Below are 111,468 nucleotides of genomic sequence, written 5' to 3'. Positions count from 1 at the left end.
TCTCATAAATTCATTGGGGAGAAATGAAGATTGAGTTGACTGAGCACTGGTATGGAACGGAACTGAGCGTCAGAGCTTCCTGAAAGAGTAGAGGCAATAGATCCGAATAAATAAGTTCAATTAATAGCAGATGACTGATTAAACTTTATCTTACATATCAACTTTTATGTATAACACAGAAAAACATAATGCTGAGTGAGATTCTAGAGAAGATTACAAATAATCAGAAGCATCAAAAGTGTGTATTTTATATACAAGTATAAGCTCAAATATGTATAAATGAGGTTGAATCAGTAAGGCAGAGACACATAGAAAGTTGGTTTCAGACACGCAAAGCCACCAGGGAAGCTGCCTTGTTAGCAGGAGCACTGGGGAAGATGTTAATTAAAATCAGGTAGCTAGGAGGACAGGACAGAAGTGAAATTGCTGGGGTAGATGGGAAGTTTTAAAACCACAGAAGGTCATTTAGCAGTAGAGCCATGGGCTTGTTTGAAAGGCAGAGGTGGTGTGCTGAGCTGTGCCTGTGGGAAGAGAGCTATGACACGCCACAGGGCTTGGGGAAATCACCTCACTGCCAGAGAAGACCTGGAAACAAGATGACAAGTTTTCTTGACATTCAAGGAAAAAAAGCAGTTTAGCTTTTTTTTTTTTTTTTCTTTTTTTTTTTCCTGCATCTCTTTGTGGCTGACATAAGATTTAGTTGAATTAAACCTGCCATGGCATGAACATATTGAATGTTGACTTAGAAAGGCTGTCAAGATGTCCAGCTGTGGGGATTCATCAGATCAGATCACTAAAATCCTTCCTTATATAACCATTGCCCAGTCTTGCTGAGCAGGGTTGGACAGGGTATAACAGATATTAAAGCCTGTTGGCATGAATATTGCCTTAAAAATAGAGCTACAGTGTTCCCAGTGTCTTGGTCAAAGTGCAGAAAGGAGCAGGGTGAACTTTCCTGGGGTTTTGACTGATTGTAATCACAATTACTGATTAGTGGTAAGTATTGTTAGTTGTAAATGCTGGAAGGTGTTTGAAAGCGTGGTGATAAAGGTCCTGACTTGGAGCACTGAACTAATGCAGATGGAGATGGACCTGAACTTGGCCCCTGAAAGAAATGAAAGTAGCTTGAGGACTATTCACATTTACACATGGCTGCACAAAACACTGTTAAAGATCAGCTCTAGGACTAAGATTAGATTAGGTGTAGAAGCAAGCAGAAGTGGTACGAATTAGCTGGAAGAGCAAACAGCTCCCTGCTTCATACCGTCTCTTGGTCAAACAGGATTATCCAGCCACAATCCTATATGTTGCTAGGAATGCTGCAGCTTAAGAAGCAGTGAGACAAGTTACCGATTTTCCCACCCTAAATCACCTTGCTCCTGGTTGTAAGACTTAGGATCATTTAGTCTTTCCCCTTCGTGCTAATTCCTGGGGTGCTGGGATATCTGTTTGGTAGTTCTTGCCTCCAAGCATGGGATTTGGCCTCAGAAGCCCAGTACTTTTCTCTGTGCCACCTAAGAGCCAGCAGAGTGGTCATAACTGTTGGTCACCACTGAATGGAGATGTGTCCTGCCCTAAGCTGAACGCACAAGTTACACTTAAAGACACGTTATACCCCATTCCCATTTCTTTGGTTCCCAAGCTACCTTAATGTTTCTAAAATGGTGGGTTTGGGATGTCCCTCTCAGCAACTAAGGGCAAAGTCTTTGCTCCGTGAGACCTCTCTGCACCGCTTCAGGCGGCAGGGAGAGGTCCTCTCCTGCGCCCCGGTGAGCACAGCTGCGGAGGAAGGAGGTGCTCCGAGGGGCCATTGCGTAGCAGAGCTCCTTCGCTCTGGTTTCACAGATTTCCCACTTCCACCTTGCTGGGAAATTCTCAGGCCAACAGCTGTGACCAGAAGGCGGTTCTTTGCTGAGAAACCTAGACATACTCAGTTCCTGCTTTAGATTTTAACTTCCTTTTTGTACTTTTAAAAAACTTTTAGTTATTATTATTCTTTCTTTTTTATTACGAGGAAGGCGTAGCACAAATTGAGAAAAAGAATTTTTAAACACATACATAAATCAGAGCTTTTGCCAGAAGAAATTGTAATAATCTATTTGTAAACTGTGCATCACCTCCCAGGCGTTAGAGTTACGAGCTATGGATCTAATAGGTCTACATATCTGAACTCATCTTCGCCCGTTACCTCACCGACAGTGTCTGTCTTGGTCAGTTGTGATTATTGCCATTTCCTTCAAACAGTTCTGGCTGCTGAGGGAGAGCATTTATTTGTCTCCACTATGGAGCTGTCACACGGTTTAATGTTCACTGTTCACAAGTCGCCAATACACGTTACTTTTCCTTACGTAAGAGTTCAGTGAGAAGCAGTTCCAGTGCATAGATTTTGTAACAGTAAGTTTCTAATACTCTGATGACTGAAAGGTTTTGTAGCTATCCTCCCAGGGCTGACAAGCATGGCTGCTGTTGGCAACTTCTCCAACCTTTATTCCTTTGGGGAAAAAAGGAGACCAACTCTTCTACATATAGTTAACTCTTCTACATATAGTTAACTCTGTCTTCCAGTGGAGTTGTTTTAAAATAAGTAGCAATAACCACCTTTTTTGTATTCCTTCCTGATCATGTGAAATATAGATGCTTTTCTTTCTTAGCATTTGATATCATCCATACATGAAAGCAAAAATGATGAAGCTGGTTGTTTGTGTGACCTCTACAAACAGGTGAGACTACAAACAGGTGAGAGTGCGACTGCCCTTCTGTGGGAAGTGAGGAGCTGGAGATATCCCTTGGGTACCACATGGGGAAGTCATGCTACTGGTTGTGCTGACAGCACATGCTTAAGAAATGTCAAAGGTGGATCTAGCGAGTATCTCACACAGCTATTTTATTTCCATTTTTACAGTTTCCATAGAGGAACGGAAGTTGTTGCTTTGTTTGCTTGCTTGTTTGTTTGTTTTTCTACCAGGAGGCATTTATATTTACAAAAAACTGCTCTGAGTTCAACCTTTTGTCCCCTTCTGGAACAAGTGACACAAGTGACTAATGGCTTCCGTACGAGCACGTGGCTCGGAGCAAAGGAGACGCCTGACGCAGGGCCTCTGCAGCCCGCCCTTGAAGACTTCCCAGACACAGGAAATGGCCTGGTTTCTCACTCACCCTGGGCAGACACGCAGGACTGGTACGTCCTTTGAAAATCACAGTGTTTGAAACACATGCAGCTACACAGCTGACTGGTAGCTTGGCTGGTTGGAAATACTCCTCTGTGCCAGTTTTCTTTTTCAAACCCAGCCCAGAGAGGTCTGTCACAGGGGGTGAAACAGGAGTGAATGCTGTCGACACCAGGATTTTGCTCTGCGTTAACCACATCCACTGTAAAAAGGATGAACATCTAACGATTGCTTACTGCATTCAGTTTTGGGCCCCTCACTACAAGAAAGACACCAAGGCCCTGGAGCATGTCCAGAGCAGGGCTATGAAGCTGGTGAAGGGCCTGGAACACAAGTCCTACATGGAGCAGCTGAGGAACCGGGTTTGTTTAGTCTGGAGAAGAGGAGGCTCAGGGGAGACCTTATTGCTCTCTACAACTGCCTGAAAGGAAGGTGTGGGGAGCTGGGGGTCGGCCTCTTCTTGCAGATAACTAGTGACAGGACTAGAGGGAATGGCCTCAAGTTGTGCCAGGGGAGGTTCAGGTTGGAAATCAGGTGACATTTCTCCTCAGAAAGAGCAGTCAGGCACTGGGACGGGTTGCCCAGGTAGGTGGTGGAGTCATCGTCCCTGGGGGTGTTCAAGGAAAGGCTGGACCTCATGCTTAGAGACATGGTTTAGTGGGTGATATTGGTAGTAGGGGGATGGTTGGACCAGATGAACTTGAAGGCCTTTTTCAACCTTAATGATTCTATGATTGTATGCTTCATTCAGAGGTAAATCGGGAAAAGGACTTGGGTGTCACTGCACCTGCTGCATCATCACTGTCCAGAAAAGAGTGGCACACATCAGCATGCATGAAACTATGGGGAGAGGCTGCCATCACACTGGCCAGTCTTTGGGCTTGCCTTAGACTTGACTCTGGGCTGGGGCCCAGGACTAGCAATTCAGTGTAGAAAATGACCTGAATTTTTCATCATTCTGGCAAATTTATCCACCAGTGCAGCAGTGACAATGAAGCTAGACAGCAATAACATGTCCCAAAATCTCTCAATAGTCCTGTTTCTGCTACTGGGCATATAAATGCAGCAGCTGAAGAATAAGCAAAGTCTTGGCCCCTTGGTGTAGCCTGCACCTTGGCTAGGTTAACAAAGTGAAATACAAGCTCCCTTGCCACTGTGTTTGCAAACCCCCTACACTCAAGGAAAGTGGTGGTGGTGGCAGGTAGGGATGGTTTTCATACATGTAGTGACTGGGGCATCCATGCCCCACTGGGGAAATCTAGATTTAAATCTTATTCCTCCCTGACTGAGAAAGGTGTCACACCCACCTCCTAAAAACCCACTAGTTTACAGACCTCATTAATTTATTTTTTATTATATACAAAACTGCTAACTGCCAGAGTGGCGGTGTCTGAGCATTCAAACACACAAAGGCATTGCATAAATGTTCTTCTCCAGAGAACTGCCCTTAGATGTTAATGACGGGCTTTTTTACCCATTGTTTTACAGCTTTTGATGTTTTTGTTTTCTACTTTCAGATAAACAGTCTCACAGAAATCATATCACAGCTTTCCTTGCAGTCTCAAGCAAAGCAAATTTTCTGACATTTTACTGTCACCCAGCAGTTACCCAACAGATACTTTTTCCCATTGCTTTTGCAACAATGCTTACTTTGTTTTCCATTTTAACGAGTTATATTAATCTATGCCTGCTTCTTTCTTGACAAATTGTTTTCCCATTGCAGCTCCAGCTTCTAATGTTATTCTAACACCCGATAAAGAGCTCAGCTGGCAGCAGATGTGAATCCACCATAGCAGATTCTCTCTGTCAGATGTGTGCAGTACGAAATCACTGTTTCATATAATCCATGCTGGTTTTGAGCTGCCTTGGGACCACTTTATAAGAAGGTATTTTGGATTGTTTTTAAAAATACAGGAGATAGCCTTAACAGAACACTGCCTGACCTTGCTGCAGACATAACTTTTATTAGAAGTTGCTTTTATGAATATAGAAATAATATTATAGAATCATAGAATTATAAAGGTGCTGGTCTCAATGTCAAAGTCCCTTGTGACTTCCCATCAGTTTTCTCTAGTCAGGGTATTTCAAAACCTGTTTCTGTATTAATTTGGAAGTGATACAAGCAGATGTATGTGTCTAAGCTACAAATAGATTATCAACGATATTGCTGAGCACAAAGAAGGGAAGAAAGGCCCCTCATCAAGTATAATGAGAACAATATTTAATAGGAAACTGATGTAAAGAACGTTTGGTCAGCTCAGATATTTCATGCGCACTGCATAGCCATCTTTTGCATATGGCAACAACAGTGTGACATGGTGACAGTATGCACTGGGACAGATGACACAGAGTTTGTATTAGTATAATGCTGTCATCTTTTCATAGATTTTTGTAAGCTCCCAAGGAGTTTTCTAGTTTCTCATCTGTGCTGATACTCCTTTTCTGTTGTATGATAGCTAACTAAAACCAGTGGTGATCTGACATTGTAGCCAAAAGTTACCAGTGGTTCTCCTTTCCTTGTCGTCATGAAAAAGGTGGTCATATCTTTAAAAGGAATCACTGAAAGATGATGAACTGCAAGATGAACAAGGCCTAGCTTCCCACAGAGTCGTGTTTTACAGGCTCTGCGTTTCTGCAGGGTCGCCTTCAACTCCTTCCTACGTATCTTGCACAGTGAAGTTTCAGTGTATTCTCTGGCTGATGCAGAGTTACCCATCCTGCCAAATTGGCCAAAATCTGTGTATGCACTGGCCAGATGGCCGCTGCCTCTTCAAACAGAGAAGATGCTGAGTTGACCATGTCTTTCACTCATCAGGAGATACTAAACTGGGCTTCTTTCCTCCTTCCAGCTGCCGTTTTTCATGGAGTTTGCAAGAACATAATATCTTATTGATCTTTGCACCACTTTCAAAGTTGGATGAAGTTGGCTGTAGCACTGATACTGGAGTTGGGAGACAGGTAAATGGCATAGCTGCACAGGGGTTGTTCCCCTAGCAAACCAGGCTAAAAATGAAGAAGGAGAATTTTTAGTTCAAAGAAGTTTTCAAGTGTTGCATATGTTGAAAGACTGAAATGTGTAAAACAGCTACACAGAAGCAATATGCTAGAATGGTGTTCTAGAATGGTGTTCTGTAGGTGGCTGAAGAATGAGGAATTAAGTTCTAAAATGTGTTCTCTGTGATTGTCAAAGATAATGGTACCATGCTGCTACAATTTCTCCTCTTCCCTGTGACACTCTGTGGTGGTTTCACCCATCTGGGCAGCTGAACTCAACCACAACCACACTCTCACTCCTCCTCCTCAGAGGGAAAGGGAGAGAAAATATGATGAAAAGGGCTCAAGGGCTGAGATAAGGACAGGGAGATCTCTCAACAATTATCATAACAGGCAAAAGAGACTCAGCATAGGGAGATTGATGTCATTTATTGCCTATCACTAACAAGTGAGAAACTAGAAGCAAACCAAAAACACCTTCCCCCATCCACCCTCTCCTACCTCCTCCCCCCAAGTGGCGCAGGGGAACAGGGAATGGGGGCTGCGGTCAGTCCCTGACACTTTGTCTCTCTGGTCACCATCACTCTGTGCCCCTGCTCCACGCGGGGTCCCTCCCACGGGATGCCGTCCTTCCCGAACTGAGCCTGCGGGGGCTGCCCACAGGCAGCGGCTCTTCAGGACCTGCTCCCACACGGCTCCGTACCACGGGGTCCATCCCCCAGGAGCAAACTGCTCCAGCACGGGTCCCCCACGGGCGGCAGCTCCCCCCAGACCCCCTGCTCCTGCGTGGGCTCCTCTCCACGGGCTGCAGCTCCGGCCCGGGGCCTGCTCCTGCGGGGGCTCTCCATGGGCCGCAGCCTCCTCCAGGCCACATCCACCTGCTCCACCGGGGGCTCCTCCACGGGCTGCAGCGTGGAGATCTGCTCCGTGTGGGACCCGTGGGCTGCAGGGGGACAGCCTGCTGCACCAGGGGCCTCTCCACAGGCCGCAGGGGAACTGCTGCTGCCTGCCTGGAGCACCTCCTGCCCTCCTTCTGTGCTGACCTGGGGAGCTGCAGGGCTGGTTCTCACTCCTCTCTCTCCCAGGGAACTGGCCCTTATCTAACACGGGGCACCTGCTGGGCTCTTCTTATTGTGGCCTCCCCTGCAGCCCCCCGCTACCAAAGCCTTGCCATGTAAACCCAATACAGGTTGGTATTGAGAGACTGAACTTCTGAAAAACCTGCAACCAGCTTCACACATAACCATGTCTGAAGGAAGACTATAAGTCAGAGTGGAGTTTGTCTCCTAGAAAGCAGTGACATTGACCAGGAACTGCAGATGACTATAGATGACAGCAAAAAAGCAGTTCAACCTGGTCTGCAAAGTCTTGCATTAGATCAAAGACAAGGATAATCCTTGGCCTTATAAGCAGAAGAACATCCAAGTGGCTTAAGGATGAATTATTATCTCAGTACTGGATTAAGAAGAGCAGAAAGGAGCAGATTTTTCCATGCTGTTGTGCATGTTTGGTAAAACAGTTAAAGTAGGAAAGGAATATAAAACAGGGTTATTTGGTGAAGGGGAATACTTGAGGAAATCAAACCTCATGCTCTTAGGAGAAGACTAATAAGTGGTTTTCTCTTCACAGGAAAAAAAGTGACCAAAGTCATTTGCATTGATGATGGCCTAGAAGATTACAATTCTGGAGAAGAGATTTCTGACTACCAGTGACTCTTCACAAAATCAAAACAAAACAAAAAATCAGAGTAAAATTTGAAGCTGACTGTGAAGAAATGATGGGAAACATTTCTGGGTGCAAAACTTAACCATTGCAAAAATATACTTGGCAATGTCATCCTGCTTGTGTTTACTTGAAAGTCTTCAAATTAAGCCTGAAAGTCTTTCTTAAATATATATTGTAGCTCCAAGAGAGTTACAGGCTTAAACAGGCTTAGAGATTTAAATAGGCTTAGAGTCTTAAAATCTATGAATTCATGATAAGCCTTGTCAAACAGAAGTGCCCTAGTGATACAATGAGGTAGAAAAAGGAATGCCAGCAGCCAAGCAAAGGGATCCTGCCCACCTCATCTGTCTGGGGAAGAGGAAATGAACAGGCTGGCATATCTCAGTGCCCAAACACATCCCTGCTTCCTGATCTGCACTTTCTCCCACCCTAACAATCTCCTGCCTCTGACCTGAGCTGTGATGGGAATTGTCTACCTGAATATGTGGACTTCCGAAGTGGTAGGCTGAAAGTGCAGCCTTTCACTAGGCTCTTGCCTAGTTCACATCTTGCTGTGACAAGCAAAATTGTCCTGATGTCTTCCAAAATTCCTAAAAGAGCTATAGTATGCCCTTTACATTTTTGTATTTGACTATTGTATAGGTATCCTGCTAAGGATTTTGATGCCTAGCTGAAGATGCTTTAGGTTTTAAATGGGAGCCCCAGTGCCTATAGTCAGTGTCATCCCAGATGTTTTTCTCAATCTAGCAAGGCTCTGGTTTGGAAAGGAAAAAGCATAATGGGAAAGGTTGCCTGATACTTGCTTGGAATTTTGTTAACTAATGATTACACTGGAAGAGTTAATTTGCCTTCTGGTTGCAACCACTTGCCTGTGCCACAGTCCAGCAATGTCCTTACAGTGCAGTACTTCAAGAGCGCAGCTCTTCTTCTCCTGCCCTGTTGGACACATTTCAGGTGCTTCACCACTTCTAAACAGAAGAAATTAATAATCCTTTTGAAAATGAAATGGCATTGGCATTTATTCATGAAATAACTTACTTATCACCCTAGAAAGTCAGGCTAGAAAATGTCCATTTCACATGAGGAAAATTTTTTAGCTGTTTTGTACTGGATTTTCACAGTATGAATGCAGCTCACTCTCTTGGGAAACTCAGAAAAGCATACTTTGTTTCCCACTTTGGATTCAAATTCCTAAAAGGCTTATAATATGCAGCCATCTGGCTGCTGTTTAGTGTCCCAGATGAAATAAGGATGGTAGCCTGAACCATGTGTCCAGAGAACAGGTGTCCCTATCATTGAAATTACCACAGTAATTGGTAAAGAGACCAGAATCTCTGGGGTATATGCAGTCAAAGTAACCTTTCCATAATGAATGGGGTTAATTTAATTTTTTAGGCCATTGAACTATGGAGGTTTTCTGTTTGATTTATTTAATTTGCAAACAGAAGCATCTTGAGTGTCCCTAATGCCAAGTTTTTGGTATTGTTGTATTTCTAATATTAAACCTCACATGACGGGTGCTGTGTGCCTGTCCTGAGATTCCTATTCTGGAAATAAATGTACTTGTCAAATTAAAGGAGACAAAATACATAGGCAAGATGATACTTTTTAAAAAAAAAATCTCACTTATTCTTCCTCATTGATATTTTAAATTGTGATAGTTGAACTGTTGAGATGAAAACAATTGAGAGAATTCTTTTAACACATAAATCACAAATTGACATTAAAAGCCTATTTTTAGGAAGAACATATTTGTAGCGGGTTTTCTACCTGATCTCCGAGTGGAGTTTAAATAGATTCAGTAACTCAGTAGTTTTACGCTTTTTAGAGCCATTTGATGATAATGCTATCCAGAAGAAACCTTTTTGCAGTTCAATTAGAAAGACAAGCAACCCCAAATGGGGTATTTTTCAACACCCTGAAGAGCCTGGATTACATTGCTAATGTCCAGAACTGTGTGCTTTAACATATATATAGAGGGTAGAGTATTTATATTTCAGGGGGTTATAGCAGAAAAAAGAACCACAATTTTACTAATAACCTGAAAATGTTTTGAATATGACCTTTAGCTTTGAAATGGTAAAGGCAGACTAGCTTTCCCCTCTCAGCCTCACAGTGAATAATGAATGACACACGCTTGTGGTTAGTCCTGTCCGAGACCTCTCCACCATGAAACCTATCCTTTTCATTACCCAGAAATTACTGGTGGTCACTTACTGTCACAGGAAAATATATCTTCTACTTCATTCATGCTTACTTCAGTTGAAATTGATGTACTAATGTCCTTTTTAAACAAGAATGGTTTTATTCAAGGACTCAAGCTTAACAGTATGCAGGAACAGAAGAGAAAGAACTCAGATTTTGTCCATATACTCCTCACATACCAGTTCGATATAAAACCCAAATATTTCATTGTTTTAACATGATGGGCAAAATGTGTAGCTCTTTGGTTTCTCTGTGATCGCATGATCTGAAAAGGGGGGAATAGATAAATAGAGGTAGTTAAATAGGAAGATCAAGATTTTGGAAATCTTGGCTTCTAATCCTAACTGGCACTGACTTAGTCCATGTCTTTAGATAAAGTGCTTTACTGGGGACCATTTACACACATCTTCTGACCCTAACAATGATGTTATAAGAAAGCATTAAACCTAGGAAATGAAATAAACTCCTTAACTTTTCTTTGCCTCAAATTTTTCAATTCTGAGCAAGAACCTTCATCTTCATTGAACTGTTACAAAGCTTTATATACTAATATTTAAAAAAAAAATTTTTTTTGAGTTCTTTATTTTGTGTAAAACAGTGTAGTTTGGCCATATTCCTTTCTTGGGAAAATGGGAGATGATGAAAAATGAATTGCTGCAAATAGGGAAATATAAGGGAGAGGATAAAACTGGTCAGAAAGTAGAGGTAGCTGTAGGAGACTTAGCAGCGGACTGGGATGCAAGGGCAGGTGTACAGGCTCAGCTGTCCTGCCTTTGCACCTCTCACTCCCACTGCCACTCGCACAAACCACACCAATGTGCTGCACGCAGATGGTGCCATGCCTGCAGTGACACTCACCCCCTCCTTTCTCACCACAAAGGGAAGAAGCTACCCATAACACCAGAACTCTGTAAGGTCCCACATCTGCTATGTCTTTTTCTATTCCTGTCCTTGCCTTGTTCATTCTTGTCAAATAATGCAGCTCATTCTTCCTTTCCTCTTCTCGGTTCATGACACAGAGCCCTCATACAACACATATCCAGCTCCGTAATTGTATTTAACTGATTCAGTCTTCCATATATCCAGCTACTGCTGCTTCAGTGATGACTTTTAGTTATCAAAGTGTGGTGTAGGCTTAAAGGCATGTAATTGTTCAGGCTTTTGATATTAAAAGAGAACTCTTGAATATAGGATTAATGTCTCTTCATGGTCATTTAAATTCCTTTAGATGTATATTAACAATAGCAGCTGGAGGAATAAGATACCCACCCATATTTGAACGTGTCCTGGCAATTCTCTGCAATGCACCCTTCCTTGCCATAAACCTATTCTCTTTTCACAAGGTCCATCCATACCACAGGCTCAACATCTCCTTTCAATGTATTCAAGGAAGACGCTGTTTTGTTTCATGCACAAACAAAAAAGTTGGTGCCTGATTGTGACAGTCGAGGTCAAGACAAAAGAAAAGTTGGTATTAATGTGAATAATGTTTGTGCAACCTTGCTTGTGATGCATCTAGTTTGGAGAATGACTAATGTTTAGGTTTTCTTACTAACTCCATTATGTCAACATTTCCTGGTTGCAAGAGTCATGGGTTTTTCTTTCACTGAAACAAGCCAAGTTGGGCAATGTGGCCTTTTGCTGGGCAGTCTGGAAAGGCAAGGCTACAAACTGCATGAATTTACAGCTGAATCCACTGTTGTGCCTTCCCTCCATCCTCCACCCACATGGTGTTTATTTTTCCTGGTTGTTCCACGGGCACCTCTCCTTCTCAATTTTATTTTTCCTTGGCCTGATGTAGGGTTAAAGAATGAAAGGGAAACAAAGAGGGAAAAAAATGAGAGTGGAAATGATCAGGACAAGAAATATGACCAGCTGTTTAAATAACAAAGCACTCTGGAAGTGCACAAAGAATAAATTACTCCTTTTCTATTTTTAATTTTTTCTTAATCTATTTATTTCTATAGCATCCTAGATGATTTATGTGAATGACAAAATGACCAAAGAAGACTATCTTCACGCTACTCCCTTTTTCTGAAAGTTGTACAGCATTGCTGTACATAAGCCAAGTTGTTTAAAGAATGTTTGCCACAATTGTACCTAAAGAACTGTACAATTGAAAATTTGAAAAACAACAACCATCCATTGAGTTTTTCTAAGAATTATTCGTCTTATATATGCAGTCTGCTCATAAAAAAAAAATAAAACAAAAAAAAATCAACAAAATTGGCTTCACTGGATCATGCTGCTGTTGACTGCATTTGTTCTCTCTTCCCATCCAGGAAAAATAAGTTTTATGTTTCGTTCCAAAGGCACAATAACTTGTCAGTGTTTTTAGTTTTTTTCCAAAGGCAAGTCCCATTTTCCTGTGTTAGCTGCCCAGAAAGCTGTGTGCTGGGGCTCCCAAATCCCCCTGGTGCAGTTAGACATTCTGGTGTTTCAGTGGAAGGTGCTGGTGGAGAGAAAAGGCCTCTCATCATTTGCATCAACTTCAGAAGCAAGACGGAAAAGTTGGGTTTAACCCAGTGTTAAGTGGGGAGACTTGCAGACAGCATGGCAGTACAGTGATGGGGTGTAACCTGCTGTTCTGGGAGTCCTCTGGAGCAGGTTTAGGAGCTATAGTAACATCTATAGACACCAGATTTTGAAACCAAAATCTGAAGACCTCAATTATAGAAATCAGGTGGGAGCTCGGCTTAGTGGTTGCAGCTATCCTGGTAAATTAAACATGACAAAGATCTTTACCTGGAGCAGGAGCCAATTCTCTCAGGAGAGCTCACAATCTATTAACCCCTCTTGCCTTCCCAGACACGATGGCTACAACACTCTCCTAGGAAAGGCTCCTAGCCAAGGAAATTGCTATGTCTAGGAAGTTTGGGAAGTCTTTCAGTTGTCCTGGACCAAAGCCTTGCTGAGGACAATTCTGGTGATGTAATAACATTGAGTGCCAGTGCCTGGAACATCCCATGGCATTGGTCTAGCTAACACCACGTTTGCCTCGTACTTCAATGCAGTACACAGCAAGTACAACACAAGACAGAACCCCTTTACATAACTTTTTTGCTAAGCCTGCGTCCTTGGACCCAATATATAGGTAAGTACATAAGCTCCAAATACTTAAGCCTTTTTGAAAAGATAACTTTTCCCCTGTGCACTGGAGAACTGTACTCTAAGAAGTTACAACATAGAAACTTCAGAGTCCTGTGGCTCACAGCTGTGTGATGCACTGGTCTGGTATCGTCAAGAATCAGAAAACAATAACCCCATCTTCTGCTGGTGTACAAAGTCCCCAAGGAGATCTCCTCTTATAAAACCAGGCTGGGATTCTGTTTATTGTCACACACACGAGAGAGAGAGAGAGAGAGAAAGAGAGAGAGAGAGTTCACACCGACATAATACATGGACAAAATGTCTAAACTGGATTACTTGTGATAGAGGAGGAGAATATAAAATACCAGTAGCTTCACAGACATGTATAGTTGTTGCGGTTTATCCCAGCAGGCAGCTCCTCAGCATCACACAGCCATATCCTCACTCCGCACACCCCTGCAGTGGGATGGGGGAGAGAACTGGAAAAAAAAAAAAGAAAAAAAAAAGTAAAAAAACTTCTGGGTTAAGATGAGGACAGTTTAATAGGAAATAAAAGGAAGATTAATAATAACAATAATAATAACAAAAGAATATGCAAAGCAAGTGATGCAGAATGCAAATGTTCACCACTCACTGACCAGGACCCAGCCAGACCTTGAAGACTGCCCCATCTCCATCCCAGGCTGTCACCCCAGTTTCATTTCTGAGCCACATGGTGTAAGACATCACTTCGGTCCGTTTGGGCCAGCTGTCCTGTCTGTGTCCCCTCACAGCTCCTGGTGCACCCCCAGCCTCCTCGCTGGCAGGGCAGCACAAGGAGCTGAAAAGCCATGGGCTTTGTGTAAGCACTGCTCTGCAACAACTAAAGAACCAGGATGTTATCAACCTTATTATCCTAGACCCAAAACACAAGACTATGCCAGCTACTAGGAAGAAAATTAACTTATCCCAGCTGAAACCAGGACAATAGCTTACTTTTGTGTGCTGCTTAAAAAATTCGTCTTCTCATGTACAGTTTAGCTTCCCTTTAGAAGATGTTATTTCTCACACTAAATGCTTATTTCACACACTAGATGCTTATTTCCCACAGTAAATTCTTACGCAAGACGAGGGAATGGCTGTTGTACTTTTTGTATTTGTGAAGTAAGTCCACTAGTCAGGTATGCACTAAAGGATATCTAGTGTGAAGGAAGTAAGAGAGAAATGAGTGATCAGAGTGGTTGTCATGACAGGAAGAGCAAGGAAGACAAGTGACTTGTGTTCTGTTACTCACAAATACTCCGTCTAGGGAAAATGAGTCTTGTGAATCTACTTGATTTTAGGGCAGAAAAAGGAGAAACAGCTGAGTCACTGAAAATAAACAGGAATTTGAGAATGTGACCACAGATATCCACCATCTGACGCGAAATGCTGAGTAAGGTTGAAAAGATTCCTCTGCTAGCAAGCAGGAACCATTTACTAACCTAATGGCTTTTCTCTGATATATTTTTAAATGAAATGTCATAATCCTTGGGGCTGGTGGTTGTTCTGGCAAAATAAAGTCCAGAACCTACCAGTTGCCACACGTCACAAGCGCTGCTGGGGCTGTCTGCACTAAATTCAGCTTATGCCGCTAAGTACTATTCTCAGGGTAATTTTTCTCAGGTAGAAGAAAACAGATAAAGTGAGTTCCTGTAGAAACAAGGAGAGGTTGATCACTTAAACACAGCTGAACTGAATGACCAGGTACACCTGTAGTATTGTCTAACAGTTCTGGTGATAGGAAACCTGACCTATGCTTGAGAAAGAAGAACGTAAGTGTTCGTTTCCTGGGGAATTCAGATTATTTCACTTCAGTGGAAGGAACCTGATACATGTAGTTCCTGATCCCATACTGGCCTATTCTGTCCTTCACTAGGTACAGAAGTTTAAAAGTATGGTTTAAATATTCAGAATTAATACTGCAGTTATTGCATTGTTTGAGAGTGATCAGATTTTTGAAGAGACAGCTGGGAGCCTGGCAAAGGGGTTTCAGTGATGTAAAATTATTTAATGGATTTTGATGAATTATTCATTGTGAATCATTCATCTGACCAATGTGGGAACTTCTCTGTCTATAAATTATTCATATATTTTTTAAAAATTTTAAAATTAACATTGAACCTGTTTTCACATTTATCAAGGCTTAGAATTCGGCTGTGCATGCATTTGGTATGTTAAAAGGTACAAATTAAAGAACTTTTACATTACACTAGCTGCCTAAATTTATTTTTCTTTCTTCCATTTGTCATGATATTTTGAGGTAGCATGAACAAAAAAAACCCACGAGTTCCAAACTGAAAGAAAGAAGTGAGAGCATGAAAGTTCCTTGTCCAGACGTTAGGTCATGAATGTTTGTGCTGTTTTATGCATCAACAGCTAAAATGCAGGGAAGGAATTAATTTCCATATGCAGCTTCCCTTATTGAGCATTGCTTAACAAAAGCGCAGTGCACCCCTTCCTGCTTCTCTGCAGTTGTAGCAGTATTGAATTAATTGGTAAGTCAATTCCTTGGTCCCTTGAATTAAACAGGGGCTGCTTTTGGAGAAAATGATGTGTTTAGTAAATTCTGTCTGAGGTGGCACAATTTAATCCTACTTGATTTTCTGATTTGCTGAGCTCCCCAGTCTTTCCAGTGGACATGTAGTTCATTTAGAGAGAATTTAAGCCTGCTGACAATTGGATTGCTCTTCTGTTTCTGTTTGTGAGTATCATAGAAAGAGTTCACAGATCATAAACTAAAGACAGTGAACCAGGAAACAGCGTTGGAAAATGCTTTTAAATGACTTTTGTGGTTTCGTCTGTAGGGCACACTGATTTCATACACAGGACACAGTGTCTGATTTGCTTCAAACGATGAAGAGAGTGCTTCCTGTCATATAACTGTAGTGCTTAAAGTGCTAATTCAGGAAGGCTGAGACGTTCATACACTAAATGACACTGGGAGTAGTTATCTATCTTCACTGATGTTCAAAAAAAAAAACCACAAACCAATCAACCAAACAAAAAAACAACCAATAGTAATCATGCATCCCAAACTCCACTGTAAAACATGTGTTGAATCACTACATTAAGAAGTAATGATTTGCATAACAAAATCAAAGTATTTTCAGTTGTTGCTGGACAGTCCCAAAACCTGCATGCATCTTTGTGCATCTGTGCTCTCCTGGGACCATTTTCATCGCAGCCCAATAATCCGATTAATCCATTATCTGCACTTAGCCTTTATCAAGATAAAGTGACATATTGATTTTCAAGCATTACACAAACTGAAAAAGCAGAGAGTGCTATTTGAATGCAAGTATGCCAGAAGTCACACTTATCCCTGAGGTTTACAAGGCCTTTCTTATTCTAGACCTGTTTCGTTCTGAGTAAACAGACTCATTTATAGAGAAAATGTGTAATAAGTGACAGAGGCATAGCATGTCATGTTAATGTCAAAACTCTCACTTGCGTGACTGTTTTAAGATATTTGGGTGTGCAGTTCACACCAATAGCATAAAAAATTCTGCCCATTTCTTCCATGTTAGCAGCAATTTACTAAGATGCCATGTTCCACACTGAGTGCATGTATGATAAATATATATATGAAGAGTGGGATAATTCCAACAGACCAATGCAACAGTGATTTAAGAATGTAGATATGTAACATACTGGCACAAAGGTCCATCTACTCCATTACCCTGTGTCCAGCAGTGGCTGATCTTGGAAAACTTCTGAAAATGTAAATCAAGAGAGGAACCTTATATAGTATTTGTCCACATGCTCCAAGAATCTGTGGATTTTCAGAGGCAAAGGAGTGATTTTGTATTCAAAAAAAAAAAAAGCCTGTGATGTTTTTCTGTTCCATAAATATGTTGAGTCCCTCCTTAAATACATATATACATATATATATATGTATATTTGCATACATAAGATCTTATGGTGAGGAGCTCCACAACTGTACTTTGTTCAGATAATAGGAAAGAGAGAACAGTCTAATCCCAAGTCTCTTCATGGTACTTGTGACTTTATTGGTGTTTACAGTATCACTTCTGATTTGCCTCTTTCCAGTCTAAGTCTATATTGCCCTTCTATATTTTCAGACACTTGAGTCTGTTCAGGATCTTATCTATTAGATAGCATTATATCTGTCTAAATGCATGCTGAATGCCTTGCAACCTTCAAAGTAGGTAGTCTTGTCCATGGCAAGGGAATGGAAACACAACAATCCACAAAAAAAAAGAAATTCAAGTGCTTTGTCTCATGTGGAATCCCTGTAAGTGAAAATGTACTTGCTGATAGAGACAATTTGCAGGCTAATCCCACCTATATGACTTTCTCTACAAAACAACCCCTCCAACCCCAGAAGGTAGAGAATTCTATACTCAGCTGCTAAGCTCTTTTTAGAATTGGCAGTGAACTTGCACTGCTGTGCTTTTTCAACCAAGCTTGAATACTAAGCTCAGCTTCAATGACACCGCTGTTCAGCAGAGGCCCACCACCAGCAGCAAACTCAGACTCAGAACAGTGACTGAGCTATTTATTCACAAACACAATTTCTGGTTACACATGGTTGGTCACTGCACATGTGTTTCCAGTTGCATAGAAATGACTTGTTTCCTACTAGGTGTTATTTCTACTTCAGTTGCTTGGCTCTGACTTATGCTCCTGGAGCCAGACTGCCAAGGGAACAAAGACCAGTGCCAGATCTTGGAGACAGATGCGTTCTTTTCAGGCAGATCAATGAGCAAGGTGGAGGGCAGAGCAACTGTCTTGTACTGTTGCTCACAAAGCTGTGATTTATTGTCCCAGCTCTAAGAGATAAATGAGGTCCTGAGTCAAAGTGAATCTTCTAATTGAATTATATCACTTCCCAGATGGCGATGACCTTAAAAGCCCAGACCACGCAAAGATACAATCTGAACGGAAATCTGGCTCACATTGCACATTAACCTGTGCATCTTCCTGGGTTTTAGTCTATTTAGGTCTCAATGAAACCATCAGCTGCTATTTTAGCTGTAGTAAGATAAACATTATTTCTGTTTTTGGTACTGAGCAGATAGGAAGCCCTTTTGCTCAAACAAGGGAAAGCCTACAATGATCTCTTGAGCCATTGGCAGCTCTCAAGCAGTTCAGGTGGGATTGCCACCCAGAGCTCATTTGAGTGCCCAGCAATGTCTTCAGTGATGGAGCAAGGTGAGGCTGTGAATGTAGTGAGGCCAGCACTGCCTGGTCCAGCTGCTCACTCTGCACACTGCAGTGCAACCTGTCTCTGTCCCAGGCTCCAATCCCAGCATTTCAGCAGCTGTCAACCCTAATTATTGCTCCTGCTTGCAAATCCTTCCAGGATATCCTTGTCCCCTGGTATGGTCACTTGTCCTCCTGAACCTCTGACTCTGTGGCACTTACCCACATGGGAAAGTTTGGGATGCAGCTTGTAGATTCAGGAAGATTGGCCACAAGCTTTGCAAATGTTGTGGCCCTGTCCTATAAAGCAATCAATGCAGGCAGATTTTTATGACCAAGTCTTGCCATAAGGGCAGAGGCTGCCTGTGTGCCATAAGGTTCAGGAGCAAGGAAGGTAGAGTTGATCCTGTAGGAGGTAAAATCAGACAACAAGCATTCTTACCTTACTATGAGGAACCTGAGGCACCGAACTCACAGGACTTGCCATTTCATATGATTAGACCACACCATTCCTGACAATTTCGTTCAGATGTTTACCATCCAGAATGCTAGAAAAATAAAGTTCCTCATTTATCACACATAGTCGTTTAGCTCCAGCTTTCTGCCACAGAAACATTTGCTGTTTGTGTTTACCAAGGTAACAATGTTATCCAAATTTCTGCATAGTTGTTCTGGTTAATATTTTTGTTAATTTTACTTTTGTGATATTTGTTTTGGTTAATATTTCTTGCCATGTGTACATCATCTACTTCCAGTGACACAAATGAGAAGCATGAAAATAGTAACCTTTATAAATAAAAAGTGAAGTAAATCCAACTTCAATCAATGTGATGTTAAATATTAGAACTCCCTGTGTGGAAAAACACACACAACTCAAAAACGTATCAGCATAAAGTAGAAAGAAAGATTCTCTGGGGTTTTTAGCTGGTCATTTTAAACTACTAGAAGCTTTGAAGTGAAAAAGAGGAATCCTGCTCTACAGAACTCAGCATACCTTTTCGATGGTGACTCAAAAAGTCTTCAGAACCTGTGAGTTCATTTAATCTCCCCCCTCCCACCCCCTCATTTTTGTTTTTTCAGAAAAGGCACAAAGTCCTTTTTCCTTTTTTCTTTTTTTTTTTTTAAATAATCATTTGGAGAGTGGTGGTTTTGCACAATTTTCTTTTCTAAAAATTTAAATACTATATGTAAAAACCATTTATGTTGCATGCAGGTGCCAGCTAAAGGAGGCCACAGAGCAATACTCTAAAGAGTCTGTTTTGCTGTCCTCTGAAAAACACATTTCTCTTGATTATGGCAAACTACTTGTGAGCTGCTAAATATTAGCAGCTATGTATCACACAAATATTTAAAAAGCTTCAGACTTGTTCTTATCATCCCCAAATCTCTGAAGCAAGGTTTCTGTAAAGAGGGGACTTGGCAGGTGTATCAAACATTCTCTAAATATTCATCCAATTGTATTAATGTATGTTAAGATCAAAGCTTTGAGAATGGGAATGAATGATTTTTTAAAAGCAGTGGATAACACCTGAGACTGGGTTATTTCGTAGCGCTGTGTCTGAAAGCATGCCAATTTTTCAGTCTACATGGTACAAAGACATACCATGTAGATTAAAATACTACAGAAGGTTTGACTAAAAACAATAAAGACTGGAAAATTAAACAGTTGATCTCTGCCTTTAAACCATTCACTGAAACAGTAAAACCACTGTATTGGACTTCTGGAGGGCTGACTTTGAGCTGTTCAGGACACTGGTTGGCAGAGTCCCTTGGGAGGAGGTTCTGAAGGGCAGAGGAGTCCAGGAAGGCTGGGCACTCCTTAAGAAGGAAATCTTAATGGCTCAGGAGCAGTCTGTCCCCACGTGCCCAAAGACAAGCTGGCGCGGAAGAAGACCGGCCTGGCTCAACAGAGAGTTGTGGCTTGAGCTTAGGAGAAAAAAGAGGGTTTATAATCTTTGGAAAAGAGGGCGGGCCACTAAGGAGGACTATAAGGATGTTGCGAAGCTGTGCAGGGACAAAATTAGAAAGGCCAAAGCTCATCTGGAGCTCAATCTGGCTACTGCCGTTAAAGACAACAAAAAATATTTTTACAAATACATCAACACAGAAAGGAGGACTAAGGAGAATCTCCATCCTTTACTGGATGCGGGCTGAAACTTAGTTACAAGGGATGAGGAAAAGGCTGAGGTGCTTAATGCCTTCTTTGCCTCAGTCTTTAGCAGCAAAACCCGTTGTTCTCTGGATAACCAGTACCCTGAGCTTGTGGAAGGGGATGGGGAGCAGGATGTGGCCCTTGCTATCCACGAGGAAATGGCTGGCGACCTGCTGCACACTTGGATGTACGCAAGTCGATGGGGCCGGATGGGATTCACCCGAGGGTGCTGAGATAACTGGCGGAGGAGCTGGCCAGGCCGCTTTCCATCATTTATCGGCAGTCCTGGCTATCGGGGAGGTCCCAGTTGACTGGCGGCTAGCAAATGTGATGCCCATCTACAAGAAGGGCCGGAGGGTAGACCTGGGGAACTATAGGCCTGTTAGTTTGACCTCAGTGCCAGGGAAGCTCATGGAGCAGATTATCTTGAGTGTCATCACGCGGCACTTACAGGGCAACCAGGCGATCAGGCCCAGTCAGCATGGGTTTATGAAAGGCAGGTCCTGCTTGATGAACCTGATCTCCTCCTATGACCAAGTGACACGCTTAGTGGATGAGGGAAAGGCTGTGGATGTGGCCTACCTTGACTTCAGTAAGGCTTTTGACACCGTTTCCCACAACATTCTCCTCAAAAAACTGGCTGCTCGTGGCTTGGACTGGCGTACGCTTCATTGGTTAGAAACTGGCTGGGTAGCGTGGTGAGTGGAGTCGTGGTGAATGGAGTCAAATCCAGTTGGAGGCCGGTCACTAGTGGAGTCCCCCAGGGCTCGGTACTGGGGCCGGTTCTCTTTAATATCTTTATCAATGATCTGGATGAGGGGATCGAGTGCACCCTCAGCAAGTTTGCAGATGACACCAAGTTAGGTGCATGTGTCAATCTGCTCGAGGGTAGGAAGGCTCTGCAGGAGGATCTGGATAGGCTGGAGCGATGGGCTGAGGTCAACTGCATGAAGTTCAACAAGGCCAAGTGCCGGGTCCTGCACCTGGGGTGCAACAACCCCAAGCAGAGCTACAGGCTGGGAGATGAGTGGCTGGAAAGCTGCCTGGCCGAGAAGGATCTGGGAGTACTGGTTGATAGTCGGCTGAATATGAGCCAGCAGTGTGCTCAGGTGGCCAAGAAGGCCAACAGCATCCTGGCTTGCATAAGAAGCAGTGTGGCCAGCAGGTCTAGGGAGGTGATTGTCCCCTGTACTCAGCTCTGGTGAGGTTGCACCTCGAGTACTGTGTTCAGTTTTGGGCCCCTCGCTACAAGAAGGACATGGAGGTGCTCAAGAGAGTCCAGAGAAGGGCAACGAAGCTGGTGAGGGGTCTGGAGAACAAGTCTTACGAGGAGTGGCTGAGGGAGCTGGGATTGTTCAGCCTGGAGAAGAGGCTCAGGGGCAACCTTATCGCTCTCTGTAGATTCCTTAAAGGAGGCTGTAGCAAGGTAGAGGTTGGTCTGTTCTCCCATGTGCCTGGTGACAGGACAAGGAGGAATGGGCTAAAGTTGCACCAGGGGAGGTTTAGGTTGGGTATTAGGAAGAACTTTACTGAAAGGGTTGTTAGGCATTGGAATGGGCTGCCCAGGGAAGTGGTTGAGTCACCATCCCTGGAGGTCTTTAGGAGACGTTTAGATGTAGCCCTTAGTGATATGGTTTAGTGAGGGACTTGTTAGTGTTAGGACAGAGGTTGGACTGGGTGATCTTGGAGGTCTCTTCCAACCTAGATGATTCTGTGATTCTGATTCTGTGAAATAGTGCCCACCAACAACGCCTACTCTGTTGGATGTGGTGCATGTGACAGGGCAGCTCTGGAGCCTGAACTTCTACACATACCGAAAGGAGAAATAGAGAATGCTTAGTGGCAGTGAGGCATTTTGAGTATTTTTAACAATGCAGCTGAGCCCTGATCTGGTGCAATCATTTCACAGGTCCCTCTTTGAACATGTTCAGTACTGAGCTGAGCCTAAACATGATGGCTCTTTCTGTGGCTGTAGCAATGTACATTCATTCCCTTTGGTGATTTGAGTTCAAGCCACAAAATATGGGAAAGCAAAATGACTTTTTACTCATTTTTACTCATTGGCTCTAACCTGGAATGAAGTTAAACTACCAGGTATTGAAGTGTTCCAGTTGCAATCCCAACTACAGAACAGCAAAGCTGCATCACTGCCAATCCCTGAACACTGGATGGCACTTGAAATCCTGTCCAGCTCATGACCCTTCCCCTAATGGGATCTTAGCCAGTCCCTTTATTTCAGTCTTTTTCAATGCACAGACTTTCATGTTCTTTTTTCTTTTTTCTTTTTTTTTCTTTCTTTTTTCTTTTTCCTTCTTTTTCTGAAAGGGTAGTGTTTCCCTTAGAAATTTCACATAGATGTAGAGATATATAGAATGCATATGGACTTTCTTATTTCAGTTGTCATTTCATGGCCTCTTAGAAGTACAAACACATTCACATAATTGAAAATTATGTGTCCTTTTTGGTAAGAGAAAGAACTGTTCTGTGTCTATGACAATACACATGCACAAAGCAGTGGATTAAGGGTGATCCTTCCTTTCCGGTTTGTCCTGTTTTCTGCTGCTGTTTGCTGGGTATCTGTTGATTACTAAGGACATGTGAGCATAATTCTAGTGTGCTTTCCTTTCTGAAAGGACCTAATCCTGGTGGCACTGTGGTTGACCAAAGCTCCTTTGGGTGCCATGCCATGTTGCTGGACCTACTGGGACATAGTGATGGTTTAGGCAATATTATTTGTATACAGCTGTACAGCATGTGATGGATGCAAAAATATCTTGGGTTGTGGATGTAATAATATAACATTTTCAAGTCTCGGGACATTGGCACTTTGGGATGGGTTGTGTCTTATAGGTACTTTCAGTAGGTCTACTGAGTGAACTGTTGGAGTGTTTGTGGTTGGCCAGGTCTCTGCATCTGTCCATAGCAAGGGCTCTAGACCCCAGTGAACTCACTGGGAGTCTGGCCGATAAGAGAATAGGTCTGATGTCAGACCTTGATTTCCAATTAAAAAAAAAAAAAAGAGAGAGAGAGAGAATAACAAGTAAAACAAAACAATTAAAATGCTTGCTGAATATGAATTTTGCTGTGCAAGATGGACCAGAAATGTTTTCTCAGTTACAGTACCAGGGTATCCAGGAGCCAAGTTATTTCTCATACACTACAAAAATGTTTTGCTCACTTGATTTCAAATGCAAACATTAAGCCTGTATATAATTTTTCATTAAGTCTGTGGGATTTAATGGATGTGTCTCTTTTTGTAGTCGTGCAGACAGTAAATAGGAAAATACAGAAAAGAGCCAGAAGATAATGCAGAGAGATATCAGAGAAAACATGGACAGGGTGATGGAAGTCACTGCAAGTTCAGTGTGGTTTGCTGATAGCAGAGAAGAAGCTTGTGACTCTAACTGAGACTGGAGAAAGCCTTGACTAGGGATTGGACAAAAGTAGAAATAGTGCAATGAATACTCATAGCTTTTAGGTGAGAAATGGGAGTCCTGGGCCTGAGTTCAGTCTCCTCACATATCTACTGATGGTGACAAGGCACAGAGAAGTAATTTTTAGCAGTGCCTTGGTGTCATCATCGGTTTCAACTGGCACAAGCTATCCCTGCAGCCTCAGAGCTGGCTGGGGAGGCACTGCCACCCACCCCTCCTGGTGGATCTCCTTCCTCATGCCCCACTTCTGCTCTTGTGTTTATCACGACTGTGTGCTGTACCCAGCCACATAGTTGACTTTGGCCAAAATTAATCTTTGCTTCAGTTGTATGTTCCCTGGGTCAGAGCACAGCCGCGTGAGCTCAGGGGAGGGAGGAAGTAGCCAAGGATGCTGTGCTGAGGGACGAGGTGAGAGAAACTGTGCTAGGTCAACATAAGCATTCCTAGCTGGAATGACTTTCTATTTCAGGAAAATAAAATGTGGTGAGTAGTAGCAAATGGTTGTCATAATCAGATGAGGGGACTGCTTGTGAGGAAGAAACTGTTTTTGTTTCTAGATGTTTTTGATGAATCACATTCATATCGTGATGCCCAAATATTCAAAGTTTATGAGTAGACAGCGGGCTAAAATGTGGAGGGAAGCAAGGAAAACTTAGAAGTACATAGGAAATTGACAGAAAAAATGAGAAAGAGGAAGGAAAAAACAACTAAATTAAGCATAGGGCTGAACAAGCAGGAAGTATGAAGCAGTGAATAGATAGCAGAATGCCTCAAGGAAAAAAAAAAAAAAATAACAGGAAGAATAATACCAGCAGAAAAATGGCAGGATAAAGGGCAGGCTCCAAAAGGCAGGGGAAAAAGGTCACTGTGAAGTTATCTCTGAACATCGATAAATAAAAGCAGATAACCATGAAGCCTGGAGATACTGGTGGAAGCATGTTATGGCTGATGCCTGTCAAACTGTCCTTTTCTGTATTCACGTTATCACAATAGAGGGAAATGCATGCTGTTCTACCAGTAACATCTACATACCATCATGTTTTTTTCTTTTAGTTCTATTTCCTTTGCATACTTGAAAGAACTATAATTAGCTTTAGATGGGGTTAACATCTCTGACTGCAACACCATTTAAGCAATAAAAACACTTTACAATCCCCACCTCGATGAGCATCTGAAATAGTCTCAAGGTTGTCAAGCCCCACCTTGCTGATGAGGGCTTGAGACATTTCTGGCAACATGAGCCCTGTAGAAGTAGCACTAGATAGAGATCGCCTGGCAAAACTCTCCCAGGGCTACACAAATGCACATCAGGGAGCAGCAGGCATTGTTTGAAAAAAGGCATCTAATGAGAAAAGCACAAGGCAGTGCATACCAGTGATAAATTTTGGAGTTACTACACCATGAAAGGGAGAGCTGAGCAGCTATCTTGGTCCTTGGGGAAATTAAGGGGTAGTATGGGCACTCAGTGCTAAACGAAGAGGTGCTATTATAAACTTCACAGCCAAACATCAATATATGGAGGAGACCACAAGGACAAAGGCAACAAAAAATCAGGTCTAAGGAGCATGAGAGAAAGTGCTTCTTTTCTTCCAGACCATCTGAGACTGTCTGGACAGAGGCGCTTCCAGCTCAGCCCTGGCATGTGCTGTTACAGCATCTCACCCTGTCCACCTCTCCCTCTAGTGACCTGTTCAGCATTGCTGTTTCCTTTAGTTGTGCCTTTGCTACTCTGTTTTTGACTTAGAGATGCAGACAGAGCAAACACTATAATGTGTTCTAGGGCAAAAAGCTTTGTAAGAGGTATACAAAATGTATTAAGGTATATTAGGGGTAAATCTGGTGGAAGGTGTGGTTTGTATTGAAGCTGTGTTAGCATTTGCAGGAGTAACAACTCAGCTACAAGCTACACCTCTATGTGAGGTATCATCCCTCAACCACCTCTGGGATGGGACTGAGCAAGTACTGGAAGTACTACACTAGGGAGAAAAGGAAGTGAAGGCAAAAATTTCCAGTCTGAAAAGCTGACAGCATGCTCTCTAACTTGAATTTTGACCATGGAAGGAGAGTGAATACATATGATTTTTAAAAAGTACTATGAAACTTTGAATCACCATAACTGACAAGGGTCTAATTTTTTCCCCCATCATGTATACTCTGGCCTTCATCCTTTAAATAGCATTTATCATCATTATATCTAAATGCTGGCATCTAAGAGGCACTTATTTCCCATGAAAGGAATAAGACTGTATGAAGGAAATCCAAGAGTTTGTGAAAGGAAGTTTGTGGCAGTGAGCTGGTAAGGGATTTTGTGGCAGTGATCTGGTCCAATTGAATGGGCATGAGTTGCAGCACACAGATCTTTTTTTCTGTAACATGCACAGCCACTTCAAAGTCTGTCAAACTGAGTCTGAAGAGCTTTCCACTTGCAAACAAAACTATTGTGTTTGATGAACTTAGATTTTTTTTTTTTAAATATACATTTAACTTTTGTTACTCAGCCAGTTTCCTCCAGATCTGCTATCAGAGATGAGCATAAACTGGCCAAGGTAGGATGCTTCACATTCATTTTTCCTGGAGGCACAGACTTCTTCATACTTGTTGGGGCCATGGCCTCCTCTATGGAACTGACCTGAAAAATCACCTCTCACAAAGAAGTGCCCTAGCTGCCCCTGTGCTAGGTGCAGGTGAAGAGTTTATCCCACTCCCTGGGATGAGTACAGAACAGATCACTTTACCAAATGAAAATGTGGGTAAGAGACGTGCAGAGTGATGTGTGGAAACTAATGATATCAGCCATTGTTCCCAAGGAGTCAAGAGGTAACAGATGTTGGAAACTAATGTAGATTTCCTAAGGGAAAAAAAATAAATAAAAATAAATAATGAAGGAATAGAGCTGTCATCAAAGTCATTAAAATTACAGGGTCATACAGGAACACCTCAGATTAGAATGTGTGCATAAACTATCTTTTTCCACAGGAGAGATATTGGTGTTCTTTGTAAGATGGAAGGAGTCTGCCAGAGCAGCAAGACAACTTCCATAATTTAGAAAAGGCACCCTTGAAGCTTAGCTTGCACTATGTGGGAAGATACTCTGTGGTCTTTAAAACATAAATTTTCAGCTTAGTAAACTAAAATTTAAATGCTTAGTCATATGTTACTCTGAAAAAACACTTTGTGTACATCAATACTCAGCTGTGTGGTTAAAAGGGCCTATGTCATAGCATAAATATAGTATCTATACCAGAAAATCTGAAAAATAAAAGACTTATTCAAATTATCTTGAATTGTATCAACATGCAAAAGTTAACTCAAACTTTGGCAAGTTGCAAAGCTCAATGTCTGCCTTCCTCTGAGCCTTTGATAATGTTTGCTACCCAACAGTAGGCATGACCACCAAAAGGAGACATGTCATGTCACAACAGGCTGACAGCTCCTACTTTCCTAAATCCAGTAATCAGTGTGGACCTGGGGTTACGTGTCCAAACAAGCTCATACATATTCTCCATTAGTGACATTTGTCAATCTTCGCCATGATTCATCCATCTTCTGTTGTATACAGTTGTAGTATGTTACTGCATAGCAGGATACCACAGGGGACTAAAACTTCCAGAAAACCAAAACCAAAACCAAACCAAACCAAACAAACAAACAAACAAACAAAAAACCTTTGATGTTAAACAACTTGATCTTTTATGAAAATCCACCAGCCTACAAAGTACACTGACATTTTTAATAGTTTATGATAAAGTGAAGTTTAGCTTACAGAGTTTGTTGTTGTTGTTGGGTTTTTTGTTTGTTTGTTTTTTTGGGCAGACTTGAAAACAAAAGCAACAGTAACCAGTGATTTTAAGTAACAATCCAAACTGCTTGTAAGTCTAAAGATAGCCTCATGGGATCTGGGTGGAGCATGTGTGTGTGAGGGAGAGGGCAAACGAGAGAAAAAAGTATAAATGAATTCTGGGCCGCTGCTGAAGTCTCAAGATAGAACTTTTGAGGACTTTGTGACTTTGTCTCAACAGTAGAAATTAAACAATTAGTATCAGTCAGGTGGCATACCACTTGGCTGCCTTTGATTCCAGTTCATACTGGAGTTCTAGCATGTCCCGCACTGCAGCACTCAGTGGTGGTGTGACTTCGTTCAGGCCACGATAGTCCACTGTTAGTCTCCACTCACCATTAGACTTTCGCACTGGCCATATGGGACTATTAAAAGGTGAATGAGTCTTGCTGATCACTCCTTGGCTCTCCAGTTGACGAATTAGCTTATGGATGGGAATCAGGGGGTCTCGGTTGGTGCGATATTGCCGCCGGTGCACAGTTGTGGTAGCGATTGGCACTTGCTGTTCTTCAACCCTCAGCAACCCCACAACAGAAGGGTCCTCTGAGAGACCAGGCAAGGTAGACTAGTGAGATTTCAAAAAATAAATGGGATTGATAGTTATCCTGTCCTATCTAAACACCCTGAAACTAGTGGATACATGATTAATGCACACTGGTATGCTTGGATGTTTTATTATCCCTGACACAACATTAATTGTTGTTTCTCCTGTGGTTGGTCCCATGGATTTAAATTGAGTTAATGATGATGTCCATGGTGTTCTTGAATCTGATCACTCTGAACAGGATCTTGCTATCTCGGTAGATATTGAAGGCCCAGGGACATTAGGTACATCCTCCACTTTGCTGTAAATTGCCTGCAATGGCACTGTGTCAACCTATGTGCTGGGGAGTCCCACTGAAACCCTGTCTGTGTCTCTGGGATAGGAAGAAAAGGAGGACATGAGGGGAAGAAGCTGCAGTTTCATTTTGTGTCCAATAAACACCCAGACACCTTCCAAGTTAAGCTGTTCTTCAGAAACTAATAATGCCCCACATGCCTCCACCCAGAAACCCCGTAGCAGCTCTGGGAGGCAGGAGAGGCAGCAGAGGCCTTCCCTCCCTGAGGCCTTCCCTTCCACTGCCTGCCAGAGCCGTGGCTCTGCACAGAAGTCCCTGGGGCCCTAGGGGCCAGCAGCAAGGGCCAGCAGCATCAGGTGCACAGCCAGGAGGTGGAGGGAGGTGGCAATCCCCTTCACTTGGCACTTCTTAGGCCATACCTAGATGCTGTGTCCTCTGGTTTGTGCTCCCTGATCCAAGGGGGACATTGCAAAGCTAGAGTGAGCCCAGCAGAGGCCCACCAGGATGTTCAGAGACTGGAGCACCTGACCTCTGGGGGAAGCCTGAGGGATGGGGCTGCTTCTGCCTGGAGAAAGGTTTAGGGGCACCTCAGATCAGCCTTCCCCTGCCTATGGGCAGGTCACTGACAAGGTGGAGCCAGGCTTTTTTTCAGTAAAAAAGAGAGAGCCTGTGGATGAGGCCTTCTTGCTTCATCTACAAGAAGCATCATGCTCGCATGCTCTCATCCTGATGGGGGACTTCAACCTCTCAGATGTCTGCTGGAAGGCAACACAGAAAGCTGTAAGCAACCTAGAAGATTTCTAGAGTGCGTTGAAGATAAATTCCTGGTCCAGGTATCAGACAAACCAACCAGAGAAGTGTTACCAGACCTGGTGCCCACCAGTGTGGATGAACTCATTAAGAAGGTTAAGACCGGAGGCAGTCTGGGCTGCAGCGACCACTCCCTGGCTGAGTTTGTGATCTCAAGGAATACAGGCCTGGTGAAGAGCAGAGTCAGAGCCCTGAATTTTAGAAAACCAAACTTCAAGCTATTTAAATACCTTGTAGACGAGATCCCCTGGAGCACTGTCCTTAAGGACAAAGGAGCTGGACAGAGCTGGCAACTCATTAAGGATGTTTTCCTTAGAGCACAAGAACTCTCCATCCCCCTGTGTAAGAAAGCGGGCAGGGACCATGAGGGACCTCCTGAAGTTCCTTCCAGCCTGAATTTTCCCATGAGCCCATGATTTTCCTTTTCTCTTTCCACACTGATTCCTCACTCATCTGTCTGGACCCATCCCATTCCCCTACCTCAGGGCCTTCCCCAAGACATCCTGGTATGAGCCTTACACACTTCCAAAAGCTCCTTAAAAGCTTTCCCTTGTAACATTTATCAGCCCCAACCACTTTTGTCCCTCTCCCTCCTCAGAAATCTTAAAATACCTGCAAAATACCATAACCCCGAGAGCCACATATGCTCCCCCTGCCCAATGCCAGCCTTGTTCTGGTACAGGCACAAGAGTTTTCGTTGGTGTCTCTGGATTCTGTATTTGACATTTTGTGCCAGTTGTCACCTCACCAAAGATACTGGGTCCCTCTGAGTGCGGTCTGGGGTGAACATAAGGGAAGTCGAGACTAGAAAGCAGGGAAGAAAATGTTTGATTGTTTATGGTCTCTGTTTTTTACCCTCGGTACCCAAATCAGTGCTCAGAAGTTGGTGTGGTAGAAGTAGTAGTTATTAATGAAATAAAAATCCCCTGTGTGGAGATTATTTTGCTCACAGCATAAGCACTGAGGAAGCTCTGGAGCACAGTGACTCTGCTGCAATGGACAACGTGACCCAGCTGCACCGGGCAGGGCAGTCAGAGTAATCAGCAGGCTGCTCATGGCCCTTCTGCCTGGGCACCATCACCAGCTCAGCCTACGTGGTCTTCTTCCATTGCATCTGCTTTGCTGGCATCCAGAGGAGGGCCACAAGAAAGTCTGCATGCCTTCTGATAATGTCCTGCTCATGGTATACCCATGAATTAGAAGACAGTTCTTCTCCTGCCATGGGAAGAATGCTTGTGGCTGGGCCAGAGACAGACACCAGGTCTGGTGCTGGAAAGAGGGCCTGGAATAGAACACCATGGTGGGACATCACCTGCACAGCCAGTTTGTGGTCACTGTGGGGTATGACAGGGAAGCTGCAAGGAGGAAGAGGCAAAGGAGACCTACAGGAGTGACCAAGCTTTCTGAGATGATGCAACTCAAGAGCCTTCAAATGCCAGGTCCCAGCATGCTCCTGTAGACAACGCTTCTCCAATGCAAACCCTGCCAAGTGCTGACAAACGAGCAGAAAAAGACAGTTTATCCATTTTCAAACTAAACTTTATCTGATTGTTTTTTGGATAGTAATTCCACTGCCAGCATTTGCTGAGCAAATCCAGCTATCTAAAGAATTGGTGAAACAACAAAGGAAAGTTACTCAGACTTCTTAATTCCTTTTCCTATTTTTATTCTACTCTGTACTTGTAAGACTACACTTACACTTGCTCACTAACTAAAACACAGATTTTTAAAAGAAAAATACAACATTGTCTGAAGTGCCTTCCTAAATTCATCTGAAAAGAATTCTGGGAGAAAGGATTACAAAACACTTAAGTTGAAAAGCTTTGTAGTCAAGCAGTGACCACAAAGCCTGCAGTCCAAATTCTGATCTCAGAGCAACATAAATCTAGTGTAATACCAATGGTTTTGGTGGAGTTACTCCAGTTTTACACAGCAGCAACAGGGAATTGAAATTGGGACTTTGCCTTTAATTTTGTCCAAAAAAAATTGAAAGTAGAAAAGTATCATTTTTTCATGGAGTCCCACAGGAATTTAGAGGGTCATCACATTGAACCATTTTCCCAACCTCTCCCCATGCCTCTCCATGGAAAAAAAAAAAAAAAAAAAAAAAGCACTCAGAAAACTTACTGTTTTATAATTTTCCTGATATTCACATTTAGAGGTTAAACATAGTTCTGAAACATTTGCAGTGTGATACATCTGATAGTCTTCTTTATGATTTGATATCCTTCTCTACAGTAGTGTTGTGGAGATTAATTAGTTAATTTTTCAAAGACTTTTTAAAATGGCTATGTGAAGTATGACAGCTATCACAATAATTGTTGTAAAGTCTTGAAGTTAATAGTAGATCTCTGGGTACCTACTCTTTGATCTTTGTTAAGTTTGAATGCTCAGGTTTAGACTGTAGCATAAAATCACTGTGCTGAGGGAGCCTGTAGCAAAGTACCCAGGATGTGGTTAGAGGCCTCAGCATCTTTTAGAGTGGTACATTTAGTGTGAGGGCTTGTCTGCACTGGGACTTACCCCTGATTAACTCCATGTGTGGACACTCCTATTCCAGAATAGTGGGAGGAGAACAGGCCTTAGGCTTGAGAAGCATTGTCTCCCTCTTGGTATTATCCTTGGCCGTGACCCCAGTGAGGGGTCGACACATCTGCTGAGGAAGCTGAGGACAATCTGGCAAGCGAACACAAGGATCAGCTCCCCAGGCAGTAGAAAGGACCCATAGGCTGGGGTGCTCTCTGAAACAAAAGCCTGGCATGATTGCTTTTACATACAGGAATATGGCAGGCTTCCCCAAATTGCTATGCATGAAAAGGAAAATTGGAACCGGCTGTGTCTACATGTCCCATAAATAGAATACATTTCTCAGGGAAACAGCCAGCAAAAATAGAGTATAATAATCTTCACTTAGTATTTGCATATTACTAATGCCAGAATAAAGTATTAGAAGGGACAATGGAAGAGGATTACTCTTATTCAAAGAACAAAACATTAACAGGGACGATGACCATGGTATTAGGACACAGTAAGTCTTGACAAAGAACGAGCAAGTCTGTGACAACAGATAAAAATTCAAGAGCAGTATTATGGTTATTAGGAATAGCTCAAATCACTATAGACATGAAGAATTTAGCTGGGAATCCACCCACTCTGGCATTTAGCCAGGATGAGTTTTGAACCTCCAAATCCTTTAAAGAAGCAGTTTATAAAACCGAATGAAAAAGAGACTGAGGTCTTTTATCAGAATCTCTTCTGTGGGACTATAGAATCTAGGTGGTGGATCCCCAAAGGAAAGAAACAGCCCAACCCAATACACAGGCATCGGCATGACGTCGCAGCTGTAACCTCCTTGGTTGTAGTTTCTGCAGTGTGAATTTCTGGGTGTTTTCATCTTCGTTACCAGCTGGCTACTTGGTCTTGCATCTGAGCACACCTTACAGTAGTTTTGTGTGTTATTATGGGAATACAGGAAGGAGGGAAATGAAAGGCGAGGCCATAGCATTTTTCTTCTCTTTTGAGGATGCTGAAGGTGGCACTTGTGTTGATTTTTCCTTTTCAGTGCTGCAGCATGAGATGCAGACGCAATGGAAAGACAATTTTGTTAAGTTATTTTCACAGGGAATAAGACTGCTATTTCCTCTATACACACTAGAGAAATTGGCTCTGCTTAAAAAAAATAAGGTAAGCAGACATTTTCTGAGCTAGTTGTCTCTCTAAAGTAACTTTATGACACCTGCACATTCAAATCTAGAAAAAGGTTGTCAGTGCCTGTAAATAGATTGGCTTTATTGTTATGCTAAGCAGCAGAAGAGGAATTTGGATTTATTGTGAAGGTGGGAAAATGGCAACCAGCCCAGTGGTGCAGCCACTGACTGATAGCATGGCCCCATTTTCTTACATCTCTTGTAGCAGGCTTGAGCAGCTAATTCATTTGATGGAACAGCATATGATATCGCCCAGTTTTAAAGATAATCACATTTTGTGTTTCATTCACTAAGCTGTGGTTAGAGCTAGTCAAATAATTATTCATTTGAAGTAATTCAGGTTTTTATGCATCTAGCACTCCTGTTTGGGGACTAAACACATACAAAAGCTGATTTCAACAGCGAATTACTCATTTGCAATTGCATGACTAATACAGTGTGTGTAGTTATTTCTCTGTCTGGTTTTGGGTAGTTTATGCAAACTTTTGCTATTTATGACTGGTACTGGCTATCAAAGTCACACAGTGTCTTCAGCTTCAGAAGGAGGAGGAAACCCATTCTAATTCACAGATTCACAGATTCACAGATTTCTCTAGGTTGGAAGAGACCTCAAGATCATCGAGTCCAACCTCCGACCTAACACTAAGTACTCCACTAAACCATATCGCTAAGCTCTACATCTAAACGTCTTTTAAAGACCTCCAGGGATGGTGACTCCACCACCTCCCTGGGCAGCCCGTTCCAATGCTTAATAACCCTTTCGGTAAAGAAGTACTTCCTAACATCCAACCTAAAACTCCCCTGTCGCAACTTTAGCCCATTCCCCCTCGTCCTGTCACTAGGCACGTGGGAGAATAGACCAACCCCCACCTCTCTACAGCCTCCTTTCAGGTAACTGTAGAGAGCGATGAGGTCGCCCCTGAGCCTCCTCTTCTCCAGGCTGAACAAGCCCAGCTCCCTCAGCCGCTCCTCGTAAGACTTGTTCTCCAGACCCCTCACAAGCTTGGTCGCCCTTCTCTGGACTCGCTCGAGCACGTCCATGTCCTTCCTGTAGCGAGGGGCCCAAAACTGAACACAGTACTTGAGGTGCGGCCTCACCAGAGCCGAGTACAGGGGCACAATCACTTCCCTCGACCTGCTGGCCACACTGCTTCTTATACAGGCCAGGATGCTGTTGGCCTTCTTGGCCACCTGAGCACACTGCTGGCTCATATTCAGCCGACTATCCACCAATACTCCCAGGTCCTTCTCGGCCAGGCAGCTTTCCAGCCACTCATCTCCCAGCCTGTAGCTCTGCTTGGGGTTGTTGCACCCCAGGTGCAGGACCCGGCACTTGGCCTTGTTGAACTTCATGCAGTTGACCTCAGCCCATCGCTCCAGCCTATCCAGATCCTCCTGCAGAGCCTTCCTACCCTCGAGCAGATCGACACACGCACTTAGCTTGGTGTCATCTGCAAACTTACTGAGGGTGCACTGGACGCCCTCATCCAGATCATCAATAAAGATATTAAAGAGGACCGGCCCCAGTACCGAGCCCTGGGGGACTCCACTAGTGACCGGCCTCCAACCAGATTTGACTCCATTCACCACAACTCTCTGGGCCCGGCCATCCAGCCAGTTTCTAACCCAGCGAAGCGTACGCCAGTCCAAGCCACGAGCAGCCAGTTTTTTGAGGAGAATGTTGTGGGGAACGGTGTCAAAAGCCTTACTGAGGTCAAGGTAGACCACGTCCACAGCCTTTCCCTCATCCACCAAGCGCGTCACTTGGTCATAGAAGGAGATCAGGTTCGTCAAGCAGGACCTGCCTTTCATAAACCCATGCTGACTGGGCCTGATCGCCTGCTTGCCCTGCAAGTGCCGCGTGATGACCCTCAAGATAATCTGCTCCATGAGCTTCCCCGGCACTGAGGTCAAACTGACAGGCCTATAGTTCCCCGGGTCTGCCCTCCGGCCCTTCTTATAGATGGGCGTCACATTGGCTAGCCGCCAGTCAACCGGGACCTCCCCTGATAGCCAGGACTGCCGATAAATGATGGAAAGCGGCTCGGCCAGCTCCTCCGCCAGTTCTCTCAGTACCCTTGGGTGGATCCCATCTGGCCCCATCGACTTGCGCACATCCAAGCTCCGTAGCAGGTCGCCAACCATTTCCTCATGGATAGCAAAGGCCACATCCTGCTCCCCATCCCCTTCCACCAGCTCAGGGCACTGGGTGTCCGGAGAACAACCGGTATTGCCGCTAAAGACTGAGGCAAAGGCGGCATTAAGCACCTCAGCCTTTTCCTCATCCTTAGTAACTAGGTTTCCCCTCGCATCCAGTAAAGGATCTGTGAAACAGATCTTGAATCTGTGAAACAGATTGCCCAGGGAAGTGGTTGAGTCACCATCCCTGGAGGTCTTCAAAAGACATGTAGATGTAGAGCTTAGTGACATGCTGGGCTTGGCAGTGTTGGGTTAAAGGTCGAACAGATGATCTTAGAGGTCTTTTCCAACCTAAATGATTGTATGATTCTATGCTACTTCTAGACTCTGCTTAGCTTGATATCAAGGTTGCATAGAAAGCGTGCAGGTGCAGAGATCTGCATTGGATGTGCAGCAATGCTGTGGTAAGTTCTAATCATTGTTTAAGTTGGTTCTGAGATGAGAGGTAAAGCTACAGATGGGTTATGGGGATTCTTGCAGGCAGCTTTGGGGGGTGTAAGGTCGTACTCTATGCAAACACTTTTTTTCTGGAAATTATTGGTGGCCTGTTTAAGTATTCTAAAAACACTCATTGGAATAGGTTGAGGAGGGGGCATTTGTCCAGGTAAACTTTAGCTGAGAAAGGTGAAATTGCTTCTCTGATATGTAATTGAATAAAAATTGTCTGAGATCTGGATCTAAGCCTAATGGCTTCTGGTGAAATGGTCGGAGTCTGACTGTAGTACAAGAGGATGCAAGAAGCCTGCTTACTTGTTAGCTTTTATCACTCTCTTCTGTCACAGGTTTGTATATATGGCATTTTACTTATTTATGTCCAGGTGATCTATGTATATGAGGGCTAGCAGCAGCTGCTGAATAATGGATGACATGCTGCAATTCTGCTGGTGGCAATCTCAATGATGCAGAGGGGTGCTGAGGGCTTGCTGCACAAGTGGCTGAGCTGATTGCTCAAATGCTTTGTCTGTCAATAGCCAGAAACTTCCAGACACTGAAGTATGTCAATAAAGAATGTCTTTCTGCAGAACATACCTTGGCATCTTACCTCATGGTCTGCTTGACTTCCTGTTTGCTCCTACGTCTAATGAAGAACCTGACTAGTGACTAGTACAGGAACAGCAATCCGATCTTTTCACCATCTTCTGCAACACTTTCACAGCACATCTTGTAAGGTTTTTATGCACAATTTCAAATGAATAAGCTTTACTAAAAAAGAAAGTAAAAATGTATTAATTAATGTAACCTAACAAGCTGACTGAGCTCTGATGGCAGTGGGGTCAGTAGATCACTGAAAAGCTTCTGCCCTTATCATGCTTTAATTCTTTGATCTTGGAGATGATTGTAGAGTTTGATGCTTATAAATTTCATTAAAATTTTAAGGATTTAATTTAAAGTAAAACATTAATTACTTAAACCATAGACAATTAAAAGTACAAGATCGTATCTCTTTTCTTCTCCCTAAACCAAAATCTTACACAGTGAATCAGTGGGAGAGGCTCCCCAGATACAGACTGAGGGGTTATGGCCAGGGGGCAGGGGATGCTGTGGAAGATTACGGGATGTTCAGGGGAGTAAACAAAGGAATGTAAAGGGAGGGATCAAGGTGGTTTGGGAGGAACAGCGTGGGGAAATTGAAGGACAAGTGCATGAAAGAGGCTGGACATGTGTGAAGGTGTCGTTTGGTCAGTACACTTGCCTGGCCAGCTGGCTTCACACAACATTAAAAGAAGAGTGAAAGAAATAGGGAACTTATCTCTTTTTTATTAAAGATACAGAAAATGCAGAGTTGTCTAAATAGTAACATTGAAGGTACTGGTACCATTAGCCATAATAGGAAGTCCAGGTGGATCATAGAATCACAGAATCACAGAATTGTAGGGGTTGGAAGGGACCTCTAGGGATCATCCGGTCCAACCCCCATGCCAAAGCAGGTTCCCTAGAGCAGGTTGCCCAGGTAGGCATCCAGACTGGCCTTGAATATCTCCAGAGAAGGAGACTCCACAACCTCCCTGGGCAGCCTGTTCCAGTGCTCCGTCACCCTCACCGTGAAGAAGTTCTTTCACATGTTGGTGCAGAACTTCCTGTGATCCATTTTTTTGACCATTGCCCCTTGTCCTGTCCCCACAAACTACTGAAAAGAGGTTGGCCAAATCCCTCTGTCTCCCACACTTAAGATATTTGTAAACATTGATAAGATCCCCTCTCAGTCTTCTCTTCTCCAGGCTGAACAGACCCAGGTCACTCAGTCTTTCCTCATAGGGAAGATACTCCAGGCCCCATATCATCTTTGTTGCCCTCCGCTGGACTCTTTCCAGAAGATCCCCATATTTCTTGTACCGGGGAGCCCAGAACTGGACACAGTACTCCAGGTGAGGCCTGACCAGGGCAGAGTAGAGGGGGAGGATCACCTCCCTTGACCTGCTGGCCATGCTCCTTTTTATGCATGCCAGGATCTCATTGGCCTTCTTGGCCATCAGGGCATACTGCTGGCTCATGGTCAACCTGTCGTCCACCAGGACCTACAGGTCCTTCTCCTCAGAGCTCCTCTCCAGCAGGTCATCTGCCAGCCTGTACTGATACATGTGGTTGTTCCTTCCCAGGTGCAGGACTCTATGCTTGCTCTTATTAAACCTCATTTGGTTTCTTCCTGCCCATCTCTCCAGCCGGTTCAGGTCTCACTGGATGGCAGCACAGCCTTCTGGCATGTCAGCCACTCCTCCCAGCTTTGTATCATCGGCGTACTTGCTGAGGGCAGACACTATTCCCTAATCTAGGTCGTTGATGAAGATGTTGAACAAGACCGGGCCCAGCACCTGGGAACCTGGGTTCCCTGGGGAACACCACTAGTCACAGGTCTCCAACAGGACTCTGCGCCACCAATCACCACTCTCTAAGCTCAGCCAGTCAGCCAGTTCTCAACCCACCTTACTGTCCACTCCTCTATCCCACACTTTCTCAGCCTTTCTAGCAGGATGTCATGGGAGACAGTATCAAAAGCCTTGCTAAAGTCAAAGTAGATGACATCCACTGCTGTCCCCCCATCTACCCAGCTGGTGATGCCATCATAGAAGGCAACGCGGTTGGTCGAGAACGACTTCTCCTTGGTGAATCCCTGCTGACTACTCCTCATAACCTTCTTCTCTTCCAGGTGCTTGGAGATGGCATCCAGAACAAGCTGTTCCAACACCTTTCCAGGGACAGAGGTGAGACTGACTGGCCTGTAGTTTCCCGGATCCTCCTTGCCGTTCTTGAAGACTGGAGCGACATTGGCTATCCTCCAGTATTCAGGCACCTCTCCTGTTCTCCAGGACCTTTCAAAGATGATAGAGAGCGGTTCAGCAATCTCCTCCACTAACTCCCTCAGCACACGTGGATGCATCCCATTGGGACCCATGGATTTGTATGCGTTGAGCCCACTCAGAATGGTTGGTTTCAGTGAATTCTTCCTTTTCCCAATGAAAGTTAGATGTGAAGAGCCAAGTTTCTTCTGATCATCCGGTGGCTAATATTCCTACATTGCAGAGATAGCAGAGCAAACAAACACCTGCTGACATCAGGTTGAGAAGTCAGAGGAATATTTTTTGGGTAAAAGGAAAAGTAGTCAAATCCCATAATGAATACTTACTATTTGGTATTTTAAGACCTGATTTTTCAAGACTTGATATAGTTATTTTGAACACCTGGTAACATTTTAGTCATAGTGGATGGGAATTATCTCACCTTGTTTGTGGTTTAAGCTAATGCCTCTAAGCTGTCACTATAGTCGTGGATGACAGAGAAGAAAGGTAAGGATTTAATAGGATTTAATTTACCTATTTCCTCAGATGGACAAGGTGAATTACATCTAAAATGTGTTTCTCTTCATTACTGCTAAAAAGAAGCCCAGGTTTATTTGTTCACCTGCAGACATACTCATTGGCAGGCATCAAGCAAGATGATCCGTTGCTGTTCAACTTGCCCTGGAGGAAGAAGTTTGCTTTTCATGCCATGCTCTTAATTAAGTGTATTAAGTAGCATGTACAGAATTTGGTAACAGCCAAGGAAGATATCATAATCACATTTTATGTTTTTTATTAAATTCCAGAAAAAAAATAGATCAATTCTGAATTATATATTATGCAACTTTTAATATTTAAAAGTGTAGGAATATATTGGACCTCAATTTTATTTTGTGTTTCACACTAATTAGGCTGCCTTTGCCAAGCTCTTTTGGAGCCTGTCCCATGATCCCCCCCATCCCACCCACCTCTTTTTTTTTTAAATAAAAGTTTTTTTAGAGATTGCTATGGCACTGTGTTTTAAATTGACAGTTATCATTTTTCTTCAGGAGATTTTGAACCTTTCTCGCCTGATTATCCTTTATTTCTTAGGAGGCAGTCTCTGTCATGACCCTAGCTGCCAGAAATTCTCCAGGCAAAATAATGAGTTTGCATAATATTAATTGGGACATCTGCATTTGATTGATGACACAATGGAGCCCTTAAAGTAGCTATTATTTTGGCCTGACAGTATTTAATATTTTACTGTGGCAATTCCCAATGAGAATCCCCATGCAAATGAATATACTTCTGAAACACTTGGCCTATATTCTGTGCTTTAGATGATGCACAGAGAAACAACTTGTTCACAACAACAGGCCACATCAAGAGAGGTTCATGCTAATCATAGCCAGAATATATTTCCATTATAGTAACAAAGATAATCCTAGAGAGGGGGATGGATGTCAACGAAAGCTCTTTGAAAGCTCCCATCTTGTGATAAAATCAGTTACCTGAGTGTTTCACACAGTTAACAGAGCAGTCTGTACCACCACATTTGGAGTAGATATTTCCCAAGTGCAAGATGTGTCAAACTCTTTGGCAGTTCACCAGCTGGCAACAACTAGCAACCACTCTTCACGGTTACTTTGCACCTGCACCTGCATGCACTGACTTCTTGTCATCTTCCAAAAATGTCTGTAATTTGCTGGGGTAATTCTAAAATTTAGAAAATCTTACAAGTCTGAGATACATGCAGCAGCCATGGCAATGTATGTCTGCAAAGCTTCTGTGAGAGATGATGTCTTTCTTCTGCTCATAAGATGAGGGATGGTATTTCCTATATGTGTTTGGGAAGGGATTATTTTCAGCAATAGCAGTTAGTTCAGTGCTGCCCAAAATATACAGAAAAACAGTGGAGTTAGAGTCACAGAATCATGGAAAAATTAAGGTTGGAAAAGACCTTCAAGATCACCTGGTCCAACCATCACCCTACTACCAATGTCACCCACTAAACCATGTCTCTATGCACCAGGTTCAACCTTTCCTTGAACACCGCCAGGGACGGTGACTCAACCACTTCCCTGGGCAACCCATTCCAACGCCTGACCACTCTTTCTGAGAAGAAATGTCTCCTAATTGTTTTAATTGTTGAAGAGGAGTGCTCTTTGTTCAATTCTTTGTTTTAATTGTTGAAGAGTAGGGGCATGACGTTTCCATTTTCCCACTCACCAGGGACATCACCCAAATGTCAGGACTTTTCAACTATGATGGAGAGAGACTTGGCAGCTACATCAGCCAGTTGCCTCAGGACCCTGGGATTCATGTCATCAGGTCCCATAGACTTGTACCTGTTTAGATTCATCAGGTGGTCTCAAAACTGCTCTTCACTTACAGTGGGTGGGACTTTGATCCCCCAGCCTCCATCTATGGGTTCAAGGAAATGAAAGACTTGGGAAGCCCGTCTACCAGTGCAGATGGAGGCAAAGAAGTTGTTGAGTACCTCAACCTTCTCCATGTCTGCCATTACCAATTATTCAGATATAGAAACTCACTCCTAATATAAGAAATTAGCCACCTTTAATCGCTTACACACTACTATTTTCACCCCTCAGTCTATTTTCACAAATGTGAAAGGTGCATGGTGGCCCTTGGGGACTCCTCCTGTCACCCCAGCGCAGCAGTCCAAAGGAAGCTGGGTCCTCTCTTGTGTTCTTCCTCGAGGCTGGCAAGGGATGCCACCTCTTGCACAAGGGCTGGTGGATGGGAAGGAAGCACTCACGCAACCCCTGAGGATTGGCAACAGAGTTCTTTATTGCTGGGACATCTTGCAGGTGAGCCTGCAGGATGTCCATGGTGTTTGGCGGCTCCAAGCTAATGCTTGGGATGGAGCTTGAGCAATGAGTAGGGAGCTCACCGGGCACTCCTGCGATGCTGTTGGTGCACTCGCATGGCAGAGAGCGAAGACATGGTGGGGTAGTCAGAGGTCTGGTCTGGCCGAGGTGGATCCACTTCTGTCAGTTCCTCCACATCTTCTGGTGGAACCAACTCCATGGACTCCACAGTGTTTGGCAGAAGGATAAGCCAGTCCTTTCCTGGGACTGCCCAGACCGGATGCCTTCCATCTGGAATGTCTTCAGGCCAGAGTGCCGAACCAGGAGGTCGTCCAGTTCCACGCAGAGGTCCCATGCCACTGTCTGGTTCATTTCCATGCATGGTTTCAACACTGCCATCTGGTTTACGGCCATGGCTGGGTCCCACGCTGTATTCTGGATGATAGACATGCCTCTGCTCCACACGGCTGTCTGCCTGACGTTCCTGCCTTCGCCCCACGTCACCATTGTGCCAGTGGGAAGGCCCAGGCCCCCTGTCACTGTATGGCTGCAGGGTTCTGTTGCCGCAGGGGTCCTGTTTTATAGGGCCCGCAGCAAAGGCGGGGCAGTGGTGGCCACTGTGACCTCAGCAAGCCTCTGTGATGGAGTGGCCAAAGGTGGCTGTGTTGGGAGCAGCCTGGAAGATGCCCTCATATGGAAGAAGGAGGAGGGTTGGGGGGGGGCTGAGGGCCCCTTTTCTGGGGCTGGCTCCCCTGGGCCAGTAGGGCTAGCTGTCCCAGAGAACTTCTCTTTGTTTCTTTGTACACCACCTGAGCCACAGCTTACTAGGTGATGTAATCATCTTGCGATGCAAGCACATTTTATTAAATCTGACCTAAGCTTCACACACTAGCAGGCTGGTTCTTCATGGTGTATGTTTTATAAGTGTACCACTGCACCAGGCTCTGTAAGAGAGAAAGGCAGGACTAGAGCTGCATTTGAAGACCTCTTATCTTTTCAAGCTCCTGCAAGATTTAAAGTAAACCATGGCACTCCCTACATGTTCATTTCAAGGTATTTGGTTCATGGAGGTGTATTTCTTCCTGGAGTTTTGAAAGCTTCACTGTTTTCCTTTTAGAAATGTGACTGTGTATTCCAAGGGAAGTGTTTGCTCATTAAAGTCAAGGGAAAAAAGGAACTGCGATACCTATTGGAGGTTTAGGATCACGGACATTGAACTTAAAATAACAAAGTTCATTGTCAGATCCTGAAGTTTCCATCGTCTTGTTGATGACAGTGGTGAATGGAAGACATATGGCCCGCAGCGAACACACTTCTCAGCTAAGTGGTATCCACAACACCTAAAATCCACACATTCTTCCTTTTGAGCAATTACCAAAATCCAACATTTTCAAAAGTCAAAGCATTCCTATAAATAGGCCAAGTAAGTCCAGCTTTCTGACTCCAACATATGTTCCCAGTCAGAGTTTCTATTTAAGAGCCAAGTTCTTATATAAAGTGGCAAAACTTTGTCAGCACTTTGTGACAAAGAGTCTAGCTCTTTTAGAAGCTTGCCATCATTGAAAATAGCAGTAGAGGACACCAGATCTGTCCACTCATTCTCAAGCTGTCACTAGTTTGTTTTGCTGAACAGCAGCTGAAGGTGTTCAATGCAATAGGGTGAGCAGACTGAACAGCTCATCCCTGTCAAAGAAGAAATTCCACTCCCCTCTCTGTCCTTGGTGTGGCTGGTGGGTGCTTATCTCCCTTCCCTTGTTCTAGTCCTGACACTTGCTTGATCTCCCAGTTCAGCTCTCCCATGCAGCATAAGGGGGGCAACAGCAAGCTGTAGCTCAGCAGTCAGAGGTGAGTCTTACCTAGCGGCAGCCCAAAGCTATGGCTCTGCAGATGCATCATGAGAATTACTAATTTACTTGCATAAAAGACTGCCCTAGGAAGGAGAAAAAATACCTTACTGCTTGGTTGGTTGCCCATATTGCATTTCTAAGACACCCTGGTGGAGAAAAGGCACTGCATCCTTTCCTGCACACCATGTGTACCCCATGAAAAGAGCACCTGGTCACCAACTGATGGATGACCCTGCATCTCCCTCAGTAACTTGCCGTCATCTTCCCAGCCACAACACTGTTTCTGCCTCTGCTCTTGTCTGAGTGCATACCCTGATGAGTCATTAGCAGAGAAATTTTGAGAAGCGTTATTGCATAAATCAATAGGTCTTCAAACATATGCATTTACATTTGAGGCATGAAATAATCTTAACAGTGAGACACATTATATTTCAATTCACCTTAATAATTATCAACCACAGCACATCAGGTGTGTTTTGAGTAATCTTATGATTTTGCACTGGGCACTGGAAATTTATTTATTTTTTTACTTATTTATTTGTTTGTTTTCTCCTGTGTTGTATATTTATATTGATTAAAATATCTGTGCTAAGAAACTCATCTCCAGTTTACATATCATGGCCATTTCTGACACCAGTAGTTCATACGATGTGAAAATTATAGTACTGAAGTAGTTCAATAAATAGAGATCTATAACTCCAGGAGCCTAGGTTTTGATTCAGGCCTCAGTGACCAGGCTTAGCCACAAATTGAAAGACTGACACTGAACCTGAATCTGAAAGCTCAGAATGCTCACACAAGTCTTGTGGTTCAAGAATATCCTCAGGTAAAATTTGACCAAAGTTAGCACATTGGCATCTGGTGGCCATCAAACTGCAATGGTGAATCTGGGTGTCTGAAAAACACTTAGAAATTCAGAAGCTCAGCTGCCTTAGAATGAACTTTAGAATTATTCCTGCTGTTTCTGGCCTTGAAAAGAAAGGGTCAGATAGTCTCCTTTCTCTTATTACTCATTTCCAACATAATTATAATACCTGTGGTTCCCAGAAACATCATGAATGTTTCCATACTGTAGTTATATATGTCAGGGAAGTGTGACAATTTTCATTTTATAAACAGAGGCTAAGGCGTAGAGGTGATACAGCCAGCCTGATAGACAGAAAGATTGTTTTGGAGTATGGAACTCAAAGATTACCTCCGAGAGAGAGAGTAACTTATGCTAATATAAAGCTGGTTTTTGTGTGTTTTTTTTTCTTGTTGTTGTTTTTGTTTGTTTGTTTTGTTTGTTTGTGTGTTTGTTTGTTTGTTTTGGTGTAAGTTTATGCTAGTGCTCCAGGACAGCTTTATCAATCTTTAATAACACTGGCTTCTGAACTGTTTGCAAAGTTACAGAAGTTACAGAGATTCCGTGGAGATAACAGTCTCTGCTTACTGCTTAACTCTTGCCATTTTTTCCCTACTTCTAGCATTGCATGTAGAATAGGCCTGAAAAAGAGCCTTATTCCTCAGGAAAAAAAAAATAAAAAAATTATATGAGCTAAGAAGACAAAGCAAAATTCTTCTCTTTAGATAAAACATTAGTTAATGTAGTTAAAATGGAAAAGCAAGAGTTTAAAAAGCTTTAATTAGACCTGAGCTATCCTCAATATTATAAATAAATTTCAATTCACCCTAGGCATTTCAAGTAAATACAGATGGCAAGGCAAAGGGAAGTGGAATTAAAAACAGTCCTCAGAAAGTATTTTTCTTGAGAATAAGCTGTAGAAGACAATTCACAGAATGAAAAACATAGGATTAGTTATGAAACATATGAAAGTATTCTTAAATATTTTAACAGTATTTGCATATCAAAAAGTATGTACAGAAAATAATATTTTTTCAAAACTCATCCTGAAGAAGAAACATGTCTTTATTACAAAGCTACAAAAAGGAAAGTTTTAGAGCAAGACAGAGCAAGACCCTTCACTGAAGAGCACAGCAAATGGACAAGAGGCTAAAGGCACCTATCCAAATTTCAGTTGGATCTAAGGCAAGAAAATCTCATGATGAGTACTATTAAGCATTGGCGCGTGTTCCCAGAAAGGCTGTGGAATCTCCCTCCTTGGAGACTGTTAAAACTCAGCTGATAAAAGCGCTGAGAAGCCTGGCTTATCTTTGAAGCTGGCCCTGCTTTGAGCTGGGAGGTGGACTAGATGAGCTCCAGAGGTCCCTCACAGCCTGGAGAACTCTGTGTTTTTGTGGCCAAATTCTGTAATAGTCAAGCAGAAGATAAGCTGTGGTAAATCTCCAGTAGAGAAACCAGATTTCAAACACTTGAACAACTTGTGGAAGAGTAATATGTGAACATGTGTTGACCATGTCATTGCAGTATATCCCATACATTCATTTTCTGTTGAGTTACGTGGCAAAAGAAAAGTAAAAAGCACACGCTTAACCCTTTGTGAAAGAGACTTCAGCTAATTATTGTCATCTGTAGTTCTGGCATCTTGAGAGATGTTAGATTATGTGAACAAATGGTTTGAATAACAGAATATGTTCTTACTAGACAGTTTAGCTCCATAATTCAGTTAAATTCAAACACATCCAAACACTTCTAGTCCTCCTGAATTCATACACCATCAGCACGAACAAGGATTTTTGTTTTCTTCTGAAAAGCAGGGACAGGTAACATGGATGTCTTAAAAGAAGAGCCCCTGCTCCAGCATCACCCACAGCAGTGACCAAGCAGCAACTGTCACACCGCAGCAGGTCCTTGCTCAGCCACCACTGTGGCACGGCAGTCCTGTCTTCTGCTCACAAACCATCAAAGCCTTTGTAAAGAGAGGTCCCTGCTGCAGCAAGGGTCTCTTGATGGCTTTGCAAACACTTGCCATTTGAGGCTTTTTCAGTCTCCACAGAAATGTTTCCTGTAGTAATTTCCACAGACAGGAAACACGCTCGAGAAAGAGAAGTTGGCGGTTGTTGATTACACAAAGCATGATGAGTAAAAATGCTTGCTTTTGCAATTTGTGTAATATAATTTATCAGCAAATTAGAGGACAAATGGGTGAAATGATTAGAGAAATCATTAATCACACATACAAGATATTTTACTGTGGGAAGCTCCCAGACACCTCAGCTGTGCACTTGTGTAGGATTACACATTTCTCTTGGCAAAGAGCAGCCTGTGACACACCAGTTCTGCATCATGAATTCACAGTGACTCCACTATTCCAGGAAGGAGTGGTGACAGGGAGGATCCATGACCTAATAGCAGTGATACACTTATACTTAGTAAAATCTTTTTATTTTCCGCTAAGTATCCTTCAAAGCCATGTAATTCAAAGCCCAGGTATTTAATTAACCTCTAAACTGCCTCTCATTTGGCTGCAAAGTCATGTATGTAATGTCTTCTATCCAGTAGATAAAGATTCAAGAAATGGAAGGTCTAGCACGTATTATTGCAGTTGTTTATGGCTAATGAGCAGGGCACAGAACTCCCAATGTCCCTGACAGCTGCTTTGCAAACACAGCAAAAAGTGGTCTCTGCCTTTAGTTTTTCATTCCTTTGAGGGTACTGATGTAATGCAGCACAGTTGCCAATGGGTACCACGATTTCAAATTGAATTGAGTTTAGTACAATCCATTTTTAAAGTACAAAATGCAACTAATACATGTCTCCAGATTGAGAAAACACACTCAGAGTAATCCCAAGTACACATTTTCAGAGATTTTTCTAGTTTCAGTTTATTTAGATCTAAATGTGACTGCTTCACTCGATCAAGATAAGATGATAGATTGAGGCAAGGACCTAGGCAGATGCTTGGATGCAGCCCTGCAGTTCCTGGATCAATGTCTTATCTGAAAACTCGGGGTTGCCATACAAAGACTTCTCTTTCCTTAGGGAGCTTGTGAATTATTGTGAACAGCAGATGCGGCCAGTAACAGGGATTTCTTTTTGTGTGGATGTCTTGTTAAACAGGAAGGTTGGATTTTTGTCCAGAAACTCTTAGTGTTCCTGTTTTGTGGAGGAAAAGCAACTTTGATTTTAAATAATTTCCTTCATTTGAGAAACGAAGTGGGGAAAGGGAACAGTTTCCCCTTATATTTGTCATCATCAAGTCAGAGACTTCTCTGTGTGATTTTTTATCTCTAAAAATATACAGCTATTAAATCATTTCACATTTTAAACACATTTTCTAACAGAAATAGAAGGTAATGGAATTGGAAAGGAAAAAAAAGAGATTTTTTTTTTCCTAATTATTAATGTTTTTTTTTTTCTAGGATATTTACATGTTAGATCCTTTTGAAGAATTACATTGCTTGTGAATAATTTATAAAGCGGATCTTATATTAAATCCTGTTGAAATATTCATTGGAAAGAATTCAGCCAGCTCTTACAAATAGCCTTGAGCTTTATAAATTTCATTACAGTCTGTTTTGTTATCTAATCAGCAAAAGCAGTGAAGCAGATCCCATCTACATACCAGGCATGCAAAGAGAGGATATCTCAGTGATGCGATACAAAACACAAATGCAGCCTAAAAATGCATCTGCAGAATTAACTGGACAAATTTCACTACTTCTGTTTTTAAAGGAGGGGTTCTAGCTCCTGTTGCAAGTAACACTAACTTCCCTTTTAAGGTCATTCAATGTTTTCGGCAACATTCTCCCGTTCTTCAACACCACATCGATGGAAGCATGTTTCAGCAAGCTTAGATAAAGCCTGTGTTCCCTGCTTCCTGCCTTTGTTAGCTTAAAGCTAAATTGCTGTTGGCCTGTTTCCAGCCTTGACGTGATGCTGTGCACTGGCAGTGCTCTAAGAACTTGGTGTAAAAGCCAGAAAATCTGGAAGTGATGACAGACACCTGTTTAGAGGCAGCCAGATCTGATACTTGAAGTCACTGGTACCACTACCTGTTCAGAGAATGATTTCAGGCTTTAATCAAGTGGTTAATCACAATTTCACAAACTCTCTCCACGGTATATATACTTGAATGCTTTGTTGGGCAGCAAACATTTCAATTAGTGTTTCAGAATCTCTGATAAAATATTTGTATTTCAGATAGATCCTAATGTTCTTCCATATTATCTGTGTGATTAACAAACCAGAGGTTGAATATGCTGTAAAGTGAATGATTCCTTAAGGAACTGACAGGCTTGCAGGAAACCAGCAAGGGAAATGTGCATCAGCTCTAAGCTATGCATGACGTTTCCCTCTGAATTAAATAGCTGAAAGTGTGCTTGGAAGGATTTTCCTTGGGGAATTTTATGAATAAAAATGAAGGTCCTAAGCAGCTTATCTTAAAAGTAAAAGACTCTGACCTGGACAGGAAGAAATAATATTTACTTTTACTGCTTTGGATTTGACACTGTGGTGCTTATTGAATGACTTCACTGGGAATTTTATTCAGCTTTAAACTACAGGAAGAAATTTTTATAGTTAGCACCAAATGTACATGGAATGTGGAGAGGATGGGTGACGACTATTTCCTACCTCTGTGCAACATCCTTTTGAAGCTGGTCCTTTTCTCCTTTATCATTTTAAAGCTTTTCCTCTAAGAATTTACACATTTTCTCAAAGGGATAGGCCTATAGGTCTTCAAAGAGAACAAGGATATTTATTCTGTAACTGAAGTTTATCCAAATTTAAAGCCATTTTCTTGGATGCCATGATAAGGAAAGTTAGGATGCAAACACCTGCTATGAATTATATTAGCAACCACTCTTTCTGCACCCTTGATTTCATTTTGATAATAGCTGTCAAGGTTAAACCAACTCATTATCTCATTCTTACACTGCCAACAAAAATTAAAAGAATTTTAGTAGAAAGAAGATAGGATGTCATTGTGCAAAATGTGGGGGAACACATTACAGAGCAAAAATATTTTTAATTAATCTAATTAATTTAATTAAAAATTAAAAATATTTTACAAAGTAACAGACAGCTCTCTTCTAGAGGAAAAGAATAATATATATGTATATATATACAGAAAAACAAACAAACAATAAATCAAACTGCAAAATAAAATATGCAGCAAGATACAGTAAATCAAACTACATTCCACCAGTCTCTCCTTATAATGTATGTTTTAGAACTGGTATACATAGCAGCTGCAAAGTTCATCCAGGAAGAGACTATAAAGACCTTCCATATAAGTTTACTGCAACTTGTTATCCAGTAGTCCGTCCTTGAGGAATGCTTTTTGGAAAACATAAGACTTTGTACCAAAATCTTATATTAATTTCTCTAATTGTGGAATTTAAATTCTGAAGAAATGCTTTGGAAAACACTCGGTACTTTTTGCTTCACATAGCTAAGTCAACAACAGAAAAAGACGTGCTAGTTAGTCTGCTCCTTCTGCTGCAGAATGGTGTGATTGGTACAGGAACCTCACTGAGAAAGGGTTGCCTGCCTATAAGCAAAAGCCACAGCAAGGAAGCAGGACAAGACAGAATGAAACGAAACTCAGGGAACTGAGCTATTATTTGACTACTCTTTCTGTGGTACGGTGTGCCCCAAATGGTCCTGTCTACCTCAAGGTCTCGTATGTGCAACAAAAATAGGAGCAGGGATGTTAGTCTGAATCCAATAATAGGTAGACTTTGATTTATCTAGTAGGCAAAGACCACTCTCTGAATGTTACCTTAGCAGTTCTGTATGTAAGGCCATGTGATTAGGAAAGAAAAAAATCTACTTGTAGAAATTATTCTGTGTTGTGGTTTAACCCAGCAGGCAGCTAAACACCATACAGCCATTCGTTCACTTCATCCCCTTATAGTGGGATGGGGAAGAGAATCAGAAAAACGTAAAACCCTTGGTTTGGGATAAAAGTTGTTTAACAGAACAAAAAAGGAAGGGAAAGTAATAATAATAATTATTATAATTATATATATATATATATATACAGAACAAGTGATGCACAATGCAATTGCTCACCACCTGCTGACTGATGCAAGGCATCAAGCAGCAGCTGCCCCTCACACACCCCCAGCCAACTCCCCATGTTACTGTTCAGCAGGACACCACATGGTGTGGGACACCCCTTTGGCCAGCCTGGGCCAGCTGTCCTGGTGCTGTCCCCTCCCAGCTCCTGGGGCACCCCCAGCCTCGTCGCTGGCAGGGCAGCACAAGGAGCTAAAATATCCTTTACTTAGCATAAGTACTGCTATGCAATAACTAAAACATCTGTGTGTTATCAGTATTATTCTAAATCCAAAACAAGGTGTCATACCAGCCACTATGAAGAAAATTATCTCAGCTGAAACCAGGACACTGCTACCAGCTTTTCCATGATGTGTAATCTTCAGGAAGAAAATGATTCAAAATCATTTAAACCAGGCATTTTGTTCAAGTAATCGGGGACATTCTAGTCTAATGCTGCATCTGTCTCAGTTGAAGTTTAGGGGTTTACTGCTGCAACCATATCCCCCTTTCTTCTCAAGAAGGATGCAACTTTTGGTGTTGGAAATTATGTCAGCATTGTGCAATGCTGTTCTGAGACAATTGAGTGGTTCCATTGCCAGTCTAGAAACAGTCCTCTAATTGCCCTGTGCATCTCATTATAAAATTCAGTGTTAATGCATTTGTAGAAATGATGAAAGTAAAGGTGGTGGACTCCAAAAAATTGAATATTTATTGGGAATCCTGAGAGGGGGAAAAAGGGGCTTGTTTTTACAAATGATGTAAATCCTGCTGTTAAAATGAGTCAATATAATGCAACAGGCAGGGTAATATTTATCATGCACAGTCATATAATACTCACTTCTGAACCTAACAAGGAGTACACCAGCAAATTATATAGTGACATTCCTAGACACCAGCGAGAGAAAGCATACTGAAACTTTTGCTTAGAGCGTATCACAGTGAGTATATTTTTATCTTCCAGTTTAAGACAGAGGAAAAGGAAGTACCTAGGACTCTGTGCATTCCCAGACAGCTGCTGAGTTAATACTAGCACAATGATCTGAAATTTTCATGGTTTGTGCTTCTGCGGGTGATGTACACAGTGTGTCTGCACAAAACACTATCCCTAGAAAACACCCAGTGTTTCCTGCTGTCCTCAAAAAGCATAAAACTAATGCCATGACGGCTATTAACTGATCTTTAGTCAAGCTTACCTGCTTGAGAGAGTGTGACTTTCACATTAATAGCTTTACTATTTATGTAAACAGGCAGAATTTTGCATCCCATTAGAGGTATTTGACTACAGTTTCCCAGAAACTCTGAAATATATAGCCATGTTCTTGGAACTTTAGAACAAAAAATATGAAACAAGATTTTGCAGTTACACTGAACTGGAACAGAAAACTATTTACATTTCTAAATCATACTTAGATTTCTATTATTCCTATTATTATTTCAGGCTTCCATAAGTTTCCTGCTGATAATTGCAGCAATTCCCTCCCCTTAGCATTTGGGAGGCGGTGTTTTTCAATAGCTCTTGACATACAGCCACATATTCTCATTCTTGCTACAAATACATGCTCTGGGTTTTAAATACTTGTTAAACACAGATGGAGTAACATTGGGTGGAAGCATCCAGAACAACCTCTGCAAGCTTGAAACAAAGCATTCAGTATACAATAGGCAGTGGACAAAGTTTCCCAGAAGAACGAGCTCTACACATGATACAATGGATTTCTGTGCCTTAAAAACCACTTTTTTTTTTTTTTTTTTTTTTTTTTTTTTACCAGGAAGTAAGTTGTAAAAGGCTTGGTTTATTTATTAATAGAACATAAATGCTTGGATGTCCATGTGATCAACAGCATGAATTGCTCAAAGCAGATGCTTGTAAAGATTAGTCCAAATTCTCCTTTCTCTCGCATCAGTGTACACCTTCAGTGACACCTCTGTTTTATGACAATCATGATGATTAATGGCTTTTATGAAAATTTTGCAGCAATGAGAGAAGAAAACCAGGATCAATATCATAGCTGGCCTTTTTATGCAGTATTATTTAAGATAGGAATTTGCTTAATGGCGGTCTCCTTTCTTGGTTTCTGTTGTCCCTTAAGTAATGTTGAAACAAGCATGAATGTTTTTGTTTTGTTTTGTTCTGTTTTTTAGGTATCTCAGCTTTTGCTGACATCAACATATTCAACCATCAAGAAAAGCTCCATAAAAAGAGTAGGCTTAATTCTTCTCTCATTTCTTTCTGTTTTTAGTGAGTCTGGAAGTCTTGATTTCGGCAGACTGACTCCTGAGTTAGTCCTGTCCCAGCCAAGTGCTGAAGTGCTTTTGCTTAACCTCAAGTACATAGGAGATCCCCTTCCTGTTCAGCAAAGCGCCTGAGCACAAATTAAAAGTTAAGCACATGATTTAGTCCCACCGGAGTCCCAGGGACTGACTCATGTGCCCAGAAGTTAACCACATGCTTGAAAGTTTGGCTGAATAAGCACAGAGCAGCTCAACCACAGCTTTAAGCCAGCATGGGGAGAAGTCTTGCATCGGCGTTTGAGGTCTGTTAGGAAGAGGCAGAGCACATTACAGCTGCTTGGCTGTCCCACTGCACCTGGCCACATTTCCACACAGATCTGGAGCGGTGGCTGGGGCCCAGGCCCACAGACACCCTTCCTCCTCAGCGCCTGCGGCTCTGCAACTGGCAAGGCCCTGGGCCATTTGCCTCCCCCGGCACATCCCACATGGCTGCACTCTGCTCCCATCTCCTTTAATGCAAGAGCTCCTGGTTGAATTTCCCTCACAGGGTGTTTTGCAGGCCCCACTCAGTCCTTCTCTTTCCCAACAGCTTCATCTAAACCTCTCGTCTCTAAATACTACCAGTACCCACCACGGGCAGGCCCACTGCTGCCACTCCCTCAGAGGCCCCGCTGTGAAGGCAGGCCACTGCCCTACTGGGGATATAGTCCTTCCTTCCACCTTCCTGTGTGTAGTCCTCCACTTTCCTCATGGTTCCCCTCTCCCTGCTAACAGCAGGCTCCCCAAGCCCTCCGTGGTGCATTTCCTATACATCAGAGCTCAGGAAAATCAGCGTGCCCAAGCCCTGCAGCCTGCCCTGTTCCTTGGGTGTTGGTAGGACCAGGGAGTGCATCCAGCCTTCATGGGTTTGGCCAAAAGATGGTCAGAGGTCTCATCTGTCCTGACCAGCAGAGCAGAGCTTTGTGTTTGTTGTGACCATGGCTGAAAATCAAAAAGCCCAAGTGCCATCCTTCTCCTCTTCCATCTTAAGTCTTTGCCCTTGTGAGGAGTGGGAAATCCTCACACATGCACACACACAAAACCAAACCGAACCAACCAACCAGCCAAAAAAACAAAGTAACAAAAAAAAAAAAAAAAAAAAAAAGCTCTCTGGGTTTGAAATAATCATACTTTGGTTTTACTCAAACCATTGTAGGAAGTGCTCACTCCGATCATGCATCAGTTTCAAAGTTTTGAAATTAAACCAGTGCAAAACACCATGAATTTGTGGGTGGCTTGTGTATAGCATGCATATCTGAGCATGGTTGGGTTCAGAGTTTGGAAGAGTATTAGCTGTGGAGTGTTAAGTTTGTTAACTGTATGTGGTCAAGATTTGATGTAATCCAGAATAATAAAATTATACACAGAGCAAACTCAGTTGTTATTGCGCCACCTTATGCTTGACTGACATCCATAAATATATTAGCAAACTCTAAAATGCTATTTCTCAACTTTGTTTACAGCAGATTTTTTTTTTCCAGTTATGTTCAATTAATTAAATAGGTATATTAAGCTTTATTTTGAGCACAGCTAGACTATACACCATTGCTTCTAAGGAAAAGTACTTCAGAAAAAAGAATCATGATGATTCATACAGAAGATGTTTCTGCCTGCAACTATTTTGGCCAGCAAGAACCTTAGGTCTGTCTAGAGTGCCCTGTAGTCCTCAAGACCCCCTTGCTGGAGTATCCACATCAGTGCACCTGGGGAGCACATCTCAGATCCCTGCCAGGGGGGCACACAACTACATCCCACCCAGTACAGGCTTGGGATGTGGCTGGGACACATCTCTAGGCACTTCTCATTGTTACAAAACAGGTGAGGAAGTAAACAATGGAGGAAAAGGGAAAATCCAGGAAAATTATAGTGATATGTAGAGCTGGGGGAAACAAAGAGCAGGAAATAAATATTGAGTATGAAGACAGGGCCCAAAAGACAAGGCTCACAACCTTTTTCAGGTTGAAGAGGCACACAAGAGCTGTGTTGCAGCTGGCCTCTGAAAAGAACCACCCTTGGGAGAAAGAAACTATTTTAAACTGCCCTCATGTTCCTGTCCTTTCCCAGTGACTCATGCTGTCCTGCCTGCTCTGTTTCAAGGTTTAATTCTGTACTAGGACATCAATTGGAAACAGCTGGAGGCCTGTCCATACCTACTGACAACACGCTCATTTTGACTCCTACAGAAACAGGGAGAGGGAGCTTGAAGGACCCCAAGCAATTCAAAAAAAAAAAAAAAAAGACATAAAATTTTAAAAATAAAATTACTGACTGCAAGAGAGTGCAAAGTGCAATGTCAGCCTTGGCACTGTGCTTGCCTATTGGGCTGGCAAAGGTGAGGGAGGGCAAATAACTTTGTTTGTAGCCACAGGGTGAGACCTTACTGCAACTGTGAATAGCCTGTTCTGGACCCTAAGAAGTAGCTAGAGCAGTATCACTTAAATAAAAATGAAGTCAGGAACTTAACACTGCAGGATTCTTTTTGCTATATTGGTCAGGGGAGAAAACGATTTAAAGTCCCATTTCCCATCATCTTTTAGAGTAGAAAGTGTTTAACCGTTAAATGCTGAATGAAATAACTTAAGCCATGTGGTTAGGTCTAGTACAGAGTGTCTGCTCTGAAATAATCTTCCACAGAAATGGTGGTATATAAAGAGTTGAAGAAAGAAAATGCCAAAGAGCAATAAAATAAATGCCCTGACTCTTATGGTACAGCTGCCTTTGCATGCAGTCAGCCAGTGCCAGCAGTTATACTGTTGCCACTGTTAAATCATTTTCTAAATTCTGACGGTTTTTGTTATTGTAGCAAATCTGACCTCATCGTGGTCCCATGCCAGGACCAAAGAGCTGCTCTATTTACCCACTGTTGATGCAATATTTAAACTCAAAAGCTTTCCAATAGCCATTTTGGATGGAGAAGAAAAAAGCAGTTTTAGAACAGCAACTTCTGCCTGGAACATAATTTAAGGTATTAGCCATTCTGTCTCATCTAAGATGGTGAGTAAAGCCTTCTTTTTCTTTTTTCTAGAAGCCCATACTTCTGGAACAATTTTCTGTCTTTTCAGTTCAAAAAGACTTTGCAGGGGAGGAGGGATGCTTCAAAACCAGATTTAAGTCCAAATTAAAATCCTGGGTCCTAGCAAAGAGCTGTTTTAGTTACTTCTTTGTGTTTTTTTTTTTTTTTTTTTTTTTTTTTTTTTATTACATATTTTAAAAGACCAAAAGAACCACTAGAACACTTTGTCTGACCTCTTGTATCACTTTGTTTGACCACAGAATTTTTGTCTGTTAAAGACATGCTTGTCTGGGGAGCATCTTCTGGGTATTTTGCTCTTGATCTGAAGATTTCAGATCACTACTTGTCTTGACAGTGACAATAATACAGCTATGGTAATCACCCTTTTCTCTCTGATCATACAGAGGTTCAGTATCCTTCATCTGACTGCGACACCAATGGTAGCCTACTGTGAAATGGAATAAGGCTACCCACCATCTCAATGGCACAAAAAGTGCTGCCCTGCCTCTCCTATCACCTTGTGCCCTATTCTTCCCAAGCAATTAAATTCAGCAATTGAATAACAAAAAAACGAGCTAACTAACTAACAAAACCACCTCAGATTGGTTTAGTCTGATTATGGAAGGGTCAGACAAGCACCAGAACCTCAGTCTAGGAGCAGTGATGGCAAAGCAAGCCCTTCCCTTACACTTGTTGGATTGGCTCTGCTGTAGCCACAAATTGCCAGAAGTGAGGGGGAAAGGCTTTTGACCTCAAGGTTCCTTAACACACATGCAGAAAACAGTAAAATCCAAGCTAAATTCAGCTCTACAGGACTGCTGTTAGTTATATTTAAGTACATCAACTGAGTAGAAAAAAATGTGCCGTTGCATCCTGAGTGATACAGAGGGGAAATCAGGAAGGTCATAACCAATACTTAAACTAGTATCTCTCTTGAGCCCTTAATTTTCAGTACAATCCAGGATTTTAGTACCTGAGATGCTTATTTTAATTTCCTCCTCTGAAGATTATGACCAAGAAATCTGATATGGCATGGCTGTTTTTCAAAGAGAAATTCTCTGAGTGGTAAGTGTATGTCTGTTTTTTTGGCTCGGTATGAGTTTGCTGTAGTGGTTGATGAGTTTCAGCCACATCATTTCCTTGGGTCTTTGGTATACTGGAAATACACCACACTTCAGGGTAAACGTGATAAATTATATATCATCACGCTTTTTGTGTGTTCACAGCTTACTATATGTATGATGCGTGGTGGCTTTCATTAAAAGGTTGCATCCGAGCAGCAGGGCAGCAGGGCTGCAATTGCCCTTTTTGGCTTCTCTTTGTGAAGTCAGATAAACCCATGGGGAGGAAACTGTGACGGCTCTGAGACCTGAGGGTTCAGCAGGGGGATGGAGAGCTGGGGGAGGCCACGACACATTACAGCAGTTACAGAGCCCTGTCTGTGGCAAAGAACAAGCTGCAGCCAAGCCTCAGAGGTGCTGAAAGAACAAACAGATGTCCTCAAGAGCTAGCAAAGACTCTGTACTCTTTATTACAAAGCCATCAGGCTGCTGGAAGTTGTTAGAGTGAGAGCAGAAACAAAAAAGTATGGACACTGCAGCGTTACTATGGGTGGAAAGAAACATGGTGTTTGGGATGCTTGGTTTTGGCTACTCATCGTGTTTTTAAAGTTTGTCCTTACACAGTTTTAAAAACTTTCAATAGTTTTAAAAAATATTTTAATAGGCAATTTTTAGTGCTTCCGGAAGCATGCTGAGTCCATATTTGTGTAATTAAATTTAAGCATTGACTTTGCAATAACTTCATATGACACTCTTTGGCTCTTTGATGGGCTTTATTTTAAGTAGTAAAACTTGCAAGTCAGAGAGCAACAAGACACTCTTTTTGAGGCTGATGTGCTTCCAAAAACTAGAAAGAAGGTGGTAAAGAGAATCAGAAGAGCTATGCCCTAGCGTGTCTATCCCTACCCCCAAACCAGGTCCCACGTGTGCTCTCCAGTCCATTTGATTCTCTCTCTTGCTTGACCCAGGCCCTTAGTCCCCAGATCCTCCAGGTTTCCACTCTGCAACTTCTCCCAATCCAGAAGTTGTACCACTTGTATCACTTGCCCTCCAAACTTTCTTCCAAACCCTGTCCCAGTTTAAGTCTGCCCCAGCTCCTAGCCTGGTAGAGGCTCTTGTGCTCCACCACCGCTGTCCACCAATATACCCCTCGCCCTCTGATAATGTCCCCCATTGCCAGGTTCTCCAGGGACCTGAGCCTCTACCAGCTCAAAGCTGAGCTGCTCTGACAGTCTGTGCCCAGAAGAGACTCTGGAAACTAAAGCTAGGGTACAGGCAGATAGAAAGTGAAGTGCTTATTTTACTCATGTGAAATATAGAAAGCAGACTCCCTTTTAAGTTTAAGCTCTGAGAATTCCTAAGGATATTTTCATCCTTTCTTCTTTGCTTCTGCTTGAGCTAGACCACTTCACAAAAGGAACAATCTTCCTGCATCGATGCATGTACTGAGCACTCTGCCAACCCTCTATCTTCTAGCTTGGCACATTTTTCCTTCTGTGCAAATTCCAGTAAATGTTTTTGTTAAACAGAGAGGAAAATGTTTGATAGATGCCATGAAAAACACTTTCTCTCTCTTAGCCAAACCACAATAACTTTTTAAAATGAATTAAATTTCCATAATGCATCAGAGAGACTGTGATCAATAAAATTGAGTGGAAAATAATTTTTTTTTTGACATGGAATTACAAAAAGAGCAAGAATGAATGTAATCTATATCTGATAATTAGTACAAGACTTAACACACACTCACACTACATCACAAAATCTCTGAAGCTGAAACTGAGATATCTGAATCACAAATGGTGTGTGAACCTAATGAAAGTGTAAGGTATATCTGATAATTCAGTTATTTTATCACAGGGAGGTGGTTGTTGTTATTATTATTATTATTGTGACTGTTACTGTTACTGTTATAATATTTTGGAAATTCATTTTTATCTGATCAGATCATCCTGTTATTCAAATCAAGCTTATATTATCACTGTCATCTTGTTATAAGTTAATGACCATGTAGCTTGTATTGATTTTTTTAAGAGCAAAAATATACAACAAATGCTCAAGTTCCTTCTGCTGAAGTTACCCTGCTAACTCTAGAAAGACCCAAGCAGGTTATTATATTTGCTCCTAGTAAGGAGCAGAAATAAAAAACAAAATATTTTCAAAATATTTTTAAATTCCATGCCCACTGATTTGCAGAATAAATCTAAATTCCCTACTCTTTTCTGGGAATATTGGCATAGCAAAGAAATGAGCAAAAAATCAGCAGAAATAATGTTTCAGGCTGGAAAATAATTAATTAAATAAATAAAAGGTCTAAAATGCTCACATGACAAACTTTTCAAGGCTACTATGTTACCCAGTCTTTGCAGTGACTTTGTTTCTTATTTTGTTGTTGTTTTTCATAAATATATGAAATACATTTATAACAACATATAAATTCTTCTGAAATTTTCCTTCCTTTGCAGATTGGTGATCATCTGCAAATATGCTTGTATTTTTTAGCATCCAGAAAACGTGTGCATTTGCCACCTGCATTTGCAAAGCCTAAGTCCTTCAGCAGTGTAAGTAATGACACCTCTGCAGAACTGCCTATCCCAAAATCACAGAATCACAGAATCGAAGGGGTTGGAAGGGACCTCGAAAGATCATCGGGTCCAACCCCCCTGCCAAAGCAGGTTCCTTAGAGCAGGATGCCAAATCAGTGTGCAGCCAGACACCACCACTACCTGCTCTGTTTCCTTTTGCTATTTTTCCATTCTGTTTCTAACTGATGCAACTGCTAACCTGCTACTGAGTGACATTCTACAATCATAACCTTTCCCAAGCATTTCATCTAGGTTGAAATTTTGTTAGTGGGTGTGTAGCACCCATGAAAAAAAAAAAAGCTCCAGGGATCTTCTTCCTCAGTTCCCTCTAGTGCGTCAGCAGGACAGCAGATTATAGAGATGAAGCCAGTAATAGTTATTTTCTAATTCTTAGTCCTAAAAACCTCTGCACAGCAGAACTTTGCTCTGTCTCACAACGCTTTGTCTCTCCTCAGGGCTTTTAACACCCCAAGCCTTTCTGGTTTGCTTCAGATCCTTTCTTTCCTCCATCAGGTAATCTTGCCTGGACTCCTAGCAGCTCCGGTGCTCCTTCAGTGAAATCCTGGCTCAGCTAAAACCAATGATGTAAGTTCTCTGGCCTGCAGGAAAGTCAGGGTTTCATCTCTCATTCTTGCAAACTTTTTTCACTCTACCCCTTCATTCTTATTTTTCATTTCCTCTTGAAATTTCATAAGCCTCGTTCTTCATTGCTGGTTCACAGACATTTGCCTCAATTTCTCCATTTCCTTTGTTTTCTTTGCTCTTCAGAGGCTCCACGTCTCTGAAGCTCTGAAAAAAAAACAAAACAAAATGTTGTCCATGTCCTGTTTAAAACACTATCAACGGAGCCCATTTATAGGCTGAGTACATATAGAGCCAAGTCTCATTGCAAAAGTGAATGTTTGCTCACCTTCCAGGACTAGCTGTCTGTTCCTTTATAACACCATACAGCTTCCATTTTCACATCCTTGCCTGACTATTTTATTGGGTTTTAGGCCATTTCCAAAATACTGTTGCTTACAAATGCAAACAATTCTTGGCATTTTCTTTCCTGAATGCAAACTAAACTTCTGATATCCAGACCCACGCACATTTTTAGTTTATGATGCCCAAATGATGCAATAGGCACAGTCTCAAAGAATGACCTTTTGCTTTGCTGGAAGGATGCCTAAGCCTCCTCCTCTTCATGGTTCTCTGTTTAGAGGTGGTTAAAGTGCCATGGTTTTGTGGGTGTTATTTTGTGAATTGTTTTGACTGCCAGTCCACTGCATGATAACCACATGTCCTTAGTGATTGCTCCTTGGATAAAGCAAATTAGACTGAAGGTCTTTCAAGCAGGAGCTTACAGTTATGTGTAAAAGCAAGCAAGGAGAAAGCAAAGAGTAATACTGCAAGCCCGAATGGTGACCTGCTGTATTCTTATGTGAAAGGGAGGAGGTTTGGGAAAGATTGATTCAATCAATCAGCTAGTGGGTAAATAGTTACTTCTATAGATGCAGAAAGGATGTTTATTAATGAAGATCTCTGTACTTAGAACACACTTGTTTTATCTTTAAAACCATCAAGCTGTGAGCTTGCAGCACTGCTCCTCCTGTTTACCCTACAGACTTGGAATTTTCCCTTGGGAGAAGCCTTCACACCACAGCAAGATCCAGAACTTTCTTTGAAATGCCTCCAAAAAGTATCTCTCTGTCCTATCCATATTCTGACTCTTTGAGAATTCAAAATCACTGCTCCTGTGGATAAGGAGCTTGTAGGTGCTGTTTGAAACTTGAGTTTCAATTCCTGACTCAAACAGCAGTTGGCTTAAAATAAATGGCAGTTCTGTGAATGTGTGTTTTCTGGTTAGGAAAATATCACCTCCTTCCCTGCAGGGATCAGAATAAAAGAGTTTTCTCTCCCTTTCTCTCTGCCCTTTCCCACCAATATTCATGTTCTTGAGGAAATTTCCTGTTTAATTTAGTTTACACTTGCTGCTTTTTCAGAGTTTGAAGCTTGTTAGCATTTCTACCAGCCTTTGCAAATGCTAGAAAACAGTGATCACCTTTGGGGTGTGGGATGTGATAACCAGAACTGTGCTACAGTCTGAAAACAAATTTAGAAAATGATAATTGTAGATGTTGTGGCTGGAGTTACAGCTGCATGATTTTGATTCCAACTTCTCACTTCAGAATTACACTATAGCTTGAAAACCAAGAGCTGGCTGAAGGATCTTTTAAGAACTATGTGCTGTGTTTGTCATACCTTCTTAAGACACATTACAGATACCTAGGGATTTGTGTCTAGATCATTTTACTCTTAACACCTGGGTACAGGCCTATAAAAACGATTAATTATGAGTCAGGTCATTTCCATTTTCTGCTCAGAACAAACATGATCAGTTATAAAACAGTAATTAGTAATCAGTAATTAATTAAAATGCAATCTGATTGAACAGGTGGTAAGAAACTAGGAATGAGTCATGCTTGTCAAGTCTAGGATAGACTCAGAAGTACAAGCTTCTTCACTCCTTTGCTGTCAGGTGTTCTTGACAGCCTGTATCAGATTTTGTAGCATCATTTTGACTGTTTCTGAGTTTTCCTCCTTGCCTTCAAGTCAAAACTGGCAGAATCTGGATGCCAACAAATATCCCAGCCACACTGTGAGTAGTGATGCCAATGGTGCTTGTACTTGACAGTCTCCTACTGAAGAGCAAACACAGTTGTTTGGTGCCTCTGAGGTACCACTTTATTTGACTTGTCTTTTGGGAGTGGTCCTTGGAGTCAGCCATCTCCCTGCCTGTGTCCAAACCTTGCTTTGGAGGGACTTGGCTGGAGGAGCCCTGAGCTGAGCCAGATGTAGACAGTGTAGACAATTAGGCTGCCAGCATTCAGACTCACTTCTGGCCCTCTTTTGTTTGGCAGATAGGCATAGCCTTTGACTCATCTTCTAATGATGCCCTAAGGCTTATGTTTATTGTTTCTGCAGCTCCGATACTTAAAACTAGGTTAATAAGATTAAGTCTGTGTACTTCATTCAGACTGAACTCTTTACAAGTCCTTGAATTGTAAATGAATAGTGGCTGTAGGCCAGAGTATTGCAAGAGGCCACACCTGGAGTGCTCTGTCCAGCTCAGGACTGCTAAGCACAAGAAAGGCAGACCTCTACCAGTGTGAGGCCAGCAAGGGGCAATGAAGATGATGAATGAATCAGAGCATCTGATATACAAAGAGAGGATGACAGAGCTGACAAGTCTACAGTTTTGTTAACCTATTTGACACACATGTGAAAGTGCATTCACAAACCTGTTAGATACTTGTGCGGAGAAACGCCCAGCTTTGCTGAGCTCATCCAGATTATTTACATCCAAATATTTTGGATTTAATACTTTGGTATTTTAGCTTTGAAAATCAGTGTTAGCTGTATGTTCTGCAGAATATTTTTCTCCCTCCCTCTCCTTCTGATGGAATTGCTCTCCACAGACAGCATTTTCAACCACACTGGGCTGAGGAAGTAATTTTCATAGAATCATAGAATGGCTTGGGTTGGAAGGGACCTTAAAGATCGTCTAGTTCCAAACCCCCTGCTAGGGGCAGGGATGCCACCCACTAGATCAGGTTGCCCAGGGCTTCATCTAGCCTGGTCTTGAACACTTCCTGGGATGGGGCATCCACAGCCTTTCAACAACCTCACCACCTTCTGAGTGAAGAATTTCCTCCTAACATCTAATCTAAATATCCCCTCCTTTAGTTTAGAAGCATTCCTCCTTGTCCTGTCATTATCTGACTGAGCAAAAAGTTGTTCTTCATCTGTTTTATAAGCTCCCTTTAAATATTGAAAAGCTGCAATAAGGTCGCCCCAGAACCTACTCTTTTTTAGGCTGAACAGCCCCAGCTCTCTCAGCCTTTCTTCATAGAGGAACACGGGCTCCTTTAAGGAGGGGTGAGGAGAAGCCACATCTCCTCTGATATGCTGTGTGTTGCAACCAGCCCTGCAGGGTTTCCTTTCGCAAGCTTGAGCTCTGACTGGTGCCAGCAGCAAAAATTTGTGCTCACAAGTGAAAGGGGCAACCTTTGTAAGGGTGGTAAGGGGCAGCTTTTTTACAAAAGCTGGAAGCAGCAACAAGCTGTACTGCTGCTACTCTTCCTTGAATTTCCTCCAGATAGAAGCTTTTGAAAGATTTATCATGTGAGCATTCATTTAAAAAAGTTAATAGCCTGGGGACCAAAAACTGACTACAAGCTTATAGGCTGCCTGCAAGGTCATCATGGAAGGTCGTAAACCGAAGAACTGCTGTGGATATGATATGCCCAGGAGTGATGGACAGAACAAAAACAGGAGCTGTCAGACCCAGAGAGACAGTCACAAGGAAAATAATGAATGATATTCACAAAAAAAGTGAGGTGTAGGAACTAGGAAGACTAGTTCTGATATTAAAACACTTTGGTCATTTGTAGGAAAAGGGCAGGGATAGAAAATTTTTTAATGACAGTCATGTGCTTTTTCTGCATTTTCCCCAAGGGCAGTGGAGTATTTTCATAGATCTACAACTAATTTTCGAGTTCTGGATTTCAAGCCAACTCTTCAATTAGCTAAACACTTCAGTATTTTTAGAAAGAGTACTAAATGTGTGCTTTCAGCCAAGTTAGTCACACACATGAGCACATTTTTTTTTTAACTAAACAGTCTATTATTCATGAAAGGCTAATGAGTACATTTGAGGAGATAAAGAAGGAATTAATACTTCTTTCTGCAACAGCAACGATCATATACTTAACGTGGTAAGTCAAAACCTACCCAGAACTAGGGCAGAAAATATACAATGTTTTTACAAACAAAATGCCTATCCTGAAAGACTTGGCTTCTTCCACACAAACATTACAGAAGATGGGAGGGGTTTCTTTTGAATGAAGTGAAGCTAAGTATTTCTCTGTGTAATTAACTGGTGAAGATAACAGTGAAGCTATTACTAAACAGAAGTGATCTAGTGTGCTGGTATTACCTGGCTGAATGTGAATCTACTTATGATGCCGGCCATTTTAGCAATATGACTTCAATACTAGTTTTATCTCATTTCAAATCAGTCTTTCAATTTTTCTGTAACATTATGTTATTATATGGTTGAATTCCTATATTTAATGATAGATCTCACTTTTAATTTTTTCTCATCTTTAAGTTAACTTTTTTAAACTCCAAGTTTTCTTCTGAAGTCTTTCAAATCTGTGAAGCTCCATAAAGCATTTTCTCATGAGCATACTGAAGTGACTGAGTTATGTTGTGTCCTGCGAAGTTTTAGCAACTATTTCAATAAACGAAAGTCTTACCAGATGCATATCTTCCATAACACTGAAAATTATTATCCTGTTTAAAAAAATAACCTTGTGAGTAAGTAGCATGATTCTCACGGTTAAGGCATTTAAAATTTATTACAGGACAAAGCAGTAAAATTTTACATTAGACTATGTCTTGGCAAAGACACCTCATGGATTTAGTTCCTATGTAGGAGTGATTTATTTAGTTCAGGCTTCTTGGGTCTCTGCTCATTGTTCTTTTTAGGAATTCCATACTGTTAGTAGCAACCCTATATCCTAGTAAAAGGAATTGTTATGAGGACTGTTCCCAGATCAGTTTATTTAGAGGTATCTAATTCTGTGCTCCTACTACAAAAACAACTAGGCTTGAGGGCTGTAAAATTTGAACTTCAAACCTGTTTTATCTGTACTGTATTAAAAATATGATCTAGAGTTTGAGTTAGATTCACACAGAGTGTACAGATTTATTTTCTGCCATTAGGGCATCTTACATGCCTTTGCTAAAATTCTTAGTGCGAAACTTATATTACAACGTGGGAATTTAGAAAGCAGAAAAAATGTGGTGATATATGAACTCTCACAGCAAGTGTGGTGTCTTTGCTGCTACAGACTTTGTTACCTTGGTCCTCTGTAGACCAGTAGAGCTCAGCATGATCCCCTGAGTTGTATTTTGATCGCAACTTGTCTCTTCTTAAAACACAAACACTAAATGAGAGTGAGCAGAGAACTGAAACCCTCTACTACCCTCTCTCCCATGATCATTAAATTGAAAACTCAGTCTTCTCAGCTCAGTTGGCAAGTGTAAATATCCTATATGGCAAATCCAAGACCCTGGAGTATTTGAGAGATGTAAATGAAACACAATAGATGCTTCACAGCAGGAAAAGGTTTTGTTTAGTAGTTTCTGTTTTTCCTATTGAGAGTGTTTCCAAACTCATGCTGCTGTTTTGTTCATGGTCATGTTCTAAGGTTCTTAATTAATCCCTCTTTGCTCATACTGCAGCAGCACTGACATGCTCCAGCGTCATACATGCACTGAGCTAACCCATAACAAAGGGCTGGAAATCCTTTCCTCCTCTCAAATGACACCAAATGAACAGCTCCAACAGATGGAAAAGGTACAAGGGATAAGAGGCAATGTATCGACAATATATAATGTATATATATTTATTATATGGACAAGTTTGAGCCCATTTTTGTGGGTAACCACGGCAGTGGAGAGGTGGTGACTCAGTTCAACATGTACCGGCGATGAAAGTAAAATAACCCTTTGGCCAATATAGTTACTAAGAGCTAAAACATGGGTCACTGTGACTTCACAGGGGCTAGATGAAGACAAAACAATTTTAGCAGATGACATGGCTTTATCTTCATTTTTGTCTTGTATATATATATAACACCGAGTAACAAACTGACAGGCCTCTGCATGCCAGCTGTCTAATGACTCAATGTTTTGTCGGCTTTAAAGCAGAGGCAACTGAAGGAGGAAAGTGAGGGAGGATGAAGAGGGTGATGACTTGACTTTAATCGTTTTTATTTTCCCTCCACCGCTGGCTGGGTTCGACAGCCTAAGGCTGGGGTGTTGAGCTGATGATATTGTTGCAGCTGTATGGTTTGTCCTGCACATCCACAAAGAGCAATTTCTTGATTTAGGGTGAAAGCTTGACTTATTTACTGCCTTGATGTTGAAAGGTGCTTTTTGCCATTTAAAGCAGAACAGAAGATTTCCAGTAACTTACAAAGGGATTAAAGAGTAAAACTTTTTTTTTTTTTTTTCGCACAGATTAGTAAAGAGGAATTTGTGAGAGAGCCTTCCTTAATTAATGAGATTATGTAAGCATTCTTTTTTATTTTTTATTAAAAAAAAAAAAAGAAGAAGTTCTTCTCTGGTAAAACTCATGTTCTGTTGAATATGGTCTTTCCTAAATCTGAAAAAGTTTGGGAATTGTTGGGCTCCAGTAACTGATTTGCAAGGCACAACTTGGGTCCAAGTAAGTTTTTATTTTTTTATTTTTGGGGGGGGATTCTTGTGGAAATGACAACAAACGTGGAGCCTGTAAGAGAAACCTTGAGCTCAGATCACCTTACCTTTAGCAAATGCAATCCGAATAATTATTACTGGGAGATCATATATAAGATTCATGATAATAAAATCATGTGATAACCTATCATACTGTAGTGATCGTGTAGCATCTTTTTGTGATTCATAACACAAACAGACATTTTATTTTGGCAGTCAGACTAATCTTAAATGTTTCCAGAATTTCTGCTGGCCAAATTAATAAAAAAAATATCTATATATCCTGCCAACTAAATGGCATAATTAAGAATGAAATCTTGAAAGTACACCTCAGTAAAAACAGTTAGTAGTAGAAGATAATCTTTCTTACACATAGGCCAAATACTGTAACTTCTACTTGATGATAAAGCTCATCTTTCCTGGAAGCTTACACTTTCCTGTGGATCCCAAAACCTGTGTGTAAGGTTGTGCCTGTCCCAGGCTGATATCTGTTTTGGCTTCTGGTCCACCTGATTTAGTCACAGCTCCTGCTGGTGGGTGCATGAGCCATCAGCAGGTCCAGTTGGATATCTTCTTAATGGCATCAGGGACCTGACTCGCACACTTATTCTTCACTTTTTGCCTTGGTGCTTGCAGTACCAGGAGGGAATGGGCTGTAGGATTTCCTTTTGGGAAGCCAGTAGGAGAACTGACTGAACTGGGGAAACTCGGGTGTAGATAAGCAGCAGTTGTCAGCTAAGCATAACAGATGACTGTGTAGTCTTTATATCACATTCAGTGTAATGTGTATACATACTGGCAAAAATTTAATCTGCAAATTACTGTATTTCAAAGAATAAAATCTTCAATAAACTCAAGAATAAGAATACTGATACACTTTGTTTAATCTCTAACTGGGTTCTTTTTTGGAAGTCCAAACTTTCCTGGACAAAGATTGTTTTTCACCCTGTACACTTCTTGGGAAAAAAATCTTCCCACTTGAAATATTAGTTCTGCTTTATATGCTCTACGTCATTAGAGATCTGGTTTCTTTAGATATAACAGCATTAGAAATGATTCCTGGAGCAAATATCTAAAGTCTGGAGGAGGGCTGGAAGCTTAAATCTATTCTTATCCTCAGAGATTTTAATTTTAGGCATCTCCCAGATCAGCATGTAGTATTTTGGGATTGTTTGTCTGAGGCAGTGAAATGATATGAAAAGATTCTTATGTTTTATTTGGAGACTAATGCAGGGAATATGAAGATATTCGGGGTCAACTAGCAGCACGATGGTATGGGACACTGCGTGTCCACCAGGACAGGTGGGCAAAGGCAAGCATGCAGAGCAAACGTGGGTGGGCACCTGGGCTTCCCCTCCTGTGCCATCCCAGTGCTGCCAGCCCAGCCCAGCCCAGCAGCTGGCTGCCTGCAAAATGCCTGATTCTAATTCATTTCCCAAGCTGTGGGGAGGAGGCTGTGACCAGTGACAAGACGGTGTCCTCTTCTGCCAAAGCCCAAGTCCTCAGGAAAAATATTTGTTAACCACTTAGGCTGTTTTGTAAAAGCATGTGATGAAAGCAAACGCTTCCTTCAATGACTTCTACAAACATCACAAAACCTGTTACTGGACCAATGCTATTTAGCTAATTCGTTTACCACTGGTGTCAAACCTTTCTTTCTTTGTTTTCTAGCATATCTCCGTCTCACCTTACTCATTTGACATATTAACTGAACTCATTAGAGGAGAAGAGGTCTGAGCCAGCTGGATTTCACTCAAACTGGATTACTTCATCGGGACATGCAATCCATCAGAGAGGATAAAGTAAACACTCTGTTGGGTCATAGTCTTCCTGCAGTCCAGTCCATTTAAAATCCTGTATGAGATCACTGCAGTCACTAAGCAGATTACACACTTGCCATTGCAACACGGGGGAATGTGTCAGGAGCAAAAGGTTTGCATCTAGGAACAGCAGATTGGCTGTTCTCACCCTGGGCAGCCCTGCTCCTGCTGGTGCTGCCAGACCATGCCTGCCTGAGGCATTTAGAGTGTCCCCCATCTGATGGCAATGCATCATTTAAATAGAAATGGGATATTACTATTTCAGTTTTATGGATGTATGTTTTATTATATTGAAATTATTTTAAAAGATTGACCTGCTTCCTATTCTTCCACCAACACAAGGCAAATCTCAAAGATGCATATGACCAAATACCCACTAATCAAACGCCAGTAGCAGATGGAAAGCAAACAGAGACATAGTTGCTGTCAACGCGTTATTAGCAAAGAGTATTATAGTCATGGAAGCTAGTCCTGCCAAACCAGGTGCTCAGGTATCCCTGCTTGCCCCTGTGAGCTCTCTGAGGTCAGTGGAGGCCCTTGCAAGGCTCTATCTGTCTTGTGCCACTGGCTACGGCTCTGATGGGAAAGCCCTCCTGCTGCACCAACATTCATGTGCATCGTTAGCCTAATTTGCTAAATCGTCCATAAATAATGCCTACCAGCTGCACATTGCTCAACACCACACCTCAGTATCTATGGTGCTGCTGCAGGCTGCAATGTGGTCAGGGTCTCTGCTCCGTGCGGGGCTCTCACAGCCGTGGTGGGAGTTGTTCCTTTGTGCCTGGCTGAGGACCAGACTGGCTGCAGCCCAGCTGAGAGCATTCAATGGCACTGTCTCTCTTTTTCCTGCCTCCGGGGCTGCCAAGGCAGCAGCTTCTTCGTATGGCAGGAACATGAATTATTTGAGTATTTTTGTTTCAGCCAATGAGAATGTTCAAAATACCATACTGGTATTCAATAAGAAAAGACTCTTCTTAAGCACATGCTAAAATCACTGTAAGGATCTACTTTTTTTTTTTTTTTTTTTTTTTTTCCCCTCCCCCCTGCCCCAGTTGTAGAGAGCAACAGTTTGGGGAAATCCGGAGCAATGAGACATAAAAGATCTGCTTAGAGCTCACTGGAGGGACTTTGTAGAATAGCATTTCTCTGAAATGTGCAATTGCAACAAAATCCTTTATAAAGGAAACAAAGTACACTGGAATTGTTTTAAAATGGAAAAAATGTAGTTGTTTTCATTGTCTTTTTGGAACAGCTTTTTAAAAAGTATATTATATTGAAACCTAGCAGCTTGGAAAATGCTTTGGCATTTCACTAGGAAGAAACCTGAATTTTTGGGCTTTTATCCAGCTTAAAATGAAGTTAAACTTCAAAATGTGAAAAACTTTTCTAGCTAGAATTTCCGTTCTTCATATGACTGTCGTATTTTCCGTGTCCTACTTACACTGCAAGAACAGGACATGAAAGCAGTTGCAAGCTAAGATTTTGTTAGCAGGCAGATTCCCGGAGAGTTTGTTCTTCCATACATTAAAATTGCCTAATTCTATTCTCTAATTACTTTTTCCAGCTGCTGAGAGATTTTGTACTGATTTCCTATTGGCAAGGAAATTCCACTTGAATGTGGAAAGAAGGAAAATCAGAATGGGAAGCCAGTGTCCGATTAAAGAAAAAATGTTTTGTCAGTATTACACATGTGGCAAGAAAAGAGCATAATTCTTTTTAAGCAGCAAGTCTATCACAGATGCCATGTCAAACTCTGTTCTTCCACTGTTATGAGAGTTTCCACATGGTATTTCAAAGGACAACACAAATTTGTCAGATACTTTTTTTCTGTATGAAATACTTTGGTTTTGCCCATTGTATGGTCCTAGCCTTGTGTTACAGTCTTGATGATATACAGGAATATTCCATACAGCACCCCTTTTCTCCCATTCAGGAATATTCCTTGTAAAGGGTCTGTATGCAAATCCTTCTTAACTGAAGTCATTGGAAACAAAAATTCCTCTGTCTCTCTTATCAAATTGCACTGTGGGATAAGATAGGCTTCAAAACACACCTATATTCACCTCACCCGTAAGCTTACTGATTGATTTAATGGTTTATTATTGCTATTATTTTTTATTGCTTATTATCAACCATTGCAATCAAAACCAAATGCAAAGGGAAGATGTGCAACGTCCTCACTCCTTGCACTAATCAACCCAGACTCCGTGTCTTGGAGAGGCCCCAACTCCATGGGTGCTTCTGACTGCAGCTGTAGTTTATAGAAGCCCGAAAAAGCAGCTAAAACTTTAGAGTTAACGTTCATCTCTATATGCCAGAGTAAGGTTACCACAGTGCTGCACAGCCAGGTTTTTGTGATGGGATACTCTGTCTGATTGTGCTTATGTGTGGTTACATCTTATATGTGTTTGCAAGCCTTCTGCTTGCTAGAGGTGGCTCCACTGAAATGAACTTATCCCACATCTTCTAAAATTCCTCTCTATAGACTCCCTTTCGATGGGACACATTCACCTTCTTTTCCAATATGTTCAGAAAAACCACATTCCTCAGTAGACTGTCTTCTCATTTGTGCTGGTTTTGCTGGTATGGCTTTTCCTCTGCATTTTCTCTAATGTCAGCCCAATATATATTCTGAATGACTTGGAAGCTCTCCTCTCCCTGGATGCCTCAAACATTTGACAAATCATGCACATAATCAACAACGTATCATCCAATTGCCAAAAGCTGACTCTTCTTCAGCTTGACCAAATCACAAATCCCATGTGAATCCATCTCCTATCTAGGCCAAGGATTTAAAAGGCAGCTGTATCATGACTCTTAATCAGTTGTCTGAAGTATTACGCAAACCATACAAACAATTACATAATTTATCCTTTGTTTAACATTAACTGATAACCTTTATTGATCATGGGCTACTCTTTCTTTGAATAATCTGTATGTAAAGTTATTTAAATATGTACCCATATTTAATATCTTTTCAGGGAACTATCATAGAAACCTGTCCAATAGGAGTCCTTAATAAGCTCATTTTACAGTGTCTTTTCTCAAAACTGAGCTCATTCCCTTCATTGACAAAACCACAATGGAACATTCTTTAAGTGAGTGCAAATTAGTTGAATGCTGGGGTTTTGTTTGGTCCTTGACAGGCTTGGCATCCTGTGGTAGCAGTGGCATTGCCAGCTGACTCTTCCCACCACAGGGGAAGCCTCAGTGCACACTGGTGAGGTTTTGGTCTCCATGCCCCCGCTCTCGTTAGGAAGGATCCGAAAATAGGATGTAGTAATGCCTCACCTTTTTTACAGATGGGACTTACTGCAGCCTCATTGTGTGGGCAAGACAAATGCAGCAAGATTTAGACTACAAACCCCAGCTCAGCTGTCCAGAGCTGCCTGTGGATCCCTGATGCAACAGCATCCCTGCTCCCAGGCAGCAAGCAGTCCTGCAGCCTGCCAAAAAGCTCCTCCACAGCTTTGCATCTGGACTCATGGGATCCAGACATGCCCCTCACCTCCGTAGAGTGGTCCTGCCACTTCTGCACCTGCTGAGCTGGCAGCAGGGGTGGCGTGGAAGTCAGCTGTTGGGTCCTCGTTCGTCTGGACCAGTGCACTGTCAGCTAAGTGAGCTCATCTCCACCAATTGTTGTTGAAAAAGGGCTTTCACAGTCTGTAGGGGGATGGATCCCATCTGCCTCCGAGTAGCGACACGCCTGGTCCTTGCTGAGATGTTGGATCTGTTCTGGTGCCAGATGTTTTGTTAGCTGGGCTGGCCAGCCGGAAAAATTCTCGTGGTTTCATGGGGAGTGTGATAGCTCTTCCGTCAGCTGGGTCTGCTTGTCTACCAGGCAGAATTTAATCAGCGTCAAAGGTACTAAAGAAGGGCACAGGAAATACTGCCTGCTTTTTGGCTTCATAGGTAAAATCTGATATGTGTCAGGTCTATTTAGCTGCTTTAATAAGGTTAAGTTGGGGTAACATCAAATTTCAGATTTGATCCCAGGGTTCTCTTGATATGCCAACTTTATATTGCTTGCAAGTAGCCAACTACTCATAAAGAGGTTAAGTTCTGTGAACCTGGAAAGAAATTAACTCCTTCCATTACACTGCCTCACTTCTTCCATCACTTGTCCTGGCAGAAGTGTCAGTGTCAAGACTCTCTTGACATTTTTCATGTGTCCGGCCACAGATGTCCTCAACATATTAAAGCTCTTTTGAAATAGTCATTGTGAATACATGTAGTCCTGCCCTTGCTATATACATTCCTAAGAGTATTCATGTACCTCATCTAGGCAAGGTGTGTAGATAGGATGGATTTACACGAGTCCTGAATATGTTTGGTGTGTATGGATGTCATGAGGTAAAGTTTTCTCAGTCCTACTCATATCTTAGCATGTCACGGTTTTCTATAGGTACTTGGCAGGGTTCTGGTGATAAGATATTGACATAGAAACCATAATTTGTAAAATAATGGTAATCTCAAAGAGGGCTGGTTATGGCAGAAATTTCAGGTGCCTGGCAGAGTGCTCCCATGCAGCAGTGAGACAAAGATGGAAGAAGCCATTCAGAGAGCAGAACAAAGACTTGCTCACTGCTTGGGGCTGCAAAGAAACTGTAGTTTGCAAAGGAGAGGTGTTTCTAGGAGACATCTGCTGTTTCCGCCTGCGTGCATCTCTTCACAGGGCAGTGAGGGGGTTTCTATGACCCATCAGTGAGCTGGCTTAGCTCTGTATACCAGGCTGGAAACATCAACTCTGTTACGGTCAAATGAGGTCTTCTGGACAAAAGATAACAAATTGCAACCTCAAAGTTTGAGGTCACTTGAGATGGTCACGGGGACACAACAAGAAAAAGGAAAAAAAGCTGAATCCTGATTTTGGTTTCCTTTTCCTTCTCTAGTGCTGGGGAAGTGCTGCTCCAAGCAGAGGAGCCTTCCAGCTGCAGATACTGCAGGAAGGATACAGGGCCAAAAGGAAATTACAAGAAGCAGCAGAGAGATTGAGGCCCAAACCCCACACACTCATTCTGCAGTGTCTGACTGTATACGTATTAACCAGGCACAGTTTAAATAGTGAGGTATGTGTTAATTGACATGAAACAAGCACTTGCATGTATATAAGGGGCAGTGTGATTGTATCTGTAGCACAAGATGGAGCAGAAGTGCTCTGGCTCCTGAAGGCAGACAGATTGTCCTGCAGATGTTATAGCCTGTTGCCATTCATTCCCCTGCTCAGGTGAGGTCCCATTCTTGTGCTCCTGTAGAAGGCCCTGTTTGAATTTACTACGTAGCTGATTTGCTTGACCTTTGTTCTTGCCTTTTTTTTTTTTTTTTCTTTCTTTGGTTACTCATCTTTAAGCTTGAAAATGCTCTCATCTACAGTTGAAAATCTAACCATACCTCTCTCTCACATTACATGCCATACAATACACATGCCACATAGACCCATTCAGGTCTCCTCAGCTTCAGCTTGGCTGATACAAGATCAGGTTTTCTCCAGCGGGCCAGAGGACCAGGCTGACATACTTTACAGGGCTGGAGACCTTCTACAGCCCAGGCAGGAGGATCTGCTGCTTGCTGCAAGCTCTGCTGCCCCCTGACCACCTCTGCTCCACCAGCACAATGACGCCCTCTGCTCCGTGATGCAACAAGTTTTAGCTCATCATGAATTTATTCCTTCTTCCCTGTCAAGGGAAGACCAAGGGGAGGGCAGCTTGTGCTCCCCCCAGGGCAAAGAAGAGCCAAGAGCATCTCTGCCTGTAGACAAGGATTTTTGCATTTAGCACAGAGTGAGTTTTTCATTTTCCTCAGCTAACACAGGAAACAGCCAAAAAAAATTCTTCTTATGCCAACTTGAGCTCATCGAGATACTGTTTAATGCAGAGTTTTTTTGGTTGGAGTTGTTTCTATTTTGTTATGTCTATTACAAATTCTTGCCAAAGTATAAAATTTTCTGTTGATAACTTCAGCACTGGCACTATTACCTTATGAGCAAATATCAAGGTTTGAAACCTACAACAGTTGTGGTTGCATTTGCTTATGCTAATCCCTCTACCATCTTGTTTAACACACAGCAAAGCTGAGCACTATGTTATTGCGGCACATCTAATTTGAAATAATCCTCAAACTTATTATAGAGATTCAAAGTGAGATTTCAAGTGTGCAAAGTTTGAGAAGTGTTTAGATTTATGTTCTGATTGGTGAACTCCCAACTGAAAAAATCAGGTTCAAGTTCGCTGTTCCTCCAAGGTTTCTGAGCATTTAACTTCTGTGGTTTCAGATATATTGCCAGCCACCTCAACCAGGCAAGGTTCCTACTTCTGTTTCCCGTCCTGTCTTATTTCAGTAATTATGAAGTGAGGAAAAACTTCAAGGAAAAATATATTTTGGGAAGTAAATAACTTCTGTCAGGAACAAAATATGATTTCTGAACAGGCACTACAGAGGAATGAATGTATTCATCAGCCTGTTAATATCTCGTCATGGGTGATGGCCCTGTCCTTGAATGTGGTTTTGAACAGTGCATGCCCCTGAATATTTTTCTCTCCCGGTCCTGTTCTCTCTTTCCTCCTCCGCCCATGCAGTTCCTCCCCAAACCTTGCACAGATTGTCACTTTAAGATATAAGGTTAAATCCATGCTCCATGAACAACAAAGCAATTTAGGCTTTCCCCTTTATTTGAGGCCAAAAGTTAGAGCACTGTTAGTATCCAAAAAGAAAAATATAAAGCCATCTGAAATAACCTTGAATTTTTCCAAGAACTCAGTATAGAAATTAGCAATGTCTGTAGATGCAATTTTCCCTCATATATTTGTCTGCTATTGCAACACAAACACTGCAAAAATTTGTGAAGGTGTTTCTTGCCCATACTGTTTGTTTATTTCATTGTTGAAAATGAAGAATTTGCTGAGTAACCTCTTTACAAATGTGTCTATTTTCACACAGGAGGTTCAGTTTGGAGAGCAGCCAATCCATTAATGCAGGAAACTGGTCAGCTGGTACGTAATATTTGCTAGTCCCTGCAAGATTCATGCTCCCCTAAAACACTCCCCATACATTAACTGCAATACCAGAGAAAACATTCACATTTTTCTTTATGTAGCCATGAAAAAGAACATATTTTAATTGTCAGCACAAATTACACTAAAAGCATCACATGACTCAGGTTCTGTCCTAGCCTGCTGTATCTGGTTGTCCTGGTGTGCTCCTCTTACAGCAACCACAGATGTCTTCATGAAACAGCTGTTTTGGGGAGACCAAATATTCAAAATGGATAGTCTTGACAGACGTATCGATAAGCAAAAATTTCACTTAGTAAATTAGCCATTAAATGCATCTTGCAGATTTCTTACACTGGCTTTGATGAGGTCCTTGTGGGTGCTGCAGTGAGCATGAGGAAAGAGTGAGCCTTCAGCAGAACTTCCTTCTTCTGCCCTGCATGCCTCCCTCCACTTTGTGCAGTAAGATACCTGCTGATAATTTTAACAATGATGTGAAGAATGAGGTCTGTGCAATGCAGAGCAGGTGGATCCATTCGCTACAAATTACAAATTGTTGTTTGTATTTTCCTAGCAGTTGTAGCGCTGCACTTCATCCCCAGCTGCTGAGTTGCTGGAGCTGGAAGTGGCTCACCTGTGCCTGATACCAAGCTCCATTTCCTTACTAGGAGCAGACTAGCTCCCTTCTTACAGTGGTTCATAGATAGAGCAAAGCCAGACTCACTGAGCAGAGCCTGAGCTTTCTGCATTGTTGAAGGAGCACCCCAATATTTTCTGTGCTTCTTCCAACCCAAAAAATCCTCAGCTGTGTATCCAGCCCTGTAAAACTAGTGTGTGTGTGTTTGTTTGATTTTAAAGATATGCTTTGTTCATGCATATTTGCAGTCTGCCACTCTTGAAGCTTCCTCTCGTTGATATTAACTCAGATATCTAACTAGTACACACTTTTATGAACTAAAAACTCAGCTAACTCAGCAGTGCAACTAAGTGAAATGGTAAGGCATACTCTGTTTCCATCATACCATTCATTGTACCTGCATACATCTCAGTTTTGGCTTTAGAGAAAGACAATTTAGTGAGTACATCTTTCAAAAGTAAATATAGATGCAAAATATGTGTTTCAGGCTAGATGGCATGTATCATTTTTTTGCACCAGATCCTAATGCAAGTAGATTTTATTAATTATTATTTATTTAATTATTTTTTTTATTGAGAAATACATCTAAACCCACAACACTCAATACAGATCCTGAAGATATTGTATTCTATTCTGGTTCTTTCTCAAAGTGCTGTGTATAGGACTTCTGGCATATGTATAGAATGAAGTAATTAACTTCAAATCTAGGAAACCACAAACCAGGACTAAATTTAAATTATGTGCATATTTGGAGAAAAAAAATGGAAGAAAAAGAAAACTGCACTTGTGCAGTGGGTGGATATGCAGTAGGATTCTGCATTTTCTGGGAGACGTTGCTCAGTAATCAGAATGGTGCACAAAACATCTGCTGGTGACAATTATTATGTATAAGAATTTATTTTGCACATGCATCTATTTTCAAAGTGCACCAAATGGATGCGAACATGTGGATATAACAGTGCAGGCATTCACAACTTGAAATCGTGGCCCTGATATTTCAGGCGACTTAAAAGGCAATATGAAATAGAGGTTCGTTTCCCTGTAAGCTTGCTCTGCACCCTGCCTGCAAACCCTGCATGCGTGTCTGTATCCACGTACATGCTGTGTGATGATGTGCTCTGTTTGAGCAAAGCCCTCACTTTGCATGACAGCACAATTGTGCCTTTATGGCAAGCGGCGCAGCGCGTGGCATTCTCAGAGGCATAGAAGCTCTCAAAGGACAGCAATAGTAGCATTATTAGGCTGGAAACCTGCCTTCAAAAATACAAATATACAGTTATTTCCTGGTAAGGCTACCATCAGATGGTATCTGTAATGAAAACCCTCTCTTCCCACATCCATCTCCTTCTGCCAAAGCTGTAATGAATTTTCCACTCTTCCCTGACATTTCAAACAGACCTCTGGTCCTCTGATGTTTCCAGCTGCACAGCAGTATTTCTTGCAGTTGAACTCAGTTTAACATATAAACACATCTTTTCCCAAATGGAAGCGCAGCTCTTTCAGACGTGGCCAAAATTTCCTGTTGGTCACCCCACTGTGACTTCAGCATCTTGTTTTTACTGGTAAGAAAGTTGTACTTTGACCTTGAGGTATTCCTGTGGATGACAACTCCTGGGGCAGAACCAGGGAAGAGACAAAATACTTTGTCTTCAAAGGTCATGGCCAGGCAACTCCCTGGGATGTTCAGTTCATATCCTCCCGTTCCTGTAGACAAGGATCAACGTGATTATTATCATTTTTTTGCCTGCCTACGAATCCCCAGCCCAAAAGATTGAAGTTAAATCTCTCTTTTTCTGTACCTGCAGCCCCCAAACTCACCAATAGCTGTGGTTTTCTGGGGTGGTTCAAGACAGGAAATATTTTGCTTTTTTGGGAAACAGGGTCTACAAATGAATTAACACACACAAACACACACACACACACACACAAAAGACCTGGCAAATAGCTTTTAGAGGACAATTGTTCTGCGTAGGCATGCACTCTTTCTAGGTACTGGGACAATGAGCTCAGAGGGCTTGTCCGTCTTGGCTTAGGCACTCCCAAAATGCCAACAAACTTCATTTTGTGGGTGTGAAATAACAAACTGCTACATTTGAAGTCTTGTTTGTGGGCAAAGAGGAAGCATGTCATATATATATAAATAAAGGCAATAATTTATTGTTATTTAATGCAAATCTTATCAGTCTAAATAATGAATCATTATTAGTCTATAAGTTATCATGGCAGAAACAGGGAGACTAATAATGCAGTTACAGCATTTCTGTACAGAAAATGTCTCAATAACAGCAGTAATAGAATTTAAATTGCAACACATATATTTCTCCGTTTGTGTCCCATTTCATAGAGGTGTGGTCACCCTTTCTCTGCTCCTCTGGATCTTCAAGTCAGGGGCAGGTCAAGAGAAGTTCAGACAGAACAAGCCTGGCAAGCCTCAGTCTGAAGGTCTTGCAAATTCACTGCAAAACTTATGGCCTCTTACTAGAAGGCAGTGTAGCTACACTAAATGTAGCTACACAAAAAATAGACAAAATGTGGTTGTCTCCGGAGGTACTTGTGTTTCCATAACAATTCTCTAATAGCAATACATTTGCTCAGTTTGTGAAACATTTCTGAGTGTCATCATCCAGCTGTGAAGTGTGTGCAGGAACTGGGAAAGCTCGCTTAGAGGTGGCCAGGACCCAAATCCTGCAACAGAGAAGCAGAAATCGCCCTCTGAAATGCTGGTTTGGGAAGAGCCCTGGGCAGATGGAGTGCCCTACATCCAGGAGCAATGACAACCAAGTTGGCATGGATGTCCTGAAAACAGGGGGAGGTGCAGTTGAGAGGGAAGTGGAGAAGTGGGATTCATGGTACTGAGCAAAGTCATCTCTGATGAAGACCTGCTTTACTTATTTGTGATAGTTTTCATGAAACTGAATGTCCTCTGTTCAGATTTTCTAGTCCAAAAACACTTTTTTCAATATCTGGTTTCTTTTCTTAATTTTTTTAAGCAAATGTGTTGCACAAAAAATCCATGCAGTGAATTTCAGTGCTGTGTCTCTAAGAGGTAAAGCTTAGCTATTCTTGCAAAAAATGACTATGGTCTAAAATAGCCCTAAGCCACGGTGGTACTCACGTGGTCTGGGAAGTTCTGGGGGCAGCAATATCCCCTGCAGAGCCTGTTGTACTCAGTTTTTCCCTCCGGATATTCCTTGCTTTTCTTAGTCACCCCTTCAGCATATAGTCTAGGCCACTGTTTTTGGAGAAGTCTCTTGTGGTTAAGTATAAATATTTCAAAGCCCTTTCATGTTGTTCCATTCCTAGCAAGGATAAATAAATAAATAAATACATAAATAAAGCTTCTAATTCCAGTGGTTTATCACACGAAAGAAATCATATGACTTACTCAGAAAGCATTAAGACTTTGGAGAAAAGTGTTTCTACAAGATCACACGATCAGCTTGCCTGGCCCAGCACATTTTGGACCCTTCACAGAACAGGACTTGAAGTCTAGAGCCGCAATTGCTGGATATCGTGCGGGAGGGCAGCCTGGTGCCCTGTGCCACCCAGCTCCAGGCAAGTGGAGCTGGTCCACCAGATCTGCCTGCCCACCGCTCACCCACCAGGGCAAGGGCCAGCAACCTGCTCTGCCTCTCTGAGCATTTCTCTTCACCTCTTCCACCCCAGATTTACTTGGGAGTGAAGGGAAATGCGCTGTGGAAGGGCATGGCCTGTCCTGGCATTCCAGAAATACCACACAAAGTGTAATTACAGTGTTTCCCAAGATAATCCCCACTTCTATTCATCAGTCCAAGTCTTTTCTGCATTTTTGTCAAATGCAGCACCCATATTTTCAGCCTGTTGTTTGCATGTCTTAATCATCTTTCAAAAAACTTAAACTCCATCTTAATTGCAATTAACTTAAATTGTTCTTTCATAACAAACACACAATATAGTCTGCATTACTTTACATCACATCAGAATTTCAAATTGGTTTGATTTGCTGTCATATTATTCAATTGCTTTGGGTATATTTTATACATATGCATTTAAGACATGGAGAATTCTGTTCTTTGTTGCTGAAAAGACCCCTGTAATTAACAGCTAGAAGAAGGAGCAGGAGAAAAACAAACCCACCTTATAAAATATTTAAAAGTTGTTGTTTTCTTACTAGGATGCAATATGTGAAAAGACCTCTAAAAGAAACACATAACAGGCTTGCATGTGTTTAAACACAAGTCTATTAAAAATAATAAATCTGATCATTTTTATTCCATCTCAGAAGGCTTTGAAAGGTTTCTCACATGCTATACTTGCCACATAACCACATGCTTCCATAAAAAATGAATTCAAGAGAGAAAATATAATTTATTACCCCAGAGTAATACGAAATGTGGTGATTCATCTCATCTAAAAGCAGCTGCTTTCTTTGTCATCTTTGCAAGTAGCATTCATTTTCCTGGCATGAGCACAATTTACAAACTCATCCCGATCCTCCCAAGATTCAGATAGCATCATTAGCATATATTTAGTAGTAGCAGACAGTGAGCAGCAGGTACAAATGGCTGGCTGATGAGCTAATGCTTTGGGCGCTTTTCCAGCTTGTATGATAAGAGAAAAATGCACCGCTTCAAAGCCTGTCAGTCGCGAAGCAATTAACAGAAAAGAATAATAAAGTGACCTAAAATTTCAGCACTGAGAGAGGGATATAGATGTATGGAGGTGTTGTTAATGTATAGAATTCTAGTTAAGACAAGGAGTTACCACCTAAGTGAGGAGATGCTTCACCACGTTTTCTTTTCATTTAGCCTTTTTGTCTTCCTATTCAGTGATTAGTCAGTAATAGAAACGTACTGTACATCTGCTGCCTGCTGGCAGCGTGGGTAATAAATATCCAACAAACCAAGCTGGCAGGTCCTGCTGTCAACACGGGTTGATTATTTTTATTTTGGCAGATGATTGTAACATATGTTGCTAAATAAATGTGCACAGGAGCTGAGCAAGTGTGTCCCTTACGTTTGTTTTCATCCAGTGCTAAAATGGAGGTGTTACCTGCTGCTGAGGGACAGCAAGCCCTCTTCACCAGTGGGCTTCAGCAGGAACTCAGAGACCCCCAGATCAACACCCTTCTGGCACAGGGCCAGACTCCAATTCAAATCATGCCAATAATTAGCCTTCTAATATCTTATAAATACACACCTACAAGATTACAGCCTGTGTTTTACTCTAATCCATTTTCTAATGGTTGTGACATGATAGCCAACAAAACCTCTGCTGGTCTATAGGTATGTTAAGTCTACGATTTTTATTTGCACCCCTATGAGTGGTAGCATCAATAGGAAAACTGGACGGAAAACTGCTCAATGGCCCTTGTTTGTTCCGTGTAATGTCAGTGACCAAGCAGGTATACCTGAATTTGAATTTGTTTTGCTTCAGAATTTTATTTTAATTTTATTTATTTTATTTTATTTATTTTATTTTATTTATTTTATTTCATTTCATTTCATTTCATTTCATTTCATTTTATTTTATTTTATTTTATTTTATTTTATTTTATTTTATTTTATTTTATTTTATTTTATTTTATTTTATTTTATTTTATTTTATTTTATTTTATTTTATTTCATTTCATTTCATTTCATTTCATTTCATTTTATTTCATTTTATTTCATTATTTTATTTTACTCAGTAAGAACATTTCAAACATATGCACTGTCCTCAGACAGACTGGAAACCTTTCTAGAGGAAATTCTCTTTTGTAAACACTTGAAATTTTGGTCACTAGTTTCAGAAGTACTTGCTGTCTGAGTCAGAATGAGGCAAAGTCACAGCATTTCATATGTGAAATACTGGGTGTTAGTCTCTTTAGCTATCATGCTGTGCTTAGCAGTTCTAGTAATTACTTGATAACAAGTTTGATACACACGACTTCATTTTTTTTTTTCCTAGACTCAGAGAAATCATTTCACGAAGTTTTAGTCTAAGACCTATCTTGAAGAAGGTTAATTGAGAAGGAAGTGAAAAATCAATGCAAGTGCTTGCTATGATGCTATGAGCCAGATGTATAAAAAGAAAGGAGCAGCATAGTTCACACTGCAGGCATTTAAGTACTCTTTAATCTAGACTTTGTTTTCTTTTAGATGGCCACAACCAGGCACAACCATCAAAACTGTAAGGAACTCCAGCAGAGAAACACCCAGTTAACCTGGACTGATGGGTCTGAGGGACACATTAAGCAATGAGCTGCTTGACCATACAAAGATCTGAGCAACCTTCAGGGAGGCGCACAGTGCACCTGCAGCAGCACAGTGTTAAGGATTAGGCGCTTCCAAGACTGAGCATTGGCTGATGAGGGTTTTTAAAGTACATAATTTGGGAATTAGGTGCCTAATTGCCTCCTTGAATGTAGTCCCAAACATTCAAGTTCTGCAGCTCACTCCTGTGCGTTGGCTTTGCTGCATCACTGCCCTGCAATCCAGGACACACCTCTGGTCTAGTGTGCTTGGTGTTCATTAGGACCTTGAGATGGGGAAAAAAAAAAAATAATATATATATATGCATATATGTATATATATAAACTGGGTTATCTCCCTTCTTATTGATAGAAATTAGGTTCTGCTAATCAAAATACAATTAGATTCTGCTAATTAAATAAAATGCTTTTAAATTACCAATCACTGAGCAGGAATTTAAACTAAGAAAGACTTCAAATTCACCACTGAAACAATATCTCAAGGACAGTTATACACAAGATACAAAATAGCATCCGACACGTAAAAGCTTGAAAAAAAGGTTTCACGAACACTTAACGTAAGTTCCAATTAAGAATGTTACATGCCAAACTGGAGTTAAAAAAGTGAATGCAGAAGAGATGTTTATAAGGTAAATTTATATAAAAACAGAGTTGCTACAGCCAGAACATTACTGGTGCACCAGTAATTAGGAAAAAGTTAAGTCACCTCTGCCCACACTCATAGCCCGCTTTGCCAAGTGCCACAGACCACAGGTTTTGTGGGGATGGTGACAGCTCTGTGGGAATGCGGGACAGCAGGGCGTTAGCAGAAGCGTGGCATGGTGGTGGGAAGGGCAGAATGCAGGACACACCTTTTATGTGAGGAAGTGGTGTTTAGAAAGATGTTAGCCTGAAATCCCAGTCTAGAAAAGGTGCTCAGGTATTGCAAAAATCCCGGAATATATGGCAAACTACCCGGGGGCTTTCCTATGCAGGAATTTTCAGTATGCTGTTGTCAACTAGGGATGTGAATTTAGGTTATTGGAGCTGTGGACATTCTTGTTCAGAACTGAAGTAAACTTAATTTGATTTGCTTTAATTCATTAGCCGAGTAAATTAAGCCAAATGGAAATAACATTAATTCTTAATGAAAACATGCACACAAGGCTTTAACAAGGTTTAGCTAATCTACTTTAGATCTAATATGGACAAATTTTCTTGAGCCTCCAAGTAGACAACTCGTTAGGGCCAGATCCTGTAAAGAATGCAGATTTTGTAAGCCTATCTTAGGGTACCTGGCTTGAGGAGGGGACCTCTGTGTCAGGCGACTTGGCTTCCTAAATATTTTGCATTCACAGTCCTGAAGAAGACAAGCAAAAGGACACCTAGAAGCAGCCCACGAAGGACCAAGCACTGGGGCCATGGCCAGTGCTGCCCCTTTGGGAACTTACGTCTTTCCCTTATGGCTTTAGAAGGATGTTTTTGATAACCCTTGGACACAGTCTGGTGTCGTCTTTGGCAGGTGGTCACCTTCAGCAGCAATATCTGTGATCAAAGAGCTGGCCAGGGCTCTTCCTTCCCTCGTTGCCTCCCAGTGCAGAGAAGAGTGCAAAGGGAGGCTGGGAGTTGAGAGCCTGACCTAGAGGCCCATCGCCTTGAGCACGTACTGCCAGGAGTTCCTGCTCCCAGGGCCTCTCCTGCATTTTACACTGTGGTTATTCAATAATGGATTTTAAAGAGAAAGTGGCCACAACTGCCTTCTGTAGGAAGCTTCGTCCTTTGGGTGGGCACTCATGGTCTCAGCGCGGCCTAGACGGAAACCCGCAGTGTCCTCTGCCTTCTTTCCCTGGCCATCAACACATTGCTCCCCAGCCTGCTGCCTACTTGGGCTGCATGGGAAGAGAAAATCGCTTCCTCCTTCCTGTCCTCCTGCCCTAACAAGTTCCAGTCTTGTCTGGCCAGTGGAATACCGGGAGCAATGCTCCTGGATGCAGAGGCTGCCCTTTATCTGGTTACCACTGCGAGCTTCCCTCCCCACCCCCAGGCACGGGATGCATGTTGCTCAACCCTGTCGGCCAGACACATTCTTTAGCTATGTTTCAAAGTGTGAGTAATTGATTCGTGAACTCTGGTGTGCTTCTTGTGCTAGTGGCGTCCCTCTATGCTATGGACAGCTAAGCCTGGAAAACCACATCCACCTGGACAGGGAGACGGGCAGAGCAGGGTAGCAGCCCCAGCGCAAACAGTGCAGGTGGATGCATAAGCCACTGCTTTATTCAGGGTTCAACCTGTGCCATTTCAGGTAGTGGGGGAATTGAATATATAAAATATAATAATAATTAAAAAAGCATATGCTATATTTTTGAAATTTAAGTCTCTGCTAAAGAAGGCACTTGAGCTTGTAGTCAGGCTTCTGTTAGTGTCTAGCCATCTTTCAGCCTTGTTTGCCTGAATCCAGTATTTCCAGAGCGTAGCTACACATGGACACAGCACCCAACTGGCGCAACACACTGACAGCAGACACGTTGCCTCAGGTGCAGCTCACCTTATGGATGCTGAACAGCAAGCTGTTTTGCTTGCATCCCCCAGCTGCTCTCCTGAGACAGCTGAGAGCTCCTCAAGGTCAGAGGAGGAACAGAACCACCTCCTACAACTCTTACCTGAGAGTTAGTGACCAATCCCCCTCCTCCCTCCCTCACAAAGATTTTTACTGAAAGAACTAGTTCTTGCATTTTTTTTCCCCCTGAAAATAAGAATCTTAAAAAACAGCATGGGGTGAATCAATACCAACTGTGAGAAGCACTCGCTAAAAATAGAAGTTTATGCTACCTCACCTCTTTAACTTTTTGTGTATACTCTCCTCACCTGCACTGTTATTCTATCAATAAAATCCTAGCTGTTAGGGTCAATCATATGGATCAAAAAAGAAAAAAAAATCAAATTAAAAATTCCTGATTTTATCTTCTGACAGAGGATGTTTTCCTGCTCCTTGGAAATGTTTTCTAAAGCTACAACAGGAGGGCAGGGAGGAGGGAAGAAGGGGAACAAAAAAAACCCACCTTGTTCCTTCAGATTCTTTATTTCAAATGATAATTTCATATATCCTAAAACAGCCAGGGATTTTTATTAAAATTATGTGAAAGAGCTTTGTAACAGGGAACTTTAGAATCTTTGGCTTAGATTGAATTGTACCTTAGCACAGGAGAGGAACACCGCACTGTGTCGACAGGGAGAGCCTAATATTCTTCCCAGTGGAGTCAAGCAGAAAAAAAGTTCCCCTGGATTTCAAAATGGAACCATGTTAAGTGCTTAGTTTTAAACGGGGTTGCAAAGCAGCATGGCTATCAGACAGTCTGGATAAGAATGCCTTTTAACTTTTAAATCAGAGCTTTTCACTCTATCCAAAAGTCTTATGTATTAATTTCATGCATGCCTGAGCTCTGCTGCCAACTGTGTAAGTTCAAAATACAGTGAACTTACACTACTTGTATTTTTATTACGCATATTACCCAATTTATGTTCTTGTGTTAGTGCTTACTATACTGCATTGTGTTACATTAAGAAATTACTGAAGCTACAAAAGCAGTATCTCAAAAACAAGGCAATAACAGAAGTAAGGTAACCCATGCAACTCAATTCAGCTTTCCTGTGGATATGCATCAAAATTGTGCTGCAATGACACAGTCACAAAGGATTTTCCTGTGAAAGTCTTCCTCTCTTTCAGCTCACTGTATGAATAGTAACTGAGTGAGCTTCCTCTAGAGGCTTATTTTATCCCAAATAATACTCACACTTCATTCTGAAGACTGAGTATTAATTTCCTTATGAGGATTTTATTTTTATTTTTTTTAACTTAATAATGCAGTGTCTAAAAACTATTTCTTGTTAGTAACATTCCAGAAAAATGAACTGGGTTTACTTTTCCCTTTTGCAGCTGACAGAGTAGAAGTGTCCTCTAACTTGTGGTGCTCTGCTTACAGGACAAATCCAAGAGCTGTGCATTTTGTAGCATTTTCTCTATTCAAAGCAGAATGTCCACAATCTGCAGTGAAAACTGTGAATTCTAAGCACTTTTTTTTTTTTCAGGTTTTAGCTTTAATCTCAAACCTACACAAGAATTGATATAAGTAATTTAAAAGTTTTTTGCGGCTCACATTGCATAGAAGAGCATGGGTGCAGGCAGGGATGGACTCTAGCTCTCTGAGTACCTCTCTGCAGGCTGAAGACCCTTACTTTTCTTTCTCACTGCACACAGTACAACCAGTGCTGCAAAAGAGGTAAGGATGATACAGACGACACCCTCCCTGACAGATCTCCACAGGCCAGAAGACCTCTGTATACACTGTGCACTCAAAATAGGCATGGAAATGATGGTAAAGCATTCATATGATGGCGTTATCAAGGTGTGTCTTGATACACTAGTTACACAGGCAACTGTATTTTTAATTTATTATTTTTTTTCAAATCATTAGTCAAACTTAGCATTTTTTGTTATTTAACTTTCTAGTGTGCAGACTCCTAAAACAATTTAGAATATAAATTGTGGTATGGATACTTAGAGCTCCAGCACAATCCTTCAGTCCCCAAATTACCAGAGTTTATCAACTGAGTCAAAACTTTTCAACTAACGTATCAGACCTTTGACCACTGAACAAATAAATTTATACATATATATACAATTTATAATGAGAAAAACAAGCTGTTGCCATCCTCAACACCAGAAGAACTTAAGTTATCCATTTTGCATCTGCTTATTATGGCTCCCTGGTGACAGCAAAAGGCCAAGACGCTTTGGAAGCCCAAGGTATAACGAGGGACTGGAGGAACTTTCTGCCCTAGCCTTTCCCTTATCTTTGTCCCCATGTTCCCCTGTATCAGCCCTGATGTCCACATTGCTGTAGCTGCCAACCTGCCTTCCAGGCTGCCGCTTCTCTTCTGCCACAGCCAGGTACCAAGAACAGCAACGCCAGGACCTACTGACAGCTTCTTTGCCCAGCTTCTGCTCTGGGAGGCTCAGCCCCTTCTAGATGAAGGGACAAAACAATGACAGAGAAAGTCTCGTGTAGCTGCTGCTGACTGAGGTTAGGCAAAAAGATGGCTTGAAGCAAATAGGAGCTACAGAATAATTATCTGTCAAACTTTAGCTGAAGTGCGTCTGAAGAAACCTTAGTTCAACTTTGAAATATTTGGGCAAATTTTCACAGTGCAGCAAGGCGTATCTGAGGATGCAAAAGGTAAAAAGTCTGCCAAATTTCAAGTCCTTGTTCCAAAGCATGAGAGAACTAAAGCTTTTCAGCCAAAGGATCTAAGAAGAAGAATAACTTATTTTAATTTTTTATATTTTTATGATCTCCTTCTCAGAAATAGCTGAACAGCTTGAAGTTTCCCTGAAGAATTCAAGCTGGAGCAGACAATCAGCATGGAAGATATTAGCTGGAATTGTGAAAGTTTGACATAATAATAATGTAGTGCATACAGTGTCTTGTAATTCACCAAAAATATATCTGTACCTCACAAAATAACATAGGTATTTTCAGTGTATGCAGTTCATTAACATCTTATAAAAGCGTATGAATTTTATGTGACATATACTTCCATTTTGATTTTTTTTTTCAGATTTTGTTGGTGCTTGTTTTAAATGTTTCATCACCACAATTTTACTGCTGATCTCTCTAAGCTGGGTTGTGCAACGCTCCTAAAACAAATGTACTCTGCCATTGGATCATGAAACTGGTGGGGAGTACCTAGAAAATGTGCACAGGTCACAAACCGAGATAACTGTTTTCTTTGCAAGCATCACACAACAGCAGGGCTACAACACAAACATGAAAATGATTAGATAATCATTTTCACAGGTGGTTAATTTCTAAATGTAAAGCCTCTAATTTAAAAAGAAACATTACTCACTCACCACTTGCTGATCATTTTAAGTAGCTATATTCCACTGATGGGTTTATTCTACATTTTTCATTGGATACAGCACTTTCACAGAAACCAATACATCAGTGAATCTTTTTGCAGCTTTCAATTAATCCCCCTAAACTCCCAGTAAATATAACAGACACATATTACTATCAGCACAAAAATTGTAATGCATCAAACACAAATTACAGGAATGGAATAAAACAAATGCGTTTATGTTATGGAGCTCATTTCCTCTCTTCCACATTTATTCATTTAAGAGGTTTTGTTAGATTTCCCTCAATACCTCCACAGTCCCACACAATATACATTCACCTTCTTGTAGAGTACATTCGGACCTCAGATCACACCATCCAGTAGTCCGTCAGCATGGGTGGTCAATGTGACACTTGGTTCCAAGTAAAACTAAAATAGTAGATCTCACGGAGTGCAGTAAGCATGAACTGAGTTCTGGCTCCCTACATCTGCTTAACTCCAACTCTCTCTAAGTGAGAATAAAAGCAAGATGCTAATGTGCTAATACCTTTTCAAACTTTGCAACACCTCAGATCCTGGACTGCAGTCAAGCATTTTGGTACATCAAGTTTAACAAATTAGCACCCCTATTCTCCCTCTACCCCAAAAATTCACAAATGAGAAAGTAAGGTGATGGCCATGACAGTTTATTTGGGAAAACTGTACCTGTCTGATAATGTTTTATGTATACATATCACAGCTTAATTTCCCCTGGGCATGTACACTTCATTAATACTAACCTCCTAGAATACTTCAACTGGACCAAGATCAATTTCTGATCAGGTCTTAATATCTCTACATAGAATTACTTCAACTGTAGCCTGATCTAATTACTGTAAAGTCATTTAACAAAATGCTATCTGGCTTAAGCAAACGTAAACCACAGAACAGCTCAAACCCGGCTCACTGCTATCTCAGGTAATTAAGCAGTATGTGGGAAGTTGGAGCACTGGTGGGAAGAGCTGTTATGGGAAGTGGTGAGTTTTGAATGTAGAACAAGACACCATGAGGAAGATAAAGAGCAAGTCAGCCCTATGACTATGATCCTTATTTTACAGTCAACATTGCTGTTTGCAGCACTCTTTCAATAGCCTGCAAATGGATTCTTCCCTCACTGATTGTCCTTCTGTTACAAACACTGTTGTTTTTTCTTCCTCTTCACTCCGTATTTCATTTCTTTGGGTATGTATTAGCAGCACTGCTGAATGCAAAGTGGTCAAAATAGCAATCTTCCAAACATTCTGGGGCAAATCTTAAACCCAAAACTACATTCTTACGTTTATTCCTCTGAAACAGAGGTGTGGGGTTAAGCTACAGAATCTCCCATGATTGAATAAAAGAACTGTACATTTCTGCTGCATAGGTGAGGAATGATTTGTACTTAAATGTAACTATTGCTTAACTTCCTTTTCCAGGCTTTAATTTGTTTAAGCTATCTTTGATTAATTTAATTAAAAAAAAATAAAGTAAACATTTTGCTTCCTTTGAAGGTTTTGTTATTTTTGTTTAGGAGAAGAAGGCTAGGATAAATAAAAACCCCCTCTCATACTGACCTCTAAGAAGGGAACCAATAGGTTATAAACACAGACTTCAGACTTAATTCAAGGGAAACAAGCCAGAAAACTCCTTAAAAGATAGTGTTTACATACATATAAATGCACCCTGCTTGTCAAAAATATTTATACAAAAATTAAGACAATTGTTAATTCTTGAGTGTTATAAACATAAAAATGCCACCTGTTTTCCAAGTCAGTTCAGCCAAGACTGATTTCAGATCATTTGTATTACTGAACATCCCTGAAAATTTATAACCGAGTAAACTAATGAATCACAGTGGAGTCTCAACTCAGACAACCGGCAATGTAGATGCAAGTCTGAAGTTAAACTGAATCAGCGACTGAGCAATGAGCAGATCTTTTCCTACTTATAAGAAAAAAATGTTCTAGCCACATAGCCTGCATTCATATCCTTTTGATAAACATCACTTTTATTAGGCTATTTCTTCAAATTTCCACTCACAGTAATGCTTTATCCTAAAAAAACCCCTCACTGTAATATTCATTTCAGAAAGGGAATTCAATGGTGTATATTTGTATATGTGCTTAACATCCTAGTACATGTAACAAGTAGTCTCCATTTTCAAGGAAAGTGTGAATAGATTTAATTTCTCCTTTTTGAGCCAACATTTGTCATAAGACAGTACTTGCTGTGCAAACTGGATGGCAGCTGATTTTTTTCCAGTTAATATGAGGTTTCATTATCAGTTCCTCTCATAGGCATCAACCCTTCATTCATTCAATCATAAAAATGTGACTTACTAGAAAAGGAAAAATAGAGTCTAAAGGCACAGAATCACATAGCTGCTCTAGTAGGAGTCTGTAAACAGAGAATTGTTTGAATTTAGGAAATCCAAATCTAGGAAAGTAAAAAGGCATCTGAAGCAGGCTTATCTAGCCAACTTCCTTAAAGACCCAAAGGGTTTTGAGGTCTACAAAGTATGCACTAAAATACCGTATTTCAAAAAGCAATAAGGCAAATAGTATATTCATTATTTCAAAAAAGTTACAATGGTAGTGTAGGCATACACAGTATAACTTAGTTACAATGTGTGGTACTGTTTCTACTACATAGCCCTCTAACTGTTTCCTTCCTACATATCAGAGATTAAACCGGGATTCCAGGTAAACACAAACCATCCTTGTACCACCATCTACCACTGGCAATAGCTCTTTAACAGCAGCGATGTTTGCTTCGCTGCTTAAGTCATGTTCAAATTGAGCAAAGTCCACAAATCAATGTTCAGAGATTAAACACTGTCATACTTGTGAAGAGCTTCTTCTAGCTTTTGTGTCACTTTTTGAAAAAAGAGTATTTGCTGTTGCAAGAAATGCTGCATCTGTGATTTAAAGTCCCTCACACGGATTTTGTGGAAATGATTAATTTCTGCTAGGGTTGCAAAAGAAATAATGTTACAGCGTTCTTGAATGCCCTCTGCTTTTTGGAGCTCCATCTTCCCCTCTTCGACATGCCGCTTGCTCTCCTTTACTTTGGTAAGGGCTCCTGTGTAAAGAAGAAAACACAAGAGTACAACTGTGAGGAAAATGTAGACTTTACCGCACTTTAACAGGTCATTTAACAAGGATTTGTATAAGGCTCATTCTGAATGTATTTACACGTGTGTTTATATGAATGGGAAGTTCTTTCAAATAAAATCACAGAACAGTGTATCTTGCTAAAAAAAAGCAACTTTTAAGGCTGTAGCTTTCAAAAGTCAGTAAGAGAAAAACATGCCTATTTCATAATCTTAAGAAATCAGATGGTGTCCTTCAGAGAATAACTGATAAATACAACGGCAGTGGAGAAAAGCACTACAAAACGAGTCAGATTTAAGCCTACATAAACACCAGAAGAGTAACATCATTCAGACACCTTTGTGAAACACCATACACTTTCACAATCTGTGAAACATCAAAAGGAGATCCGAATACACAAAATAACAGTATACCATTCTGCTTCTACACTACAGACACCCCAAAATACACTGAGTACTAGAGAATCTAGGAGTTTATTTCAAAGTTGTAGACTCCAGATAGAGGTAACACAATTTTGGAAGAGCCTGAAGAAAAACAAAGCAAAAAGGTTGCTAGCCTTCCTCCTCCAAACAGCTGATTAAAGCACACACGCTACAAAAACACGTCACCAAAACAGACTCATATAGTGACGCAGAACACCGAGAAGCATCTTGAACATTCATTTTCATGAGCTCAGTTTCCCCTAAAAGCAACTTCTTTGCCTTAGATATCACACATATATCTTCATAGAATATCCAAGCTGGAAGGGTCTCATTGAGTCCAACTCCTGGGTCCCCAAAGGACCACCCAATAAATAAATAAATAAAATCAGACCAACCAGATCATGTGTCTGAGAGCATCGTCCAAATACTTCTTGAACTCTGGCAGGCTTGGTGCCGTGACCACTGCCGCCCTGGGAATGTATCTTATTCATATACATAAGAACAGTCAGATCAATACATCTTTATCTTCTCAAAAAAATCACTATATATCACTATAAAGTGATACATTTGTCAAAACTCTTATGATCACACAAGTTTCTTGTTCCTTCAGCTACTTGTAATGTCTCAAATGACTCTCTCCTTTCATATTACGCTTTACATCATACAAGTGCCTACAGTTCATGAACAGGACTCCCTTTACGTTGCCTTGAAGAAATGCATTTCTGTACTCCCTACAGCACGCTTACAGAGGAACCAAGCTAACAGAGGAGACTCCCTACCTCTGTCTTTAAGGAGGACGACCTCCAGTTTGTCTGTTGGAGGACTAATTTCATCTTGTCAGCCTGAATCTCTGTTTGTAGTGAACATTATTCACCAGCAAAAAGAGTTCAGCAGCAGACACATCACCTTCCATTTTTTCCTTGCCTGTTTAGTTGAACACCCGTCACCCTGGCATTTCTCACAGCCTGGTGCAGTTGTCCCTTGTCTCGTCTCTAAGGTCACAGAATCATTAAGGTTGGAAAAGACCTTCAGGATGACCAAGTCCAACTGTGTACCTGAGCTGCTGAGCCCCTCCACTAAACCATATGTCACTTAAATACCTGCAGGGATGGGGACGCCGCCACTTCTCCGTGCAGCCTGTTCCAGTGCCTAACCACTGTGTCAGCGTGCTCTTACTAGAGGCAAGTTAGAATACCAGAGGATTTAGAGGACCTGGGGAAAAAGAGTTTGTTTCAGTCCCAGTATGTGCTCTCCATCAGGAGCTTCAGAAAATCCTCTCTGGTCTGCAGGAACCATATGGACCGTTCCTGCTAGGAAAGTCATGAGCACAACAAGTTTAGACCGAAGACTGCTTCACAGAAAGCGCAGGTATTTGAGCGATGGTCCCCAGGACAGTGTCGGGTGGTTGGTGCAGCCTGGCCCGTCCACACCTTTCCCGATGCCACAGCCCTCAGGCGTGAGGGCCAAAAGCTTGGCACCAGATGCGACAGCTGATTGACATCATCCCCAGCCTGTCCCAAAAAAACAGAACTGAAAAAACACAGGCAGTGCTGCAAGCAGCAGGCCGCGCCAGAAGATCTGTGCTTTCCCCTTCAAAGACTGAGTAATCTGGGAGGCAGGATACGATGTAAAAAAAAACAGTCAACCTTCTGTTCTACAAAAAGGACATTGCTTTCAGGAAACAAAACCTAACTCGGCTTTTTTTTTTTCTCTGCATTCTGTTTCATTGCAGGAATCTGTACAGGGCTGTGAAAAAATATGAAATTTGTGACTTAACTGGGAGCCAGATGGAGCTGGTTAAATAAACATGACAACTCTTTGGTTGTGATGTGTGGAAATAGCTTTAGATGTTATTTCTAGAATGACCAAACTGGAAGAAAAAATACTGAAATTTTACAGCATCAGCAGCTGAATGTATAACTAGATTCTGGAGCATGCATAATCTTCGAATTATTTTACATCAATACAACCATACATTACCAAACACTAAACCCCTTGAGACTACAAATATTATACACTGTGACTTTTTTTTTCTGGAAAAAAAAAAGTTAAAAAAAGATTTATAATTAGGGAGAGGAATCCAAGGGGAAAACTTCCAACCGTTAACACTGGTCTCATAATGCATGTGTTTTCATGCTGGTACTATAGTGGAATTTCCTTTAAAGTCTAGGCAGACTACAACTGGAAGTCAGCGATGTATAAGAGCTTATACATATACTTATACACAAAATTCTTATTATTTTTTCAAGTATCTTAAATGAAGTACTGAATTAACAGTGAAAGAATAAACCTTGAAATAACTTCATACAGGGAAACATTTAGGTTATTTTCGGGCAATCAACAAACCTTCCCCAAACACAGAGAAAAAAAAAACAACAACCCACGTGCTTTATATTAAAAAGTAAGCAATCATTTGTTCTAAAACACCATTTTTAATTTGTTCATCATCTACTGAAGCTCTCAAGCCTTAGTTTAGTAAACCTCAGGAAAAAAAAGCACTCTTAGCTCGCACGGCTTTGCAAGCACCTTCACTAACAGCAACACACCATGTTTCATCTCCCGTTTTCTCAAAACGTTCTCCTAGCTGCTGCTGCACCCCTCTCCTCTGCCTGCCTGGCACCTCTGCACCTTCCCTTCTGCCCCACACCCTGCGGAGGCTGAGCGAGCCCCCTCTGGCCAGGCACACCTGGAGAAGCACCTGCAGCTGGATGCAGCTCCCTCCACCTGGGCTGCTCTGCTCCGTTCCCCCAGCTCCTGGATTCAAAGATCCGAACGTCAAGCATTGGTTTGGACAATCCAAATAAGCAAGGCGTATTTAAAAGCAAACAACCAGAACAACAGTAGCAATCACAGAATTCTGGCAGCCCTAGAAAAGAATACCACATGTTTTAGGGAGGAGGAGAAGGCACAGAAAGAGGCACCTCCCAATGCATATTAGCTTAAAGAAATCTCCTGCTGAATATGTCTGGGATAAGTATCTGCAAAGGCATGGTTCCAAGAGGGATGGAACACATTCAAAAAAATGTATATATATATATATGTATATATATATGTATATTTTCTGTTTAGCTCCATTTCTAAAGATTCCCTTACAACTTGTCCGTGAATTTAAAGCTTCTGGTCTGATGAAAAGCCCTTCTGTTAGGAGAGCAGGTTCCAGTGGTCAGGGATAGCTTTCAATCAACAAAGAAGGCCTGGGTCACAGACACTGCAAAAAGCTGTGCTACATCTATTTCTGTTCTTAAAGGTGGGGAAAAGCAGATGTGAATGCTATTTTTCATCACCCAAAGACTGAAGTTAAACAGACAGGGGTGCTCGATGAATGCTGTTTAAGGGCTTTTAGAAACTCAGTTTTCAGTACTTGTTTTGAAGTCTGAGATTAGACAAGCCTAGGTTACACGAACACATTTAATAAGGGACATTTATAGTAATACTAGCAGCCAAGAATATATGGGCAACATAAAATTCCTGCTAGAAACAAATACTTGCAAGCTGTGAAACATGCTGTATAAACAGCAACTTAAATAGGTGCTGAGGAGTTACCAGGAAAAAATGAAGTGTATTGAGTCAGGAAGCTCCCATGCAAGCATGAGGTTGCAATGAGGCAGAAAGAATCAAATACATTCAGGAAAGTAAAACCAAAAAAAAAAAAGTCCTGAACCTGAGAGCACTCAAGTTTGGGTCAAGCAATATATTTTCCTATCACCTGCAGTTTTATTACGTTCAGAAATGCTTTGAGCATGTGTGAACAATGAACCAAGGGTGGGTTTGAGCCCATACATGAGCTTGTACTCACTTCCCCTCACCCTGTAAGTATGTGTACAGAGATGTGTAAGTGGATCACATCATGTGGATGCATATGTGTCTACAAGCACCCGTTCATGCATGGGGAATGGATCACAACCGACTGCATGTGATCGGCCTGCCAGCAGCCAGCCCTGCCCGGGTTCTTGGCGCTGAGTGTGCACGGCAGCAGCCCAGACTGCAGCCTGCAACGTGACCAGAAAGCAGAAGTCCTGGGGCTCAGCTCATGAAGACCAACTTCCCACTGCCCACCTCCTCTTCTAGAAGCAGCACCTGGATGTCAGCTTTGGAGTTCTGCATGCAGTAGTCAGGAGTGAAATTTCAGCTGCATATGAAATTATGAGTCCACATGAAGACAAAGCGAGAGGAAGGGAAACCTCTGGGGCAGCAGCCCTTCTTTGCTCTGCTTTTGCACAGTGCTTAGTACAGCAGACATCTGCCCCATGGCTGGGCTTGCTCGATTCTTAAAAAATATGAGCAGTCCTTACTGATGCTGTTCAGAAAGGTATTCCTCTCTTCTGAAAAAGAGCTAAAAAATTGCTGTAGCAGCAATGACTTAACTTCATACAGCAATACTGCATAGGGGCTTGCAATATGGGATTAAACATGAAGGCCTGTCAGCTCGGTGTCACTAACACATGGCACTTGCAGCAGCAGCGAGGATCGGTAGAGGTCAGGGGGTCTGCAATTCACTGTCGCTCTCAGGAATGTGTATCATCCACTAAGTCACCTATATATCACTGTCTGCAGTATCTGAGCACAAAATACTGAACTGGAAAACTCACCTAGCATGTAGAAGTTTTAGATAGCTTTTTAGATCCTGTATTCGTAATGCCTTTATGACTACAGATACTCAAATATGTACGTCACTTTAGTGATGAATTATGCTAAACCACAGCAAATAGCTTTCTCCCACTAGTAGTGAGATAACTGACACATACGTAAACTGTTATGATAGTGTAAGACTTCCTTTCAAATACACCCATTCCTGTTATTCTTTATACCTCGAGTTAAGGAATTACTGCAAAATAAGTGCAGAAGATACGTGAGACAAAGAAAGAAAAGTTATTCCCCTGGTTGTCCTTGATACATTAAGCAGAAAGCTACTTTCTGGAATAGGTCCTTAACGTGGGAGGGAGGCGTTAGCCTTGCGCCCGCCCCACTCTGCTCTGCTCTGCCCCTGGCGTGACGGCTGCTGGTGCCGCAGGTGGGAAGCAGCGGTGGCTCCACGGGACAGGAACACGGCACGTGGCCACCAGCCGCCCCGGACGTAAATCCGTACCCACTCTGCTCAAAAACGATACCCGAAAGGACAATAGATGGCAGAGCGGAAAAGATCTGGGGAGGGCGATTGTTCTGGCCTTTGTATCAGCGGTAAGCGTGGCAAAAACAAAGAGCACCAGATTCCTGAATGCCTCCTTTGAGAAGTCCCCTGGCCAATAAGCTTCGGTACACCAGCCTCCCCGAAGAATTTGTGTCAAAGTACAAAGGTTCCTCTGAAAAACGGCTCCCTCGTGAGGGAAGAAAGCTAGTCAGAAAACATTGTGTTCTTTACAGAAACTCGGAAGATTAGCAAAGAAAACTGTTCAGCAGTCTCATCTGATAGATCTTGTGAAAACGATATGACCTGTGTGATACATACATACATACATACAATTTATTTTGTCTTCCTACTGTCTGCAAACTACAAAATCAGATTTGGTGCATCACTTACTGGAAAGAAAAATAACTTGTGTTTCCATGCCATTCAGCTGCCCTTCATATTAAATTGCCAAACAGTAGGCATCAATGATGTCTCCTTTAAAGTGTGCTACTCGATACTGAAGGGAGAACTTTGAACGCAAACAATTCCCTTTGCTTTACTTCTATTACGAGACACCACCTCTAAAAAGAAGTGAGAAAACAATACACATCACATTGATTTTAGCAGCTCTCATAAAAAGATGCAAAAGCATAAAAAGTGACTAGAAATGATATTACACTTTTCTTACCACAGACCTGATGATGTTTATTCATGTTATTTATTTGTTATTTAATTACAGCTCTTTGCCTAAAGATTTGAAAAGGCAAACGCTGGGCAGCCCACGTGCACGTAGCCGCAGTTTTGATTTACCCCGTGGAAGACAGAGCCGTCTCCGTAACCCATCCGACTGCTGCCAAGCGAAGCCATCTACGTGGCCGTCCCGCTTACACCGCAGCTAGCAGAGATGTTGTTACAGGATGACTCAGATGACTAACCCAATTAAACACTGCTCTGGGCCTGGAGGGCTTGGCTTTGCCGATGGCTTAGCAATTCCATCCAGCTCAGCCCACGGCTATGCAATTGCTCGCTCCAACACAAGGGAAGGATCAGAAGCACCGCGCAAGATTACACCTAACGTGAAATCCTGCTCTGAAGCAAACCCCTACACTTCCCCTCTCTCGATTCGAAGAGAAACGACGAAACTGTGCATAGTAGAATAGAGATTGTACTACACTGACGGATTATTTGCTTAAGAATGCTGTGAGCACAGATTAACAAAAGAAGCCTACATTAAGTTAAGATTCTGCAAATTCTTTACATTTTCTGGCTGAGATTTAGAAGGGAGAGCAGCATAATGGGAATTTGCCTGAAATTAAAAACAGAAGGCTTCTCCAGTAGAGACTTAACTGCGTAAAAGAATGTCACAGGGAAAATGTAGCATTACTGAAACTAATGAAGGAACGGCTCACTACTTTGAAATCTGATTTTAGTGTTTCGAACATAACAAAGCAAGCAGTCTTCAACATCAAAGGCAAAAGGATGAAGTCACTTGTATTTTCTAAAAGTGTCAACACAGTTTTCAAAACCAAGCTTTCTAATTTAATGATGATATTTTTCTTGATGGTGCAAAACTATTTTAAGAAAGTTCTGCTTTTCATAATGAAAGTGATTTAAAAATGCAAAAATAAAATTACAATTACTTTAGTATTGCAGGTTTTTGTATAGATATGGGAATATGGCTATAACGCTTTTAGAATATGCATCCTAATGACAACTAAAAAAACCTCAGATTTTTCATTATTTTTTTGCTCACTGCTCAAAAAATATCAGAATAAGATAGTACTATCCTGTAAATCTAGGCTCACAAATTACAGGTCTCTGCTAACACCCAGGTTAACGCTGACTGACTGTGGCATTATTAGACGGAACTATTTGTTCTTCCAGCTACCCTGTTACAAAGCTCATCAAAAGCTGTCACTCAGAGACTCATTCTTCAGTTCAAACTAAAGTCACCCTCTAATCTGCACAATGCAGATATCATGCAAAAATAAAAGTCTTTGCCAGAGATTTCAGAAACATGACAAATTCTGATCTTATCTGGTGGTTTTAACCATAGACATTGATTTAATTCCTATATAACTGATTAATGATGGTGATAGAATGCACAGTGTCAAATGCCACTCAATTTTCAAGAATTAGTACTGTTAATGGATACTATACATGTCTAACTGCTATCTTTTTTTTATTTTTAAATAATGCCATAGTTAAGGTCTGATTAAATCGTTGTAGATCACTGTGTATACAAAGGCAAGTTTGTGTACACACACATAAGAAGAGTATACACGACCCATTTTTTTATCCAGAGAAACAAGGGCTGTAATCATACCTAGGCATGTTCAGAATCTCCAAAATGTTTATGCTACTGAAAAATACTTCCATTATCACATTGGCAATGCACACTTCAGCTCTAGAGTCCTCCAGATAAATCCAGCAGCTCCAGCAAGAACGTTTCACTGAGCCAAGCTACAGCGCACTGCTATACAAGCTACAAGCCACACTTTGCCCTTAAAACAGTTGACAACAGGAGGTGTGAGTAAGGTGGCAAAATAAATGAAAGAAACACTACGGAACAACAGGTCTGCCACACCTACCACTCTGCATAACCGCATTAAAAAAAGGAAACCCACGCTGCTACGTTACCAAAGGCAAAAATTATGCAAAATCAGTTGAAAGGTGCTTGGTTTTTTTTCCTCCTGAATGCTGAATGTAGCAATTTTAAAAGAAATATATTTTAGATGTATTGTATGCAGACAATGTTTTCTGCAAATGAACAAGCTTATTGCAGCCACTGCAGGATGTGTTTACAAGTATTTCTAATGACTGTATATGTACCTATAGTGATGTCTGAAAGAAAGCCCATAAGATCAATGAGTTAATTTTAAAATCCAGCTGAACTGTGTACACGGCTTTCCATTATTACAAACATAGCATTGTGCATCACAGCCTGAGAGGCAAACATTTAGTAACACAGGTTTTGCCCAATTCTAAGACAGCCTGTACTTTTCAGCACTCCTAGCTACAAGTTAAGGAGGTTTGACAGCACTTCAGCTGATGCTACAGACTGGGCTATAGAAAGGAGTGACCCCACAGACCAGGCTGGTTGATAGAAATGCATAACATCTGCCCTTCGAAAAGCAGCTCACGCTGAACAATTTCAGGGTGGACACTTGAAAATGTAAGCGATCACAACTGGCAGGAGTGCCAAGACGAAAACTTACAGTGATTTTAAGTACATCTTACGAGCCTGCATTTAAGAGTAGCACTAAGCAGGCTTTTAAAATAAATGTTTGTTCTTCCAAAAATTTAAGTTGCCTTTTACAATTTAATTATCACAGTTTCTGAACATGGGTTTCTCCCATTCAGCGCGTTCAGAACAGGTACTTTTCTGCCAGAAGAATGCCACTAAATCTTAATAGCTTATATAAATGCCCTGTTCATAATGCCTAAGTCAAGAAAACAACCTCAATCAGAAATGATGTTGTGCACACATGAGAAATTAATTTTCAGTACAATTGGTACAATTAATTTTCAGTACAATTGGCAGCATATGAGCAGAAATGTCTCCTCTAGATCTATAGAAGACGAATACAAGTTATTATCAAAATGGATGTAGGCGTCATAATACTAAATGGCAACCTCAAAAATTTCTTGAGATTTATGGGATGTGGGTGGACAGGAGAATACAGGCTACACAGCATAGCAATATCCATATGACATTGTCAAGAAAAGCCAGTATAAATGCCGGTTTCACCTACTCTCATAACCCTGCTTTATTGGGGTCCTATGCAAGTCCTGCTTTTGGATGCTGGTCTCCATAAAGGCTGAAGGGATGCAAAAGGTGAGCACAGTTTATGGTATTTGACTGTTCACCATCATCTGCATAGTTCCACGACTGTCCTAAGATTCAGCAAATATAACACGCAGAGCCACTTTACGTAACTTCCTATGAAAAGAGCTGAGATCCAAATTAAGTGCAGATCCTGCTCCACTTTTTCCATAGTGCACCTTAAATGCCCTCTGTTAGAAACGTGAATGCTGCAGCATCTCTGTGAGGACAGAAAGGACATTCCTTGTTGCAGTAAAAACAGCCAAAGTAAACCAACACTAACGTAACTGATTGAAATATAAAAGCAGAACTTTACAATAGCATAGTATAATGCTATATACACATCATATATAAAAATGCTGTAACAGATACTATTGTATTATATGTTAACTAAAATTGTAAATAAATATATTTATATATTCTAATGTATAGAAAGTATTACAGAATTACTGAGGCAGAAGAGAATTGTCTGCCTTTTTGGAGGATGTGATCTACTCCTCTGAGTACCTTGACTTACCTAAACTCCAAGCAATTTGAAAATGTGGTAAAATGGATTTTCCTTCAGTTTATTGTCACTTGGCTGGAACAGCTATTCATGCCTATGATTCAAAATGGTAGCTCTGAAAAAACTAGACTAGTAAGTTGGTTTTTATCACAGGGTGAAAATGCAGTGTAAACTCCCAGTAACAGCATTAACCTGCTTTCACATTGCTCTGAAAGAATCGCATGCAGGCATAAAAAGGGTGGTTCAGTTTATCACTATTACGGAAGTTATTTATATGTGATGCGTGCCTACCCAAAGCATAGGCTGAACAGCCCAAGACAAGGCCTAAGCATAGTCAAGACCTGAGCAGACTTTTAACGTACATATATATATATATAGTTACTGATTTCATGAAATACCAACTCAAAAGTTTTAAATGCATTTTTAACTTTTTTTAATTTTTTTTGTTTTATTTAAATCCTTGCGGCCTTCATGAAAGATATAAACAAGACTGTAGAAAGCATTTGCTATTTGCTCAAATCCGTTGATAAATCTAATATCTTGGGGGCTCAGCCAAATGTGATTTCATTTCTTTAATTAAAATTTCAGTTTCTGTGCTATTTGAATCAGGCAGTTCAAAATAAGTACGGTACCAGCTGGATGAGTTTATACAGTCTGCACACATTAACTTGGCATTTTAACTGTTCAAACAAAGTCTAACAATGAAGTCATGGAAAAGATGTTGGAAAGGCTGAAACGTGTCCTTGTTTCAAAGGTGACTTGCAAAAATAGAAAATTCGTCCGGCTTGTTTGTTTTTGATAATGTGCTTACAAAGACTTGGAAGAGCTCTAGGAGTTGCTTTCTGTTTTCAGTCTACCAATTCTGGTCATCCCTGTTTTGACAGAAGTCCTTCTAGCATGACCTGCACTTCCCTAGCCATAAGAGGACAACAAACCCTTTCTCAGCATATAGATTCTTCAGAAACTTCAACCTGAAAAGCTATTGCATAGTCTTTGAAATAAAACTGCTTCCTCCTTCTACAAAATAATTTCTACTTCTTTAATATCTGCACTCTTATCTTGTAGTCTTGTGGCTTTTTTTCCCTTTTTAAAATCAGTTGGTAACGGAAGTGCTGAGATACTAAAAGGCCAGCTCCAGTTCTTACCCCTGCCATCAGAGTGGTTCCCAAGAGTGTGTATCAATATGGTGACAGGCGTTTTATATATATAAACATATATATATATATATCCTGCTACCCTCTTCTCTCTGCCGTTCATGAGGTCTTCCCAGCACACAGAGTCTTAATTCTTGTGGTAAGCAAGAACACAAGAGCTGGGAGTCTACTACCTGTGGTCAAAAATGCAAGTGTGAGCTCTGGTCAAAACTTCTCCAGCCTGCTGGTAGTAAATGCCTGGTGGATACAGGCTTGCTGGTGTGCAGCAGTGCATGCAGTCCTTCCCACAGGTGGAACAGCGATCTTCTTCCTCTGCTACCAGCTGTTTGCTGAAAAACTACCATTGGGACTTTACCGCCTACGAAATGTCTTGCCATCGTCAGATTTGTGTGATATCAAGCTAAGAGAGGTTCCAAAAGGTACCAGGAAAGAGAAACATCATACCTGCATGAATCTTACTCACTTAGAAAGATAAGGTACGAAGAGACTGGGGAGTGGGAGGAAAAAGAAAAGAACAATCCATGCAAGATCCATGCATCTTTTTGGCAGACAAGACACACAAGTTATTTTTTTTTCTTTCTTTCTTTCTGTTTAATCCCCTTCAAGTAAGGGCATTGCTCAATTTTAGTCTTACTTATTGTTGTCCTCTGTGTGATTTACACAGACCAAGGAAGCTGTAATTTTATACTGTTGCTAAAAGTGAGGATTCTTTCACGGTTTAGCCATCTAGAAGTCTGTTTCCCTCAGGCTTCTTTCAAACACTACCAGGTTCAAACTGGGTGATTCAGGAGCAAGTAGACAAATACTACATCACTCCGGTAACAGCAGTGCGAAAGCTGAGAGGGGTGACAACAGTCATCCTAAGGAAATCCACCCTTGTTCATCAAAGTCCTTAAATAGATGGAAGATGGGTACCCATCTCTTTTTACTATCATAGAAGGCACCTGGCAAGGATTACAAGAGAATACAAGTCTGTGCAATGAACTTAATAGGCTAGAAAGTAAGCAAGGGAGAAGGGCACTGATTTTACACTGTGTTATAAAATCTTAGGTGTGAATTCTGACCAGTTTCATTCGTTCAAGGACACATAGAGACTTCTTCCTTCTCCCCTCCCTGCAAGAACTGCTGAAAATGTTATAGAGACCTCCAGATTTCTGTCTGGGTTTTTTCCATGCTTGAAATTCCAATGCATTACTATCTGGAATGTTTTTTCACCTATAATTTTGTTATTCTAAAAGTACACCCAGTGCATTTTTATAGCCAATGTCTAGGATGACGTTTGCTCCAGATTAATAAGGACATTTGCCTCAATTTATTTTTCACAAACTTATCAAGAAGTAAATGGGTAGGGTCACTCAGATCTTTTTAAATAATTCTTTTATATCTTGGTGTGCTGAGGAAATGAATTGCTGCCCACATCTCAGAAAACGTTTAGAAAACACTTTCTTAAGCCTGTTTTGCAAAAATCGTACCAGAAGTTAACAACATCATGGTAAGATAAAGAAACAATTTTGGAAAGCAGAGATGAAACATCAAGTTAGCCAGTGTTTCTTCCTCTTTCAGAAAACAAGAGGCCAATTACAGTAATTCCTCAAGGAAGACTTCAAAAACAGAAAGAAAGAAAAAAAACACTAAATTCTGTACTCTCACTAAGCAAGTATCAAGATGAGATAGCCAGACAAGCATGAACTACAGCACTAGCATACACTCACACACTATCCCAAATTCTCATGTGCACAAACTTCCCAAACCTGAACTTGCATGGGCCTGCAGCAAACATTGAGGTTGAAGATTATGGAAGTCAGAAGATTTCATCACCTGAGTGAAGCTCTAGCAATTAATATGTAGGAATTATTTTGCCAAGAATGCCTAGGGAATTTCCACAACTAGACCTTAAAAAGCACAGAAACGAAGATGGGAGTGTGCTTTTCTTCTCAAGCTTAAAGCAACTGAATCTAGCATTTCTTGAAAGGTACATCAGTTCTGCAAAAAGAAAATGACAAGGTGCAGTTTTGGTTTTAAGCCTCATGAACTAAACACTCCCCTTCTACATATGTTTTGCCAGAGGCTAAAGAAAACTAAGTACAAGTATAGCTGTCTAACACACTTGGATCCTCTATTCCGAAACACACAGGTATGCACAGGAAAACTTTAATGTAAGCATGTTAGGTGCACTTCCCTGTGGATGAGGGCTAGATCTGTAAAGTATTTGGGTGCTGAGAGGCTCGGAGACACTTCTCTGCCATCATCTACCTCTACAAATGTCAGTTTTCCCCTAAGTGCTCAGTTTTATTTTGAAAACGTCTAAAAGAGCAACCGTTTGTAAGGAAACCATGTCTTGGGACTGAAATGCTCTGTTGCCAGTCCCAGTGGGACTCTCACGCCAAGCACTTCCAAATGGAAACGTGGGATTTCCAGCTCGGTGTGCTCTTCACTGTAGGGCTTGTTTCAGTGAACCTTCAGGCCTGGACGGGTGCACACACAAAACCAAGTAAGGTTTCTCACAAAGCGCTGCCAAGCTGATCCTCAACCGGACTGTGGGAGAAAAGCAGTTCGAACCCCTCCTCTGTCTCTTTTGGAGCAGGAACCTGAACTCCTCCTTCCCTCACAGAAAATTCCTTGAACACTGAGTGCTCAACATCACGGAGGCAGACAGACAGGAATCTTTAAATCTCCTATTGAAGTTATTGCCATTCCATCACATACTTACGCTACTAAACACGTTGAACATATTCCCATGGCTTTCCATCTTTACCTAAGTGACCAAAATGACAATCACTCTCTGTACACCACAGATCACGTACGATGTCCTCAACATGGGAGGCAGAAAGACCGGGATCCCTGAACAGTAACAAGCACAACGTTTAACCCATTTCCCTGCTGATACACAGAAAAAGCAACAGTGGGCTTTTGTGTCTTTGGTTCATAACTTTAGACAAACAGATAAAGGCCAAATGGAAGAAAATTCTTGCCTCTAGTTCAGATTCTTTGGCTTTCTTTTGGCACAAAAAACTTTGCAGAAATTGTTCAAAAACCTCAAGACACGCAGACTTCTCAGTCCATTGCACAAAACACGCTTCCAATCAAATTAAGCAGCTGTTCAACTATATGCAGTAGATCAAACCCTTAACAAGACAAGGCAGTCTAAGGTTCTACCAGCACATATATGTTTGGGGCATAGCCGCCTTTATTTTTTTGGTCCTTCTCAGGTCTAGAGGGATACAGAGATGGAGTCTAGAAACGGCTTCGCTTTTTACCCCAAGCGGACAATCCATTTGCACTATGTAGAGAAAAATGGAGGAAGCACTCATAACCGTAGAGTTCATCTTTCTAAAGCCAAGCCCATGTTGGCAATGTATCAACAGGCTGCTGTTTCTGCCACCTCTAAAGGCACTTTGGGGTTATTTTACTGCACAAAGTTGTACACTAGAAAATAAAACACTGAAAGAAAGACACGTCGACTGTTTTCAGATGATCTATTATCACCAACAGATTTTTGTTTGGTCTGTACAGACAATAATAATCCTTACATACTGGCAACTATCCCAGACTGTAAATTTAAAAGAAAGGTCTTATGTTGTAAGAACACCAAACAGTTCATGTTTTCATCTGAAGTTTACAATTTGGAATTGAAGAGTTATACCCTGTTAGAAATAACTGTTAAGAGCAATAAAACAGCCATAAAATGGAGAGGGAAAAAAAAAAAAAAAAAGCTTTCTTCTAGTTTGTCTCTTTTCTACAGGGAACAGAAGCAACAAATGCATAACCCAGCCCTAACCCTGTTCCTGTGATGAATATGGACACTCAGGAGACCAAACTCTCAAACCCATGCCATTTTCTCATTGCAAATATGCACCAGGGATAATAATTGTGTTAGCTCAGAGGTGCTGGAGCATTAGCATGTGAAGGCAGGCTGGCTGTAGTTTTCTCCATCCAGCTCCAGCACAGACTTCTGGCACCAAATCAGCTCTATGCATGTCATCATACTTCTGCACTGCTATGGTGGAAGCTCGCTTAGATGAATTTTCCCCAGTTCAAGAAGGTAAACCTTCTTGTAAGTGCAAATTCAAACACAAATGAAAGAGGAATAGAGATGTGCAAGCTAAAGGAAATATGGGTTGAATCAAGCACATATTCTACTATTCCCAATCCTCTCCTCAAAGTAAACTCTATAATATATCTTAAAGTTTTAAGACTGTATTTAAGTAGTGTATATCATCTGCTGTTTTATTGCACCTGATAAAAAAATCTTTCCCCTTCCCAAGTGTGAGACATTGTGTCACGCTTTTCTCCAAATTTAAAATACTTGAGAGTTGTTATCAGAACACAATACCACACCAGCAAGCGGAGCAAATTCTCAAAGGTCAGACTGCACTTTTCAGTTTTCTCTTCAAAATAATATCAGGATTATTTAAGTTTCCACCCACAATTTTCAAGATTCGACAGGAGAATGAAAATCTGAACTTGATGCATCTACTTGAAACAAAACTCTTGCTTTCTTAAACAAGTTGTGTACTTTATATCAACTCTGCCTCCTCAGATTTTCCTAGCAATAGTGTGCACCTCCAGAAAGCCTGCCTTTTTTGATCTGTTGTAAAAACTCTTCCAACCATTTCATCAAAAATCTCAAGATTTCAAGGCCTTGAAAAAGGCAGATAAGGGCATGAAAGACTGAATCACTGTGGATCACAGTTAAGGCTCTGCCTCTCTGGATACAGACCCCCACTAATAAATCTCGAAAATAATTTCCAGTGAAGAAGCTCTCGCATTTTGTTGTACAACTGTTACACACACAAATTTCTGTACAGCCTAGGTGGTGTTTTCCTAGGTCTCTTTAATTCTAATCTTTGAGTTGAAAGCCATAGGTCAGCGATATAACAGGAAAAAGGATGAATGATGGGCTATTCTTCTCACAACAGTGATGAACGCATGAAGAGCATTAACTTCAGAGCAGGGAAATTACCTACACTTATTCAATGCTACAAACCTGTATTTATCTGAATGAGTGTCCCTAGTTATATAGCAGATGATTCTTTCATTTTCAGAGTTTGTTTCCCCCTAATGATTCACAAAGTGCCAAACAAACAGCAATGTGAACCTCAGAAGCATGTTTCAGGTAGAAAGATGCCAAAAGGGTACCACATGAGCAACATCTCTTCAGGATAATAAGGGCAAGGGATGAAAAAACCCAACTAGGAACACTGTGGCAGACCACTGTCCTCACAAAGGTGCAAAAGGGAGTTTAATGTACAGCCAAACTGACAAACACCAACGGCTTTAAACTTCTCATCTGAATGCCCACCACTGCAAAACGCATGTGACACTTCCAACAACAAGGTCAGTTTGTGTATCTGCATCTTCATATTACTTATCGATTACCTACTAGATCAGAGATTTAAGACACCTGACATACGTCAAAGAGTAATAGATGTTTTCATACCAGTTGATCTCCGGGGGTTGTAAACAAGCTCATTAATCTTTAATGTATCAGCCGCACAGGTAGATGTGGTTTCTTTCAGAGGCACACAGTCACGCTCAGTAACCTCTGACGAACAGAAATCCCAACAAAGTCTAGACCTTTGGCACAGAATGAAAGCTGTCACTGATGTGTTTTGTGTATTTTTAGCAACAGACTACCTGAGTAAACACTGAAAAGTTTAACCCAAGGCCAACAAGCCATACATGGAGAAAGTTTAGCTCCTGGTTCCTACCTCTGTCTGCATGGCACCGATACATTAAACTATAATTTCAGAAAATAAGTAAGGGTGTTACCTTTCTGGACGTGGATGATGTCCGGAAAGTTGGCCAAATGCCCCTGATACAGCGCTAACAAATCCATCACGGGATCTAGGTCCTGTCGGGGCTGATCTGCAAAGAGGTCCCCGATGGCATCGTAGGCTTCCGCAGTGAAGGCTATGGCTTGGTTGAGGCCAGCCGAAAAGGCCTGCTGGTCCAGCTCAAACGCCTGGCTGAGGCACTTGAAGGAGTGCCCCACCTTCTGGTATTCCTTCTTGAAGCCAGTGACTTGCTTGCGGGCGAACTCGTTGGCGGTGTGATTGAGCTGCAGGGCGCTCTCGTCCATCTTCTTCGTGAAGGCTTTGAAGCCGTCCACCTGGCTTTCCACCTCCTGCAAGTCCAGGCAGGCCCCAGGGCCAGTGGGGACACTGATGGTCAGGAAGAAGTTGGCACCCACCATCTCGTCTTTCTCAGCCTTGCGCTTGCCCTGCTTCCAGGCCTTCTCATCCGTGCTGGGACAGGTGAGGAAGTGCTGGAAGGCATCGCACTGCGCCAGCACCGGGTGGCTGCACATGTGGTCCATCCACCAGGCCAGGCCTTTGCGACGTTTGGAGATGAAGTCCTCCTCGAAGCGGCCGGTGGCCTGCTTCTCGGGCAAGTGGGGCACAGAGATGACAGGGAACTTCTCGGCCAGGCGCCCGTAGAGCCAGTCGAAGTGCTTGTAGCGGCGGTGCACCTGCTGCCCGGTGTGGCTGGGCACCAGCTTGTAGGCGATGTAGCTCTTCATGCCCTTGAACTTGGTCTGCTTGGTGGGGTCCTCAATGGAGCACTGGAAGGGGTAGGGGTTCTCCTGCCACTCGGGGCCGCGCGGGCCCAGCACCACGCACAGCTTGTCCCCATCCTTCACGAAGCCCGACGCCTCGCCCAGCACGAAGGCCTCCCCGCCGGACTTGACGAAGGTGGAGAACCGGTTGAGGTTGCGGCTCACCGTGGCCGAGCTCTTGGCTCCTCCACCGGCCGGGTGCGGGTGTCCGGCTACGTGCCCACCACCGCCGCCACCACCTCCGCCACCACCGCGGGATCCCAGGGACAGCTCGGACCGCGTGGACAGCCGGTAGCGCCCCGCTGCCCCGCCGCCCCCCGCCGCCTCGTAGTCGGGGTAGGAGCTTCCCAGCGCTCCCGGCTCGTCCGCCACCGTCGAGCTGTCGTCCCAGTCGTCGTCCCAGTCGTCGTCGCTGCCCTGGCTGGGCTGGTAGGGGCCGCCGTAGGGCGCCATAGGGAAGGGGTACCCGGCGGCGGGCGGCACCGGGAAGGGCTCGGGGGGCTGCTGCGCCGCCGGGGGCTGCTGCTGCTGCTGCTGCTGCTGCTGCTGTGCCGCCGGCTTGAAGGCGGCGGGCGGCGGCAGCGGCTCGAAGCCGGCGGCGGGGACGTTGGCGTAGCGGGCGGGCGGCGGCGGCTCGGCGGCGGGGGCGCGGATCACCTGCACGTAGGAGGCCGGGAAGAGGCCGCGGTCGCCGCGGCTGTTGACGCCCTCCAGCCAGCCCTCGATGTCCTGCTCGCTGCACAGGCTCAGCACCTCGTGCTCCCGCAGCGAGATCTCACCGGGGTTCTCCGACCTGAAGTCGTACAGCGCCCGGGCCCGCAGCGCCATGGCCGCGGCGCGCTGCCGGCGGTGCGGGCGGTGCGGTGCTGCGGTGCGGAGCGGAGCCGCGGAGCCCCGGCGCGGCGCGGTGCCGGCGGGCGGCGAGTCCCGGCTTCACCCCGCGGGGCGCGGCGGGGCCGGCCCGGTCCCACGTCGCCAGTTTCGCTAATCCAGAGCCGAGAGGCAGGGCGGAGGAGCCGAGCGCAGAGCGGCCGCCCCCATCGATGGGCCCGGCCCGCACCGACCCTCGCCGCCCGCCCCCTGGCGGCCTCCGGGGCGGGACGGGACGGGACGGACCCGGGGCTGGGGCTGCCCCCGGCGGAGGTGGAGGGGTCCGGGTGCTGCGCCAGGCTTGGCGGGCCCGCCTCGCCTCCCGGAGGGTCTGTTTCGTGGCCAGAGGGAGGAATTTGAACCCCGGGTCCTGCGCGGTGTAGTGCAGAGGTGCTGGGTGAGGTGGCCCGGTGTGGGTGAGGGGGCCGTGCCTCCCCGTCACACACATTCCTCTGGGTCACCCCTGTCCTGGCTGCCCTCGCTTACAGTCGGGAAAGCCCGTGTTTTAGTCATGGATAATGTGTATTCTGTCCCTCTTCAAAAATTCGATCATCCTGCCCGCGTTTGCTTTCTGCAGAGCAGCCTCAGTCCCATCCCTACGCTTCTTTTCCTACCCTGGCCATTTCCCCTCATAACTCCTGTGGCACCTGGCCCTGTGTTGTCCACTCACACACGTCCCATCCACGGCCTTTTAGCCGTCCTGTATCCCAGGACATGCATTTCCCTCACGACTTCTACCTGGCGGAAGAAAGGCAGGGCAGCAAATGCTGACTGCACTCCCCTTTCTGCCCAATGTCTTCCTCCCAGGTGTGCCACTGCCTTCGCCGTGCCTTGCTGACCGTTCTCGACCCTGCTGGGAAAGCAGCGTGCGCCCGTTTGGTTTCCAGTTCTTCGTGTTTTCCCTTCAACACCCTGCCAGGTACTAAGCTCTAGCTCATTTCTCTGACTTAGTTCAAAGTCTATGTCACCTCTCAAAGGTCTTTGTGTCAAATAATTTCTGTGAATTTGGGAGCAATTCGTTGGAATGCTACAAGACCCGCTCCTTGCTTTCATTAGGTGTAAGTGTAGAACTGAGCAGCATGGTTTAGTGGTGGACTTGTCAGTGCTAGGTTAAAGGTTGGACGAGATGATCTTAGAGGTCTTTTGCAATGCAAATGATTCTGTGAGTCTATGATCACTGTTCTTAATGTTGTTTGATACCCGAGTTTTGCTTTTGCTCACTTTTTTTTCTGACATCCATTTTTCCCATTTGACATATTATCACAGCACTTTTATCTAGTGTTGCTTAACGTTTTTTGAATGCATCAGTTCACCCCAGATTAATATGTCACTCCCAGTAATCCGCATCTGCCTAGCTCTGGAAGTCTGTTTTAATTAGGCAATACCAGTAGTGCCCAAAGAGCCTCAGAGTTCACCGCATAAGCAGCTCCTGCGTGGCCAGCCCAGGGGCATATGTTCACATTATATCGCTTGTGTCTCCATCTCCAAACCTGAGCACAGAATGTGGAGCAGCCATTTACTCAGAGCAGTGCTGAGTATCCGCATTAGTGATAAAGCAAGAAGCATCAGTCTCCTTCCAAGGGACAGCTGGCAGCTGCTCAGGGCTGTGCAGCTGAAGACCTTGACTTCAGACAGCTCCTTATCAAGGCTGCTGGATTTTCCCCATCAGCACACTGACCTGGCCTCGTCATCATTGACCCACCCAGCAGGACCAGAGGCGTTCCTCAGGCTCTGCGTCAGCATTTGTCAACACCCTTGGAACCACCACAGCTCTTGTTCCACTAGGGCTAGTGGTCGTTATCTTTTGGCCACTGCGGTCAGTGCCTGCCATCCATGCAGACAGGATTTTCTTCTCCTGAACACAGGAACTTCAGTGGTATGTGGTCCAGGCTCCAGCATGCTGCCCTCA

The 111,468-nt window shown here is 42.1% G+C and overlaps 1 protein-coding gene and 2 long non-coding RNA genes across 4 annotated transcripts; 1 reads left to right on the top strand and 2 right to left on the bottom strand.

Annotated features, from left to right (window-relative positions):
* Nucleotides 1-55,164: 55,164 nt before the first annotated feature.
* On the top strand, nucleotides 55,165-75,182 carry LOC308185898. 2 transcript variants are annotated; one of them, XR_013943811.1, is made up of 4 exons: nucleotides 55,165-55,454; nucleotides 56,480-56,538; nucleotides 59,037-59,095; nucleotides 73,685-75,182. It is a non-coding gene; the product is annotated as an uncharacterized lncRNA (long non-coding RNA). The 2 variants fall into 2 exon arrangements; XR_013943810.1 differs by lacking the exon at nucleotides 56,480-56,538.
* A 146-nt stretch (nucleotides 75,183-75,328) lies between these two features.
* Nucleotides 75,329-81,329, bottom strand: LOC308185896. Its single transcript, XR_013943806.1, has 2 exons — nucleotides 75,594-81,329; nucleotides 75,329-75,483 (listed from the first exon to the last, which is right to left on the bottom strand). It is a non-coding gene; the product is annotated as an uncharacterized lncRNA (long non-coding RNA).
* A 6,676-nt stretch (nucleotides 81,330-88,005) lies between these two features.
* SNX18 (sorting nexin 18) lies at nucleotides 88,006-109,659 on the bottom strand. The gene is made up of 2 exons (XM_080574564.1): nucleotides 107,903-109,659; nucleotides 88,006-91,084 (listed from the first exon to the last, which is right to left on the bottom strand). The coding sequence occupies exons 1-2, from the start codon at nucleotides 109,515-109,517 to the stop codon at nucleotides 90,831-90,833; spliced, it is 1,869 nt and encodes a 622-aa protein (XP_080430690.1). The 5' UTR covers nucleotides 109,518-109,659; the 3' UTR covers nucleotides 88,006-90,830.
* Between the last annotated feature and the right edge of the window lie 1,809 nt (nucleotides 109,660-111,468).

This window comes from Anser brachyrhynchus (assembly GCF_964034855.1).
Source record: "Anser brachyrhynchus genome assembly, chromosome: Z".
Taxonomy (NCBI): Eukaryota; Metazoa; Chordata; class Aves; order Anseriformes; family Anatidae; genus Anser; species Anser brachyrhynchus.
This window is presented reverse-complemented; position numbering and strand designations above follow the sequence as displayed.

What these genes read in the sequence shown, in the direction of transcription:
- SNX18 (XM_080574564.1), bottom strand. Translation starts at nt 109,517, where the DNA reads ATGGCGCTGCGGGCCCGGGCGCTGTACGACTTCAGGTCGGAGAACCCC. An exon ending in CATCATCCACGTCCAGAAAG is followed by an intron (nt 91,085 to 107,902) that starts GTAACACCCTTA and finishes TTCTTTACACAG; the next exon opens with GAGCCCTTACCAAAGTAAAG.